General features: G+C 47.8%; 2 protein-coding genes and 2 pseudogenes across 6 annotated transcripts; 2 read left to right on the plus strand and 2 right to left on the minus strand.

Annotated features, from left to right (window-relative positions):
- Window positions 1-532: 532 nt before the first annotated feature.
- LOC144101769 (juvenile hormone acid O-methyltransferase-like) lies at window positions 533-119,631 on the minus strand. Of its 3 annotated transcripts, none has more exons than XM_077634960.1 (7): window positions 119,611-119,631; window positions 118,507-118,560; window positions 111,167-111,376; window positions 31,306-31,515; window positions 26,904-27,249; window positions 22,757-22,916; window positions 533-802 (listed from the first exon to the last, which is right to left on the minus strand). In XM_077634960.1, exons 2-7 carry the CDS (start codon window positions 118,557-118,559, stop codon window positions 630-632), a joined length of 1,152 nt encoding a protein of 383 aa, XP_077491086.1. In that variant the 5' UTR covers window position 118,560; window positions 119,611-119,631; the 3' UTR covers window positions 533-629. The 3 variants fall into 3 exon arrangements, with proteins under 3 accessions (XP_077491086.1, XP_077491087.1, XP_077491088.1); XM_077634961.1 differs by having other exon boundaries at window positions 629-798; XM_077634962.1 differs by lacking the exon at window positions 22,757-22,916 and having other exon boundaries at window positions 629-802.
- Window positions 63,282-64,426, plus strand: LOC144101526 (allatostatin-A receptor pseudogene; annotated as a pseudogene).
- On the minus strand, window positions 65,356-71,986 carry LOC144101773 (juvenile hormone acid O-methyltransferase-like). 3 transcript variants are annotated; one of them, XM_077634977.1, is made up of 4 exons: window positions 71,773-71,975; window positions 68,449-68,652; window positions 66,502-66,634; window positions 65,356-65,644 (listed from the first exon to the last, which is right to left on the minus strand). In XM_077634977.1, exons 1-4 carry the CDS (start codon window positions 71,817-71,819, stop codon window positions 65,609-65,611), a joined length of 420 nt encoding a protein of 139 aa, XP_077491103.1. In that variant the 5' UTR covers window positions 71,820-71,975; the 3' UTR covers window positions 65,356-65,608. The 3 variants fall into 3 exon arrangements, with proteins under 3 accessions (XP_077491103.1, XP_077491101.1, XP_077491102.1); XM_077634975.1 differs by lacking the exon at window positions 65,356-65,644 and having other exon boundaries at window positions 65,999-66,634; window positions 71,773-71,986; XM_077634976.1 differs by lacking the exons at window positions 65,356-65,644; window positions 71,773-71,975 and adding an exon at window positions 70,306-70,461 and having other exon boundaries at window positions 65,999-66,634.
- A 23,726-nt stretch (window positions 119,632-143,357) lies between the features above and the next one.
- LOC144102433 (allatostatin-A receptor pseudogene) overlaps window positions 143,358-144,179 on the plus strand; it is a 923-nt pseudogene continuing 101 nt past the window's right edge.

A 144,179-nucleotide genomic window follows, 5' to 3' on the forward strand; every position in this document is an offset into this window, starting at 1 on the left:
CTCTACGGTTGGCCTCCGGTTCGCGCCACGTTCTCGCTTCGATCTGCCACCAAGGTCATCCGCGGCGTTCCAACAAAGGGAGATAAAAGCATTTCGTGCTTAAAGCTGCATATATAGAGAAGACGCGGTGTGGTTCTAGTATTGAATACCGCTGGGTAGCTCTTGCTTAAGAACCTTCCAAGGGTATTTGGCAAAGATTTTTGTAGAAAATTGCTCGCCGTTATCTCTACAGAGGAGACGCTAAATCTGCTTACAGATGCGTGGTGTCAAGAATAGGATCGGGGACGCAATGGTAGCTACGCAATAAAGTTCGGAACACAGCGAGTTCCTTTCAAAACAGCTTTGCGCACAACAGTGTTAGGCCTATTTGAATGATGGGTTATTTTAAGGTCGCTTTCCGCGCACCTGCGGGAACTGAAAGGTTGATAGACGGCCTTCCGATAATTCTGTAGAAGAATATGACCTCAGTAAGGTGTGACAACTTGAGTTGTATGAAGCAGTGAAATAAGACTACAGGAAAACCAGATCCAGCCAGAGAAAAAAACGGACCACCTTTTATTCAAGAAACACACATTACTCTGCAACACCACCACCAGCTTTTATTTGCCAATGTAGCTTCACAGCGTAAATTAGTGCAGAGGTTTGGAGGCATGGATGAAAATCAACACTCGATTGGGGCTAGTGTGATCATCCTGATCAATCGACAGTTTGGCAGCTATGTCTCTCGTGAACTCTGCAAGCTCCTCTTTTTCCTCCTCCGTCTTCAGGAGTGGGGAAACTGGGTTGTTATGAAGAAGGCTGTCTGCAAACAAAGTGAAGGCTGTCAGTCGAGTTGAGAGCTTTACAAACTATTAATTGCCTATGTGATTTCACATCCGTTCATACCCTACACTGAAAATAAAGCAAAAACAGAGCAAGGCCTCTTATGGACTATTTTGCCGGCTATGGTGAGGTTTTTACCAAATCAACCACAGTTTCTTGCGACTGCTTTGGAAAATATTGTTGATGGTATAGAGGTTTGCACCTTTCACTACATGAAATGCGAATAGACGAGTTTCATTTGAGACAATGAAAGAAATAAAGAAAAACATGCATAATATTTATACCTGAAGTCGATCTTATTTATCCATTGGTGCACTTATTTCCATCATCATCATCATCATCATCGGCCTGACTGCGCCCACTGATAGGCAGACGCCTCTCCCATGTCTCTCCAATCAAACTCTCCTTTGCCAGCTGCGGCCACCGTATTCCCGCATTATTCTTAATCTCATACGCCCACCTAACATTGTAGCACCCCCTGCTAGGCTTACCTTCTCTAGTAATCTAATTCATTACCCTTAACGACGAGCTGTTATCTCGCCTTCGCATTGCATGCCCTACCCAAGCCCACTTCTTCCTCTTGAATTCAACTAGGATGTCATTGATCCGCTTTTGTTCTCTCACCCACTCCGCCCGCTTGCGGTCTCATAACGTTATACCTATCATTTTTATTTCCATAGCTCGCTGCGTTGTGCTCAATTTAAATTGAACCACATATATCGTTAACCTCCACGTTTCTGCCCCACAGGTGAGCACCGGTAGGATACCAGCTGGTGTATCGTTTTCTCTTGAAGGATAGTTGTATCCTACCAGTCATGATCTAACACTTTTTTCCATACTCTCGTAAATTTTGTGGTGCTTTTGACTGGTCACTTCGAACATTTGAAACTGAGCCCGCAGACCCGAGAGTTAAATCAGAATATCAGTAGGAGTAAACACCGCTAAGCCGAATATGTGGTTAATTGACGGAAATCATGACGCGGAACAACGTAGAGAAGAGGGAATACAGAAGACAGAACTTTCTTCTGTGTTCTTTCGCGCAATGTTTTCAGTCAATGAGCTATGCGCCAACTAACCCAGGCAGAAGTCCCGATTCGACGAATATGTAAGGCGCTCCCAGAGCATCCACGTGACGGAAACAAAATATGAAAGTCTTTTAGCTGACACCTATGGGGGGCAAAGTGGGGCGTAGGTTATGGCTTCCGCAACAGCCGTTTCGTAAAACCATATGCAGAATCCATCGTCGAAGCACTCGCTGACAAAAAGGCGATTCATCGCCATTTCAGCAACGCTTTCGTGCGTGGTCAGCGCACTCAGCATGGACATCTGTGCAACCTGTCCACAAATTTGTCCAGCTGACACTGGCACTTTGAGACTGCTTACACAATCAGACGTTTTGTACTCTGTGAACTAATGACCCTCTGCAGTGCATTTGAATACAACAAAGATGGAGCCATAAAAATCTGTCATCCAAAGTGCAGGCGCAAATATACCGCATAAGATGCCTCGTGCCCTCTTTCGCAGACGCCAGTGAGGCAGTAACCAACGATACCACGTAGATGACAGTGGGGGCGCATCTAATATAAAGGTTCCGAGCCACCGGCAATGACTGATGAAGTTCGTTGGCTTGAGAGTATAAGAACATCAAAACTACACCAACAGGCTGTCAAGCAGTGACTTAGCCACCCTCAAGCGGGCGACCTCGTCGTGCATCACCGATTGCCGCTGCGCTGCTTTTATGCTCAGATTTGGGAAGAACCCTAACGAAGTCCTTGTTTTCAATCAAAAGCTTCACTACGCTACCTCACAACAATTTCAAAGTGCTCGAGGATTTCACCTTCAAATGAGCCAGAGGTCAAACCCCTTACGGCGCGATTCTTGTTTCCACCGCTCTATGGGAGACAGTTACTGCGCCATTTCCTTTACTCAAAACTGGTTCGGGCGTGCACCGATATATATGAGACAATTACTGCGCCATTTCCTTTCTTCAAAACCAATTTTAAAACCAAATTTTCAATTTTCTTCAAAACCCAAGGAAAAGTGCATAACTTGCCCCTTGGGATGGTGAACGCCTCAGTCGCGCTTTAAGCTACGTGGCGGTAGGAACAGATGTGCGCTGAATGCGTTGGCATTTACAATGGTGTAGCAGAAACGCGGCACTGAAGCAGCGTTTCGATGGAGGCGAAACTCAAAGGCGCCCGTGTGCTGTGCGATATCAGTGCACGTTAAAGATGCCCAGGTTGTCGAAATTATTCCGGAGCTCTCCACTACGGCACCTCTTTCTTCCTTTCTTCTCTCAGTCCCTCCTTTAGGCGCGGTTCAGGTGTCTGCCGTGTTGTGTGACAGATACTGCACCATTTCATTTGAATTGAAAATGAGTTGTTAGGGAAAGGAAATAGCGGAGTATCTGTCTCACATATCGGCGGACACCTGAACCACGGCGTAAGGAAATGGATAAAGGAGGCAGTGAAAGAAGAGAAGAAAGTCGTGCCGTAGTGGATGACTCCGGAAAAATTTCGACTACCTGGGGATCTTTAACGTGCACAGGCATCGCAAAGCACACTGGCGCCTTACCACCACCACCACCACCACCTCCACCGAAACGGAGCTGCCGCAGCCGGGTTAGAACTCGGGATTTCCGGATCAGTAGCCATTTCATTTCCCCAACAACCAATTTTCAAGCTATAGACTGTCGGCGTTCTTTGTGTTACTGGCGTTAGCGTTGGCAACGCCCTAGACTCCGATGATTTCGAGGAAAAGATGACGCATAACTGGCTCCCTGGGACAGTGGCCGCCTCAATCGCGCTTTAAGGTACGTGGACGTAGGAAGAGAGAGAGAGAGAGAGAGAGATGTGGGCTGCATGGATTAGCGCTGACAACTTTGAGCCAGACACGCGCCACTGCAGCATTAAGCCGCAGCGGTCATTGGGTGTATGGATGGAAACTTTTATTACACAGATAAAAATTGCTGGTGGTTTAGCTCTGGTCAACGCTGCTCGAAAGCGAAAAGCGGCATCTCCCTGGCTACGTTTGTGGTCGAGCGACTGGCGGTGTGTGCCATACTGACAAATACACAATAGTAGGCATTTTTTTATTTGTTTAACATCTTGCTTTCTTCGAAACGAAACTAAGGCGCTCGCCCAAGAGAGTATATATTTAGTATAGCTTTGGTGATATTTACAAATGTACTATATTGTTCGTTGTATGCGGAGATATGGAACAAAATTCGGTTCCAAACGACGCGGAAACCCGGCAGATAATTTCAGAAAGCCAAATTGAAGAATAAATTTTTTTGGGGGGGGAAAGGAAATGGCGCAATATTAGACAGGCGTCATTTCCTGTTCTTAAAACCAACTTTCATTTTCCATCGCTTACGGCGCGTTCGGGTGTCCACTGAGACATGTGAGGCAGGCATCATTTCCTACCCTTAAAACCAACTTTCCTTTCACTTTCCTCCATAAAAACGCAGCCGCGGTCAGGTTCGAACCCGGGAACTGATCCGGAGTTCCCGGGTTCGAACCCAACCGCGGCGGATGCGTTTTTACGCAGGAAAAACGCTAAGGCGCCCGTGTGCTGTGCGATGTCAGTGCACGTTAGATCCCCAGGTGGTCGAAATTATTCCGGAGCCCTCCACTACGGCACCTAATTCTTCCTTTCTACTTTCACTCCTCTATTATCCCTCCCCTTACGGCGCGGTTCAGGTGTCCAACGATATATGAGACAGATACTGCGCCATTTCCTTTCCCCAAAATCTAATTATTATTATTATTCACTTTCCTTTCCTTACGGCGCGGTTCGGGTGTCCACCGAGATATGTGAGACAGGCGTACTTTCCTTTCCTTAAAACCAATTTTCATTTCATTTTTCTTCCCTTGCGGGCGCGATCCGGGTGTCGGTTCATTTCCTTGTTCGACCTCTAGCTACATTCAAGGTCAAACTTGCTGCCCCGCTGACAGCTAGAAAAGCTGGCATAGTGAAATTTGCGCTACAAAAAATCTGCCAGGGTGGTTCCCGACTGGTCCAGGCATCCACGGGGTTGTGCTCCATATAAAGTCCGATATCTGCCATATCCACCACCATCTGTCCCCATCGGCCATATCTGCCACCAGCCATATCTGGCCGGCGGGCTGAGCGGTCCATAAAGCAGCCTCCCAGGAAGATTGAGTGGGATTGGGGATGGGGGTACTGCCTGAGGGGAAGAACATTCCCAAAGGTAGTGGAAAAGTGGGGATCTGTGCACGCACAGAGGTGTAACAATGAGGAGGAAAGGTAGGGTGAAAGGATGAGAGGCAGTAGGGTGAAATAAAGCAGCCCCTCTGTAATTGTCGCCATGTGGCACTGGATAAGGGCGACGAGGTAGTGTGGTGTGGTGGTAATGTCATGCGGCTGAGTTTGCAGAATGTGGTGATTTTATGACATGTATAAAGGACCGATAGGGGCTCAAGATCGTCCGGGGTCCGGGAGTAGAGTTCTCGGGCGAGCGCATTAACGCGCTCGTTACCGGGGATCGAGGCATGCCCAGGGATCCACGACAGAGTAACCGTTCGGTCGAGAGAGGTGGCTGTGGCAACAATACGGTGTGGGCCGGCGTCGCCACGCCCTTTAGGTAGTGGCGGCATATGGCCTGGGAATCTGTGCCAATTTCGGTTATGTTTTTGTCAATGGTGGAGTGGGCCAGCGCAAGTGCGATGGCGGCTTCTTCCGCCTCTGCAGGCGAATTAGTTCGGATAGTGGCGGCGGCCCCCCCACTGTGCCATCTTCATAGGCTGCGACTGCCGTGAAAAATACTACTTCAGTATTTTTTGCTGCGTCGACATATAGGATATCGGAGCGGTTGCTGTATGCTTTGGTGTAAAATTTTGCTCGAGCCTGTCGCCTACCCTGATGGAGGCTAGCGCTCATATTGCGCGGTAGGGGCTTCTGATATATGGGATCCTGCGTGCGCAGAGAAATCATATAAGGTGTAGGAATTGTTGGGGTGGGATTGGGTAGACTGAGACGAAACTGTCGCAGTAGGCGTTGTCCTTTTTCCGTGCTACTCAGGCGGACTAATTAATTGTTTGATGCGTTGAGCTTCTATTAATTAGATCATAGTATTGCGGGTACTAGTGGCCAGGAGACGTTTCGTGCCAACCGTGGAAAGAAGGCGTAGGGCGGAGGTGACAGCCGTGCGCATTAGGATATCTGCCTGTTGTGTTTACCGTTGAGTGAGTATGTGGTATGTGAGGTGGTATGTAATGCGGCTAATGATTAATGCATTTGTCATATTGAGGGTCTCGCGCTCACTCCGCCCATGACTGCGTGCTGCCACCCGCTTGATTAGTGCAGTGACCTGTTTGGTCTGTCTTTGCAAGAGATGAAGGGTGGCGGTTGCATCGAGCGTGCTGTTAATGAAAAGGCCGAGAATCTTCAACTGAGACAAAATGGCACTTGATTTCCGTATATGCGCATTTCAATGCGGGGGTGGGAAGGTCACTGGATAGGGGTTTCAACTGCAATAGTCATGTTTTACTTGGAGAGCAACGGAGGCCTGTGTGTGCTAAATTTGTGGTGGTGATGTATGACAGATTGCAGCATATCCTGGGCTGTTGCAATAGATCCTCCCGTTGTCCAGATGGTTATATCATCTGCGTATATGGCTGTGTGGAGCCCCTGGGGTAGCAGCAAGGGCCTTTGCCAGTGGCACTAGTGCAGTGTTCAAAAATAAAGGTGATAGGACCACCCCTTGTGGGGTTCTACGGTTAGGCAGGGGGAAATGCTGGGAGGCGACATCCCCAAGGCGGAGTTCTTCCGTTCGTCCCTGCAGGACGGTCCGAACATATTGCCACACTGTTAGCTATTTTGTGGCGCCGCCATGCGGTGCGACAGCACCCGCTGGTCTTCGTTGCCTTCCCCGGCTCGTGCGTTGGTTCGCTGAGTGTGCCTGCTTTGCTAGTCCTGGTGTGTCCTTCTACCCTTTCTGCCGGGTTTCGGTGACGATATTGCCATATGCGGGTGCCGCAGCCCGTGATGGCTAATGTCGTCAGGACATGGTCATGGCTTATTGTGTCGAAAGCCTTATGAATATCCAGGGCCAGTATGGCTTGCGTAGCCACTGTGTGGCGCTTAGTGTAAAGAGAAACTCTTTGAGGGCGGGAAGTACGTATTGCGCCGAGGTGGTTGGACGGAAGCCAAATTGAACGTTGGAGAGGAGGAGGAGGAAAAAGTTGATTAAAGTTAAGGGCAGTTGGGCGGGCTTATTTGGGCGGAGTTGGGTGGGGCCCTCATTCCAGGGCTCCACAGGCTTGAGCTGCCCTGTGGGCCCGCTGTATGAGGGCCCGTTGGTCCTCCAAGTAATCGCTGGTCAGTAGCGCCTCCCACCGCTCAAAAGACGTGTTTTCTTTTTGTAGAATGTTTGGTTTGGCCCCACATCCCCACGAAATGGAAAAGAGTGTAGGGCGGGCCTGGCACCAGGGGCAGGTGTCGGAGTATTATGTTGGGTGTATGAGATGTAGTCATGGAGGATTGGAAATTGGTTCTTCGGTATCTTCCACCATGAGACGGCACCTGGGGTGTCTAATTTCTTATGAAGTGGAGGGAAGTGTCTCCTTTGAAGACGCTGACAATCGAGGCGTTCGCTATAACTAGAAGGTAGAGGAGTAAAAGCGGGCACAGTTTGTGGTCCCGCTCGGATGATGATGCCTTGAGCATGTGGCCTCTCATTTCACCCAGTCCCTCGTGGCCTGGGGTCCAAGTGATTTGGTGGTGCCTGGTGAGGGGTGTAGTGCCCATGAGCCGACTGAAGTGCTCGGGAACTCAGCCTCTCAGGAAGTTTCGACACGCGTGTCCCGGGTCTGTGATCATATGAGCGCTTTGGCCTTGGAACTCGTAACGGCTAATGACAATGGCCTAATGACAACGAAGGCGCGAATGTCCGGTCCCCGTAGAGTATTTGTTACGGGTCCAATTGGAATTATTTTTGGAAATGTGGCGGAAAGTTTGAAGGATGCTTCACTCCCGCCACCGGTTGGCCCGGCATTGCACTGCCTCCGGGATCGGCCTTGTCTTTAGCGCATCTTTACCATCCTGTCTTTCTATCCCATCTTTCAACCCTCCTACTATCTGCACGTGGTAGCGATTGTGGCTCGTCTTGAGCCGGTGAGCAGGCCTGTGCACTTTCCTTTTCTTTCTTCCTGGCAACAACGACAACAGACAATGACCACGGCTACAGTGAACTAGAATACTATAGCCACGGCGGTGGTCTCCGCGGCTGCTGGCGTTCCTGCTCTTACAGAAGCAGTGAATAGAGGGGAGAAGCGGTGGCCCACTGCCGCCACTGCGTACTTGTCATCGTCGAGGTTTGCTGCGGCGTCAACATAAACCACGTTCGCGGAATTGGCTAGGCGTCGATGTAGGTAGGATACTCGCGCTCGTCGTCTGCCTGTGTGAGCGTCTTGAAGCGTATGTTTCGGTATCAGGGCCTTGCTGATGTATTTCCTGTGCTGTTTTTTTAGAGAGGATTGAGCATCTAGAGAGCGATGTCCGCAACTCTGCCTACACGGCCTAGGATAGTTCGGCCAGATTGGGTGGTCTGAAGTCTTAGCGTTTGAGATGTACGGATGGCTTGTGTTAGTTCCGCAAAGGCGTTGAAGTTCCTAATGTGGTCAGACGCTCCGTCGAGGTGTCTTTAGGAAGATTAAGGGCCGTCTTATATACCCTCCTTATGATGGTGTCAACTTGCTGCTCCTCTCCCTTTGTTAGCGTGTGAAACGGTAGTTCGTATGTGAGTCGGCTAAGTACCAGTGCTAGCAAAGCCGAAGAGTGTCTTCTTTTGGCAATCCTTGGCGATGCTTGGTAATGCGGCTGATCATGAGAGGTATTTGGTTTACGGTGGTTTTGAGAGTCTGATGGCGTGCGTAACATGGAGGTTGCTCTGCATCCAAAGACCAAGAATGCGGATCAGGTTAACATCCCTGACTTCCATGATGGCTTGACCCTCGATAGTGAGGTTGAAGGACTAGGAGAGACGTATCTCGGGCCATGTACTCGTATTACCTCCGATTTCTCCGGGGCGCAGTAGAGGCCGCTTTGCGAGGCGAAGTCCTCAGCGATCCGGGTTGCTAATTGCAGGGTGGTTTCTTTTTGGCCCAGGGAAACCTTTGTGGCCCTTAGAGTTATATCATCCGCGTATATGGTAAAGCCTACATTTGGAAGTGCTTGTAGTGCACGCGATAGCCTGAGCATAGCAATGTTGAAAAACGGCAGAAATAATAGCTCCTGAGGTGTGGCTTTGTGTGGCATATTTTTGACGTCGGAGCGGTTCAGTCCGATGCCTACGTGGAATCGTTGGAGAAAGCTTGTTTCTAGGAACGGTTGCAGGCTCACCAACCTATCACGATCAACAATTAATTTAATCGTCACCTGGAGGGTGAGCGCTTTGCATATTCAGCGTGCGGAACGCATTCTACATTAGATGCCAAGCCGCGTCTACTTACCCAATACACCACAACTTTCGCTCTTTACCTAGGTTCAGCAGTAGTTGAACCGAAGCTAATTTTTTTTTTCGGAGTGTGTGGTAGCGCTCCTCGATGGAGGCCGACGCCCAGAAAAAATTCTGAGGGTGTTTACGTCTGCTTACGTGGAGAAATGCGAAAACATGTTAGAAGAAAGGAAAGGTTTTAGAGGAAAGGAAAAGGCACAGTAGCTCTCACATCTCGACATGTCGGCGGACACCTAAACAGCGCCTTAAAGCATGCAACTGAAGGTGCATATGTCATTGGTCCGAACCCCAGTCGCAAGTGAGCCACCAGCTTGACTAAAACATGCTAGCCATTTGCAAAGAGAAATGCTATGACGTCAATCGGAGTGCTGCACGACGAACGGTTAGTCAAAGTTTTTGAGGAATGTATTCGGGAATGCTGCCACCGCATTAATGTCCACCAGTGAATGACATCGCGAATATTCCATCTACTCCAACGATTCTTACCAACGTTCATTGCGTTAGGTTGCTGATATCCGTTTTCATCCTCCCTTTAGTCGCAACAACGCCTGAGATATCTGTTGCTCAAATCAGCCTCGTCGTTTCGGCGGGCGCGGTTTTGCCCCACGCCCCACCGCTCATCTCTTCCCGCCATTCTTCTTCCTGTCTGCACGTGGCACAGTCCAAGTCCTCGTCACCAATTTTTGCGGCGCTCCGCAGCACCTCACCAAAGGCACAGTAATCGGCCTCATCGAGCGCCTCAGCGCTCCTGTCGATGCTGAGACCCTCTCTGCGGCTCCTTCTTGTCCGCCCCCTCCCCAGCCTTCGGTGCCTACTTTAGTTGTCAGCATTGCCCCACAACTCTTTGCTTAGGAGAGAGACGAGCTCCTCGCTCTGCTGGGTGAGATCCACGACTGGTTTTCTACGTCAGCCGGGGTTCGCCAGACTCCAATAGCAAAGCACAGAACAATTACCGACGACGCTGTCCATCCTGTTCGTCAGTAACTTTATCGCCTTTCGTTAAAAGAACGTGAAACGATACAACATTAAGTGCGCGAAATGTCGGCCCTTGACATTATCCAACCTTCTTACAGCCCTTGGGCTGCTCCGGCGGTGCTGGTGAAGAAAAAATACGGCACCCTTCGCTTTTGTGTTGACTACCGGAGCCTGAACAGAGTCATGAAGAAGGACGTATACCCACTTCCGCGCATCGATGACGCGCTTGACCGCCTGCGCCATGCCCGTTACTTTTCATCCATCGACCTTAGAAGTGGTTATTGGCAGATAGAAGCTGATGAGCGTGACAGAAAAAAGACGGCTTTCATCACCCCGGATGGACTGTATGAGTTCAAGGTAATGCCCTTCGGACCCGGTACTGCTCCAGCGACCTTCCAGCGCGATAGGGACACCGTGCTCACCGGCCTCAAATGGCAAACATGCCTTGTTTGCCTTAATGATGTGGTCATTTTTTCCAGCACGTTTCATGAACATCTTGTTCGCCTAAAAGCAGTCTTGCATGCTATCAGAAATATCGGCCTCACCTCAAGCCTACGAAGTGCCAATTTGCTTGTGACGAGCTGAAATTTCTGGGTCACGTCGTCAGTCAAGAGGGCTTCGGTCCTGCGCTTCCTTCCCGACGCCGCCGGACAAGAACGCCGTGCGGAGGTTCCTGGGCCTCTGCGATTACTACAGACGCTTTGTTCCCAACTTTTCGCATATCGCCGCGCGGATTACTCGCCTCACGAAGGAGTCCATCCCATTCCATTGGTCTAGTAACAGCAGCTTGCATTTGACCATCTAAAACGACGCCTACAGGCTTCCCCTGTCCTAGGCCGTTTTGATAAGGACGCCGCGGCAGAGGTACACGCTGACACTAGTAACACGGGCCTCGGGGCCGTCCTGATCCAGCACCAGAACTGCGCCGAACGTGTCATCGCATACGCCAGTCGTGTTTTGTCGAAGGCGAAAACCAACTACTCGACCACCGAAAAAGAATGCCTCGCAGTAATTTGGGCGATCACTAAGTTCAGACTCTATCTGTATGCATAGACGCCCATTCCAGGGGGTCACAGACCACCGCTCTCTGTGCTGGCTTACCAGTCAAGGGACCCTGCAGGCCGACTTGCGCGGTGGGCCCTTCGATTGCAAGAATTCGACGCTACGATCGTCTATAAGTCTGGTCGCAGACGCACTAATGCTGACTGCCTCTCCTGCGCTCCCGTCGAAGCCGCGCCTGATGATACGGACGACTGTGACATCTTTTTAGGAGCTCTATGTACCGACGATATGGCGGCGCGGAAGCGACACGACCCCGACCTTCGCGACGAGATCTCACATTTGGAGGGTCAAGGAGGCGTGGTTCCTCGTCCTTTTGTACGCGTAGTGCGTAATTTATGCCTTCGGGACAACGTTCTTAATACGAAGAACTGTGCCCTGAGCCCGAGGTCACGGCTTTTAGTTGTGCCCACTGGTCTACGCGACGAAATTAAGAAGCGTCTCAAGATGACCCCCACCTCGGGACACTTGGGGTTCAGTCGAACGCTCGCGCGAATACGTTCCAAGTACTATTGGCCACAACTTGACAAGACCGTCCACCATTGCACCAGGACCTGCCGCGAGTGTCAATGGCGCAAGACTCCACCCGTGAACCTGCGGGACTCCTTCACCATTTCATCCCACCGCTCAGTCTGTTCCAGCAGATCGATATGGACCTACTCGGACCTTTTCCAAAGTCGCAGTCGGGCAACCGATGGATGGTGGTGGCGACGGACTACCTCACACGGTATGCCGAATCACGCGCTCTGCCGTCATCAACGGCTTGGGATGTGGCAGTGTTTTTCGCCGAGTCCGTCGTTCTTCGACCCGGTGCCCCAGAGGTCCTTATCACTGATCGTGGTGCCGCATTTATGTCCCAACTTATCTCACAGATACTGAGCTTAAGCCACATTGCCCACCGCAAAACTACCGCATACCACCCGCAAAGAAACGGGCTGACCGAGCGCCTTAACAAGACCTTGGCTGACATGCTCTTAATGCATGTCGACATCGAGCACCGAACCTGGGACGAAGTGTTACCGAACGTAACTTTTGTGTACAACAATGCAGTACAAGAAACCACCACATTTTCGCCATTTTGCCTGGCGCATGACCTGGAAGCCTTACCATGCTCGACGCTATGCTGCCCCACCAGCCAGTTGTCTACACTCACGCCGATGCTCAACTTGTCGATCAACTCACGGAAGAAGCCCGACAGTTGGCCCGCCTTCGCATCCAAGCCCGCCAGCAAGTCGATGCTCGACGATACAACCAAGGCCACCGTGATGTTCAGTTCAATCCTGGCGATCGAGTGTGGGTGTGGACTCTAAGTCGAAGCCGTGGTCTTAGCGAGAAGCTGCTGAAACGATACTTTGGCCCGTACGAAGGGATCCGCCATATAGGCGACTTAGTACGAAGTGCTGCCGATCGTTACGCGGCCGTCACGCCGCCCGCCCGCCTCCGAACTTGTCCACGTAGCTCGCCTGAAAGCGTACTGTGACCGCTCGGAGCACGTGGCCCAACTCTTCGCGCTTTCGGGAGGGGAGTAATGTCGTGTGGTGTTATTGTTCTTCCTTGATTTTGCACTTAACGTCACCTTCAACCGGCGGCGTGCCGATCGCCGGTGACGAGGTAGAAGCTCGGCAGAACTCGCTCGTGAGCCCGGCCGCGACCGCTTGGCCTGTCTTTGGCGCCTGCTACTGTGGTCCTGGTCCCCCATTGTGCCTTCGACCCGCGTCGTCTCCACAACCCGTGACAATATGACCGATTACGTCAAATACCAAGTGACGCCACAGAGGACCAACTTCCGCCGTCAACATAGCCTCCTATTCCTTCTGCATTAAGAATCAGCCGAACGCAATACTAGTGCTCGGCATCAGCTCCCGAATGGGAGATCAATTTTTTAGAGCGGCGCTCGGCCAGCTAAAGACACTATTAGATCTCTATCAAGTGTCACAAAAATTATTCCCCTTTATAAAGTTCAGCCTGCCAGCTATAGTCTGGGTGAAACGGCAGGCCTGCCTTTGTTGCAATGTCTACAACGAACTCCTTTGAGCATCACCACTATGTATGAGTCCTTAGAAATGAGCCGGCGATAGACTGTTACTGTCAACTGAAAAATAACAATTGGTTTTTAGGGAATGGAAATGGCGCAGTATATGTGTCACATTTCGGCGCATACCTGAACCGCGCCGTAAGGGAAGGAATAAAGGAGGGAGTGAAGGAAGGAATGAAGAAAGAGGTGCTGTAGTGGAGGGCTCTGGAATAATTTCGACCACCCGGAGATCTTTAACGTGCACTGACATGGCACAGCCCACGGGCGCCTTAGCGTTTCACCTCCATCGAAACGCAGCCGCCGCGCTCGGGTTCGAACCCGGGAACTCTGCATCAGTAGCTGAGCGCCCTAACCACTGAGCCACCACGGCGGGTCCTCATCATCATCGTCATCATCAGCCTTACTACACCCACTGCAGGGCAAGGGCCTCTCCCATGTCTCTCCAATTAACCCTATCCTTTGCCAGCTGCATCCACCCTGTGCCTGCAAACTTCTTAATCTCATCCGCCCACCTTGGAATCCACTCCGTTACCCTTAAGGACCAGCGGTTATCTTGTCTTCGCATTACATGCCCTGCCCAAGCCCATTTCTTTCTCTTGATTTCGACTAGGATGTCATTAGCCCGTGTTTGTTCCCTCACCCACTCTGCCCGCTTCCGATCTCTTAACGTTACACCTACCATTTTTCTTTCCATGGCTTGCTGCGTTGTCCTTAACCTAAGCTGAACTCTTTTCGTTAGCCTCCACGTTTCTGCCCCGTAGGCGAGTACCGTAAGATTATACTGTTGTACACTTTCCTCTTGAGGGAAATTGGTAAACTGCCAATCATGATCTGCGAGGATTTGCCATATGCGCTCCACCCCATTCTTATCCTTCTAGTTATCTCCCTCTCATGATCCGGATCAGCTGTCACTACCTGCCCTAAGTAGACGTATTCCGTCACAATTTCTAGGCTGTCGCTGCCAATCGTGAACTGTTGTTCCCTTGCTAAGCTGTTGAACATTACCTTGGTTTTCTGCATGTTAATTTTTAGACCCATCGATCTGCTCTGCCTGTCTAACTCATTGATCATTATTTGCAGTTCACCTCCTGAATGACTCAGCAAGGCAATGTCATCAGCAAATCGCAGATTATTTAGGTATTCTCCATGTATTCTTATTCCCAACTGTTCCCAATTCAGGCCTCGAAGTACCTCCTGTAAACACGCGGTGAACAGCATTGGCGAAATCGTGTCTCCTTGCCTGACGCCCTTCCTTATTGGAATTTTATTGCTGACTTTATGGAGGACTATAGTAGCTGTGCAGTTGCTATATATATCTTCCAGTATTTTGACATAAGGCTCTTCTACCCCCTGATTACGCAATGCCTGTATCACTGCTGAGGTTTCCACTTAGTCGAATGCTTTCTCGTAATCAATGAAAGCTATATATAAAGGTTGGTTATATTCTGCGCATTTCTCTATCTCCTGATTGATAGTGTGGATATGATCTATTGTGGAATATCCTTTAGGAAAGCCTGCCTGATCATTTGGTTGATTAAAGTCTAACGTTGCCTGCACTCTATTAGCGATTACCTTAGTAAATACTTTGTAGGCAACGGATAGTAAGCTGATCGGCCTGTAATTTTTCAAGTCCTTGGCGTCTCCCTTCTTATGAATTAAGATAATGTTTGCATTCTTCCAAGCTTCTGGTACAGTCGAGGTCATAAGGCATTGCGTATACAGGGTGGCTAGTTTTTCTAGCACTATGTCCCCTCCATCCTTCAGATCTGCAGATACCTGATCCTCCCCAGCTGCTTTTCCCCTTTTCATTGCTTCTAAGGCTTTCTTTACATCATCTTTCGTTACTAGCGGGAAGACGCATTGCAGTGCACTGTTGTCTTTCTCATTAACGCTCTGATTACATTGGCTACTGTACAGGTCTGTGTAGAACTCTTCGGCTACGTTAACTATCTTATCCATATTGCTAATGACATTGCCCTGCTTGTCTCTTATGCATACATCTGGTTTTTACTTATTCCTAATTTCCTCTTCACTGTTTTTAGGCTACCTCCGTTCTTTATAGCATGCTCGATTCTCTCCGTATTAAACTTCCTTATGTCGGCTACCTTGCGCTTATTTATTAACTTTGATAGCTCCGTTAGTTCTGTTCAATCGGTAGGGTTAGATGCCCTCATGTTTTGGCGCTTCTTAATCAGATCTTTCGTCACCTGAGATAGCTTCCCGGTATCCTTTCGAACTGTCCTACCGCCTACTTCTACTGCACACTCCGTAATTATTGATGTCAGATTATCGTGCATTGAATGAACATCAAGATCATCTTCCTCAGTTAAAGCCGAATATCTGTTTTGCAGCGCTATCCTAAACTCCTGTGCTTTCCCTCTTATGGCTAACTCGTTAATGGTCTTCTTCTGCACTAGCTTCTTCCGTTCCCTCTTCAACTCTAAGCTAAGTCTAGACCTTACCATTCTGTGGTCGCTGCAACGCACCTTTCCGAGGACGGCCACATCCTGAATGATGCCAGGTTTAGCGCATAGTATAAAGTCGATTTCATTTTTAATCTCACCATTGGGGTTCTTCCAGGTCCACTTCCTGTTTTCTCGTTTGCGGAAGAAGGTATTCATGATCCGTAAATTATTACTATCCGCGAATTCGACTAATAACTCTCCCCTGCTATTTCTAGAGCCTATCTCATAGTCACCTACCGCGTGGTCTTCAGCCCTGCTTCTTGCCCACCTTCGCATTGAAGTCGCCCATCTGTACTGTGTACTGCGATTTTACTTTATTCATTGCTGATTCTACGTCCTCATAGACACTTTCAACGGTCTGGTCATCATGGCTGGATGTGGGTGCGTAGGCCTGCACCACTTTCAGCTTGTACCTCCTATTCAGCCTAATTGCTACAGCTGCTACCCTCTCGTTAATACTGTAGAGCTCCTCTACGTTGCCAGCTATATCCTTATTAATGAGGAATCCCACACCTAGTTCTCGTCTATCCTCTAACCCGCGATAGCACAGTATGTGTCCTTCCTTTAGTACTGCATACGCCTCACCTGTCCTCCTAACTTCGCTAAGCCCTATCACACCCCATTTAAATCCCGCTAGTTCCTCAAACTGCACTGCTAGGCTAGCCTCACTTGCTAAAGTTCTAGCGTTAAACGTTGCCAGGTTCAGATTCTAATGGCGGCCTGTCCGGAGCCAGAGATTGTTAGCACCCTCCGCTGCGTCACAGGTCTGACCGCCGCCGTGGTCATTTTCTCCGTAGCCGCTGGGGACTGAGGGCCGAGGGTTAATTGGTTTGATCATAGAAGGTTGTGGCCAAGTACTACACCAGGGTGGCCAAATCCTGCTCTGGTGAGAGAGTGCGTTGTCGGTTCTGGTCACCGAGATCAGGCCGCACTCCAGGCCTGGTTATGCAATTCCATCGACACGCGGATATTTTTTTTTAAACCCGGTGGAGAATTGCGCGGCACCAGGATTTGAACCCCGGTCCTCTCGCACGCGAGGCGGATGTTCTACCTCTACGCCATCGCTGCAGCCTCCACGGCGGGTGTTACTTTCTAAAAAATCATATTTTTTGAAGCGGTAGCTTGACTACCAGAGATAACCGGCTGAGATCGCCGTGCATATTCAATGACTTTCAAAGCAAAGCACAGGTCAAGCCTCAGTGCCCAAGTTCGGACAACCAGTGAATGCTCAATGGTCAGACCAATGGTCAAGGCATTGTAAAGGTCAAAGGTCGAGGTGAAAGGTCAAGGTCATTTCAAGGACAGTGGAAAGTGAAGATTATCACGGTCGTAAGGTCACGTCAAGGTGAATAAAAATTGGGTCACGTGATCGACTCTTGGATCGACGAGGAGCCGAAACGCGGCGTTTAGGTGATAGGGCGTGACGTCGCGCCCTCTTTAACCGAGTACATAATGGGAGGAGCGCCGGCGCACCTAGGAACGAAGTCGACATGCGGTGTTCGCGAGCTAAGCTGTGACGTCGAGTAAAAAAAAAGAAAAAAACATACCAAAGACCAAAGAAACGACCAAAGCATAGCATAATAGACATTGCCAGGCTAAACCATCTGGAAGCTACGGCTTCTCTCTCGGTTTAACCAAAGCTAAACCGGCATTATTTTTTTTTAAATTCCGGAGCCAATTTCTTGGAACAATTTTTCTAAGCGGTGTACGTCACGACTATAGTGATGACATGGTCAATGACAGGAAGCCCGCCTCTGCCATTCGCTATAGGGACACAACCTGGGCTAGAGGGCGCTGCGGACGCCAGTGAATAGCGACCTCTCCGAGCGAATCCTCCTAGTTGATCGAGCAGGACATAATAATTAATAATAATAATTGTTTTCGGGGAAAGGAAGTGGCGCAGTATCTGTCTCATATATCTTTGGACACCTGAACCGCGCCGTATGGGAAGAGATAAAGGAGGGAGTGAAAGAAGAAAGGAATAAAGAGGTGCCGTAGTGGAGGGCTCCGGAGTAATTTGGACCACCTGGGGATCTTTAACGTGCACTGACATCGCACAGCACACGGGCGCCTTAGCGTTTTCCCCCCATAAAAACGCAGCCGCCGCGGTCGGGTTCGAACCCGGGTACTCCGGATCAGTAGTCGAGCGCCCTAACCACTGAGCCACCGCGGCGGGTATGGACGACGAGCTTCGCCACTGGCTTGTGTGCGTTTGCCTCGTCCGCACGTGAAGGAGACTAATTTCGCGCGCGCGCGCTCGTTCTTTCTGGCTCGCGCTTCGGCGCCGTTGTGACAGGAGCTTGCATCCCGCACGCTATGCTCTCTCCGCTCGTGCATGGACGCCGTTGTGAGAGAAAAGCGCGCCTACTGGAGGGTTTTCCTCGCGCTTTGGCACTGCTGTGAACTCGTGCTTTAGAGAGGGAGCAGCTCGTGTGCGTGGCGTCAAGCAAATGAAAAGGGCGCTGTTTTCGTCACGCCTAGTTTTGTGCCCATAGTGCATAACCACGTGGTGTACGAAGTGAAAACTGAAATTGAAGCCTACCTTCGAACGAAACTGCGCCACGAATGCGGTTCGCGCTTTTTTTTTCGTGTCTTCAAATTGTGCTAGCTCAGCTCGATGTCCTTGCTTCCGCCGTGCGTGCTGGTCAGACGTTTCTGCTACCTTTTTCTTTTCCCTTTCCGCGGTGTTTCAATGGCTTTGGCGCCAGGCTGCTCACCCCAGTGTCGCAGGATGAATCGCGCCGCGTTTAGATCTGTGCGCAATACGAAAGCGCATTTCGAGATGTCGATACGCTTTAATGAATCCCATTCTGTTGAACTTTGAGAGTTTTAGCATGGGCGTGCGGTGACACAATATGGCAACGCATTGCCGTTCCTACCGGTGTCGCGCTTGCCTAGCCGCTTCTTCCGTATTGTCGTATTTACAGCAGATGGCGCATTCACCATGCATATATCTAAAAATAATGCCTGTTAATCCGTAGCCATTCAAAAACGGCTTTGCTCACAATCTACGTACAATCTTGGAACGTTAAACTCACAAACCACTGGCACGACTCAGTTCTGATGCGGATCTACGGGGCACGTAACATTATTGCGCGGCCGCCCGAGGTCTGCAGTATATGTGGTCTGTAATCTGCAGAGCCACACTCCTACCGCGTGTGTACGACAGAGACACAAGGTTAGTTCCCATACGGAATCGTGTCTGCCATCTTCGCCTTTGCAGTTCGATGCGCTGCCAGTTTACATGATGTCGGCCGAGTAAGCGCACATATATTAAGTGCCCGCCAGCGTTCTCTTCTGTTGCGGCAGGTGATGGATCATTAGCACTATTTTTCAATCTATGCTGCAGCGCCCGATACCGCACCGGAACTTCACAGTGAACGATCTCTGCCACCTGGGTAATTTCTGTTGACAGCACACACAGCTGTAAGCAAGTGCGTCATTTCAGGGAAGCCCACAAGTCAAGCTAGACGCTTCTCCGTTTTTAGGCAATCGTGGTGCCGCTTGTCACTTCGATCACCGCGTAAAAATTGCCCACCGATGGACATAAACAGCGCACTGCGCCGTCGTCAGGCTGCGCTCGCATCCGTCGCGCCCTCGAGGAGACGGGCGCGCGCCGCACGCGAACACTGCCAGTCAGAGCGCCGAGGCGCCGTCGCGCCCGATCGGCGCTTCAGAATTCCGCCGCTACGGGAGGAGCACGGCGCTGTCGTCGCGTGGCAAACCTTAGGTTGGGGTCTCTATAGGCATGGCGTCACGGCTACATTTCCGGCACGAAAGCAGTCGTGTGCGTTGCACTCTTTGCCGCGGCCGCCGCCGTACTAGGGTGGCTAGAACTGTTTCAGGTGTGAAAAGCGCGGCGCGTTTCCCTTGCCGGAAGTGGCACCGCTGCCCACCGATGCCGCCAGGGGCGCTGATGCTAAAGGCGCCGTCGCGCGGTCGCTGATCACGCACGGTGGAAAGCGCGCGGACCGCTTTAATTGCGTGATTTGCGCGCTGTGCTTTGCTTTTGGGAGGCCGCTGAAGATGAAAATGGCTTCGCGATTGTGGTTTGTACACTCGATGAAGTTATGAGCTCCGAGTTCTGAAGAATTATTCACCAAGCAGAACTGCTTTCTTGCGCAGCAGACGACAACCAGTTGCTGGAATCACTTCTCTTTTTGTTTCTAAAGCAGAATTTGCTGAGGTCTGATTTAAAGGAAACTGGAGCACTCATCAGGTTCGATTTGTGTGCTGGCATGAAAAGCTGCTGCGCATACGTTCACACGCTTTTCAAGAACGCGCTCGGCTGTTCGTTTGTAACATGAAAAGGAGTGCCAGAAGTTTGCTCCTCCCCCCTCCCTTCTTTTTCCGCGCCCCTAGAGCGGTTCGCTCGCGCTGCTTTTTGCCTTTCAGTTTTAGTAAATTCTTTCGCTTTCAGCTGGGCTTCCTTCCTCAATAATGTGTGGTATTTTTGTTTTGCGTCACCAGCCGCCGTGGTGGCTGAGTGGTTATGACAGTCAGCTGCTGACGCGAAAGACGTGGGTTCGATGCCGGCCGTGGCGGTCGAATTTCGATGGAGGCAAAATTCGAGAGGCCACCGTACTGTGCGATGTCAGTGCACGTTAAAGATCCCCAGGTGGATGCAATTTCCTAAGCCCTTCTCTACGGCGTCCCTCATGGCCTCGGTCGCTTTGAGACGTTGAAGGACGTACATGAAGTGGGAATTGAGTGTTTTGCACCAGCACCTTCTCTTGCCTCCTGCGATGGGGTTCGTTAAGGTACGCACGTCGAGTAGCAGCGGATAACAACCGAGCGACTAGATCTGCCTCTCAGGAGCTTGGATTTGAAGCCCACACGCTCTAAACAAAGCATGTAAATTTGCGCTGCTACTGTGTGGAAAATGGTTAACATATTCGGAAAGTGTTTCATGCTTTTTCTTCTGCTCCTTAGACCAATGTATGTCAAGACTACATTGTGTCGCATACACGTTCGTACAGTGAAAGATTTAGTGGGTTTTTACTTGTCGAGGCTGAAATCAATAGTAAAAACGTAGTGGAGAGCTCCGGATTAATTTTCCGCGGCGTGGAGTTTTTACATGCGTTGCAATCTGAGCAAACGAGAATTACCTTTTCAAAGAAACGCTGTCAAGAAGTGCAGTTCATGAAGCATAGAATTTTGACCAGGGCGCTTCCACAGTAAAACAGCACAGTAAGAAAAAGACGCGTTTCTGGAAGAACACTTATTTTCAGTTGTTCATCCACGTACTATCAGCAAGAAATGAAACGCGAACAAGACAATTGAACCACGGACTGCAAGATACGCCACTCTTAGTCAGGAGCAGCTAAATACTAGTTCCTACTATTTTAATTTCGAAGGAGTGAAGACTCTTCTTCAGAAATGTTTTTCAACCTGGCTTGTAGTTCAATTCCAGGAGCTAATATCTTCCCGTTTTTGTGTTGCCGTCTCAGTTTTCTTGTTCGCGTTTCATTCGTTGCTGATAGATACAAAACAGCATGATAAGCCCGCTAAAGAACGCATGGCTTCACGGTTTTTTCTTTCCGTTCGTCTTCCTTTCGATTTACTCAAAAAAAGTGAACCCGTGTTATAAGCAGTAAAACTTGACTTGAGGCACGAAACACCAACGCTTAGTTTTTTTTTGTCTTTTGCTCTTTGTGGCATTCTCAAATCTCGCGGCAGAAATAACGCATCTAGTGGTCCATGCACCTTAACTTTACCTGATTCGGAAAGCAACAATCAGCGCGAGCGATGCTTTCTTGGTGCGCGCAATGCTCCGATGTCTCGCTCTGACGGCGTCGCTGTCTTCAGCGCCCCGCGCGGCATCGGTTGGTCTTGGGGGGCAGCTTCCGGCAGCCGCTTTGCACACCTCAAAAAGTTCTAGCCACCCTAGCCGTACTGAAAGGAAGGGGAACGGCGCTATTTTACCGCTGCCTGTAAACGGCCCGTCCGCCGGGTGAATCCCCTGAGCCAGCGGACGAGTCGTTGGTGCCATTTCCGGTGTTCAGCAGCCGGTTTCTACACAGGGCGTACTTGTAGAGTTCGAAGGCTATCGCGGTTGTCATTCGCAGAAGTCGCGCCTAGATATCCGGGAAGACGATGCGATCTCAGTGACAACGGTGAACGGTACGCAAGCGATTGCGCCCACGGTGGCGCCCTCCTGAAGAAAAAACAAAAACCCAGTGGCGACGCGTAAAGTATTCACGGGCGCAGCGCGGTCCCAACCTCTTTATTTTTTCGCGCTCGCCGGTGTGTATGACCTAAGAAGGAGAGGCCTAACGTCATTTTGTAGCGATAGCTACATTACGATAGCATTTCGAGCCTTCAGCGTGGCGGCACCGTGGCTGGTGACGTGGTGCGGAGCAGCTGCCGGCGGCGCCGTGGCTGATCACGTGGTTCGTAACGTGGTTGGTCACGGGACCAGCCTCGTGGTGCGGAGCAGCGCCGGCGAAACCACGACACAGTGCTTCTAGAGCACTGAAACCGAGCTGCCGCAGTTGTGCGCAATCGCCGTGTTAAGTGGGACGAAGATGAAGAAGGAACGCCCAGCGAAACGGAGCGGCGAATGACTGACTTTGCAATTCAACTGAGCAAGTTCCACTTGGCCAGCTGTAGCTATCGCGTGACTCCAGCTTTAACCAAAGCTAAACCACCGCCATTTTTTTATTCGCCGATATCTTTCCTGTTGATCAAGCTAGGTCAAAACTTTTTGCGGTGAGGGGACGACGAGTGAAGGAATAATTATCGCCCATCTTCTTTACTTAGTAGATGTGTTTTCCTAGTCCCTATAATCAAAATATTTTTGATCGAATACTAGAAAAAAAATTGTAAAGTGCAGCTTCCATAATTTTTAACCCAATCCACAGACTCCAAAGACACTCATTTAAATGCTGAGGTGAAAAAAGGGAAGAGCTAATAACTCACCGGTTATTTTTTTAGCGCTCCACTGCGTTTGTAATGGGAAGGAGAAAGCTTCACAAGCCAGTGGGATGAGATCTGCGGATTCTACAAGTCCCCTCGCGTATGCTCTCAGGGATGGGATATCCTTGATCTCTAACGTCTCTGGCAGCAAGCCTTCAAGAACCTGTAGCGAAAGAATAAGGGGGGGGGGGGGGGGTGGAGGTGGTTGGCAATGGGAACAGAATTTCGATGGAAAAAAAAAACGTGGCATATTCGACGCTATTATGGTTTTAAGAGCGATGAGTTCCAGCACTGTAAGGATGCAGGAAATGATTGTGTTATCGCCTCCCCACACTACTCGTGGTCTGTCAGACGTACTGCAGAAAAAGTTGCCGGAATTATTCCAGTCTACTCAGGTTTTTTTTTTTTTATCGAGCGGCATAATAGCGAATACAAGGCTGTTCGCCGCATCGGAATGAAACCTTAGCAGCGAGATATCTCGTCCACAAGTTCAGGCTGAGCAAAATAATTCCATTTGTTTTAAGCTAAGCGCGGTTTGATTTGATTTCATTTGATTAATTTGTTTCCTTCCTGATATAGAAAAAGGAGCAAGAGCAAAAGGCGAAACGCCTGACGATGGCTCTTGCCCCGCATACAGTTTGTCACAAACGGTTATTTAACATAGCTTTAAGCGATAAGTTTCGCACCAAAATCTGCTGGGGGAAATAAGAAAATGTCACGTAGCACGGAGGGGAAAAAAGGTGAATAATTCATGTAACAAAAAATATGTGTATGGAGCAAACAATAAACCGCACATGCCCACACAAAACATTCTCTCTCTCTCTCTCTTTCACGTTGCTCAGCACATTAAGCGGAATGGTACTCTTGGTGCCGAAAGAGCTTGCCACACCCTTGTCTCACCCAAACGCATTTACTTATTCAGAACACGAAGACCTGGGATTAGCAGAAAATTACTTTCACATTACCGATTAGAAATGTACAAGAGGCAGAGCTTGGCAGAAACTTTTATCTTTTTTTGTTATCTTCGTGTGAGCGTCGTACAACCGGCACCAATAGCAACCCATGCACGGCATAGGCGTGCAAGACCTAAATTTGAGAGTAATATAATTAACATTTCAGAGCAAATGCAGTAAAAAGATTGACAAATGCATGAAGAAATGAAAACGACTATGAATATTTAGAAAAGGGAATGGCGTAGTGACTGCCGCACTTCTCGGTGGACACATGAAGCGCGCCGTGACGGAAACAAGGAAGATGGGAGTGAAAGAAAAAAGAGAAAAAGATGTGCCATAGTGGAGGGCTCCGGAGTAATTGCGACCAGCTCATGTCCAACATTCTCGGAGATAGATTTTGAATATTGGAGTGTTGCAAGGCCCTGTTGCATTAATATTGAAGGCAAAGGTCTATGCTTCCAATGCGTAGCAAAATATTTGCTTTAAAGCCTTTCCATCGCTCGCATCGAGTTTTCAAGACTACCACAGAAAACAAACGGAAAGGTTTTACACGATAGCAATTACAATAACAGCAAACAAATGTAAGCCTGCCGACGGGAGATCTCCAGATTTATTGGTTTTTGCAGTGAACTCTTAAAATATACGAATTTGTGAAGCATTCCTGTGATAGGGTTAGCTGTTTGTTTAGTAAGCGCTATTTGTTAGGGCGTGAGTGTGCCCGCATTTTGTAAAGTTGTTTCTAGCATCTGTGTATCATAGGTAGCATGTTGCTAAGAGCCCCTTATTTCAAAGAATAAGCGTGGAATAAACCACTGATGTACTGTTTTTCCCTCCATGTGTGACATGTGCATGTGTGATTGATTAATTTGCATTGCGTGGATGGTTGGTCAGGATACGTTTCTTGCATAATGACCTCATTGAGCATGTGCACTCATTCTGCTCAACTGCATATTCTATTGCTTTGTTACATTTGATTAGCGCGTCGCGAACGTAGCTTGGAGTATTAAGGAAGTAGAAATCTTGGCATGTTGATTTTGTACTTTACGCCTGACGTCTGCAGATGCAAGCAACATCGCAAGTACTTCATGTTAAAAGAAAGATACGTTATACCGAGCACATCATTTCTTCTATATTGACCTGAATAATTACTAGTGCCGAGTAATTTGTCATTCATTCAAAAATTCACGACTTCCCATGTGGCTTTCATATCTAGCTAGGAATTTTGACTGCAACCGTGACTCCAACTTCCAACAGCAGTTTTAAACGTGGAACACTAGAAAATGCAGCTGGCATTGAAGAATTTCTGGCCTGAATCCTTCGTGAGGAATAGCCTCCAGCGCACTTGGATCAGAGTTTGGTGTGTGTTGGAAAAGAGAAAACTAAGGCTTTGCGATATTCAGGGCAATTCAGGCCGCAGAGTCGAACGCAGAAGCGAAAGGAATTCTCAATTGCTGCCACTTGTTCAACGCGCCGCGAAGAAATGGGCGCCGGAGGACAAATTTTTTTTTCATATGCGAGGACCATGTCGCGAATTCGCGTTCCGCACGACACAGTAAAGAGGCTGTTCAAATTTACTTTTATTGTGACGCAAGGAAGACTTTTACGAGAGTAAACCCTCCGTCCTTGGCTTCTTTGCCATAGTAAAACAAGCGCCTCAGGTCCGCGGAAACCATCATCACTTAACTGTGCTCAGGTTCGAGCTCAGATTGTGCGAGCGCCTGCTTTCTCCGCACTGCGTTCGTTTAACCCCAGAACCTTCTAGGAACCAAAACCGGCGACGTCAGTGCACCTTGTTCGTTTCACCAACCATGCGGTGGATTTAGACCAGAAAGCTCAATTAGTCATAGAGTTTCTAATACAACTTAGACGGAAAGCTGGCGCCACCGTCTACGCGAGTTTCTTAAAGAGCACTTCATCCACCTCGGGAATTCCATGAAGAGCGAGGGCTCGTGTATGGTTTGGATAATGTTACGCCAAAAGCACGGATTGTAACTCGCAATTGAAAGTTGTGCCGCGATCCTCTCCTCTGCGCACAGATCAAGTTATTTCGATATTGCGTTCTCACTTCTTTGATACATTTAATGCGACTGAAGGAGGCGGATGAAGAAGAAAGGCAGGAGGTTGGCCGGAAGAATAGCCGGTTTGCTACCTTGCATGGGGAGAAAGGGGTGCGGGGATAAAAAGGTGAGGAGAAAAGAGAGTGGAGCCATCATCACTTAGCTGTGGATATTAGGCTGGTATGGAAACTTTCACAGCATTTCTTCGAGTTTTCCTCAAGAAGACTGCTACTCTTTAGGTAGAATCCACGTTTTATACCCAAAAATAGGCAAGTCATGTACGGAACCTCGCCTTTCCGGCAATCCTGCGACCCTCCCTATTAAGTCATATTAACAAACTCTACGCAAAAAGTGACGACCGCCAGGACCTTGGCAGCCATTTCTTGTGATCTTCTACAGCAATCGCTTCTTGAGCCTCGTGGTCTTAATTCATGGCATAGTATGGTCAGCCTGGAAGGTGAGGTGTCGTCACAGGAGAAGATCATAGGAGTTTTGTTTCTAGAAGGCAATGGCCGGATTCTCCGACTAGTATATGCGACGTAAATCTAGCGAGGGAAGGAAATGCTCAGGCCTCCTTTGTACAATGTTCTGGTGTCAGCCACTGACGGCCAAGATTTAACTAAGCGCGAGGATCAGTGTGGGCTTGCGGGTGGACACGGAGTCGCGTATGAGGTCGTTCCAATTCCGAGGATGGCACCTCTCGTCCCACCCGCCGCGGTGGCTCAGTGGTTAGGGTGCTCGACTACTGATCCGGAGTTCCCGGGTTCGAGCCCGACCGCGGCAGCTGCGTTTTTATGGAGGAAAAACGCTAAGGCGTCCGTGTGCTGTGCGATGTCAGTGCACGTTAAAGATCCCCAGGTGGTCAAAATTATTCCGGAGCCCTCCACTACGGCACCTCCTTCTTCCTGCCTTCTTTCACTCCCTCCTTTAGCCCTTCCCTTCCGGCGCGGTTCAGGTGTCCAACGATATATGAGACAGATACTGCGTCATTTCCGTTCCCCCAAACCAATTATTATTACCTCTCCTCTCTCCTCGTCCTTTCCCTCACCGGTGTTCTAAGAAGAGCTACGCTTGACTGGCGGGACAAGGGGTGCCATTAACAGCTACCGGTACACTAAACAGACAAGTCAATCAACCTACGTTGCTATACTTCGCCCAGCGTGGACTCTTCGTCATTGCGTCGTAGAGATGCATGAAGTAGGCGGTCCACTTGAAGAGCAACATGCACTCTCCTCCTGGAGCCATCAGCTTTTCTATATGGCGCATGGCGCGCCGCTGGTCCCTCACCCAGTGCAGCGTGGCGAACGAGTAGAGCCGCTGGAACTGGCCCTGTTCGCGTACGAACCCGTCTACATCATCGAGGATGTCCAGCTGGAGGTACTCGATGTTAGGATGCGAGTACTTTTCTTTGGCAGCTTTCAGCAAGACAGGAGACTGGTCGACGGCCACAAGTCTTCGGCAGGGTGGCAGCCGCGGCAGCAAGTAGCTAAAGTTGATGGGAAAAAAGAACGGCATCTTAGTTTCTGAAAAATTATAGGGTTTAACGTTCCAAATCGACTAAGGCTATGAAGGTCGCTGCAGCGAATGGCTCCGGATATTATGACCACCTGGGGTTTTTAAGAGTGCACTGACATCACACATTACACGGGTCTCTAGAATTCGACCGCCGCAGCCGTAATGGAACTCTTGTCTTTCTGGTCAGCCTAGGATAGGATAGCTTTATTGACCTCTAGCGCAAGTGCTTTTATGCGGTTCAGATGAGTCCATCTCCGTAACCGTCGGTTCTCCCTATACCAGGGCTCCGCTGGATGCTGCCGTCGGCTGAGCTCGCCGTATCAGTCCGATCTGGTCATCGCGACATCCGAGCGCCATAACCACTGAGCCACCGCGGCGGCGTCATCGAAGTGCTGATTGCGCCCCAAATAGCGTCGATTGTCTCACACGGGGGCGTAAATGATTTATAAAAAAAGAAAGTTATTTCCATGCGGATTCTCGGCAACTAGGCTGGATTACTGATGCATTAATTTTGTATCGATTGTGTTGCCAGCGTCATCGGTGGTTAGGAACAACCGAAAAAAAAGGTTGAAAAGAGTCGAGAGGGTTGTTTGCCTTGTTGAAGACGCGCTTCCTCAGAGCAAAAACGCTTTCGCGCTTACGCGTATGGCGCATGACAGTCGCCAGAGAACTATTCTCCAAACAGCGAAGTTTGAAACGTCCAGGAGCAGAGATATCTCGAAAGTTGCTCGCCGAACGCTTTTCTATAGCTGCGCGACATCGAGCGATGGATACAGCAGGATACAGGCTATTGTTACTTTCAGTAGACATTGGGGCCAAGCTAAATTCTGCGAGGGCAATTCCCTTGTGTTTAGTTTACTACCTGGAGACATTTCACTGCAAAATAGCCCAGTGCTTTCAGCCAGTCTCCATTATTTTAGAGATATCCAGTTCCTCCCACCGCAAGTTTTCCTCATTATGCAGTCTGTGATACTGAGACCTTCTGAAGTGTCAGCATGCATTGCTCAAGTTTTGATTTGATTCAATGAAACTTGGTATGAGCGTCAGTTCTGTCATTGATCTGTGCTCGGATTCTGGCTCATTTTCTTTTGGCCGATGGCTCCTCACTGCCTGCTCTCGCTATATTTTAGCCTTTTACGGTCTTTAGCGAGTGTTTGTAGCTAACCACGACCGTGGCCTGCCGAGGGCGGCGCTGTCATCGGCAGTGCTCGCAGAGACCGAAAGTGGGCCGTGCGGGAGACGCGTGTCTTGTTTCTGCAAGACCTAGGAATCTATATTAACACGCTCCTCGGCAAAGATGCCCCTCGAGTCACGATCGCACGTGGCTTAATTTTTTTGTTCAGAAAAAGTGGATGTGTTTATTGAGAAGTAATTCGTTATTCTTAGCATATTTCTGTGTGTGCGATCATCTTGATGCGGGGCGCTGAGCTGTCCGTTTACTATATTATTTCTATTCAAGGATTCCCCTAGCGCTCGAAGTCATAAAAGGGGGGATGTACACCGATATCGAGAATTACAAGTGCAATAGTCAGACGATGGTACTATTCGAACAACACAAGGAACAGCCGTAAACGCAACAAATACTCGAACACACTTGCGCACAATGAATTATGAAATCCTTGGAAAATATCAATTTATGAATAAATGCATGAAACGTTGCCACAGATGCGCAGTCAACCGTGTTTTAGGCAGTTTGTTCCACACAGGTGTGAGATCTGGAAAGAAGGATTTCTGATAAGCGTTCGTTTGACATCTGATTTCTTGTAGCTTGAAAGAGTCATCACAACCTGCAGATACAAAATGTGGCAGGAGAACATTCACAGCTATATCAATCCCGGTTTTATCGAAACAGATGCGGTTGAATGTTTCTAATTTACTGCGCAAGCGCCTAGTTCTCAGAGGTTCCCAACCAAAAGATTCCTTCATAACTGACGGCCGACTTGGATTGTCCTAGCATTCGAGCGCTGTGGATTTTAACTCCTTGAGGGCGCACTCGTAGGTTGGCTTTCAATTCTTCCGGCGATGTCCCGGGGTCCACTCCGTGTATCACACCACGGCGAGTGTCTTCCGGGAGTGCCACGTAAGCATTTACTTCGTATGAGCTTTCCCCAAAAGTGAGACTGGAAATGCGTCTCACCCGCCGCGGTGGCTCAGTGGTTAGGGCGCTCGACTACTGATCCGGAGTTCCCGGGTTCGAACCCGACCGCGGTGGCTGCGTTTTTATGGAGGAAAAACGCTAAGGTGCCCGTGTGCTGTGCGATGTCAGTGCACGTTAAAGATCCCCAGGTGGTCGAAATTATTCCGGAGCCCTCCACTACGGCACCTCTCTCTTCCTTTCTTCTTTTACTCCCTCCTTTATCCCTTCCCTTATGGCGCGGTTCAGGTGTCCAACGATAAATAAGACAGATACTGCGCCATTTCCTTTCCCCCCCAAAAACCAATTATTACTATGCGTCTCACGTGTTGGGCGGCCATCTCGCTTGCCGTGCTCACTATTATGATGTTGGAACCGGTGCGAAGCCTGTTGATCAGATATTCTCCTTTACATTGGTGGTTGCATGCTACCGCTACGGCGCGGGCTACTTGATGAGTCTGGAGCGACTTGACTGCAAGTCCCTTCGGTCGCAGAATGATCTTGAAATCGTCTTTGGGGAGTGGTGGCAGCCTCGGCCTAGGCCGCCGCGGCGCTCCCTTCCCGTCGCTGTTCGAAGTAGCGGCAGCTGTCGCGCCAGCTGCCGGCGGAGCATTGCCCAGGGTTTTTCCGCCGAGGTCACCTTGAGCGGTCGGTGGAAAATTCCCGGGAGTGTTTCGTTCGTTCTTCCGGTCGTTTCACTACAAGGGCTGCAGGAAACGGTACCCCCCACCACATAAATCTCTCTCCAGGGAAGACGCCGTCGCCTGGAGGCTGCTACAGACGGGCTCATACCCGAATCTAAATACACTCAACAAAATACAACCCACACAATACACAGACAAATGCCCATGGTGCCACGAAACACCCACGCTCTATCACATTACGTAGGCCTGCCAGAAAATAGAGGTGGCACCGAAAATACCAAACCCGAGTGCGGAGCACTGGAAGGAATGCTCTCCAGCGACCGTCAGGACGTCCAACTTGGGCTGATCCGGCGAGCACAGCTGGCAGCGGCATCCAGCGCAGCCTTGGACTAGGGGCAGACGACCATTGCTAAGAAGATGGAAGAAACCATCCGATTCCGCCAAATTGCTCACCTACTCTCTAGAGCTCAATAAACGTTTTCCTTCCTTCCTTCCTTCCTTCCTTCCTTCCTTCCTTCCTTCCTTCCTTCCTTCCTTCCCTTCCTTCCTTCCTTCCTTCCTTCCTTCCTTCCTTCCTTCCTTCCTTCCTTCCTTCCTTCCTTCCCTCCTTCCTGTGTTGAAAATTGTAGTCATTTCCGTCATTGTAGTAAGAAGATAATAGACAGTTTTAGCTGTGCGTACGCAACGGCTTAGCTTACGCAAAGAGTTCTCGGGGTCAGTAGTGCGCATGCGCAGAACGCAAGCGCAAGCCCTGCGTCTTGCGTACGTACGCTAGCCAGCGGACTTTGCGTTGCGTGGCTTGCGTGGTTAACGTTGACAAGGTGGCGGCGCCCTTCTCGCACGCTTCGGAATAAATACATGTCGCCGCTGGATTCTCCGACGCAATAGCTCGCTGAAATGGTAGCGGTTCGCTTTTATTTTGCCTCCTCTTGCCCACACGTAGCGGTATAAGCGATAACTAACCCCTGTTTTACAGATAATTTGGCAGTTTTCAACCTCCTACGCCTAACTAAATGCAGTGCCACTAGATGGCGCCACCGTTTATGCGTGCGCGTGAGGGACGCTACGGCACGGCCAACTGAAACTATACTTCTGACAGCGTAACGCACACAGCGCCGTAGCACTTTGCGTACACAAGCACTTGCCTACGCACAGCTAGAACTGTGTAATGCACAAGCAACGAGGCTTGCTGGCGGGACTATTTGGGTCTTGGAAAAAAGTTTCTAGAGGAAAACAGAAGCATACTTACTGGAGCGTGAGGTTTCCTGGGCCACACCCTACGTCTATAAACTGTTGCCCAACGCCAGCATCGCAGTGGGCCGCCAGGTGAAACGTGTCAAGAAGTTGCGCGACGACTTCCGCGTGACGGTCGGCATTTTCGACAAAAATGTCCTCTCTTTCTTGTACAACGGCAGCGGCTTCCGTTTTCTGCGGGGTGTTCTCTTGCGATCCGGGCATCCTGTAATAACAATTGCAGAACTGCACTTGATCAGCTAAACCCATTCACTCCGCGATGGCAGTAAATGTGCAGAAACGAAGCAGTGTAGAAATAAAATATTTGAGGGGACACCAGAAAAATTGACCACTCCTGGGTGCCGTAAAATTTTCTAGATGCTTTTACAGGACAGTGCCAGCGGGCTTTCAATTTTGCAGTCAGTAAAGCTAAATTCAGACCACTTACGGGGTTTGCCACCAGATAAAATGTGGTGGTGTCAGTAGACTGTGTCGACCACTTTGGCGAATATTATTGGTTCTCTTTCTCGTGTGGTAATCTTTATGGTTTAAAACTGCATCCCTCCTCCTGTTAGTAGGCAGCAATGAAGGACATTAAGCTGTACAGTCTGAGATCCTTTAGTGTGCTCCACGGATTTTTATCCAGACTATTGTTACATTCGGCCTGTATGAAATCCTGGCTACGGCTTTCATGCTAGGTAGCTGCGCTATATACAGGATGTGCCAGCTAACTTTAGCCATGGTTTAAAAATATGCCGCGGCCCCATAAGACAACGCGGCCAAATGCATGTTGCTGGCTACTGTATGGTGCAAATCGCACTGTCTTTCGTTTCTGCTTAATTACATCATTAGTCGAAATTAATTCAGCAACTACGCAAGCAAAGAAGTTAGGCAGGAAATTCTAAGCACAAAATTGCAGAACGTTCTGAAAACGTCCAATTACAGAGTTTCTCTAACTATCCATCTATTACGTATCAGTTTTTTTTCGCACACTGCAGGTGTGACTGCAGGTGTGTACGAAACGAAAAAGAAATGCCATTTGATATGATGGCTTGCGGGCCGCAATTGCAGAACTCTCAAACGTTCGGCCTACAAACAAGGAGCTCATTGAGCCTGGTGTCGTGCCGCTTAAAAGGCCACAGGGCAGCGATGCAGGTGGTGGCTGTGCGAGTTACGCCAGCGCAAGCGGAGGGTGCTCAGAATCTCTGGCTCCGGACAGGCCGCCATTGGAATCTGAACCTGACAACGTTTAACGTTAGAGCCTTATCTAGTGAGGCTAGCCTAGCAGTGCTGTTCGAGGAACTAGCGGGCGTTAAATGGGATGTCATAGGGCTTAGTGAAGTTAGGACGACAGTACTAAAGGACGGGCACATACTGTGTTATCGCGGATTAGTGGATAGACGAGAACTAGGTGTGGGATTCCTCACTAATCAGGATATAGCTGGCAACGTAGAGGAGTTCTATATTATTAACAAAAGTGTGGCACCTATGATAATTAGGCTTAAGAAGAGCTACAGGCTGAAGGTGGTGCAGGCCTACGCGCCAACATCTAGTAATGATGACCAGACTGTTGAAAGCTTCTAAGAAGACGTTTAATCGGCAATGAACAAAGTAAAAAGACAGTTCACTGCATTGATGGGCGGCTTCAATGCGACAGTGGGTAAGAAGCAGGCTGGTGACCAGGCGCAGGCTACTATGGGATAGGTTCTAGGAATAGCAGGGGAGAGTATGAGTGGAGTTCGCAGATAGAAATAACTCACGCATCATGAATACCTTCTTCCGCAAACGAGAGAACATGAAGTGGACCTGTAAGAGCCCTAATGGTGAGACTAAAAATGAAATTGACTTCATACTATGCGCTCCCCTTGTATCTTGCAGGATGTGGAGGTCCTCGGAAAGGTGCGCTGTAGCGACCACAGAATGGTAAGGTCTGGAATTAGCTTAGACTAGAAGAGTGAACAGAAAAAGCTAGTTAAGAGGAAGTCCATTAGCGAGCTAGCGGTAAGAGGGAAAATAGAAGAATTCAGGATATCGCTGCAGAACAGATATTCAGCTTTAACTGAGGAAGATGATATTATTGTTGATACAATGAATGATAATCTGACAGCTATCATTACGGAGTGTGCAGTAGAAGTAAGTGGTAGGGCGGTTCGACAGGATACCGGTAAGCTATCTGAGGAGACGAAAGATCTCTTTAAGAAACGTCAAAGCACGAGGGAATCTAAAAAGAATAGAACTAGCAGAGCTATCGAAGTTAATAAATAAGCGCTAGGTAGCCGACAAAAGGAAGTTTATTATGGAGAGAATCGAGCATGCTCTAAAGAACGGAGGTAGCCTAAAAGCGGGGAAGAGGAAACTAGGAATAGGTAAAAACCTGATGTATGGTTTAAGAGACAAGGAGGGCAATGTCATTAGCAATATGTATAAGTTAGTTTATGTAGTCCAAAAGTTCTACACAAATCTATACAGTTGCCAGTGTAATTAGAACGTTAATGACAGTAGCGCACAGCAATGGGTCATCCTGCCAGTAACGAAAGAGGAAACAAAGAAAGCCTTAGGAGCAATGCAAAGGGGAAAAGCAGCCGGTGAGGATCTAGTAACAGCAGATCTGTTGAAAGATGGAGGGAAGATTCTGCTAGAAAAACTAGCCACCCTGTATACACAATGCCTCATGAACTCGACCGTACCAGAAGCTTGGAAGAACGCAAATATATTCTTAATTAATGAGAAAGGAGATGCAAATGATTTGAAAAACTGCCGACCAATGAGCTTATTGTCCGTTGTCTACAAGGTATTTACTAAGGTAATCGCTAATAGAGTCAGGGCAACCTTAGACTTTAATGAACCAAATGATCAGGCCGGCTTTCGTAAAGGGTATTCCACAATAGATCATATTCACACTATCAATCAGATGATAGAGAAATGCGCAGAATATCAGGAACCCCTATATATAGCCTTCATTGATTATGAGAAAGTATATTGGAAACCTCAGCAGTCACTCGGGCATTGCGGAATCAGGGAGTAGATGAGCCTTATGTCAATATACTGGAAGATATACATAGGAACCGTACAGCTACCATAGTCCTCCATAAAGTCGGCAATAAAATTCCAATAAAGAAGGGCGTCAGGCAAGGAGACACTATCTCGCCAATGCTATTCTCCGTCTGTTTACAGCAGGTATTCCGAGGCCTGACTTGGGAACAGTTGGGGATAAGAGTTCATGGAGAATACCTAAGTAATTTGCGATTCCTTGATGACATTCCTTGCCAAATCACTCAGGAGATGGGCTTCAAAGAATGATAAATGAGTTAGACAGGCAGAGCAGAACGGTGTGTCTAAAAATTAACGTGCAGAGAGCCAAAGTAATGTTCAACAGTCTAGGAAGGAAACAGCAGTTCACAATTGGTAACGACGTGCTGGAAGTGGTAAAGGAATAAGTCTACTTGGGGCAGGTAGTGACAACTTATCCGGATCATTAGATGGAAATAACTAGAAGGATAAGAATGGAGTGGAGCGCATATGGCCGGTTTTCTCAGATCATGAATTAGCAGGTTACCAATATTCCTCAAGAGAAATGTGTACAACGCTGTATCTTACCGGTACTCACCTACGGGGCAGAAACATGGAGGGTAACGAAAAGGGATCAGCTTAAGTTAAGGACCACACAGCGCGCCGTGTAAAGGAAAATGATAGGTGTAACGTTAAGAGACCGGAAGCGGGCACAGTGGGTGAGGTAACAAACGCGTGTTAATGACATCCTAGTAGAAATCAAGAGGAAGCAATGGGCTTGGGCAGGGCATGTACTGCGAAGGCAAGGTATCCGCTGGTTCTTAAGGGCAACAGAGTGAATTCCAAAAGAAGGCAAGCGTAGCAGGGGCCGGCAGAAAGTTAGGTGGGCGGATGACATTAGGAAGTTTGCCGGCATACGGTTGGCGCAGCTGGCAAAGGACAGTGTTAATTGGAGAGACATGGGAGAGGCCTTTGCCCTGCAGCGGGTGTAGTTAGGCTGATGATGATGATGATGAAGCAATATGTGCTGCGTCTGCTTATCTGTATCATGAACCGGTCGCCGCAAGGTAAGCATACTGCTGGCGGAAATCGCACAGCCAGCTGCTGCGTCGCTGCCCTGTGGCCTTTTAATTGGCAGAACACCCGGCTAAATGATTTTTCGCTTGTACGCGGAATTTTTGAGAGCACTGCAATCACGATATACAAGAAGACATATCACGTGGTATTTTTTGTACGTAATAGCTACAAAGTTTGAAACTGCGCAGTCGGATGTTTTGTTTTCCGGAGCGTTCTGCAACTTTAAGATTAGAATTTTTTGACTAGCGTTGTTGATTCCGAAGTTGGTTAATTAATCTCGACTAATTGTACAATTAAGTAGATTACAAAAACCAGTGACTTGCTGCATACAATAGCCAGCGAAATGCATTTGGCACGTCGTCTTCGAGTCCCTCGGCTTATTTTTAAATTCCGCCGCGGTGGCTCAGAGGCGGTCACCTGCTGATCGGAGAACCCGGGTTCGAGACCGACTTCGGCGGTCGCGTTTCGATGGAGGCGAAAAGCAAAGGCGCCCGTGTGCTGTCCGATGTGAGTGCACGTTAAAGATCCCCAGGTGGTCGAAATTAGTCAGGAGCCCTCCACTACGGCGCCTCGTTCTTCTATCAGTCCCTCAATTATGCCTTCCCTTACGGCGCGGTTCAGGTGTCCGCCGTAATGTGAGGCAGATACCGTGCCATTTCCTGTCCCCCAAAACCAATTTTCATTTCATTTTTTTATATTCTTAAACAATATCAAAAGTTAACAGCGACACCCTATACAATAAAATGCTAAGTTGAAACGCCACAACTGTATAAGTTCCTAAATGATCCCGTTTCCATTCTGGCACGGCAAGACATTGACGTTCTGTCTAGTACACGCGGGAGCCGATCATCTTCTCTAAACGAGTGATTGTTCATAAGCAAACTACGCGGAGTGAAGGAGAAAACTGCTGCTAAGACTTGAAGCCGCCTAAGGGAAATCTGCCAGTATACTTCACTCGCTTGGCAATCTGCGGGCCTCAGTCCACAAGCCTGGAATTCGAAACTTAGCACCTGTTGCATATCTCATAAAATTGTCAAAAATAAAAGTACATTTGCTCTTTAGAAAAGCTGGTCGAGATATCGTCGGCATATTTGATTACTATCCAAGTGCACGTGATGCACATTTCAACAGGACGCCATTGGAGAGTACTGTCTGAACAGATGCTACCGCTTCACTGCGGCTATGCTTGAGGCTAGCCCACTTTCGCCTGGGTGCCATCTCAATTGACAACTGTCAGCCGGTTTCAAAGCAGCTGGAAAGAAATATCGACAAGGGCAATGGCGTGCCATAGCATCTGAATGCGTCCTGTATAAACAAATAATTCAAGAAGAACAAAAAAACTTTGCTGATTGGATTGCGTGCATGGCTTTCTAGCAAAAAGTGAAAGAACATAAAAAGTTGGGACAGCAGTTAATTAAAACGCGAGATTGATAAAGCGGTTGGTAGCAGAAGCTTAAGTGCTTGTTTGCAAAATATAGGCAATATTATGCACAGAGCGATGGTAGAAGAAAAAAAAAGAGTAATTACAGACAGAAAACTACTTTGAGCGAACGAGAGTTTCCAAGCGTTATTGGCCTTGAATTCGAGCAAGCATGTTGGAATGGCAGATGGGAACTGATTTCATATTCAGCAGCTCCGCATGACCCGCCGCGGTGGCTCAGTGGTTAAGGCGCTCGGCTACTGATAAGGAGTTCCCGGGTTCGAACACGACCGCGGCGGCTGCGTTTTTATGGAGGCAAAACGCTAAGGCGCCCGTTTGCTGTGCGATGTGAGTGCACGTTAAAGATCCCCAGGTGGTTTAAATTAGCCCGGAGCCCTCCACTACGGCACCTCTTTCTTCCTTTCTTCTTTCACTCCCTCCCTTATCCCTTCCCTTACATCGCGGTTCAGGTGTCCAACGATATATGAGACAGATACTGCGCCATTTCCTTTCCCCCCAAACCAATTATTATTATTATTATTACAGCTCCGCATGCGTTCCATGAGTAAAGCAGACGACACGCCTTCTCAGTCGTGATATACAATGCGTATGAAGGTAGCGGCTTCATTTTCCAATCCGCAAGAGAGAGAGAGAGAGAGAGATAAATCATTTCTTATTTCATTGAAGTGTTCTACGAGTCAAGTAGCAATAGTTTTGAAAACTCGGTCCGCCACAAATTTAAACGTGCCATACAAATTTGCTTGCAGAAACCCCACAAAGACACTAAATGTTGACGTCAGAACCGTCAATGATCGGAAACAAGAACAGGGCAACAACTATTCGCAGAGATGTGACAATACATCTGTTTGTATTATGCGTGGAATAAATATTGGTTCATGAAAATGAAAAAAAGATGCCATGCTAGACGCGTCGTTAGACAATGCAATCCAGATGAGAGCACCTTGAAGGTTTAATAGTGTTCTGGCGCGAGCATATGTGGCAAACGCTGAAATACGCCTTAAAGGTGCACAGAAGAAGAATCTGAACTCATCTTTTTACCGCGGGAGCTCCACGTACATGTTCTAAGCATTCTTAGAGAATTTGAGTTGTTGTCCTGGGCGGCCGATTTCTCTAATTTAAATTGGATTAAAAGTCCCGGCTCCCGCCTTTTTTTTTTGAAGTCAACGCTGAAGGTAGGAGGAGTCTACCAACGCGTGGAGTGCCTTTTAGCCATTGCCGTGCCAGGCTTCGCTTTCACTTTCATTTTTTTTGTTTTTTGCCTTGTGCGAATAAATGCGGGGTAAAATTATCCACCGTGTCAGGGTTAATTTGAGATACATGGGAGAGGCCTTCGCTCTGCAGTGGGCGTAGTCAGGCTGATGATGATGATGACTTATAATACGTCCAGGAATTCGTAGAATTGTATTTAGAGCACACCATAAATTTGAAAATCATTTACCATAGCTGCATGGTATTGTCTCACTACATCAGTATTAATAAAGAACTCTAATCCAAAACGCTAACCTTGCGGGAGGTTTGATTTGCTTACTTCTAACTATCTGAATCGCTTAGAAGACGGTATCACCAGCATAAACATTAAGTTGTGACTAAAGTATGAGAAAAGTAATTATTGGCGAGTAGTGGTCAACTCCAAATGCTAGTTGTCCGAGCAGTTAGGCGTTCGCTTAAGCTTAAACTGGGTGGTAAGCATGCCCTTGCTTGAAACCTCCGGGACCGCATTCGACGTCAATGGATTGTTGCAGCTCGTTTTCGCAAGGCCTGAACGCTTTGTGAAACGTGTCCAGGATTTCGGCCACTGCTTTTTCGTGGCGATGGGCGTTTCTGTCGTACACGTCAGGTTGCTCGAGCACCTCCGGCAGAGTTTCCACCTCCGAGTGTGTCATTCTGAAAAATGAACGCTCAAGTGCGCCTCCTCACAATGGCAAGAGAAGAGAACGTTTAGAATACAAACACAAGGTCAGATAAAATATTCACATCCTCTAGGCTGTACGCGGAAGCTGATGTAGATTAAAACAGTGCATTAATGAAGACAAGCATGTCGGGAAGGATTTCAGAGGTGTCATGGGTGTGAGCTCCTTTCCTGCTACACAGAGGATTTCGTAGCCATAGCACATGATGCGCAAACAGATCCATTCGGGGAAAATGAAGCAAACACAAGTTGAAAAAACAATCAATAAAGCCTGAATTGCATCACAAAACTACAAAAGTAAGGAGTTGTTCGCTCCATTGAGGTGGATATTTGAAGACCTGCAGATATTAGAACCCAACATCCTGCTAAGGTTCCGCGGTGGCTCTGAGGTTTTGCTGCTCGGATGCTGACAAGAAACACGCGCGTTCCACTATGGCCACGGCGGTCGAATTTGGATGGAGGCGAAATGCTATTGGTCCTCGTACTGTGCGATGGCAGTGCACGGTGATGATGCCTGCATAGTGCAAATTGCCCTGAGCCCACGTCTACGACGTCTCTCGTAGACTGAGCAGCTTTGGACCACCAAATCTCATAAACCATATCAAACCTACTAAGGTTGTTGGTTTATTTGCTGGTTTTGAGGTTTAGGTGCAAGCTCAGAGTGACTGTCTACAAGTCTGATACCAAGTTGTGACAAATCATTCCGGCATGACTTTATGGGCGAAGCTCGAGTAGATTTGCAGCTGCATCCTCATTCGCCACGCTCCAGCATGTCACTGGCGTTCTTTAATTTCTAGTAATTTCCACTGCCTGCGTTCGAACACATGTAGTCTATATTCACTAAATGTACGAGGAATTCAAATGTGAAAGGGCAGTCTGTATGGCTTTCCATAAATGTCACTGGTTTATCACATTATGTTTACTTTCAAAGGTATTCATTAAAGGCTATTTTTCTAAAAAGGTAAACTCGGGCACTAAACGCGTAACTCTACTAATAGCCTGTAAAGGAGTACGAGATGTGCTTACGTTCACGTGTGCCAGTTGTCGCGGCTAAAGTGTACTAGTGGGGATCACACATGCGCGGAGGAAAAAACAATCTCTCTCCGAGCCTACGAGACAGGAAGCACCAGCTGTGCTATACATTCCACATGTGAGAAAAACAACGCAGGCACGGGACAGCAAAAGCCGCCGGTTTCACGGCCGTGACCTCGTGGCTTGCTATGAGACACCTGCCATGGAGTATGCAATCGTCAACGGAAGTTAAAGGGAGGAATTATTTAGTAGCTCAATTTCTTTTGATTATTTTTGTCATCTATATCCTGTGGTCTACGTGGCACAATTGCCGGCAGAAAATATTCGCTCGCATGGTGCTGTCTGTATTTTTTTACCCAAATCACGTGCCATGGCACTCATAGAATTTTTGTCTATGCACCATTTTTTTTCTTTGTTTCACAAGTGTAGTACCAAAATACATGAACAAAAAAGCGCTGCAAGCAATCAAATTTATCGTGACTCATGTCTCCTGCGCTCCAGGACATGATCTCTCCAATCAGTCTGCAACCCGCCTTTCCGTGCGCGAGCTGTTGCCGTTGTATTTTGGCTAATTTCGTAAACTGACCTCCTCACCTGACTACCTGCCATACTTCAGCACATGGTCCTTTTAGAATCCAAACTGCTGCCGCGAAAAGCTGTCGTTAATTTCCTATTCGAATAACATGTCCAATCCACAGTCCTTTCTTCATTATTTCACCTTGTACAGGAATAAAGTTTGCACTACAAATGCACTATTAAAACAGAAAATAAACACCACATCGAAATTTAATATTATTAAGCAATAATGGGGCACTATTGTTAGGAGAGCGAAAACAAAAGGTAACTGTGACAAGCGCTAAAGAACCGTCTCGATATTTACATGGTCACAACAATTACTGCACAGAAACAAATTGCCATAGTAAGCTGGTGACCTCTATCACAATAACGGCATGATAGCCAATTTTCAAGTTTTTCAGGCGAAGAAGCTCTTATAACGCGTTTATCCCATATCATATCTTTCTTTTTCTTTCGGCCACGCACCGGGCGCCACCCGAGCATTTTTGTACATTCATTTTTCTTCGACTGATTGAGCATGTTTAATCGGACATAAGTTGCCTCTGTAAATAGTCGGCGCAGGCGCGCTGGGTGCGGCGCCAGAGTCAGGTAGTTGACTTTGTGTTCGCAGGCCCAAGTATCAGCGAGCACAAAATGTAAGTCAGAACTGATACTGCGGAACGGTTCGAATGGGTCAGGAGTTTTTAATCATCTCTGTGGTGTGTAAGAAACGGAGCTAGCAAGTTCCACCACTGTTGAACAGAACAATGCGCACCTTCTGGTTAATCGATAAAGAAAAATTATTTGTAATTAGAAAGATATAATGATTGTCATCAACGCACCGAAGCACTCCACAGTAGAAATACCTGCCCCATTCCGCGCCCTCTCACACAGAATAATGCTTTCGCGTTCGGCTTGTACGTTTACTTTCTCCGTCACCATTATAATTAATGTTTCGCAGCAATTACCCCCTGTGCTGCTTGCAAAGGTAGCATCATTAGGAACTTTTATTGTTTATTTTTATTTGTACTAGCACATACGTCACAGCATATCTGTTCAAGGTTAGCGGAGTTTCAAAATGTCTTTTTTTTTTCAGGCAATCGGCATTAAGATATGTTCAATTGGCAAAATTACTCTGTTCCCAAGATGGGTCGGATGAACACTGTCGGGCATGACCCTATTATGAGGTGATAATTATTCAGTGAGCTGCCTTAATTTACCAAAAGTAATTTAGTGTGCGCCAAGTTTTATTCCCGCCATTCGCTGCGCTGATCGAAAATACGTCATCAGCAGCTTTTACATGGCCACAAAAACACTGAACTGGATTCAAATTCTGTAAAATTCTTCCGCGCTTTTAAGAGACTTCATTAACAAGCAAAGTGACGCGTGCGATTAGAGATCTCGCAGACACACACCAAGAAATTTTTCCGATTCTCTATCCACTGCCGAGCACTTGGGGAAACCATCTGCCTTTATCTCATGACATCACGGTAGCGGCAGGTAGGCCTTGTATCCTGGTGACGTTGGCAGAAAATTTTGCCGGTTTTTACATGGCATTGTACTCGGAGGAGTTGAAACTGCAGTAGGTGAAGTACCACAATCGCACGCACAGGGGCTTCAAGAAGTCGAGTACGCGATGCAGATTCACGGTGTGCTGAAAGATTCGAAGTTCGCGATTCACGTAGCATTAGGTAAACAATCCATATTTTTTATGGACCGCAAATGCTACAAATCTATGCGACAGCGCAATTTGATTGCATGCCCTAGAATACCGATTCAGCTTTTGTTTTGTGAAGTCGCAGACACTCTATATGAAGTGCTCATTATAGTCGGTTTGTTTTTGTTACTTGTCTTTGAATTCCTTGTTAGAGCAGATATGTGAAGAAGATTGGGCGATGTCCGCTTACGCCGTTGGTTATTGTCGGCCGGGAGATAAATATGGCTGCAAGGAGGCGGCCTCTCAAAAGTTGAATTTCTCGTATCTGTTTGTTGCTTATATGTAAAAAGCTTAATCATTTCCTGAGAAACAAGCCTCTGTATTTGATTAACGCTAACGATTCCAATTCATGCACATAAACGTAAAACAGCGAACTGGGCTCTTCGTCCGGTAGTCCTCGAGACCAACGCGAGAAATCTTCTATCAGGACAGAAAGCTTTACGGCTGACTTCCCGCCATGTACTCAACGTGAATGCTGCTCTGCGACATGATCCTTACGAGCATCTGGGCTTTTAGGCCTCTTCAAATATGTGTGAGCGCAAAGCACCTGAGGAACTAGGTAACTTAGCTTGGACCTACTGTTGAGAGGAAGACCTGCAGGACGGTCTAAGCTTTAGACCTGGTGCAATGGCAGCGGCACAACGCTAGACTGACTGAGGAGAAAGAATTCACTCAGAAAAACAGCAAAATTATGCTCTGGCAATCACAGCTCTGCTCTGCGCTTTGTAAATGCATTTAGAGTGCACGATGCAATGTGAGCATTGTGCACATATCAGAACAATCCGCATTGTTATACGTTTGTTCTTTTATTTACATAAACTGAACTCATTTGAAGTGTACGAAAAATTGGTTTGGTTTTATGGAGATCAACGTCCCAAAGTGACTGCAGCTGGCAAGAAGGCCGTAATGGAAAGCTCCGTATAATTTCGACCACCTGGCGTTCTTTATGTGACATCGCACAGTACGCAGGACTGAAGCATTTCGCCTCCATCGAAATGCGACCTCTGCGGCTGCGATCGAAAACGTGTGTTTCGGGTCATCCACAGCGGCGGCTTCGCATCTATTAAAAGAATGAATTAAAAGACTAGCGCATTAAGGCGTTGTGTCTGTTTTGTTTTTTCTACTAATAGAACGGCCGCAGTCGGTTTGGAAGTTTTATTTGTTTTTAGATGTAAACGGCTTTGGAATTAAGCGAATTAAATCGTAGAAATGTAAACGATGATCGCAAAATGAAGATGAAAAAGGAAGCATTTCCTAATTGTGATTACCATCAAAACATTATGAAAGATCGTGTTAAATGTGGGCATGCACAGTTGTGCAGCGGTATATCAGCACTAACCTGTGTGTGGTGACTCCTTTGTTAGCTGACTTTGGAAGTCTTTCTTTCACGTCATTGCATTCTTGCTATTTTTCCATGAACCCTTGAGTACACTTTGTGGGAAACGTGTCCGAGCATTCATCCCGCATGTACCCAACTCCCCATTGCACGCACGGATGTTTTCCTGTCTGTTCGCCCCGGTTACCACGGCCTTTTTTTATGCCGTCTGTAGAGCGCGACTGCCAACATTTGTAGTGGAGTCCCCAAGGGAAACATGGAGCTGGTTCTTACCATATGAGCCGGACGCCCATAAACTGCTCCTTCCAGTTGAAACCTTGGTCATTTGCCTCGTGTTCTGAATAAGCGTCTCACTTTTTCCAATCTTAAGTGGCAGGTATGTGTTACTGCGGAAATGGAGTGTTCAATTGTTTAATTCAAGCTATTTCGGCTCTTTTTTGCAACTGAGGAGAGTGCCTGCATTGAGAAAAAGCCACGCTCGTTCTTTTTACTTCTTGAGTGTGATTTTTACTTGGAGTTTTACTGTTCATCATCCTCATCAGCGTGACTGCACCCATTGTTTGGCAAAGGCCTCTCCCGCGTCTCTCCAATTATCCCTTTCCTTTGCCAGCTGCGTCCACCCTATGCCTGCAAACTTCTTAGTCTCATTTGCCCACCTAACCTCCTGCCACCCCCTGCTACGCTTACCTTCTTTTGGAATCCACTCCGTTGCCCTTAAGAACCAGCGGCTATCTTGCCATCGCATTACATGGCCTGCTCAAGCCGATTTATTTCCCTTGATTTCGACTTGGATGTCATTAAACCGCGTTTGTTGCCTCACCTTTCTGCCCGCTTCCGGTCTCTTAACGTTACAGCTATCATTTTTCTTCCCATGGCTCGCTGCGTTGTGGTTTACTTAAGCTGAACCTTTTCATTAGCCTCCACGTTTGTTCCCCGTAGGTGAGTACCGATAAAATACAGCTGTTGTACACTTTTCTATTCTGGCATAAGGTCGTACTATTATTCCATCCAAATAAAGAAGTTTGCCAAACAAAACGTTTCATCTGCCAGCAGGAACTCCAGGTATATGTAACATTCGCACAATTCACTTAGAGCAGCTCGTGGATCCCTGGCGGGCTTTGCTGGTCCCGTGGAAGGTTGCCCCCACATGCCAGCGCCGTTCCTCGAGTTAACGATAGCTCGAAGGAAGTTCACCGGGTTGCTGGTTACAGGGGCAAGCGCGTATCTCTCCAAATTCCCCTCCCTACGCAGAGTAGCATGCCAGCGATATTGAAACGCCGGCTAAATTCTGTTTCTTCATTAAAGAGTCTCTCTCTCTCTCTCTCTTTCGCGTATCTCTCTGTTCGGTGAAGAGGTGTTAAACCATCCACGCGACAATAATATAAGGTTGAGAGAGTGAAATGACACTTTTCGCCTTGCGAGAGGCACAACACATTCAAGCGGTGCAGCTAGGCTGAGAAGACGGGTGAGGCGACAACGACTCGTTCATCTCCCCAGTTCCTACGTGCCTGTAATTCTTTGGCCGGACTTTGTGGTCAAGACGGGTATTGTGATAGACGTAAGCAGCGCGGGCTACCGAGAACGCGCAGATGAGCTACCGAGGAGCTACCGATGGAAAAGAGAGTGCTATCGCCATTACCATGCGTGCACCTCTGGAGAGTCTGCGCGAAAAGAGACAAATAAGATGAACAACGGAAACGGCCCATTTCAATTGCGCGATAGTTTGGTATGACAAAAGGGTATGAGCGAAATTTTCTTGTATGACTACAGCCGTCAATCTGGTCTATTAAGGTGAAAAAACGGTGTCATTTCTTTTTGCTGCTACTGCACTCCTAAGCGGTTGCTGTTGAATGCTTTTGAATATGATCGATATTTTGATTTCTGAATTCCGATAAGGCTTCACTTTTGTGCATTTTTTATTTGCTAATGATAATACATACTGAGACCGTTCTGGATGCCCTTTTTCTTATTTTCTAAGTCAAATATGAAACTTAGCTTTCTGCCGCTTAACATTTTTATATTATGTAGTTTCTGTCTTGGCATCCTAATGTAGATTTCACTTGCCCGTGTCAATGGTTTAGAATTGAGTTAACAACGCACCTGCATGCTTTACCAGAACCAACGAGAGTTTTTAATTAGAACGCCCTTCGTGCAAGAAATGTGACTCGCTGCTCATCTGCCAGGCAATCCTGGCTCCTCGTTACGCCGGCGAGCAAAGCGAATTTGTTTCGTCGGGGAAAAAGGAGCCTGTTATCATTTGCGCCCCCCCACCCCCCCCCCCTCCCACCCCCCGCGACGGCAGAACCGACGCAGGACTGCGGCTGCTTCTCGCTTTTTCAAGACAGCAGCGAGGTCTGACAGCAATTTCTTTTCTATCGGAGCAGAGCGCGCGTGAGCCCCCCAGATCGCGTGTCTGTCGTCGGTTGCGCGGCTGCACACTGGCTTGCGTTGTTTTATCACAGTCCTCGTTTCACGTTTCAATTCCCGCGTGTGAGCTTGTAGCGGAGATGTAATGGCGACCTTTCAGAGGAGGAGGAGATAGTTACGATTCTCCTGTGAAACACTGTAGTTCCTACGCTGGAAGAGTGGCAAAAGGCAGATGAAGGATCAGTACGCGCCGGAGGCGGTGGTTGGTGCGTCCATCTTTAAAGCAACTCGTACGCTTGGGCCAAGGCTGCAACCTCCTGCTGCTGCTTCGGGACCGGGACGTGGAGTATTACAGAGAGTGAGTTCATGTGAGCTTACTCGTGACTCTAATATGGGAAGCGCTATCACCTCACTGGCTTGTTCTCTTGTCGGCAGCTGCCTGCGTCTGTCACCGACATCCTTGTAGAGGTCCTTAGGCCTCGTATCCAGAAAAAAGACACGCGATTAAGTAAGGCGATAGCTGTAGACCATCGCGTGGCGCAGGTTATCAGGTGAGGATGAAAATTTTATATTACTCCATGGACGAGATTATGTACTGGTGGTTTTATTTTTTATTTCGGTTCTCATGTCTGAGACAGCAGGTCGTAACGTGTACAAAAATTGTGGAGGGCTAGCATTAGAAACCGATTTTGCCCAGTTTAAGTTTTATTCTCCGCCCGTTCATTGTACCGTCCGCCTGTGAGCTCCCTTTCGCTTTCACGTATATTCCCAGCCCTTCACAGTTTGACTAGGATATATCACGCTTACAAAGCAAACCAGTGTTTGTTCACTATGAAAAATACCCCAATTGACATCTTGCACTCTCAGCAGCTCAGTGGAATTCATTACCATCTTACGCTGCCACTATGAACGATTTTCATTCTTTTCAATCAGCGCTTCATTCTTTCTAGAGATCTCAAGGCATTTAATGTTAATTTTTCCGTTGCATTCAGCGCTGCGAGGAGTGCTCGTTTTTTTGTTTTTCATTTAAGTGATGTAAAATAAAAAACAACAAAAGTGTTCTCGTGACGTTCTTTTGTTCATTTCACTTTTATTTTGTAGTAATATGTTTTTATCGGCTAAATATGTTAGGGGAATCCCCCAATGTGGAGTAGATTTGTAATAAGGGAGTAATTACTCATTGACATTTACCCGAGCGCAGCCATGTGGCTCCAAAGGAAAGCTATACAGCTTTCTCAGAAACTTCGCTGTTAAAGAAAAATTCGTCCTGGTCCGGGGTTCAAACTCGGGGCCAGGGCTTCACCGGAACAGTCGCTCTACCCACTGAGCTAACCCGGACGGCAAGCTTATGGTAGGGCGAGAACGAGTTCATCAATAAATCGAAGAGGGAACAGTGTTGGTCAAATATGTTTTAGGGGATTCCCCCGAAGTGGAGTAGGTTTGTAATAAGGGAGTAATTACTCGATGACATATCCACACAAGCACAGCCATACGGCGAGAAAGGAATGCTATACAGCTTTTTAAAGAACTTCACAGTAAAAGAAAAATTCAGCCTGGGCCGAGGTTTGAACCCGGGACCACCGCTACACCGGAGCAGTCTCTCTACCCACTAAGCCAACCGGGACGGCAACCTTAAGGTAGGGCGAGAGCGAATTGATCAATAACTCGGAAGTGGGAACAGAGTTGGTCAAATGTTTTAGGTGAATACCCCAAGGTGGTGTAGATTTGTAATGAGAGTGTTGATCAATAATAATGTAATTGATCAATAACTGGAAGTGGAAACAGTGTTGGTCAAATGTTGTAGGTGAATCCCCCAAGGTGGGGTAGATATGTAATAAGAGAGTTGATCAATAATAAGGTAACTGATCAATTTGCTCTCGCCCTACCGTGCGCTTGCCGTCCCGGTTAGCTCAGTGGGTAGAGCGACTGCTCCGGTGAAGCGGTGGTCCCGGGTTTTGAATCCCGGACCTGGAATTATTCTTCTTTAACTGCGAATTTTCCGAGAAAACTGTATAGCTATTTTTTGTAGCTGTATGGCAGCGCTCGGGTGGATGTCAATAGACACTTTTAGACGGGGCGTACGCAGTAAGCTTGCGTACGCATCTCTTACTGCGTTGCGTACGCTGTGAATAGCTTAAATACGAAACATTTAGTTGGCCGTGCCGTAGCGTCCCTCCTGCGCTCGTGTAAACAGTACCGCCATCTAGTGACAAGACGTCAAAGCACACCAACGCAAGGTTGAAGAAATTTTCATCCGTGATTACTGATAACTAGAGTGAATGCATTGTGAGCCTTTTTTTTTTGTTCGAAGAAAAGCTATGCAAACCGAAGAAAATGTAAGAACTGACTAAAAGCTAGAAAACTGCTTCGCCAGGTGTCGTTGCAACGAGGAAAACACTGCATTTAGTTATGCCTAGGAGCTTGAAAATCGCCAAATTATCTGAAAAACAAGGGCTATAGTTATCGCTTATACCGGTACGTGTTGGCAAGATTAGGCGAAATAAAAGCGAACCGCTAGAATTTGAGCGTGCTACTGCGTAAGAGAATCCCGCGGCGACATGTATTTATTCCGAAGCGGGAGAGATGATGGCCGCCATGTTCTCTACGCAGCACGTAGCGTCCCACGTTGCGTACGCTACGCTGTGCTTTATAGTGGGCGCGCGTCCGCAACTTGCGGCTAGAGACGTTGCGTTCTGCGCATGCGCATTTGTTACCCGCAGCGTCGTTGCGTGCGCAAGCTCACTGCGTAAGTCCAACTAAAAGTGTCTAATCAGTAATTGCTTTCTTATGTTTTTATTGCACGGTCAGTGTCTGTATCTGTTTTCTCTTTCGCTGTCTTATACATGGCGCCTTTTTACTAGGTCTTAGAGTATTAATGCATTTGCCTGCACTGTGAAGGTTTTTGTATTCAACATACCCTTCTAAGTAATCCAATTGAGGGGCCTTAGGGTGTGCAAATAAATAAATAAATAAATAAATAAATAAATAAATAAATGCCAGAAAACCTGTCGGTGTATCTCGCTTTAAAAAGTGCTGATTGTCCTGCTAATTGTTTACTAATATTTTTTGCTCTCATTGAGAATCAACAAAATGTGACTACTCAGGACAAAGAGAAAAAGTTCTCTTTACTTTTACAGCCCATTCCGTAGAAAGGTACAGACGGTGTGGAGGAGCAATACAGAAAACGTTGGTGCCATGAGCCACGAAAAAACCATCACAAATATACATATAAGTAAAAAGGACGCGCATTGTCCGTCTTAAATCGTGACATAATAGCAAGTACACTGGCGAAGAGGTAGTTACCACCCTCATCCACCATCAGTCGTGTTCACGACTGCGGTAAGGACATCACGAGACACGTCCTCTGGTAATCATAGCGAGGACAGATCTTGTCGCATTGTTGCGTGCAGTACTGCGCCTGTCGACACACTTGCGGTGAAGAAAGCGCACGGCTGCATCACGAATCCACCATGTGTAACTCGGCCTCCAGAAAACTCCCCGTTTCCTGTCGCAGTTTTAAAGGGGGGTGGCGTACAGAATAGAAAAGAGCGCTGTGCAGTTTGAAAACGTTCGGATGACTTTTTAAGCTGATGCTGTTCGTGCACGCAAGGGTGGAACTGCGTTGTCTTCTAGTGATTGCCTGCAGGCCTGCACACAGCACATAAAGCAGGCTAATTTCAACAAACAATTGCATGCATCAGTTTTACACCGTAACACAGAAGGGATTAAGTTCCTGGTGCTCTAAATGTCAGGTATGGACATTAATAACAGAGAGAATCGTGTTAACGGTATTGTGACTTTTACTGGCCAAGTGAAACGCCTTTTGCAAATGAATCGCTTTTACGCGACGTGAACTGTTGAGCGCGGCACTTATTGTAGCAGGAAAGCCAGAGTAATAGAGGGATGGAGCAATTAGACAAGTTCTTTCGAACGCTGTGCGGAGTAAAGAAGCGATGCGCTTTAACCAACGGCCTATCTCAGCGCCTGCCTGCTCTGTTCAGGGTTACGGCCACGAGCTGAGAAGCGAAAGAACGAAGCACGATGGAATTACCCAAAAGAAAATTAATGTGCATTAGCGGAGCTAATCCAGGAAATAGAAAGCGAAAGATGTCGGCGTTCACTGTGTTCTTTGGCGTTGGCGTTGACAATGTTCTAGACGGCAATGGCTTTGACGAAAGGAAGGACGCATAACTGGCTATCTGGATGTGCGGACAAGCCATTCGTGCTTTGATACATGTGACGGTGGTGAGAGAGAGATGTGGCCTGAATGCATTAGCGCTGACAGCGTTGTGGCTTACAAGCAGCACTGCAGCAATAGCTATGCCGCAGCGTTCATTTCGTGATCAATCTTTCACGATCAACCATTAACTGAACGCCCACAGGGTGGCATGGAGGGCGTGCTGCCTATCCAGCTTAGTACGTCAGTGCCAACGTCTAAACTTCGCCGAACGCTCGGTGAACTCAATATTACGGATTGGGAAACTTATCGCAGGCGTCCCGCACCCAAAGAAGGCATCCAAGGCATACAAACTTGGAGTGAACACATCAGGGAAGCTTGCAAAGCTAGCACACAGAGTATACCGCGCACAAAGAAAAGCCCGGAAGTAGATCGTCACCTCCTACACTTGCGGGAGGCTCGTCGTAGTCTCGTCCGCAGATGGAAGAAGCAAAGGTTAAACCGCAGACTCCGACTTAGGATATCAGAACTTTTCGAACAAGCCCAGGAGTACGCAACGCAACTCGCTCAGCAATACTGGATAGATTTTTGTGCCTCCCTCAAAGGCACACTCAGCACCTCGCAAACTTGCACCATACTAAGAAGCTTAATTGATCCGAACAAAACGAAAACCACAGTCATTCGCACGTTGCAAGAATTTGCTGACAAATTTCAAGGAAAAGATCAGGAATTGAAACAAGCCCTACAAGACCATTACATTGGCACTCAAACAATCCCGCCATGAAATCTTCAATACACAGGAGCTCTGAACACTGATCTAGACGAGCCCATCACGGTGGCTGAAGTATATGCGGCAGTAGGAGCCGCCAAACGCAATACAGCCGCAGGAACAGACAAAGTGACCAACGCAATGATAAGAAACCTTAGCTCAAAAGATATTGAGCAAATGACCGACTACCTTAATGGCCTGTGGGAAGAAGGACGATCCCAAACGAGTGGCGACATGCAGAGGTTGTCACAATTTGTAAGGCCGGAACGCGGCCCACCCTTGAAACATTAAGACCAATCTCCCTTACATCCTGTCTCGGGAAGCTCTATGAGCGAGTTATCTAAAACCGCCTCGTGAATTTCATTGAGGAGAGGGATCTCTTTCCACAGTCAATGATTGGCTTCAGGCGCGGTCTCTCAACCCAGGACGCCTTTCTCTTGCTTAAGGAGGAAGTTCTTACAGGTATCCCAAGAGGAAGCGAGCATCTGATCCTGGCGCTTGCCGTTAAGGGAGCTTTTGACAATGTCTCACACGAAGTTATCCTCCGCGAACTGAACTCCCTGGGATGTGGTCAGAAGATCTTTAACTGCATTAGAGCTTTCCTCACGGACCGCACTGCAACATTTGAATTGGAAATGCCAGATCAGATACCATACCAATGCCAAACAAGGGCCCTCCGCAGGGATCAATCATCTCTCCCCTCTTATTCAATATTGCCATGACAGGATTGGCCCGTCGGCTGCAGGAATTATCCGATATAGGATTTACACTGTATGCAGACGATATAACTATCTGGACCACTAAGGGATCCCTTGCACAGAAGAAACAAGCCATACAGGAAGCGGCATCGACTGTCGAAACATTTGCCGCTAGTAGTGGCATTCGCTGTGCACCGGAGAAGTCAGAAGTAGTCAGGGTGCACGGTCAAAATTACAAAAACTGTGGACCAATAGATCTCTATGTAGAAGGCCAACAGATTCGAGAGGTCTCGGTCATTAGAAATCTCGGGCTTTGGATTCAAAGTAACCTACGCGCAGGACATACCATAAAAACTCTCAAAACAACCACCCACCAAATTACACGTATGATTCGTCGTATAACACGCCACAAGAAAGGCATGCGCGAGGAAGACACTAGTCTTGTACAGTGCTTGGTTATCTGCAGAATAGCATACGGCCTTTCGTATCATCATCTCACAAAGGGAGAACTTAAGCAGGCCGACACTGTCATTCGCAGGGCGTACAAAACAGCTCTCGGCCTTCCTCTAAGCACCTCGACCGAACGTCTAATCAAGCTTGGAGTCCACAACACCTTTGAGGAGATCAGAGATGCGGTCTTAGCATCGCAGAGAGCCCGACTCCAACAGACCACCACCGGAAGAGCCATTCTTCAGCGCATTGGTACACCACGAGATCTACAAGAGTTCTGGCGACACACTTGCGTACTTGCAAACATAAGAGGACAGATCTCGGTGGCTCCGCTCCCAAAACATATGCATCCAGAAATTCACAAAGGCAGACGGGAGGCTAGGGTCACTCATCTACGCCGGCGTCTAGAGTCAGATCGCAAAGCAGTCTATGTAGACGTGGCGGCGTACACTGAACCGAGCATCTTTATTGCAGTCGCCCTTGACCACAATTTTCAACTACTGACGAGTGCTTCACTCCGGGCTGAGGATCCTGTCGCGGCGGAAGCCTCCGCCATCGCCCTTGCCATAAGGCATTGTGATCTGGCGGACAAATCAGCTCACATAATAACTGACTCGAAGCGAGCCTGTCAATATAGCGTTACAGGGAGAGTCCCAAAAATGACAGCGGCTCTACTCATACCGTCGGGCCTCTCACCTACACTTCAACGCCACCGTAACATTACTTGGACCCCGGGCCATTCAGGTCTTGAAGGCAACGAGGCGGCAAACAATCTAGCTCGTGAGCTAACAAACCGAGCGGATCCTTGCCCGTACCTCACCCCTCTACCATCAAACTATGGGGAACGGCTGGAGATGCTTAGATTAGATCGTAAAATATATCCCCCTCCCCATATTAAACTCACCACAGAAGAAGCCACATTTTGGAGGCGAATACAAACGAATACCTTCCCTAACCTGTACTTGTACAGCTTCATTCACCCTTCCAAATACCGCCCCTTCTGTCCATGGTGCGGCGATAAGCCTACGCTGTTTCACATTTCCTGGAATTGTCCCCAAAAACCACCTCATCTAAAACATTACAGACATCATACGAGCAGTGGGAGGCAGCCCTGACCAGCAATAGTCTGGAGGACCAGTGTCGCATCATCAGACTGGTCCAAGCATCCGCCCAAGCCACCGCAGTCCTGAACTGAGGCGTCCGCCTACTTGACTCGTAGAACACTTCAATGAAATAATAAATGTTTTATCTCTCTCTCTATCCAGCATGCGGAACGCAAAGCAGGCTTTTCAGTTGGACACCAACACTAAGTACATGAAAGCGAGATTGAGGTCTCCACTGACCCACACATATGGTTGAGCGCCTTTTCTTTGTGAAAATGAACGGCCTTTGCAAAGTTGTCAACGCCAATGAACTCTATAAACGCCCTCGACTCACTTCTTTTGTTAGGTTTTTGAGGAAAAGAAATGGCACAGTAACCGTCTCACACATCTCAGCGGACACCCGAACCGCACCGTAAAGGAAGGGATAAAAGAGGGAGGGAAATAAGGGAAAACTAAACATTGAAAGTTGGATTTTGATTAAAGGCACGGCGCAGCGCAGCCGCGGAACACCTGTGGCTCGGTGCTACTAGTGGCGCATGCGCAGCAATGACTAGGGACCGAGAGAGAGTGAAAAGTTGGAGGTCGCTTAAGTTTGGCCTTTAAAAGCAAGACGCGATAGCGTGTTGCAGCATTTCCAAGGAATTGACGGAACGCCATCGTCCTTCGGCGCGACCCCTTGCCCGGACAATTAAAGAAAGGAAACATATTTTGGTGGAGACCTGAACCGCGCCGTAAGGCAAGGAAAATGAAAATACATTTTTTTAAGGAAAGCAAAGGATGCCTGTTTCAATATTCTCGCTGGAAACCCGTACCGCGCCTTATGGGAAAGAAAATTCCCTTACGGCGCGGTTCATGTGTCCACCGAGATGCGCCATTTTTACTCACCGCCAAAGACACCAACGACACCGGCTTTACTGCGACACCAGCGCCTTAACGCTGTCGCGTTAATATCCGCGCCGAGGCGCGCGTTGTGACGTTATGTGCCTCCTCGGAGCATAGCCTCGGAGAAACCGCAAGTTCGCGGTCAGTAAAGCTTTTGGTTAAAAAAAAAACACAATGCAACGCAAAACGGCAGCAACACTAAAAAAACGAGCGTTGTGACGTTGAGGAGGACGCGAAGACAGGAACAAAGTGTCGCTCATGAGGCGGTAGAGGTCTTTATTTCCTCCTTTGTTGCAATTGCACTCACCACATTGGCTGGTGCCACTTCATTTTTAGGAGTCTTTCGGGTAAGCAGCCAAGCTCCATAACCACTTAGCCATCTCAGCGGCGAAGCGGATGTTCAATCGCTTTCATTTGAATATGCTTCGATTTTATATGCGTGCGACTCTCTTCGGATCGCACTGTGCTCTCTATTCCGTATGTTGGTGGTTGACTTTGAAAGTGCGTCTTTTGGAAGAGCAGTTGCCTTCAGGCCATTGCATTCTTCTTCAAACATTTGGCAACGCTGCCTGTGTATTGATACGTGAAGGTGAGCAGTCTCCATTTGCTTTCTTGCTTCGGCTTTGCAGGCTGCTTGTTGTTCAAAGTGTGATCGATAGTATCCTGACTTCGCTAGAAAATGTGGCTGGGACAGCAGAATGGATTATGCCTTTTTCCGAATGTGGTTCATTAAGGAAATAAACTGTTCGATATAGGCGTAGTTTCCGTTATGACCATATGTGTACTACACAGGCTCTCTGAAGAAAAAATTACCAGGATTTAAAAGATAGACAGCGTTCTTCAGAAATGAATTCGTGGTTTAGGTGTCTTAACGTCCCAAGGTGACTAAGGCTATTGGGGACGCTGTAGTGAATGGCCGGGTGGTTAAAACTAAACAGGATGCAATTAAATGGTAGTAAGACCAAATACATTCTCTTCAGGGCAAAAGGTGTAAAAGCTCCTGACAACCTAAACTTAAACTTTGAAAACACTCAGCTGCAACAGTGCTCACAAATACGTTTTCTAGGTGTTTTGTTTCAAGAAAATCTCTCTTGGAACTCGCCTGTTGATCAGCTTCGCAGTGATCTTTGTCGGGCGGTTGGCATTTTAAACAAACTGAGATATTATCTCCCGGCGTCCGTAAAGCGGCAAATATACTATTCATTAATACATTCCCGTTTAAGCTAATGCTCCCTTGTGTGGTTAACGACGACGCAGACAAATCGAGATTCCCTCCTTGCAATTCAAAAGCGGGCATTACGAGCTGTTGGGAAAATACAGTTATTGCGCAGCTGGCGGCCTTTGTTTAGGTCTTATGGAATATTAGAAATAAGTAAACTGCACACATACAAACTATGTCTCGAAATATTACGCCAGTACAAACTAGACAAAATAACCTTCGAAACCACCTATCACACTAAACTTAGCACATACGATCTTCGAAAACAATGTATGGAAACACCTCGTGTACGCACAAATAATGGTTTTCAGAGGTTAGGATGGCAAATTCCTGACTTAATTAACCAATACCCTATTATTCTGGATACTGCACACACTACCCCCTCTATACGTAAATACAAAATGTTAATTAAAGCAATGCTCTTAAATGAACCTTAAAGATAAAAACTTAACGTATACCTATCACTAGTGTATGTTTTGTAAATATTGCTCTGGACGAATTCTGGTTAATGTTTGCTGTGTGTGTTTTGTAAAGATGTCTTAATATATTGTGTAAAAATACTGAAAGTGTGTTCTATTATGTAATGCTCTTCTTGATTTTGTGTAGCCAGTGGTGCCGCCTGTCATCCGGGTGGCGTGGCCTCGTCAGGCAATGTATGCCTTTTGCCACGTCACCCTGGACAACCTCTTCGTTGTCTGAAATAAATTCTGAATGAAAAAAAATCCGACCTCTTGGTGTTCCTTAACGTTCACTGACATCGCACAGTACACGAGACCCTAGAATATCGCCTGCATCGAAATTCGACCACCGCGACTGGTATCGAACTCGCCTATTTCGGGTCAGCAGCCGAGAGCCATAACCACTGAGCCACCGCTGCAGCCGCAGAAATCGATTCAAGGGGAAGTTCTAAAGGGTTATGTTAACTATATGTTAGTTTTGTCACTTTGCGTGCTTTAATTTTTAGTTTTCATTTATTGACGATCATTTTTAGATAAGCGTGGCTTTGAACTCTCAGGTCTGTGTTGGAAAGCTGGCGAGTTCCACCAAAGAGCTTTTGAGAGGTAGATAAAGGTAGCCATTTTTTTTGCGGCGGCGATATTTCAAAAACACCTGTCGGCAACGTGTTCCGTGTTCCATATACGCCATGAATGCAGCGCTCTCTTACGCGATCTGATAAAGCGCTGTCTGCTTCGTGCCTTCGCACTGACTTTGGTTTTGAGATGACCGCGGGCTGCTGAAAAACCCCGCCGACAACGCGCCCTTCCCAGCCGCTTATCTTCCTCTGTCTGAAAGAACGTTCCGTTCAAATTGAGCATACAAAACGAAAACAAAACCATTACGCAGGTATCAGCTTGTCGCGGATATCTAACCCGCTATCCGATTGTGCCGAACAGGGTATCATCTGTAATACCATCAAAGTTTATGCGAATAAAAGTCGACACGAAGACAGAAGACACGACAGGCCGATCGCAAACTAACAAGAAGCTGCATTAATGATCGTGCAGGCGAGCAGGAACGCACGCTAGGAGATAGGGAATGAAGCACGAATTTGACCCAACATTTCCGGAAATGCTAATGCGTGCCGCGACTGAATTAGATCAAGATTCTTGAACAGGGTAGAAACGCCGTGTCGCCCAAGATAATGGAAGCCTTTTTGATGAAGAATGAGAAATGCTGCGTCAGCGATACATTTCTCGTCTTATACAGAAGTGAGTCAGCCTTGTTGAATTCTGTCTTATGGGCATTATGGTGTTATAACTTTTAGCAGAAATTCTGTGGGTGCATCCGCCGCGAATGCGAATACACATCTTGCATTTAGAGGCGTCATCTTATGAATAAACTAGTTGTTGCTTTCCACTCGCCCTGTCGTATCTATTGTCTACGTGTCGTATTTTATGCGCATAACCTTTGATGGTATTAAAAGTATCAAGCCAACTATCCCGACAACAACTCTTGCTGAAGGATATCGTCTACAAAAATTCAGTTCTGTTTCCACGCTGTGCCGCAGAGTGGGCGTTTGTGAGCTCGAGTAATTGATTAGTGTCACGCCGCAAGTAACCGCTGCGTAGGTCTTGTGTCTACAGAAAGCATGCGCTCCTAAAGTGAACAGAAGGCGAACAATCTCCTAGACCTGCGTGCTGCATGCCGCTGCAAGAAGGAGGTTCAGCAAGTGTGACATTGGAAAGAAAAACAACATAAACGTAACAATGAAGAATTACTTGACAGAAAAAATATGCCAGCTTCACCAGGACGCTGAGCGGGAAGGGACCATCCACCAAAAGCCCAGCACTGATATTTTGGCTTTCATGGCTGAAAAACCTAATGCCGGCATGCGTGATGCGACTTCTGAGGTCTTCAATGTGAAGAATTTTGAAGAAGGCTCCACTCCATCCCTGTCACCTCTTGCTGCACCGACTTTAAATTGGCACCGACTTTTTATACTGGCTTGACTCCGCTGATATTGATGAGGACTGCGGAAATACTGGGCTTTTTAGTCATGGTGCTGCGGACCGATGGACTCGACTTTTGCAGACACGACCTGCTCAACATTCATTGTGCGCATTACTGGGATGACACGAAGCTACTTTGGGTGGCACCAAAAAACACCATAGCCAATGGTCGTTTGGTGTCTGGTGTGGAACATGGGGCCTTTGAAGTGAGTGTAATTAGGAAAGTATTTTTTGGCCTTACGCTCTGATCGCGCCGGTACTTCAATGACACCTTGAGAGGCACTGTCGAAGACGTTCGTTGCGATCGCATTAGGCGCTTCCAGAGACCACCTGGTTTAAGAACTATATGGCGGACCGGCTCACAGCAGCACTCTTGCCCTAATGGCTTGAATGAACCTTCAAGGACAAGTGAGTGTGGTGGCCGGGACCAGAGGTATGCCTGCAAGGTCGACATGCTTGACACCTCCGGAAATCTTGTCGAAGAGAGACAAGACTTCGCAGGTTTCATAAAATGCTTCACGAGTCAGGAGGGCTGACTCCTGAGTTGAGGACTCCGGTGGATTGCGCTGATGACTAGACCCATCAGATGGTCAGACATTGGTCCTCGAGACCGTTGCTGCTCATGGCTGGCTCCCACTGCTCGCATGAAAGCCAACATTATGTAAAGGTGCCGGAGCTGCATTGAGTTAAGTTGACTTGAGTCGAGGTGTTCAATGCTACAGGTGGGATTAACCTTGCCTATTCTGCGGGAAATTGCTCCACCGTAGCTCCACTTCTATGTTAATAATGTCCTAAAACCTGTCGTATCTACTTCTCTATGCGCGCACTCTATTGTAAGAACACATATTCCACTTCACGCAGTCACTGTCTATGCACACAAAAAGTCCGCACAGTCCACACCACAGTCAACTCCAGAGGTCGCCATGTATGCACATATTCAGTCACAGTAGAACATAGTTCATTGCAGTGCCACAATGCATACACACGTTCACTCACAGTATAACATAGTCCACTCCAGAAGACACCATCTACGCACACATTCAATCACAGTAGACCATAGCCCACTCCTGCTGTCACCATTTAGAAACAAGATCAGTGTCCTGCAGAAATGTTAAAAGAAGGCGTGCAGCCTCCCTTCTGCATGTGTGGTTTCCACTCGTGTAGACAATGTCCGGAACTATGCTGTGAAGGGTTCCTGGCTTCTTGAAGGAAGCGAACATCACCTACCTTTCCGCATTGTGCTCTGTGAAGTACATAATATAATATTCGATACCCGCACGCACACCTCATAAAGAACATAGCGGATACGATGCCATGCCCGTCTTATGCATCCAGGCAGGATTGCGAGCAGAGGCCGTGCGAATTCGATGTAGTAGAGTCGCCTGGGATCTTTTCAGTCCCTTGGTCTCACATGGCTTATGGGGCGCAATCCAGAGGGTACCGAAATGATCGAGCGCCGTTTTCGTGTAGAGACTGTTTCCATCTTGAGCTACTCTTTTAGATAGATTCTTTGACACAGCTTTATGGGAGAGACTGTCTGCCACCTCATTACCGCTGGCTCCTATGTGAGAGGGCACCCATTGAAAATATAGAGTAAAGCCTCTACTGTGCAGATTCTGCACCGAGCACAGAGAGCTTATAGACAAGGTATCAGTCGGGAATCCGCGCTCTAACTTCTGAAGGGCAGATTTTTAAACAGTTACGATGACAGCAGGTCGAACCGGAAAAGACCATAACTTCCGTAAAGCCGCCTCAATAGCAACACTTTCGGCTATTGTGGAGGATACGACAGCAGTAATGCGTACAGACCATTTACAGTCTAAAGAAGGAATGTAAAAAGCCGCTGCGCTACCTTGTTTGACCTTGTCCAAAGAACTATCAGTGAAAATCTGAAGATAGCTGGCATACTCGTTTCCAAACGTTCAAGTACGAGCGAATGCGTTGCTGCCAATTGAGAGATGCGCTTTGCGCTCACATGAGGAATCGTGACCTTGCATTCGAGGGTCGGAAAAGACCAGGGGGGTTTCAATCGTTTCCTTTGCCTTCGGACATTAAGGCCTAAAGAGCTAAGAGTATAAAGCGCCAAGTAGGACTTCGAGTCATATCTTTTGCAGAGCCGCTGGAGAAGCGATCACCCAGCTACCGTCTCTGCTAGGCGGCCAAGATGCATTAGTAGTCTCTAAAAAAACGACAAGCCTAAGAGGTTTCGATACAGACTCATGAAGTACTGCCTTGTTCGCTGCCGCCTGAGGAACTCCAATGGCTCTTCTTAGGCGCATTTTGCGGACAACTTGGTGATATTCAAGGCGTGATGCCGAGGGGGAAGTTAAAGGTAATTGATACATTATGCCACTGACCACCTGCGGTTCATGAAGATTCACCATTCAGGAAGGGTGGTTTCCCATTGCTTACTTGCATTTCTACGGATCACATTAATACGCGAAGATAGAGATGAAACAACTGCGTCGACAGCTTTTCGCCAATGTAGACGAGAGTCAATAATGATTCCCAGGAAACGCGTGTGGTTGAGTTGGCGTATGCAATGGTGACCGAGGTCTACCTTCAACCGCGTTTCACGTCTTTCTACACCAGAAAATTGAACAAAGCCGGATTTTTCTACTGATAGAGACACTCCCACACCACTTGAAGGTAAGCTTGTACCGAAAGTAGAACCTGTCGAGCTATCAGGACTAATCACTTGTCTTGGTAGCCAGGAATCCAAATACAGAAGTCGTCAGCACTTAATGGCATGCGCACTTGCCTGCAATTTCTTTGCAATGAATCGGGAAATCAAGCCATTACGACGTTAAAGAGCGTGGGGGAAAGAACACTGCCTTGAAGCACAGCTCGTGATAGAACCCTTTCGGGTTCTATCACCATGTGTGCCTCAAGGAACTGTTCTCTTCCCACGCTCTTTAACGTCGTAATGACTAGCCTTTGTCACAACTCCAGTCTTGCTCGTGCTCGCCTTTCACGCGGAAAACACTGCCAAAGAAATGCTATGTGGAATTGTTTTCGGTATCAGGCCTTGTGCGAATCTGTCTTACAACGCGAAAAAGGCGCGCATCATGAAATGAAAATTTACTAGTCATGAGATCGCCCAGTAAAAACGCAAAAAAATCCCTGGCACTGGTTTCTAACGTGAGAGATGCGCATTTCACGTGAAATTTTCCTGCTCAATTTAGGAGTATAAGCAGCGAACGAGAAACCTCAGCCAAACATTGAGATCTGGCCTAGTTGCGTAGGTGTAGCCGTATGTTACATCACATACCCGCACGATGTATCGCATATTATGCAATATTCCACCTTTATCCTATCATGTGTGGAAAGCGTTGCCGCTCAGACTCTTATATCGCGCTTTGCACTAACCGAAATCGCGGTTGCTTGCACGTGGCAAGCGAGATGATGTTCAAGGCTCGGAAGCCAAGTGGTCTACCGTTACACGTGAGCAGCCGCTGCAAGTGAAAACAACGCTTAGTTGTTCTGTACATTACCCGCGCTAGCCACCCGAGCAGCCAAGTGGTCTGCCGCCACGTGTGAACAACCGCTGCAAGTGAAGACTGCGCTTAGTTGTTCTCTACATTACCCGCACTAGCCACTCGTGTAGCCAAGTGGTCTATCGTCACACGTGAACAACCGGTGCAAGTAAAGATAACGCTTAGCTGTTCTGTGCATTACCCGCGCTAGCCACTCGAGCAGCCAAGTGGTCTGCCGCCACACGTGAACAACTGCTGCAAGTGAAGACTGCGTTTAGCTGTTCTCTACATTACCCGCTCCAGTCACTCAAGCATACATGTGGTCTACCGTCACACTTGAACAACCGCTGCAAGTGAAGTCTGCGCTTAGTTGTTCTCTACATTACCCGCGCTAGACACTCGAGCAGCCAAGTGGCCTACCGTCACAAGTGAACAACCGCTGCAAGTGGAGACTGCGCTTAGTCGTTCTCTGCATTACCCCCTCTAGTCACTCGAGCAAAATGCGAAGTATCGGTCCCATGGCAGTCTTCAGACAGACACGCTTTTGCAATTGTACACAAAACGAAGATTTCTTTGTCAAGTTCTATCCTTGATGAATTGGTGTAAAGTGTAAAAACTTGCCAGTGTCGAAGAGAATTTACAAAAGGACCCGTCGAGACCCCGTAAGCTCAGTGTCGTCAAGAGCGCGCTTTTTCATTCGCTGCTGGCGATTGTTATCTCAGAAACTGCATAAAGGTAGTCACTGCAGTAAAATAGTTAGAACTTTATATTATAGTTAATAGAACGCAAGCAAAAGTAAATAGCATAGCAATCTCTACTGCAGTGTATTTATTCGTAATTGTCGATTGCTTGTGTATTCTGCTGCACATCATCGGATTCGGTTAATGCTGCTCTTCAATTTATCCTTCAGAATGAACTAATTGCGGCTTCCGTTTAAAGAACAGAATTTTGCATTTATTTATGAACTTATTGTTATTCTGAAAGGGTACCCCAGGCTTGACATGATATAATGGGTGCGGATAACAACGGCACAAACATAAATTATACATGATTTACATTGATGGAGAATCGTTTTGACATATTAATATGATTCGTGGATGGCGGATATGATAAATTGAAGACTGATAATTGTCGCCGGATCAGACGGAAGGCTTCCCCGCTATGCAAGAAAAGCGATTGCCGGAATGTTGTGGTTTGAACACATTGTGGGTAAGCAGCGTTCGGTTGCATAAGGCTGGAAATGCCACGAGCGCATGCAGGATTTCAATAGGTACGGGAATATTTTGCGAAAACCTTGAAATAAACAAACACTTGCTATGTTGCTAAGAAAGATGAGTGCAGCTATATGTAATGGACACATTAATCCTGAATGATGGAAATATAATGGTAAGATTAGATGAATCACACAGCGCGCTGCTTGACTGACTCAATGGTACTGACCAGGTTAGTTTTGTTGGGATCCTGCACGTAGTTAGCATATACGATTTATGGTCAGACGAAGGTCTTTGAGGTCAGTTATTTAATTAAAGTAAGACTGCGGCGAACGTAGCCAAGATCATTATTTGCGCAGTTATTTGGCAGCCGTGGTCGGAAAGTTAGATCGCGGGAATCATGGGTGCATACAATGAAGTTTAGAGACAAATGCCATATTTGGAAAGACGGAAGCATCGAGCAAAGAAAACCGTTGGTTTCCTTCTCCTCACAAAGCCTTTGTGCGAGGAAAAGCCGGTGCTGTTGTGTGTTAACGGCAAACGATGACACTCAGTGGGGACATCAAATGAACAGTAGATAAATGCTAGTGTTCGCCTTGAATAGTTTGAGACTGCTGGAGTGTAACCGGAGAACCATTTACGAAGCGTGTTTCAGTTTTCAACAATGGGACGGCCGCCACGGTATATGCTTGCTAATCGCATAGTATTCGCAGGTTACTTTCTTAAGTACCGTCGACGTGACGTCAGGTCTTCTGGGCCGACTTTATACACAGCTTACAGTATGGTGCGACGTTTCTCTGTAAAAAGCTAATTTCTTCCATCAACGTAATTATAACATATCCGTTCACATTTCAAATATGGAATTATTGATGTATTGGAGTATTTTGTGACCCCCCAAGAGTTCGTTATATCAGCGTTCGAATGTGCTAAGTTTTGATTTTTTATGTTTCCCAATCGAAGTGATTGGTGTCCTGTTCAGCATTTTGAATAATACTTGTTTTCGTGTAATATGTGTTTTCTAGAACAAAGCACTGTTTCGCATACACAATACCCGACGCTCTACGCGATGATTTGAGTTTTGCCCGCGTGTCTGATATCTCACATAACAGCTCACTGTATTCATATTTTTGTATTTTACAGATCACGCTGTGGACAATGCAAATCTCACAGGCGCAGAACGCTACCACAGGCACCGCTCTGATGGCAAGTTGCAACGGCACCGGGGACCACTGCAAGCAATGGGGAAACTGCAGCACATCCGTGGAATCGTTGCTGAGCCAAGAGAACGAGATGGTCGGTTACGAGTACCGAGGTGACAGGGTGCTGGGAATTGTTGTGTATATCTTTTTCGGCATCATTCTCATCGTGGGATTAGTCGGTAACGCCCTCGTCGTCCTCGTCGTGCTTTGCAATCGTCAAATGCGTTCCACCACCAACATCCTCATCATGAACCTCGCCGTGGCCGACCTTCTGTTCATCGTCGTCTGCGTCCCTTCCAGACTGTGTTACTACGCGCTCAGCTACTGGCCCTTTGGAGACGCCTGGTGTCGGATCGTTGAGTACCTTGTCATCGTCTGCGCCTCCGCCAGCATCTACACCTTGGTCCTCATGTCTCTGGACAGGTTCCTGGGGGTCGTCTACCCTCTCCGGTCTATGTCAATTCGGAGGCCGGCGAATGCTTTTCGATGCATACTGCTGACGTGGACCATCATATTAGTGGCCTGCGTTCCTGTGCTTTTTTCCCACGGCATGGTGAACGTCGATAATCTACACTCCTTCTGCAACTACTTCACTCCCTACGCTGGTTATAACATAGTCGCATTCGGAGTGTCCCTCTGTATGATGGACTTTGTGGTACCACTGGCTTTGATCTTTGCCTTGTACACACTCATGCTGAAGCGACTCTGGCTCGTAGTACCTCCCGGTGGCAGGGTGACTGCTGGGTGTACCCGTGCAAAGAGGCGTGTCACAAGACTGGTCTTTGTGGTCGCACTGGTCTTCGCTGTCTGCTGGTGCCCCGTCCACGTGGTGATATTCCTCAAAAGTGTCGGCCTGTACGGAAAACGTATGGACACTCCGCACGTTGTGATGCAAATCGCGTCGCAAGTTATTGCATACACAAACTCATGCGTGAACCCGTTTTTGTACGCGTTTCTCTCAGACAGCTTCCGCAAGGGTTTTTGTAATGTGTTCTCCTGCTTCCGCAAGACTTCCTCTGACATTTCTCCCACATATAATGCACGCCGCGCAACCTCATGAGTGCTCAACGCCGTGAATGGAAAGGAGCTTGTGAACGAAGAGGGAGTGCTGGAAATGGATTGAATTTCAGGAATTTCTTTAATGGGTGCAGCGTAAAGAGAAATAGCGATTTAGACGGGGCTAAGCCAGCTGAGTGAACGGTGGATATTTTCTTGGTGTCACAACAAGCGCAAAAGACGAGCAATTGTCGAGGACAATTTTTATAAAAAATACATAATGCGAGGACGCCTTGCTCGTGAATGTGAAGGAAAAGTACGCTATGAATTGAAATCAACAGAGAAGAGTTACTGACAGTAGAAATAAATGTCAGCAATGTGAAATGGCAGTTTTGCAGTCTCAAATATTGTGTCCATTACCACTGCCGCAGGTTTGCAATAAACTTTTTGACGTATAAATAAATTCCGTCATCGCGCTGAAATTGCTAGACCAACGTATGCGATTGATGTATGTGGATAATGACGCGCTCCCAAAGACAATCGCAGAGGCGCCTAAGTTTACTGCTATCACTGCGTATCATCGCGGTTGGTTTCCTTGCAGATTTGCTACCATCTCACCTCCACCCATAACTCGTTACTGCCCCTGGCTACTCTTTCTCACCAAAACGAATTCTCTCGAGATTGCATACGTCTGCGCTAATAATTAACAGTGTAAAGTCAGAAACGCAAATGCGCACTTCCACACAGATGTACTAAACACTCCTAATGGCAGTCGCATTTTGCATCAACCGACTTGTAGCTGGAAATCGCATTACGACAGGAGTCATCGGCGGGCGAAATTTCCGTTAGCATATCGATTTCCTGCACTTTGGATATCAATCATTGGGAACCTAGATGCTCAGTGCCGAACTGCAGTGAAACGCATCCTAAACATCGCGAGAAAAAAAAAAATGCGTTGTCAGACACATGCACAGAGAACAAAGGAGGCGCTGTTTATTTCCCACTTTTTTACCTTTCAAAGGACGCAGATTATCTACAAGCGCGTGGGCTGAGCCAGTACCTCCTTGAGTGCAATGCCTTAAGCGTGGTGGTGGTGGTGGTAAACATTTATTATTTACAAGGAGGTGTTTGGGCCCAGGTCCTATGGCCCAGGTCCTCACAAATCTAGGTGGGGCCCCTATTCCGGAGCCCAATGGCGTCTAGCGCCGCTTGCGCCCTGGCGACCAAGGTCCGTTGGGACTGCAGGTCATGGCAGTTGAGCAGCGCCGCCTCCCAGGCCTCCCTAGAAGGGTCGGAGATGAAGGATTGGGAAGGGTGGGGATTGGAAGGGCAGGCCCAGACCATATGGAAAACGTCCGAGAACGTCGCACCGGCGGTCCATTCAGCCGCCTGACTTTCTCGTGTTCTCCTTCGCATTCGTGTTCTCCTTCGTGTTCTCCTTCTTAGCGCCGCCTCCCGTCGGCGACGCCAAGCAACCTCTAACAGACGCTTCTGCCAGCTTTGCAGAGATCTTCTGCGCATTTGTATCGACGGCTGTATTATTGACAATCTTAAAGAACTACCACTGTTATTTATTCATACCAATCAATATTAGCGCTAAAAAATATACGGGGCAGGATAATAGGCTCGCCCCCCCCCCCCCCCCCCCGTGGTCTCCAACTGAAATATGTGGACAGTCGCAATACTGTGGGAATGGGCGTGACGCTGAAGGCACTGTACGGAGGCAACCACTGAACACAAAACAACGATATGCGAGAGAAGATCGATTCAATATTTTTAAATATATCAAAACATAGCAATTTTGTCCAATTTTAGTCCCTTCTGTCAAGTTTCCCGTCAAACACTTTCAAAACACGACAGTAGTTAAACGAAAGATCGCATTACTACCGCCCCTCCCCCCCCCCCTCCCCCCCCAGCAAAACCTATTTGGCTATACTTTGACCAGCGAGGAGACTTCATCATTTTCTCGAAGAGTTCACAAAAGACCAGGCCCCGCAGAAAGACCACCAGACACTGTCCTCCTGGAGCCAGAAGCTTCTCGAAGTTTCGAATGACCATTCGTTGATCCCTGATCCAGTGCAGCACTTGGAAACAGTAGAGCCGCTGGAATTGACCTTCTCGGCGCACGAACTCACTCACGTCTCCTAGGATGTCCAGTTGCGGATGCTGTATTCTCGGATTCGAATACTTCTCCACGGCCACTTTCAGCATTTCCTCCGACTTGTCCGTGTAGACCAGTCTTCGGCACGGCGGGAGAGATGGAAAAACAGTCCTGTAACAGTAAAAGAGAGACTCGGTGTATTCTGGGCATGTTCGAGTACTAACATTTGGAGAGACATGAGTCACCGTTGAAGCTCTATCTGTACCCCGAAATCTGCCCGCGGATACGAAAACTGTACAGCAAATACGTGTCCGCAACACAGAAAATTGCAAGCATAATAAATGTGTCTTGCATCTGGACTGACCTCTTCACAATCTCATTTCAAAAGGAGAAAAGTTATTCTACCAGGCTAACAAAAGTTTCCGCATAATTGCATCGAGAGCTTTGAAAACCGCGGCGCCTGCATTTCGATGGAGGCGAAACGCGAAGGCACCCGTGAGCTGTGCGATGTGAGTGCACGTTAATGACCCCCAGGTGGTCGAAATTAACCTGCAGACCTCCACTACGGCACCTCTTTCACTCTTTCTTCTTTCACTCCCAGCTTCCTCCCTTCTCTTACAGCGCGGTCCTAGTGTTGGCCGAGATATGTGAGACAGATGCTGTGCTATTTACTTTCCCTAGAAACCGATTTATTTAATTTAATTCAAGCTTTGGAAACTAATATGAAGAATGAATACTATGGTGGGGCTAAGAAAAAAGAATTGGAAAGAAAAAGCATCCCGGCCGGTGCCACTTAGTGTGACAGGCTAAATATAATGAGCAAGAATATTGCACTGCCTTCGTGTGCGCCTTCCTAATGAACCAAGGACATGTACGAAATGGGTGTACTGTGCTCTGTTGAAAGGCCATGCATTAGGAGTGGAGGCATAGTGCGACTGCGTGTCAGAAGTGCTCCTCAATAACGCCAAAAATACTCCATAGTTCTGCGCTTGCAAAAAGTGCACATTCAATGGTTTTGCGTGCATCCCAAATGGTGCTTCAGGAGTCATATATTGTTTAAATGAACTGTTGCCTCCAGAAAAATGATAATAGAGAAGGCAGAATATTATAAACACACCACAGAAACCACAATCCTGAGTTGTTTCCATGGTAACAAAGGCCAAGTATTACAGCTAGCTCGTCAAAGGGTAGCAATGTCGATTAGTTCTGTTCTGGTGGCTAACAGCGCGGTTTACAAAATTATTCGTACAAGCTAACATTTATTTCGCATACTCTGCCACCGCAGCAACAAAATGAGACAAAATTTTGATACAAAAATAAATGAACTGTGATGTATCATTCTTCGAAAAAAAAAGAGAACAGAAGAACAAAATATTCATCAGATAGTTGCTCAGAAGTCAGCAACGAAAAAGCACAAAACCTGACATGCAAGCGATATCTAAGTGGAGGTAACTCTCGTCGCTTTATTTGTTCGGGAAAAATAAAAAATAAAAGCTCTTCTTGAAGGATTTAGTAAGAGCGAGTTCGTTTCGCCGATCGGACGTGCGCTTAATGGCCGGTTAGTGACACGGTGAATTCTTCTGCGAAAACTGGGGATAGTAGATCATCAGAAACAAGTCAGTGCGAACAACTTTATAGCGCAGTGGTAAAGACACGGTCAGCTTAAGCTGTACATGATTGAAGTTATGTGGGCTCCTCAACTATAATTAACTATTATGAAGCCGGTGGCATTCTTACGGTGCAGATCTCTGACGCCAGCAGGAAATGCTAGTCTTGGACTCGCAAGCGCTTAATGAAGAAGAAACTTTAGTACTCTGAAACCATATGTTAAAAATAAATTATTATTCCGTATAAACAGCCGTTGGGTATGGTGTTAAGAATCACCCTTACCGTCTTCTTAACCTAATATTTATTCGCATTAATTGCCGCAGACAATTTTAGGCTTCTGCGTAATTGGAACGTATGTGCAGACAAGGTTCACTTACTTCATCGTGAAGCCACCGGGTCCGCAGCCGATCTCTATAAACTGCTGCTGCTCCTCATTATCGGAGAGCGCGAACGCTTTCGAGAAGAGGTCCAAGATAGCTGTAGATGTCTGTATGCATAGGTCGGTCCCGGCGTCGTAGAGCTCAGCGCTCTCAGACTTGAGGTCAAGTATTTGCGTTACAGCGTTCTTTTCCTGCGACATGCTGCATAGAAATCCGTCCAATACATATGTTAAACAGCACTGAGTGACAATTTTTTAATCCTTACATTTTCTCAGAAAGCGCACGTACACTCTATCAAATGTGATCAGGCTAGAACGTTTGCTTCTCAGTTGTATATTGAAGCTATTATTCCAGCCCTCAATCTTTAAATCTCTGTATGGTGAGGACTCTTTTCCTCACATTCCGAGAACGCTTTGATCTTTAGGGAAGCCGTAAGGACTCTACCGTACGAATGAGAAGCAAACCATGCAGTTGGGTTGCTTCTCTGTACATAAAAGGTAGTCATGCCGTAACTAGTCACCTCAATTTCAGGAACGCACCACTAGCCTTTTCATCTCAAATTACTCGCTGTAGCCCAATATTCAATACAGGCACAGTTTTTTGCTACCACTTTCTCAAGAGAGCTACGTGCGAGTTTTTATTGTCGTTGCTTCGTTGTTGCCTTTTCTTTCAATTATGATTCCTCTGCAATTTTTACAACGAACAACAATGCGTGCATGTCCTGAATTTTCTCAGGAACGCGTTTCTTGTCATGTTCTTTATATAGCGACCATTAAGTCTTACGAATGGCACACTAGGAGAGGAAGAAAATGTGTGCCGTTGAAAGCTATAAAAAGTGGATTGATTCAGTTATCATCAGCACAGTAAAGGGACAAAAAATTTTATCTGTACAATCCAACCTTTTACACCACCGGAAGACCCATGGCTGCTCAATTTAGCACTCGTAGCTGAACTTTCAAGCAAAATTCCGAAATCTCCAGACCGACCAAACGAGCGAATAAACGAAATGAATGCACAGAGCATCATGTAAACCGCTGACCTGAACGACAAGACAAAACGAACAATTTGGACCATCTGCAGCCAAACTTTCCGAATATAAAGTGTCCTGTCAAGCACACAGATGAACTTGCTGTGACAATAAACAAACAACCTGCAATAGTGCACTCAATAAGAATTGCGATCATGCGTCGGGCTGCTTTTCAGCCCGTAAATTGTTATTCTTATCATTTTATTTCTTCCCCGCACATTCCTGCACCGTCGCATGTTCATTTTTCAAAGCTTGCAAACTGCCTCACTGATCGTATTGCACTAAAGCTAAAAAGCCACTGACACGCATCTTCGTCTTGCAATCAGCTCTGTATGCGCCCTTGTTTTCCTGGAATCAGCGCTTCTCACAGCTTGCCGAATCACAGGTACGGAATAGTGTTACAGTTTCTTGAACGCACTCAGGCAGGCATGCGAATTAAAGAAGCGGTAATAATGAACTCTAATACAACGGGCATCCTGTTCGCCATTGCTCTTGCGTGACCCTGTTTTAGTCACAAAATGCTTTTAGCGCCCATTCTCGCGAAACTATTGCGAATGCCGTCCGTAACCCCCAGCGAACCTAAGACTGAACATGGAGGCGAATATGAGAGCGAAATTCTCCGTCCGGATGATATCCAAGAAAAAGAAATCTTCGCTATACTAAATGTCCTGAGCGTGTCTCAATCTAGCCCCGGCACAAGCAAAGCAGCTTCTGTCAAGATGCATTGACCACTCGAACACCACCACAGACTTTCGCGGTGTGAATTGCAGTTTGTAACCTCTCCCGGTACTCAATTTTTCCGCTGCATCGCATTAGATATATTTTACCTGCTTGTTAGTCTTTCGAAGGCTCGGCACCAGCAGCGCTACACTCTTTCCCGCTCAATGAGGCCAGAAGAGCCAAGAGATAGAAGAGCTTCCATATGTCGGTAGTGGCTGTTCTGTGTTCCCTGCCACGAGATCTGGATGGCGCCCATAGCGGCGGAATGCGGTGCTGTGGGCAATGAAAGGCGAGGGAGTGTTGTGACGTGTCGAGCAGAGAAAGCAGGGGAGAACGCTGAGTGAGCTGCCCGGCACGAATAAAGAGAAGCGGCTCAATGCAGCGACTCTTCAAGCACCGAAACTGGGAAGAAAGCCGAGCATGCCATCAAATGAAGAAAATCGACTAATTATGGAGGCTCTTCGTTGCTTTAGTTCCAGTCTGGACGTCCTTAAATCGTACAAAAAATGCAATAATTATCTCCTGTCTGCGCTCGGTTCTCCTAGTCATCAAGGAGCGCATGTGTGAACGTTTTTTGGAAGTGGCCAGACTGAGATATGCTGGCTATTAAGTAACTTTATTCAGTAGAGGATATGAAAATTTCGCGTCGGGTCAAGGGTGGTGACGTCAAGATGCTGCCCTAGCCCACTAGCAAAACTCCTCTCCCTTTGCCTTCCGTACCGCTTTTGACAAAAGTAAGCGGACTTGATGGTTCGCTTCTCAGTCCTATAGTTGAGCCCGTACGGCTTCCATAAAGGTCAAAATGTTTTGGAAGATGAGGACAAGGGTCCTCCATACCACACATAGATTTAGACCTTGAGGGTGGGGCAAGTACAGCATTATACAACTGGGAAGCAAACCATGCAGCCTGGCTACTTCAGGAAAAGATGACATATTGTTTCTCGCATGGGTTGTGTAATCTGGCCAACCGGTGTGAAGTTTGAGCATTTACGTCTGCCACGAAAATGTCCCCTTTGTGCGCATTTGAGTGGAGGAAAGCAGCAGCTCTAAAAAGTGCAAACTGCTACAACATTCAACATCAATCTAACTGGTCGTTGCCTCCGTGTCTGATTATTTGAGCCTAACCTTTATAATCGACTTGAGTTTTCCCATCTATCCGAACACTGTCCCAAATGAAAATGTCCCCCACTCTTCCGCGAAATCGTGGTCCTTGGTAAGGACTCGACAAGCACACAAGGGAAGCTATAGAGGCCTATTCCGTGGCAAGTAGTGATGCTAGAACCACGAGTAATGCTCCCATGTTTCTGGGGAAAAAGAACTTGCACTTCTTGAGACAATCTGCATATTTTCTATCAAGGAAAGATTTGCGGTTTTTATCGGTTTTTGTTTATCCTTTTTGTGACATATATCTTCTGTATCCGGATTATTTATGTTTTGTTTGTTAGTTTACGATATAAATATATTCAATTCTCCCGAAAGAAAAGAGTTGAAGCGGAAGCAGTCACGCATGCTTTCCCCTGTAAATGTTTCCGCTGCATTCTAATTACGATGTCACTTCAACTATCCCAGCTTACCGGCCTCCTGCGTTCTCTTGAGGCTTCTCAATGCGCGAAAGCAGCATGACGTTGCGCGCTGCCTAGCTTGGAGAACACGAGAGGGCTAAGGCATGACCATGTTCAGAACCATGTATAGGTGCACGCAAAAGTTTTCGGAACGCGAAAATACAACAAACCTACATTTGTCACCAGTTTTAGCATGCAGCATTCACGAACTGACGGATGAACTCCGCACTTTACTCCGCGAACAACACCAGTCACTTCTTAATACCTGATTGCGCCTCAACCTAGCGAGAAAATTGAGGACTTTTGTCATTTCGGCGTTCCAAAAACTGCTGGGCACCTGTACATTGCTATAGGCCTTTGGCTAGCAACGTCTAGAGCCGTACAATAGTGCGCTACGCCCTTTCCGGCAATGCAGTTCATGCTTACGCCTACTCTTTTGCGACTAGATAGAGCGTAATCTTTTTTTCTTGCCAGCACATGGATTAATAATGCCGTCTCCTGACGAGGCAGCCAAAATGACAAGCTGTACTCCGACATGGTAAATTGTTTTGGGACCGTTCTCTTTTGACAGAGTGGACGAGCAACCTACATTTCCTTAATTAACTCTGGATGTTCTCGTCTAGGTTGGAATTCAATTTCGCAATTTCCCCAGCGTGTATTCAGTGCCTGTCACTGTCAGATTTCATCTTGTCTGTATAGGAGGCACGGAAAACAAGTACTCTGCTTTTAGGGTCGCGCGCGACCATTAATTACTCCAGGCCTCGAAATGTCTAAGGCACGTTATGAAAAAAAATGCGTAGAGGTTTCCGTAATATGCACCAGCGCTGCTATTTCAAGACTAGGCATTAACCTGCCCTGCCAGACAACTGTCAGAGATAAATGGTCAACGAGAGCAGCCATGACACAGTTTTTTGTTCCTGGACTTCTCGGTCGCTAGAGCTTTGGCCTGCTGCAGCTTCTTTTAGTCCGCGTGCACTGTTACAGCACACGTGTACTGTAACGAGCAATTCTTTCATTTGTTTGTCGAGAAATTATGAAAATAATATTTTAGTGCGGTACTTTTAGAAATCAAATACATAACGACCCTGTAACTTCCTTGTTCCCTTCTTCTCCGCAGACGAAGCCCAGTGACTTGGACTTTTCAGTCTAACCTAGTACTATTTAGTAGCCTGCTTAACTGTATTTCAGAACGATGAAGCTTGAGCAGGAGATCCTCAATGAATTGGAGCAGCTAGGTTCTAGTTGTTTTCGACGTGATGAATAGAATGCGTACATTTATTTTTTCTGGTTGGAAGTGGTTATTCCTAAAAAAATAATTGAAGATTGATTCGCGAATGCGAAATCAAATGAAGAGCGTTAGCTAAGTTGTTTTCACCAATGCTTGCGACAAATTCCGATGCTAATTCGTGTAGATCACGAAACGACGATTCATCTGGTACCACCCGAATCCCTCTACGACAACTTGTTCGCCCGCCAGGGCCCTCCGAATGTCGCCTCTAATTGCGGTTTCGAGGAACAAAGGTCGTCGGTACGAATTACACTCACCAGGCTTCAGCTCGACTAACGACTTTTTGCGCCGAATTAGCACAGTTTGTTTCTCACCATTTGCGTCATACGGGCGGGCCACAGTTTTATCACCAATAGCAACCCCAAGTGGCACCGGTCTCGGCACCCGCTCAGAAGGTACATATATAGCGGAACGTCAGGCTATGGGTGGAGTCCGCCATGCCGGCCCGATGACTGCTCGCCTGAGATTTGATCACATGACCGGCCGACATCTTGAAATCGAGAACGGACAAGAAACGTGCGAGTATATAAGAGCTAACTTTCTTAAATTGAAGCTGTATATTCAAGAGCTACAATGTTGAGCAGAGCACTGGCGTGTCTCGGGTCTACTTTCCGTTGTCAGTGCACGTCAAAGATCCCCAGGTGGTCGAAATTATTCCGGAGCCCTCCACTACGGTACCTCTTTCTTCTTTCACTTTTTCCTTCCCTTACGGCGCAGTTCAGGTGTTTGCGGATATGTGAGACAGATACTGCGCCATTTCCTTTCCCCCAAAACGACTTTTCAAATTTTTAGTCTCGTGACTATTGCGTCATGAGCTTAATCTTAAAGATAGACCTATGTTTTACTTCACTCCAAACAGTTTTCCACCCTCAAATTGCAATGGACGCTGGCGAATATGACTATGAACCTAGCCAGCCACCATGAACTGAAAACTAAATAAACGTGTATATCGTCTAAAGAAACGCATGGGGACCTACAGGCTGTACTCATGCAGGCTTTCAGCTGCCATGACAACAGTTCCTTAATTAGCCATGACACATGTCGACTCTAAAAAACAGCATCGCTCTAGAGCTGCGCTTTATTTTCCACAAGAGCCAACTTATCTGCGCTGACAACCCACAAATGCTGTAAGAAATTTAAGCAATTACGCGAAAACTTCAGCTTTTCAACTATAAGCCTGAGAACTCTACCAGAAGTAATTACTGCTGGGCTTTGCCTTGCTGTAGCATATCTTCATTAGCGCGAGGCCAAACTCCTATTCTTACGACTGCTTAGCGTAGGAAAATAACTTTGTCCAGTGAGTACCCAACCGTTATTTCCAACTGCATACTACGCATTATTCAAGACGACTGTCATAAATATTCCAGCAGTGTACACAACATATTGTGTAGAAACTGCAGGACAAAGACCATTTTCTCTTACCTTCAGGTAACCGTGTCATGCACTTGCTGTGACCACTCTGCCGCGAAAATTGGTCATTTTATTAATATACCGTTTTCTTTGCCGGCACCGCTACGTTTCTATTCTGTTGAAATATATTATGCTACGCAACTCTTGCTTATACCTCCTCCACATTACACTGCTGGTCCATGCTCAGTTTTGTTTTCCGTTAGGATATGATAAGCTGGGATTTTTTCCCGAAGCCAATTCTCCTTCCTACCTGGCTCATTACATACTGGTAGCAATTTCCTTCCGTAGCACGTAGCGTCTCTACAATTTACTCTCAAGCATTTCATAAGATACAAGTACAGTACATATTCTTGCCTCTTGAGAGATATCGGTAAGCTGCTATTGACGGCCAGAAAGCACCTGCCATTTCCACTCCGCCCCTTGCTTATTCTCGAAGCTATTACACCCTGAAGGCCTCGATCTCCTATGAATACTTGCCCTGATGTACAGCCGGGGACAAAAGATTGCGGACTGCGTGATACGCAATGTAAACAGACATCTCTATTATTATCCGCAGGCTGGAGTCCCCATTGCGGAGGTGAAAAAAAGTTTTCGACTTTCCTCTCCACCTGTTCGGTCTACAACACGAGGCTAATAACAGAGCTATCGGCTTCGTTTGCTGAGAAGGCTGTCAAGAGACTTTTGTCCTCGACTGTACTGCCTTTCCACTTACGTCGCCGACGGTCTTGCTGCTGAACACAACTTTTCCTTATTATTCCGCAGCTACTACTGTACTGGTCTGATTCATTTAGGCCCTCAATCATTCACTACATTTCCGCCGTTGGGTTGCTTTGGAGAGCAATATTGTGAGCAAAGCAGTGCTCAGTAAAATTTCATCCATTCGCACAACCTTTCCTCAACACTACCTGCTGAATTTCTCTTATAAACATGAAGTATATATCAGCAGCGAGATTCTGTCGCATTGCCCTCTGACTTTAAAGATTCATGTTCTACTCCTTCTGTGCAAAAGTGCGGCTGCTGTCCACTCCCTGTTAACATTTTCTGGCCATTTTATTCATCTTCTTACACACCCTAGTTCTGCAACTCCTGCATGGCTGCTTATGATTTGCGTGACTCCAATGCCTTTCGTTAAACACTGAGGGCTGTCGGCAAAGACTGGTTATAATCACCGCATTCCTGTTTAAAATAGCCTCAGTTTTTCTGTTCGTTTGTGTCTACCTGGTGTCTAGCTCCTAATTCATTAATTCGAAATGTACATAATATTTGTACCAATAAACAAAAAAATCACTGTAAACAGAGGTAAATTTCCACTTACGGCGTTTCTTCCTATCAGAATTGGTCTTTTGAACTCTAAAGCACACTGGCGCCTTACCACCACCACCACCACCACCTCCACCGAAACGCAGCTGCCGCAGCCGGGTTAGAACTCGGGATTTCCGGATCAGTAGCCATTTCATTTCCCCAACAACCAATTTTCAAGCTATAGACTGTCGGCGTTCTTTGTGTTACTGGCGTTAGCGTTGGCAACGCCCTAGACTCCGATGATTTCGAGGAAAAGATGACGCATAACTGGCTCCCTGGGACAGTGGCCGCCTCAATCGCGCTTTAAGGTACGTGGACGTAGGAAGAGAGAGAGAGAGAGAGAGATGTGGGCTGCATGGATTAGCGCTGACAACTTTGAGCCAGACACGCGCCACTGCAGCATTAAGCCGCAGCGGTCATTGGGTGGATGGATGGAAACTTTTATTACACAGATAAAAATTGCTGGTGGTTTAGCTCTGGTCAACGCTGCTCGAAAGCGAAAAGCGGCATCTCCCTGGCTACGTTTGTGGTCGAGCGACTGGCGGTGTGTGCCATACTGACAAATACACAATAGTAGGCATTTTTTTATTTGTTTAACATCTTGCTTTCTTCGAAACGAAACTAAGGCGCTCGCCCAAGAGAGCATATATTTAGTATAGCTTTGGTGATATTTACAAATGTACTATATTGTTCGTTGTATGCGGAGATATGGAACAAAATTCGGTTCCAAACGACGCGGAAACCCGGCAGATAATTTCAGAAAGCCAAATTGAAGAATATTTTTTTTTTGGGGGGGGGGGGGAAAGGAAATGGCGCAATATTAGACAGGCGTCATTTCCTACCCTTAAAACCAACTTTCACTTTCCTCCATAAAAACGCAGCCGCGGTCAGGTTCGAACCCGGGAACTGATCCGGAGTTCCCGGGTTCGAACCCAACCGCGGCGGCTGCGTTTTTACGCAGGAAAAACGCTAAGGCGCCCGTGTGCTGTGCGATGTCAGTGCACGTTAGATCCCCAGGTGGTCGAAATTATTCCGGAGCCCACCACTACGGCACCTAATTCTTCCTTTCTACTTTCACTCCTCTATTATCCCTCCCCTTACGGCGCGGTTCAGGTGTCCAACGATATATGAGACAGATACTGCGCCATTTTCTTTCCCCAAAATCTAATTATTATTATTATTCACTTTCCTTTCCTTACGGCGCGGTTCGGGTGTCCACCGAGATATGTGAGACAGGCGTACTTTCCTTTCCTTAAAACCAATTTTCATTTCATTTTTCTTCCCTTGCGGGCGCGATCCGGGTGTCGGTTCATTTCCTTGTTCGACCTCTAGCTACATTCAAGGTCAAACTTGCTGCCCCGCTGACAGCTAGAAAAGCTGGCATAGTGAAATTTGCGCTACAAAAAATCTGCCAGGGTGGTTCCCGACTAGTCCAGGCATCCACGGGGTTGTGCTCCACATAAAGTCCGATATCTGCCATATCCACCACCATCTGTCCCCATCTGCCATATCTGCCACCAGCCATATCTGGCCGGCGGGCTGAGCGGTCCATAAAGCAGCCTCCCAGGAAGATTGAGTGGGATTGGGGATGGGGGTACTGCCTGAGGGGAAGAACATTCCCAAAGGTAGTGGAAAAGTGGGGATCTGTGCACGCACAGAGGTGTAACAATGAGGAGGAAAGGTAGGGTGAAAGGATGAGAGGCAGTAGGGTGAAATAAAGCAGCCCCTCTGTAATTGTCGCCATGTGGCACTGGATAAGGGCGACGAGGTAGTGTGGTGTGGTGGTAATGTCATGCGGCTGAGTTTGCAGAATGTGGTGATTTGATGACATGTATAAAGGACCGATAGGGGCTCAAGATCGTCCGGGGTCCGGGAGTAGAGTTCTCGGGCGAGCGCATTAACGCGCTCATTACCGGGGATCCACGACAGAGTAACCGTTCGGTAGAGAGAGGTGGCTGTGGCAACAATACGGTGTGGGCCGGCGTCGCCACGCCCTTTAGGTAGTGGCGGCATATGGCCTGGGAATCTGTGCCAATTTCGGTTATGTTTTTGTCAATGGTGGAGTGGGCCAGCGCAAGTGCGATGGCGGCTTCTTCCGCCTCTGCAGGCGAATTAGTTCGGATAGTGGCGGCGGCCCCCCCACTGTGCCATCTTCATAGGCTGCGACTGCCGTGAAAAATACTACTTCAGTATTTTTTGCTGCGTCGACATATAGGATATCGGAGCGGTTGCTGTATGCTTTGGTGTAAAATTTTGCTCGAGCCTGTCGCCTACCCTGATGGAGGCTAGCGCTCATATTGCGCGGTAGGGGCTTCTGATATATGGGATCCTGCGTGCGCAGAGAAATCATATAAGGTGTAGGAATTGTTGGGGTGGGATTGGGTAGACTGAGACGAAACTGTCGCAGTAGGCGTTGTCCTGTTTCCGTGCTACTCAGGCGGACTAATTAATTGTTTGATGCGTTGAGCTTCTATTAATTAGATCATAGTATTGCGGGTACTAGTGGCCAGGAGACGTTTCGTGCCAACCGTGGAAAGAAGGCGTAGGGCGGAGGTGACAGCCGTGCGCATTAGGATATCTGCCTGTTGTGTTTAGCGTTGAGTGAGTATGTGGTATGTGAGGTGGTATGTAATGCGGCTAATGATTAATGCATTTGTCATATTGAGGGTCTCGCGCTCACTCCGCCCATGACTGCGTGCTGCCACCCGCTTGATTAGTGCAGTGACCTGTTTGGTCTGTCTTTGCAAGAGATGAAGGGTGGCGGTTGCATCGAGCGTGCTGTTAATGAAAAGGCCGAGAATCTTAAACTGAGACAAAATGGCACTTGATTTCCGTATATGCGCATTTCAATGCGGGGGTGGGGAGGTCACTGGGGAGGGGTTTCAACTGCAATAGTCATGTTTTACTTGGAGAGCAACGGAGGCCTGTGTGTGCTAAATTTGTGGTGGTGATGTATGACAGATTGCAGCATATCCTGGGCTGTTGCAATGGATCCTCCCGTTGTCCAGATGGTTATATCATCTGCGTATATGGCTGTGTGGAGCCCCTGGGGTAGCAGCAAGGGCCTTTGCCAGTGGCGCTAGTGCAGTGTTCAAAAATAAAGGTGATAGGACCACCCCTTGTGGGGTTCTACGGTTAGGCAGGGGGAAATGCTGGGAGGCGACATCCCCAAGGCGGAGTTCTTCCGTTCGTCCCTGCAGGACGGTCCGAACATATTGCCACACTGTTAGCTATTTTGTGGCGCCGCCATGCGGTGCGACAGCACCCGCTGGTCTTCGTTGCCTTCCCCGGCTCGTGCGTTGGTTCGCTGAGTGTGCCTGCTTTGCTAGTCCTGGTGTGTCCTTCTACCCTTTCTGCCGGGTTTCGGTGACGATATTGCCATATGCGGGTGCCGCAGCCCGTGATGGCTAATGTCGTCAGGACATGGTCATGGCTTATTGTGTCGAAAGCCTTATGAATATCCAGGGCCAGTATGGCTTGCGTAGCCGCTGTATGGCGCTTAGTGTAAAGAGAAACTCTTTGAGGGCGGGAAGTACGTATTGCGCCGAGATGGTTGGACGGAAGCCAAATTGAACGTTGGAGAGGAGGAGGAGGAGGAAAAAGTTGATTAAAGTTAAGGGGAGTTGGGCGGGCTTAGTTGGGCGGAGTTGGGTGGGGCCCTCATTCCAGGGCTCCACAGGCTTGAGCTGCCCTGTGGGCCCGCTGTATGAGGGCCCGTTGGTCCTCCAAGTTATCGCTGGTCAGCAGCGCCTCCCACCGCTCAAAAGACGTGTTTTCTTTTTGTAGAATGTTTGGTTTGGCCCCACATCCCCACGAAATGGAAAAGAGTGTAGGGCGGGCCTGGCACCAGGGGCAGGTGTCGGAGTATTATGTTGGGTGTATGAGATGTAGTCATGGAGGATTGGAAATTGGTTCTTCGGTATCTTCCACCATGAGACGGCATCTGGGGTGTCTAATTTCTTATGAAGTGGAGGGAAGTGTCTCCTTTGAAGACGCTGACAATCGAGGCGTTCGCTATAACTAGAAGGTAGAGGAGTAAAAGCGGGCACAGTTTGTGGTCCCGCTCGGATGATGATGCCTTGAGCATGTGGCCTCTCATTTCACCCAGTCCCTCGTGGCCTGGGGTCCAAGTGATTTGGTGGTGCCTGGTGAGGGGTGTAGTGCCCATGAGCCGACTGAAGTGCTCGGGAACTCAGCCTCTCAGGAAGTTTCGACACGCGTGTCCCGGGTCTGTGATCATATGAGCGCTTTGGCCTTGGAACTCGTAACGGCTAATGACAATGGCCTAATGACAACGAAGGCGCGAATGTCCGGTCCCCGTAGAGTATCTGTTACGGGTCCAATTGGAATTATTTTCGGAAATGTGGCGGAAAGTTTGAAGGATGCTTCACTCCCGCCACCGGTTGGCCCGGCATTGCACTGCCTCCGGGATCGGCCTTGTCTTTAGCGCATCTTTACCATCCTGTCTTTCTATCCCATCTTTCAACCCTCCTACTATCTGCACGTGGTAGCGATTGTGGCTCGTCTTGAGCCGGTGAGCAGGCCTGTGCACTTTCCTTTTCTTTCTTCCTGGCAACAACGACAACAGACAATGACCACGGCTACAGTGAACTAGAATACTATAGCCACGGCGGTGGTCTCCGCGGCTGCTGGCGTTCCGGCTCTTACAGAAGCAGTGAATAGAGGGGAGAAGCGGTGGCCCACTGCCGCCACTGCGTACTTGTCATCGTCGAGGTTTGCTGCGGCGTCAACATAAACCACGTTCGCGGAATTGGCTAGGCGTCGGCGTAGGTAGGATACTCGCGCTCGTCGTCTGCCTGTGTGAGCGTCTTGAAGCGTATGTTTCGGTATCAGGGCCTTGCTGATGTATTTCCTGTGCTGTTTTTTTAGAGAGGATTGAGCATCTAGAGAGCGATGTCCGCAACTCTGCCTACACGGCCTAGGATAGTTCGGCCAGATTGGGTGGTCTGAAGTCTTAGCGTTTGAGATGTACGGATGGCTTGTGTTAGTTCCGCAAAGGCGTTGAAGTTCCTAATGTGGTCAGACGCTCCGTCGAGGTGTCTTTAGGAAGGTTAAGGGCCGTCTTATATACCCTCCTTATGATGGTGTCAACTTGCTGCTCCTCTCCCTTTGTTAGCGTGTGAAACGGTAGTTCGTATGTGAGTCGGCTAAGTACCAGTGCTAGCAAAGCCGAAGAGTGTCTTCTTTTGGCAATCCTTGGCGATGCTTGGTAATGCGGCTGATCATGAGAGGTATTTGGTTTACGGTGGTTTTGAGAGTCTGATGGCGTGCGTAACATGGAGGTTGCTCTGCATCCAAAGACCAAGAATGCGGATCAGGTTAACATCCCTGACTTCCATGATGGCTTGACCCTCGATAGTGAGGTTGAAGGACTAGGAGAGACGTATCTCGGGCCATGTACTCGTATTACCTCCGATTTCTCCGGGGCGCAGTAGAGGCCGCTTTGCGAGGCGAAGTCCTCGGCGATCCGGGTTGCTAATTGCAGGGTGGTTTCTTTTTGGCCCAGGGAAACCTTTGTGGCCCTTAGAGTAATATCATCCGCGTATATGGTAAAGCCTACATTTGGAAGTGCTTGTAGTGCACGCGATAGCCTGAGCATAGCAATGTTGAAAAACGGCAGAAATAATAGCTCCTGAGGTGTGGCTTTGTGTGGCATATTTTTGACGTCGGAGCGGTTCAGTCCGATGCCTACGTGGAATCGTTGGAGAAAGCTTGTTTCTAGGAACGGTTGCAGGCTCACCAACCTATCACGATCAACAATTAATTTAATCGTCACCTGGAGGGTGAGCGCGTTGCATATTCAGCGTGCGGAACGCATTCAACATTAGATGCCAAGCCGCGTCTACTTACCCAATACACCACAACTTTCGCTCTTTACCTAGGTTCAGCAGTAGTTGAACCGCAACTAATTTTTTTTTCGGAGTGTGTGGTAGCGCTCCTCGATGGAGGCCGACGCCCAGAAAAAATTCTGAGGGTGTTTACGTCTGCTTACGTGGAGAAATGCGAAAACATGTTAGAAGAAAGGAAAGGTTTTTGAGGAAAGGAAAAGGCACAGTAGCTCTCACATCTCGACATGTCGGCGGACACCTAAACAGCGCCTTAAAGCATGCAACTGAAGGTGCATATGTCATTGGTCCGAACCCCAGTCGCAAGTGAGCCACCAGCTTGACTAAAACATGCTAGCCATTTGCAAAGAGAAATGCTATGACGTCAATCGGAATGCTGCACGACGAACGGTTAGTCAAAGTTTTTGAGGAATGTATTCGGGAATGCTGCCACCGCATTATTGTCCACCAGTGAATGACATCGCGAATATTCCATCTACTCCAACGATTCTTACCAACGTTCATTGCGTTAGGTTGCTGATATCCGTTTTCATCCTTCCTTTAGTCGCAACAACGCCTGAGATATCTGTTGCTCAAATCAGCCTCGTCGTTTCGGCGGGCGCGGTTTTGCCCCACGCCCCACCGCTCATCTCTTCCCGCCATTCTTCTTCCTGTCTGCACGTGGCACAGTCCAAGTCCTCGTCACCAATTTTTGCGGCGCTCCGCAGCACCTCACCAAAGGCACAGTAATCGGCCTCATCGAGCGCCTCAGCGCTCCTGTCGATGCTGAGACCCTCTCTGCGGCTCCTTCTTGTCCGCCCCCTCCCCAGCCTTCGGTGCCTCCTTTAGTTGTCAGCATTGCCCCACAACTCTTTGCTTAGGAGAGAGACGAGCTCCTCGCTCTGCTGGGTGAGATCCACGACTGGTTTTCTACGTCAGCCGGGGTTCGCCAGACTCCAATAGCAAAGCACAGAACAATTACCGACGACGCTGTCCATCCTGTTCGTCAGTAACTTTATCGCCTTTCGTTAAAAGAACGTGAAACGATACAACATTAAGTGCGCGAAATGTCGGCCGATGACATTATCCAACCTTCTTACAGCCCTTGGGCTGCTCCGGCGGTGCTGGTGAAGAAAAAATACGGCACCCTTCGCTTTTGTGTTGACTACCGAAGCCTGAACAGAGTCATGAAGAAGGACGTATACCCACTTCCGCGCATCGATGACGCGCTTGACCGCCTGCGCCATGCCCGTTACTTTTCATCCATCGACCTTAGAAGTGGTTATTGGCAGATAGAAGCTGATGAGCGTGACAGAAAAAAGACGGCTTTCATCACCCCGGATGGACTGTATGAGTTCAAGGTAATGCCCTTCGGACCCGGTACTGCTCCAGCGACCTTCCAGCGCGATAGGGACACCGTGCTCACCGGCCTCAAATGGCAAACATGCCTTGTTTGCCTTAATGATGTGGTCATTTTTTCCAGCACGTTTCATGAACATCTAGTTCGCCTAAAAGCAGTCTTGCAGGCTATCAGAAATATCGGCCTCACCTCAAGCCTACGAAGTGCCAATTTGCCTGTGACGAGCTGAAATTTCTGGGTCACGTCGTCAGTCAAGAGGGCTTCGGTCCTGCGCTTCCTTCCCGACGCCGCCGGACAAGAACGCCGTGCGGAGGTTCCTGGGCCTCTGCGATTACTACAGACGCTTTGTTTCCAACTTTTCGCATATCGCCGCGCGGATTACCCGCCTCACGAAGGAGTCCATCCCATTCCATTGGTCTAGTAACAGCAGCTTGCACTTGACCATCTAAAACGACGCCTACAGGCTTCCCCTGTCCTAGGCCGTTTTGATAAGGACGCCGCGGCAGAGGTACACACTGACACTAGTAACAAGGGCCTCGGGGCCGTCCTGATCCAGCACCAGAACTGCGCCGAACGTGTCATCGCATACGCCAGTCGTGTTTTGTCGAAGGCGAAAACCAACTACTCGACCACCGAAAAAGAATGCCTCGCAGTAATTTGGGCGATCACTATGTTCAGACTCTATCTGTATGCATAGACGCCCATTCCAGGTGGTCACAGACCACCGCTCTCTGTGCTGGCTTACCAGTCAAGGGACCCTGCAGGCCGACTTGCGCGGTGGGCCCTTCGATTGCAAGAATTCGACGCTACGATCGTCTATAAGTCTGGTCGCAGACGCACTAATGCTGACTGCCTCTCCTGCGCTCCCGTCGAAGCTGCGCCTGATGATACGGACGACTGTGACATTGTGATGCGCCACCAGCGCCCTCAGCTCTAGCGGCGGCCTGACGCTCGCTCAGGCGGGAGAAGCAAGGTGAAGAAAAGGAAGTGAGACGCGGGGCGCGGCGCGAACGGCACGAGGAGACGAGCTCGAGCAACGGGGCAGGCGAGGCCACGGCTGAACGGCTTCCTGAACCCGGGTGACCAGGCCTGGGGAAGCCGTCCTCGCCCAGTTCTGCTCAACCAGGAGCCTGCTGTCTCGTGTCTCCTGCCTTTCGCTCGCTGCCTCGGAGTGCGGGCGCCGTGCCGGGAACAGGCAGGTGTTGCCTGCCCGGAGATCCTGCCGGCCTTGCTGTGGGATCGTGCCTGCCGTCCCGTGGCTGGGACCCCCCTGCCGTGAAAGGGTGCCGTCCTGGCCGTGCCCGGGTGCCCAGACCTGGGCGGCTGTCACCTTTCTGGTGCGTCGTCAGCGCCACCGGTGCTGGTGCTCCGCGCCCGGCTTCCGGCCGCAGGAAGAACAACCCTGCGGAGGTACCGGGCCCCGGCGCCTTTCCGGCGACGGGCCGCGGAACCTCACACCGGAGCCACTCCTCGACCCTCGGCCGCACAGCTCCATACTCATCAGTGACTGCTCTCCTATATGAAGTAAACCATTTTTGTTACATCTACGGACGTGCACGGTCTGGGACGACTTTTCTGGATCCTCCGGGGCCCCACCTCGGAGGACGCTCGAACCTGCTGGGGGCCTTTCCCCTCACAAATTTGGCGTCCGCGACAGGACCAGGCCGAGCAGCGTTTACCAGTTAACAGAGTTCATAAGACAGAATGAGTGCTGCAGATTTTCTCGCGGTAGGTGAGCGCCTGGGTTTGCAGGGACGCGAGTTGCGCGAGTGGGTAGAGGAGGAATTGCGCAAGGCACGAGAGGAGAGAGCTGCGGATCGGGAAGCCACAAAGCGGCGTTTGGAGCTCGAAGCACAGAACTTAGAGCGAGAAGCGCAGAATTTACAGCTTCGAGTTAAACTATCAGAAAGAGAAAATCCTCCTCCTAATCCAAACGCTGAAAGTGCGGAGCGTAGTGCTTCAACCGTTTTTCCCATTAGCCCACATGGCCTGATACCAACGTTTAATGAGGCACGAGATGATTTGGACGCATATTTGAAGCGTTTTGAACATGTCGCCACAGGGCAAGGGTGGCCGAAGGAGAAGTGGGCCACGGCTTTGAGCCTCTGTCTCGGCGGGGAAGCTCTTAGAGTCTTTGGTCGGCTATCTCCAGAGGACTCCATGGATTATGAGAAAGCGAAACTCGCCCTGCTACGAAGATTTCGTTTTACCGCTGAAGGCTATAGGGAGAGATTTCGGCAGAGCAAGGCTCACGATGACGAGACAGCCTCCCAGTACGCCACGAGGCTTTTCAGTTTCTTTGACCGCTGGGTAGAAATGCGGGGAGAAGGCCGCACCTTTGAGGTGGTGCGTGATATGATTGTTGCTGAGCAGTTTATAAGCAACTGCCACAATCGTTTAGTATTGTTTTTACGAGAAAGGGATTGTAAAAAGGTTGAAAAGATTGTTGAGGCCGCCGACCATTTCCTGGAGGCTCAGAGACAGAATAACCTTGCAACTTTCAAAGACCGGAGTGAGCAGAGTTCAGTGAATCCTACAATCACGGTTCCTAATCCCAAGTCACAAATTCGATGTTTCATCTGCGAGAAGGTCGGACACAGGTCTTCCGATTGCCGTTCGAAGCCGAAGGCCCCATATTGCACATTCTGCCGCAAGTCTGGACACGACTTACAATCATGCCGGCACTGCAGTTCAAGTGACCGGGAGACATCCGCATGTTTCATGTCACCCCAAGGTTCTTGCCCTGATTCACAGCCGGGAAGAGAGCGTTTAGATGTCCAAGCGGCAGATCCTGTTCACAGACCCTCTCCACCGATTGCCAGCATGCCGGTGGTGCACGGGGAAGTGTTTGGACAAAGAGTGTCAGTGCTACGGGACACTGGAAGTAACAGCATCGTCGTACGCCAGGCCCTCGTGCCCGAGGCAGCTTATACTGGGAAAAGAGCGACATTGCTTTTGGCGGATGGTTCCACCATAGAAGCTCCTGAGGCGGAGGTGATCGTCACATCACCGTACTTTACGGGCAAGGCTATTGCAAGGTGCTTACCGACGCCTTTGTACGACGTGTTAATTGGCAATGTCCCGGGTGCACGTGTTCCTTTCTTGGAGAACTCAAATAATTGTTCATCAGTCTCGGCGGACCAGGGGACCAATTCTGCACCGGCTACGCAGGCCAACGCTCCTTGCACAGCTGTGGCGGCGAAAGCTTCGGAGACTATCTTGGATCTCTCTCAGAGCGCGGTCCACGTGTCTCGCCTGGCGTTCCGCAAGAAACAAGAAGAGGACACTAGCTTAGACCTGTGTCGGAAGAAACTGGGGACATCCTTTCCCAGCAAAGCCGAGTCCTCCCACACCTTCCATCTGGTTGACGGCGTATTGTTCCGGACGTATCAAGTGTGCCCTGGCAAAACGATTGAACAGGCGGTGGTTCCGAAGAGCCTGCGCCATCAGGTCCTGGTGCAGGCGCATGAGAGTGCTCTTGCCGGTCATCAGGGTGTAAAGAAAACTACGGCGAGAGTACTGGGAGACTTCTACTGGCCAGGGGTACAAGCCGACCAGTGCTTGGTGCAAGTTTTTTTTTTCAGAAAAAAAACTTCTCAAAGGGGGGGCATATTTGTGATGCGCCACCAGCGCCCTCAGCTCTAGCGGCGGCCTGACGCTCGCTCAGGCGGGAGAAGCAAGGTGAAGAAAAGGAAGTGAGACGCGGGGCGCGGCGCGAACGGCACGAGGAGACGAGCTCGAGCAACGGGGCAGGCGAGGTCACTGCTGAACGGCTTCCTGAACCCGGGTGACCAGGCCTGGGGAAGCCGTCCTCGCCCAGTTCTGCTCAACCAGGAGCCTGCTGTCTCGTGTCTCCTGCCTGTCGCTCGCTGCCTCGGAGTGCGGGCGCCGTGCCGGGAACAGGCAGGTGTTGCCTGCCCGGAGATCCTGCCGGCCTTGCTGTGGGATCGTGCCTGCCGTCCCGTGGCTGGGACCCCCCTGCCGTGAAAGGGTGCCTTCCTGGCCGTGCCCGGGTGCCCAGACCTGGGCGGCTGTCACCTTTCTGGTGCGTCGTCAGCGCAACCGGTGTTGGTGCTCCGCGCCCGGCTTCCGGCCGCAGGAAGAACAACCCTGCGGAGGTACCTGGCCCCGGCGCCTTTCCGGCGACGGGCCGCGGAACCTCACACCGGAGCCACTCCTCGACCCTCGGCCGCACAGCTCCATACTCATCAGTGACTGCTCTCCTATATGAAGTAAACCATTTTTGTTACATCTACGGACGTGCATGGTCTGGGACGACTTTTCTGGATCCTCCGGGGCCCCACCTCGGAGGACGCTCGAACCTGCTGGGGGCCTTTCCACTCACAGACATCTTTTTAGGAGCTCTATGTACCGACGATATGGCGGCGCGGAAGCGACACGACCCCGACCTTCGCGACGAGATCTCACATTTGGAGGGTCAAGGAGGCGTGGTTCCTCGTCCTTTTGTACGCGTAGTGGGTAATTTATGCCTTCGGGACAACGTTCTTAATACGAAGAACTGTGCCCTGAGCCCGAGGTCACGGCTTTTAGTTCTGCCCACTGGTCTACGCGACGAAATAAGAAGCGTCTCAAGATGACCCCCACCTCGGGACACTTGGGGTTCAGTCGAACGCTCGCGCGAATACGTTCCAAGTACTATTGGCCACAACTTGACAAGACCGTCCACCATTGCACCAGGACCTGCCTCGAGTGTCAACGGCGCAATACTCCACCCGTGAAGCCTGCGGGACTCCTTCACCATTTCATCCCACCGCTCAGTCTGTTCCAGCAGATCGATATGGACCTACTCGGACCTTTTCCAAAGTCGCAGTCGAGCAACCGATGGATGGTGGTGGCGACGGACTACCTCACACGGTATGCCGAATCACGCGCTCTGCCGTCATCAACGGCTTGGGATGTGGCAGTGTTTTTCGCCGAGTCCGTCGTTCTTCGACCCGGTGCCACAGAGGTCCTTATCACTGATCTTGGTGCCGCATTTATGTCCCAACTTATCTCACAGATACTGAGCTTAAGCCACACCGCCCACCGCAAAACTACCGCATACCACCCGCAAAGAAACGGGCTGACCGAGCGCCTTAACAAGACCTTGGCTGACATGCTCTTAATGCATGTCGACATCGAGCACCGAACCTGGGACGAAGTGTTACCGAACGTAACTTTTGTGTACAACAATGCAGTACAAGAAACCACCACATTTTCGCCATTTTGCCTGGCGCATGGCCTGGAAGCCTTACCATGCTCGACGCTATGCTGCCCCACCAGCCAGTTGTCTACACTCACGCCGATGCTCAACTTGTCGATCAACTTACGGAAGAAGCCCGACAGTTGGCCCGCCTTCGCATCCAAGCCCGCCAGCAAGTCGATGCTCGACGATACAACCAAGGCCACCGTGATGTTCAGTTCAATCCTGGCGATCGAGTGTGGGTGTGGACTCTAATTCGAAGCCATGGTCTTAGCGAGAAGCTGCTGAAACGATACTTTGGCCCGTACGAAGTGATCCGCCATATAGGCGACTTAGTACGAAGTGCTGCCGATCGTTACGCGGCCGTCACGCCGCCCGCCCGCCTCCGAACTTGTCCACGTAGCTCGCCTGAAAGCGTACTGTGACCGCTCGGAGCACGTGGCCCAACTCTTCGCGCTTTCGGGAGGGGAGTAATGTCGTGTGGTGTTATTGTTCTTCCTTGATTTTGCACTTAACGTCACCTTCAACCGGCGGCGTGCCGATCGCCGGTGACGAGGTAGAAGCTCGGCAGAACTCGCTCGTGAGCCCGGCCGCGACCGCTTGGCCTGTCTTTGGCGCCTGCTACTGTGGTCCTGGTCCCCCATTGTGCCTTCGACCCGCGTCGTCTCCACAACCCGTGACAATATGACCGATTACGTCAAATACCAAGTGACGCCACAGAGGACCAACTTCCGCCGTCAACATAGCCTCCTATTCCTTCTGCATTAAGAATCAGCCGAACGCAATACTAGTGCTCGGCATCAGCTCCCGAATGGGAGATCAATTTTTTAGAGCGGCGCTCGGCCAGCTAAAGACACTATTAGATCTCTATCAAGTGTCAGAAAAATTATTCCCCTTTATAAAGTTCAGCCTGCCAGCTATAGTCTGGGTGAAACGGCAGGCCTGCCTTTGTTGCAATGTATACAACGAACTCCTTTGAGCATCACCACTATGTATGAGTCCTTAGAAATGAGCCGGCGATAGACTGTTACTGTCAACTGAAAAATAACAATTGGTTTTTAGGGAATGGAAATGGCGCAGTATATGTGTCACATTTCGGCGCACACCTGAACCGCGCCGTAAGGGAAGGAATAAAGGAGGGAGTGAAGGAAGGAATGAAGAAAGAGGTGCTAACATTCACAGCGCAAGACGAACACGGACACGAGGGGAGACACCACAAAGCGCCGACTTCAACAAAAGTTTATTGCTGTGCGAGCGACTATATATGGTGTACAGCGGACATGCGCAGCAACGAAAAGGTACAATCATTCATGAGCATCTGGTAGCGGCGCCACATCGCAAGCGAACAAATCATTTTCTGCACATGACAAAAAAAAGGAAAAAACAAAAAGCTAAAAAACCTAAAAAGCAGTACGCGCACAAGAACGTCGAAGCCATAATACTCATTCCGAAATTCGCAAGATATGACGCTCCTTATCACTTAACAGCGATGATGGAGTGCTGACACAGTGATCCCTTTTTTTTGCAATCTCTGCAGCCTCAGCAATCTCCCTGGCTGTTTTGCTTATGTACTTGTGAAGGATGGTGGTTCCTCCCAAAGAAGGACCACGTTCCTTGCACTGTTGACAATCACGGCAGTGTATGCCGAGATGACGAGATGCCCCGATCACGGCATACACTGCCGTGATTGCCAACAGTGCAAGGAACGTGGTCCTTCTTTGGGAGGAACCACCATCCTTCACAAGTACATAAGCAAAACAGCCAGGGAGATTGCTGAGGCTGCAGAGATTGCAAAAAAAAGGGATCACTGTGTCAGCACTCCATCATTGCTGTTAAGTGATAAGGAGCGTCATATCTTGCGAATTTCGGAATGAGTATTATGGCTTCGACGTTCTTGTGCGCGTACTGCTTTTTAGGTTTTTTAGCTTTTTGTTTTTTCCTTTTTTTTGTCGTGTGCAGAAAATGATGCGTTCGCTTGCGATGTGGCGCCGCTACCAGATGCTCATGAATGATTGTACCTTTTCGTTGCTGCGCATGTCCGCTGTACACCATATATAGTCGCTCGCACAGCAATAAACTTTTGTTGAAGTCGGCGCTTTGTGGTGTCTCCCCTCGTGTCCGTGTTCGTCTTGCGCTGTGAATGTTAGCATGAAGTACCAACTCGCCCAGCAACTGATTTTAAGAAAGAGGTGCTGTAGTGGAGGGCTCTGGAATACTTTCGACCACACGGAGATCTTTAACGTGCACTGACATGGCACAGCCCACGGGCGCCTTAGCGTTTCACCTCCATCGAAACGCAGCCGCCGCGCTCGGGTTCGAACCCGGGAACTCTGCATCAGTAGCTGAGCGCCCTAACCACTGAGCCACCACGGCGGGTCCTCATCATCATCGTCATCATCAGCTTTACTACACCCACTGCAGGGCAAAGGCCTCTCCCATGTCTCTCCAATTAACCCTATCCTTTGCCAGCTGCATCCACCCTGTGCCTGCAAACTTCTTAATCTCATCCGCCCACCTAACCTTCTGCCGCCCCCTGCTACGCTTACTTTCTCTTGGAATCCACTCCGTTACCCTCAAGGACCAGCGGTTATCTTGTCTTCGCATTACATGCCCTGCCCAAGCCCATTTCTTTCTCTTGATTTCGACTAGGATGTCATTAACCCGTGTTTGTTCCCTCACCCACTCTGCCCGCTTCCGATTTCTTAACGTTACACCTACCATTTTTCTTTCCATGGCTCGCTGCGTTGTCCTTAACTTAAGCTGAACTCTTTTCGTTAGCCTCCACGTTTCTGCCCCGTAGGCGAGTACCGGTAAGATTATACTGTTGTACACTTTCCTCTTGAGGGAAATTGGTAAACTGCCACTCATTATCTGCGAGGATTTGCCATATGCGCTCCACCCCATTCTTATCCTTCTAGTTATCTCCCTCTCATGATCCGGACCAGCTGTCACTACATGCCCTAAGTAGACGTATTCCGTCACAATTTCTAGGCTCTCGCTGCCAATCGTGAACTGTTGTTCCCTTGCTAAGCTGTTGAACATTACCTTGGTTTTCTGCATGTTAATTTTTAGACCCATCGATCTGCTCTGCCTGTCTAACTCATTGATCATGATTTGCAGTTCACCTCCTGAATGACTCAGCAAGGCAATGTCATCAGCAAATCGCAGATTATTTAGGTATTCTCCATTTATTCTTATTCCCAAGTGTTCCCAATTCAGGCCTCGAAATACCTCCTGTAAACACGCGGTGAACAGCATTGGCGAAATCGTGTCTCCTTGCCCGACGCCCTTCCTTATTAGAATTTATTGCTGACTTTATGGAGGACTATAGTAGCTGTGCAGTTGCTATATATATCTTCCAGTATTTTGACATAAGGCTCTTCTACCCCCTGATTACGCAATGTCTGTATCACTGCTGAGGTTTCCACTGAGTCGAATGCTTTCTCGTAATAAATGAAAGCTATATATAAAGGTTGGTTATATTCTGCGCATTTCTCTATCTCCTGATTGATAGTGTGAATATGATCTATTGTGGAATATCCTTTACGAAAGCCTGCCTGATCATTTGGTTGATTAAAGTCTAACGTTGCCTGCACTCTATTAGCGATTACCTTAGTAAATACTTTGTAGGCAACGGATAGTAAGCTGATCGGCCTGTAATTTTTCAAGTCCTTGGCGTCTCCCTTCTTATGAATTAAGATAATGTTTGCATTCTTCCAAGCTTCTGGTACAGTCGAGGTCATAAGGCATTGCGTATACAGGGTGGCTAGTTTTTCTAGCACGATGTCCCCTCCATCCTTCAGATCTGCTGATACCTGATTCTCCCCAGCTGCTTTTCCCCTTTTCATTGCTTCTAAGGCTTTCTTTACATCATCTTTCGTTACTGGCAGGATGACGCATTGCTGTGCACTGTTGTCTTTCTCATTAACGCTCTGATTACATTGGCTACTGTACAGGTCTGTGTAGAACTCTTCGGCTACGTTAACTATCTTATCCATATTGCTAATGACATTGCCCTGCTTGTCTCTTAATGCATACATCTGATTTTTACTCATTCCTAGTTTCCTCTTCACTGTTTTTAGGCTACCTCCGTTCTTTATAGCATGCTCGATTCTCTCCATATTAAACTTCCTTATGTCGGCTACCTTGCGCTTATTTATTAACTTTGATAGCTCCGTTAGTTCTGTTCTATCGGTAGGGTTAGATGCCCTCATGTTTTGGCGCTTCTTAATCAGATCTTTCGTTACCTGGGATAGCTTCCCGGTATCCTTTCGAACTGTCCTACCGCCTACTTCTACTGCGCACTCCGTAATTATTGATGTCAGATTATCGTGCATTGAATGAACATCAAGATCATCTTCCTCAGTTAAAGCCGAATATCTGTTCTGCAGCGCTATCCTAAACTCCTGTGCTTTCCCTCTTATGGCTAACTCGCTAATGATCTTCTTCTTCACTAGCTTCTTCCGTTCCCTCTTCAACTCTAAGCTAAGTCTAGACCTTACCATTCTGTGGTCGCTGCAGGGCACCCTTCCGAGGACGGCCACATCCTGAATGATGCCAGGTTTAGCGCATAGTATGAAGTCTATTTCATTTTTAATCTCACCATTGGGGCTCTTCCAGGTCCACTTCCTGTTTTCTCGTTTGCGGAAGAAGGTATTCATGATCCGTAAATTATTTCTATCCGCGAATTCGACTAATAACTCTCCCCTGCTATTTCTAGAGCCTATCCCATAGTCACCTACCGCGTGGTCGTCAGCCTGCTTCTTGCCCACCTTCGCATTGAAGTCGCCCATCAGTACTGTCTACTGCGATTTTACTTTATTCACTGCTGATTCTACGTCCTCATAGAAACTTTCAACGGTCTGGTCATCATGGCTGGATGTGGGTGCGTAGGCCTGCACCACTTTCAGCTTGTACCTCCTATTCAGCCTAATTGCTACAGCTGCTACCCTCTCGTTAATACTGTAGAACTCCTCTACGTTGCCAGCTATATCCTTATTAATGAGGAATCCCACACCTAGTTCTCGTCTATCCTCTAACCCGCGATAGCACAGTATGTGTCCTTCCTTTAGTGCTGCATACGCCTCACCTGTCCTCCTAACTTCGCTAAGCCCTTTCACATCCCATTTAATTCCCGCTAGTTCCTCAAACAGCACTGCTAGGCTAGCCTCACTTGCTAAAGTTCCAGCGTTAAACGTTGCCAGGTTCAGATTCTAATGGCGGCCTGTCCGGAGCCAGAGATTCTTAGCACCCTCCGCTGCGTCACAGGTCTGACCGCCGCCGTGGTCATTTTCTCCGTAGCCGCTGGGGACTGAGGGCCGAGGGTTAATTGGTTTGATCATAGAAGGTTGTGGCCAAGTACTACACCAGGGTGGCCAAATCCTGCTCTGGTGAGAGAGTGCGTTGTCGGTTCTGGTCACCGAGGTCAGGCCGCACTCCAGGCCTGGTTATGCAATTCCATCGACACGCGGATATATTTTTTTAAACCCGGTGGAGAATTGCGCGGCACCAGGATTTGAACCCCGGTCCTCTCGCACGCGAGGCGGATGTTCTACCTCTACGCCATCGCTGCAGCCTACACGGCGGGTGTTACTTTCTAAAAATCATATTTTTTGAAGCGGTAGCTTGACTACCAGAGATAACCGGCTGAGATCGCCGTGCATATTCAATGACTTTCAAAGCTCAGCACAGGTCAAGCCTCAGTGCCCAAGTTCGGACAACCAGTGAATGCTCAGTGGTCAGACCAATGGTCAAGGCATTGTAAAGGTCAAAGGTCGAGGTGAAAGGTTAAAGTCATTTCAAGGACAAAGTCAAGATTATCATGGTCGTATGGTCACGTCAAGGTGAATAAAAATTGGGTCACGTGATCGACTCTTGGATCGACGAGGAGCCGAAACGCGGCGTTTAGGTGATAGGGCGTGACGTCGCGCCCTCTTTAACCGAGTACATAATGGGAGGAGCGCCGGCGCACCTAGGAACGAAGTCGACATGCGGTGTTCGCGAGCTAAGCTGTGACGTCGAGTAAAAAAAAAAGAAAAAAAAAACATACCAAAGACCAAAGAAACGACCAAAGCATAGCATAATAGACATTGCCAGGCTAAACCATCTTGAAGCTACGGCTTCTCTCTCGGTTTAACCAAAGCTAAACCGGCATTATTTTTTTTAAATTCCGGAGCCAATTTCTTGGAACAATTTTTCTAAGCGGTGTACGTCACGACTATAGTGATGACATGGTCAATGACAGGAAGCCCGCCTCTGCCATTCGCTATAGGGACACAACCTGGGCTAGAGGGCGCTGCGGACGCCAGTGAATAGCGACCTCCCCGAGCGAATCCTCCTAGTTGATCGAGCAGGACATAATAATTAATAATAATAATTGTTTTCAGGGAAAGGAAGTGGCGCAGTATCTGTCTCATATATCTTTGGACACCTGAACCGCGCCGTATGGGAAGGGATAAAGGAGGGAGTGAAAGAAGAAAGGAATAAAGAGGTGCCGTAGTGGAGGGCTCCGGAGTAATATGGACCACCTGGGGATCTTTAACGTGCACTGACATCGCACAGCACACGGGCGCCTTAGCGTTTTCCCCCCATAAAAACGCAGCCGCCGCGGTCGGGTTCGAACCCGGGTACTCCGGATCAGTAGTCGAGCGCCCTAACCACTGAGCCACCGCGGCGGGTATGGACGACGAGCTTCGCCACTGGCTTGTGTGCGTTTGCCTCGTCCGCACGTGAAGGAGACTAATTTCGCGCGCGCGCGCTCGTTCTTTCTGGCTCGCGCTTCGGCGCCGTTGTGACAGGAGCTTGCATCCCGCACGCTATGCTCTCTCCGCTCGTGCATGGACGCCGTTGTGAGAGAAAAGCGCGCCTACTGGAGGGTTTTCCTCGCGCTTTGGCACTGCTGTGAACTCGTGCTTTAGAGAGGGAGCAGCTCGTGTGCGTGGCGTCAAGCAAATGAAAAGGGCGCTGTTTTCGTCACGCCTAGTTTTGTGCCCATAGTGCATAACCACGTGGTGTACGAAGTGAAAACTGAAATTGAAGCCTACCTTCGAACGAAACTGCGCCACGAATGCGGTTCGCGCTTTTTTTTTTCGTGTCTTCAAATTGTGCTAGCTCAGCTCGATGTCCTTGCTTCCGCCGTGCGTGCTGGTCAGACGTTCGCCAGGCTGCTCATCCCAGTGTCGCAGGATGAATCGCGCCGCGTTTAGATCTGTGCGCAATACGAAAGCGCATTTCGAGATGTCGATACGCTTTAATGAATCCCATTCTGTTGAACTTTGAGAGTTTTAGCATGGGCGTGCGGTGACACAATATGGCAACGCATTGCCGTTCCTACCGGTGTCGCGCTTGCCTAGCCGCTTCTTCCGTATTGTCGTATTTACAGCAGATGGCGCATTCACCATGCATATATCTAAAAATAATACCTGTTAATCCGTAGCCATTCAAAAACGGCTTTGCTCACAATCTACGTACAATCTTGGAACGTTAAACTCACAAACCACTGGCACGACTCAGTTCTGATGCGGATCTACGGGGCACGTAACATTATTGCGCGGCCGCCCGAGGTCTGCAGTATATGTGGTCTGTAATCTGCAGAGCCACACTCCTACCGCGTGTGTACGACAGAGACACAAGATTAGTTCACATATGGAATCGTGTCTGCCATCTTCGCCTTTGCAGTTCGATGCGCTGCCAGTTTACATGATGTCGGCCGAGTAAGCGCACATATATTAAGTGCCCGCCAGCGTTCTCTCCTGTTGCGGCAGGTGATGGATCATTACTACTATTTTTTAATCTATGCTGCAGCGCCCGATACCGCACCGGAACTTCACAGTGAACGATCTCTGCCACCTGGGTAATTTCTGTTGACAGCACACACAGCTGTAAGCAAGTGCGTCATTTCAGGGAAGCCCACAATTCAAGCTAGACGCTTCTCCGTTTTTAGGCAATCGTGGTGCCGCTTGTCACTTCGATCACCGCGTAAAAATTGCCCACCGATGGACATAAACAGCGCACTGCGCCGTCGTCAGGCTGTGCTCGCATCCGTCGCGCCCTCGAGGAGACGGGCGCGCGCAGCACGCGAACACTGCCAGTCAGAGCGCCGAGGCGCCGTCGCGCCCGATCGGCGCTTCAGAATTCCGCCGCTACGGGAGGAGCACGGCGCTGTCGTCGCGTGGCAAACCTTAGGTTGGGGTCTCTATAGGCATGGCGTCACGGCTACATTTCCGGCACGAAAGCAGTCGTGTGCGTTGCACTCGTTGCCGCGGCCGCCACCGTACTGAAAGGAAGGGGAACGGCGCTATTTTACCGCCGCCTGTAAACGGCCCGTCCGCCGGGTGAATCCCCTGAGCCAGCGGACGAGTCTTTGGTGCCATTTCCGGTGTTCAGCAGCCGGTTTCTACACAGGGCGTACTTGTAGAGTTCGAAGGCTATCGCGGTTGTCATTCGCAGAAGTCGCGCCTAGAGATCCGGGAAGACGATGCGATCTCAGTGACAACGGTGAACGGTACGCAAGCGATTGCGCCGACGGTGGCGCCCTCCTGAAGTAAAAAACAAAAACCCAGTGGCGACGCGTAAAGTATTCACGGGCGCAGCGCGGTCCCAACCTCTTTATTTTTTCGCGCTCGCCGGTGTGTATGACCTAAGAAGGAGAGGCCTAACGTCATTTTGTAGCGATAGCTACATTACGATAGCATTTCGAGCCTTCAGCGTGGCGGCACCGTGGCTGGTGACGTGGTGCGGAGCAGCTGCCGGCGGCGCCGTGGCTGGTCACGTGGTTCGTCACGTGGTTGGTCACGGGACCAGCCGCGTGGTGCGGAGCAGCGCCGGCGAAACCACGACACAGTGCTTCTAGAGCACTGAAACCGAGCTGCCGCAGTTGTGCGCAATCGCCGTGTTAAGTGGGACGAAGATGAAGAAGGAACGCCCAGCGAAACGGAGCGGCGAATGACTGACTTTGCAATTCAACTGAGCAAGTTCCACTCGGCCAGCTGTAGCTATCGCGTGACTCCAGCTTTAACCAAAGCTAAACCACCGCCATTTTTTTTATTCGCCGATATCTTTCCTGTTGATCAAGCTGGGTCAAAACTTTTTGCGGTGAGGGGACGACGAGTGAAGGAATAATTATCGCCCATCTTCTTTACTTAGTAGATGTGTTTTCCTAGTCCCTATAATCAAAATATTTTTGACCGAATACTAGAAAAAAAAATTGAAAAGTGCAGCTTCTTCCATAATTTTTAACCCAATCCACAGACTCCAAAGACACTCATTTAAATGCTGAGGTGAAAAAAGGGAAGAGCTAATAACTCACCGGTTATTTTTTTAGCGCTCCACTGCGTTTGTAATGGGAAGGAGAAAGCTTCACAAGCCAGTGGGATGAGATCTGCGGATTCTACAAGTCCCCTCGCGTATGCTCTCAGGGATGGGATATCCTTGATCTCTAACGTCTCTGGCAGCAAGCCTTCAAGAACCTGTAGCGAAAGAATAAGGGGGGGGGGTGGAGGTGGTTGGCAATGGGAACAGAATTTCGATGGAAAGAAAAACGTGGCATATTCGACGCTATTATGGTTTTAAGAGCGAAGAGTTCCAGCACTGTAAGGATGCAGGAAATGATTGTGTTATCGCCTCCCCACACTACTCGTGGTCTGTCAGACGTACTGCAGAAAAAGTTGCCGGAATTATTCCAGTCTACTCAGGTTTTTTTTTTTATCGAACAGCATAATAGCGAATACGGGGCTATTCGCCGCATCGGAATGAAACCTTAGCAGCGAGATATCTCGTCCACAATTTCAGGCTGAGCAAAATAATTCCATTTGTTTTAAGCTAAGGGCGGTTTGATTTGATTTCATTTGATTAATTTGTTTCCTTCCTGATATAGAAAAAGGAGCAAGAGCAAAAGGCGAAACGCCTGACGATGGCTCTTGCCCCGCATACAGTTTGTCACAAACGGTTATTTAACATAGCTTTAAGCGATAAGTTTCGCACCAAAATCTGCTGGGGGAAATAAGAAAATGTCACGTAGCACGGAGGGGAAAAAAGGTGAATAATTCATGTAACAAAAAATAGGTGTATGGAGCAAACAATAAACCGCACATGCCCACACAAAAGATTCTCTCTCTCTCTCTCTTTCACGTTGCTCAGCACATTAAGCGGAATGGTACTCTTGGTGCCGAAAGAGCTTGCCACACCCTTGTCTCACCCAAACGCATTTACTTATTCAGAACACGAAGACCTGGGATTAGCAGAAAATTACTTTCACATTACCGATTAGAAATGTACAAGAGGCAGAGCTTGGCAGAAACTTTTATCTTTTTTTGTTATCTTCGTGTGAGCGTCGTACAACCGGCACCAATAGCAACCCATGCACGGCATAGGCGTGCAAGACCTAAATTTGAGAGTAATATATTTAACATTTCAGAGCAAATGCAGTAAAAAGATTGACAAATGCATGAAGAAATGAAAAAGACTCATTATTTAGAAAAGGGAATGGCGTAGTGACTGCCGCACTTCTCGGTGGACACATGAAGCGCGCCGTGACGGAAACAAGGAAGATGGGAGTGAAAGAAAAAAGAGAAAAAGATGGGCCATAGTGGAGGGCTCCGGAGTAATTGCGACCAGCTCATGTCCAACATTCTCGGAGATATATTTTGAATATTGGAGTGTTGCAAGGCCCTGTTGCATTAATATTGAAGGCAAAGGTCTATGCTTCCAATGCGTAGCAAAATATTTGCTTTAAAGCCTTTCCATCGCTCGCATCGAGTTTTCAAGACTACCACAGAAAACAAACGGAAAGGTTTTACACGATAGCAATTACAATAACAGCAAACAAATGTAAGCCTGCCGACGGGAGATCTCCAGATTTATTGGTTTTTGCAGTGAACTCTTAAAATATACGAATTTGTGAAGCATTCCTGTGATAGGGTTAGCTGTTTATTTAGTAAGCGCTATTTGTTAGGGCGTGAGTGTGCCCACATTTTGTAAAGTTGTTTCTAGCATCTGTGTATCATAGGTAGCATGTTGCTAAGAGCCCCTTATTTCAAAGAATAAGCGTGGAATAAACCACTGATGTACTGTTTTACCCTCCATGTGTGACATGTGCATGTGTGATTGATTAATTTGCATTGCGTGGATGGGTGTTCAGGATACGTTTCTTGCATAATGACCTCATTGAGCATGTGCACTCATTCTGCTCAACTGCATATTCTATTGCTTTGTTACATTTGATTAGCGCGTCGCGAACGTAGCTTGGAGTATTAAGGAAGTAGAAATCTTGGCATGTTGATTTTGTACTTTACGTCTGACGTCTGCAGTTGCAAGCAACATCGCAAGTACTTCATGTTAAAAGAAAGATACGTTATACCGAGCACATCATTTCTTCTATATTGACCTGATTAATTACTAGTGCCGAGTAATTTGTCATTCATTCAAAAATTCACGACTTCCCATGTGGCTTTCATATCTAGCTAGGAATTTTGACTGCAACCGTGACTCCAACTTCCAACAGCAGTTTTAAACGTGGAACAATAGAAAATGCAGCTGGCATTGAAGAATTTCTGGCCTGAATCCTTCGTGAGGAATAGCCTCCAGCGCACTTGGATCAGAGTTTGGTGTGTGTTGGAAAAGAGAAAACTAAGGCTTTGCGATATTCAGGGCAATTCAGGCCGCAGAGTCGAACGCAGAAGCGAAAGGAATTCTCTATTGCTGCCACTTGTTCAACGCGCCGCGAAGAAATGGGCGCCGGAGGACAAATTTTTTTTTCATATGCGAGGACCATGTCGCGAATTCGCGTTCCGCACGACACAGTAAAGAGGCTGTTCAAATTTACTTTTATTGTGACGCAAGGAAGACTTTTACGAGAGTAAACCCTCCGTCCTTGGCTTCTTTGCCATAGTAAAACAGGCGCCTCAGGTCCGCGGAAACCATCATCACTTAACTGTGCTCAGGTTCGAGCTCAGATTGTGCGAGCGCCTGCTTTCTCCGCACTGCGTTCGTTTAACCCCAGAACCTTCTAGGATCCAAAACCGGCGACGTCAGTGCACCTTGTTCGGTTCACCAACCATGCGGTGGATTTAGACGAGAAAGCTCAATTAGTCATAGAGTTTCTAATACAACTTAGACGGAAAGCTGGCGCCACCGTCTACGCGAGTTTCTTAAAGAGCACTTCATCCACCTCGGGAATTCCATGAAGAGCGAGGGCTCGTGTATGGTTTGGATAATGTTACGCCAAAAGCGCGGATTGTAACTCGCAATTGTAAGTTGTGCCGCGATCCTCTCCTCTGCGCACAGATCAAGTTATTTCGATATTGCGTTCTCACTTCTTTGATACATTTAATGCGACTGAAGGAGGCGGATGAAGAAGAAAGGCAGGAGGCTGGCCGGAAGAATAGCCGGTTTGCTACCTTGCATGGGGAGAAAGGGGTGCGGGGATAAAAAGGTGAGGAGAAAAGAGAGTGCAGCCATCATCACTTAGCTGTGGATATTAGGCTGGTATGGAAACTTTCACAGCATTTCTTCGAGTTTTCCTCAAGAAGACTGCTACTCTTTAGGTAGAATCCACGTTTTATACCCAAAAATAGGCAAGTCATGTACGGAACCTCGCCTTTCCGGCAATCCTGCGACCCTCCCTATTAAGTCATATTAACAAACTCTACGCAAAAAGTGACGACCGCCAGGACCTTGGCAGCCATTTCTTGTGATCTTCTACAGCAATCGCTTCTTGAGCCTCGTGGTCTTAATTCATGGCATAGTATGGTCAGCCTGGAAGGTGAGGTGTCGTCACAGGAGAAGATCATAGGAGTTTTGTTTCTAGAAGGCAATGGCCGGATTCTCCGACTAGTATCTGCGACGTAAATCTAGCGAGGGAAGGAAATGCTCAGGCCTCCTTTGTACAATGTTCTGGTGTCACCCACTGACGGCCAAGATTTAACTAAGCGCGAGGATCAGTGTGGGTTTGCGGGTGGACACGGAATCGCGTATGAGGTCGTGCCAATTCCGAGGATGGCACCTCTCGTCCCAACCGCCGCGGTGGCTCAGTGGTTAGGGCGCTCGACTACTGATCCGGAGTTCGCGGGTTCGAACCCGACCGCGGCGGCTGCGTTTTTATGGAGGAAAAACGCTAAGGCGTCCGTGTGCTGTGCGATGTCAGTGCACGTTAAAAATCCCCATGTGGTCGAAATTATTCCGGAGCCCTCCACTACGGCACCTCCTTCTTCCTGCCTTCTTTCACTCCCTCCTTTATCCCTTCCCTTACGGCGCGGTTCAGGTGTCCAACGATATATGAGACATATACTGCGTCATTTCCGTTCCCCCAAACCAATTATTATTACCTCTCCTCTCTCCTCGTCCTTTCCCTCACCGGTGTTCTAAGAAGAGCTACGCTTGACTGGCGGGACAAGGGGTGCCATTAACAGCTACCGGTACACTAAACAGACAAGCCAATCAACCTACGTTGCTATACTTCGCCCAGCGTGGACTCTTCGTCATTGCGTCGTAGAGATGCATGAAGTGGGCGGTCCACTTGAAGAGCAACATGCACTCTCCTCCTGGAGCCATCAGCTTTTCTATATGGCGCATGGCGCGCCGCTGGTCCCTCACCCAGTGCAGCGTGGCGAACGAGTAGAGCCGCTGGAACTGGCCCTGTTCGCGTACGAACCCGTGTACATCATCGAGGATGTCCAGCTGGAGGTACTCGATCTTAGGATGCGAGTACTTTTCTTTGGCAGCTTTCAGCAAGACAGGAGTCTGGTCGACGGCCACAAGTCTTCGGCAGGGTGGCAGCCACGGCAGCAAGTAGCTAAAGTTGATGGGAAAAAAGAACGGCATCTTAGTTTCTGAAAAATTATAGGGTTTAACGTTCCAAATCGACTAAGGCTATGAAGGTCGCTGCAGCGAATGGCTCCGGAAATTATGACCACCTGGGGTTTTTAAGAGTGCACTGACATCACACATTACACGGGTCTCTAGAATTAGACCGCCGCAGCCATAATGGAACTCTTGTCTTTCTGGTCAGCCTAGGATAGGATAGCTTTATTGACCTCTAGCGCAAGTGCTTTTATGCGGTTCAGATGAGTCCATCGCCGTAACCGTCGGTTCTCCCTACACCAGGGCTCCGCTGGATGCTGCCGTCGGCTGAGCTCGCCGTATCAGTCCGATCTGGTCATCGCGACATCCGAGCGCCATAACCACTGAGCCACCGCGGCGGCGTCATCGAAGTGCTGATTGCGCCCCAAATAGCGTCGATTGTCTCACACGGGGGCGTAAATGATTTATAAAAAAAGAAAGTTATTTCCATGCGGATTCTCGGCAACTAGGCTGGATTACTGATGCATTAATTTTGTATCGAATGTGTTGCCAGCGTCATCGGTGGTTAGGAACAACCGAAAAAAAAAAAGGTTGAAAAGAGTCGAGAGGGTTGTTTGCCTTGTTGAAGACGCGCTTCCTCAGAGCAAAAACGCTTTCGCGCTTACGCGTATGGCGCACGACAGTCGCCAGAGAACTATTCTCCAAACAGCGAAGTTTGAAACGTCCAGGAGCAGAGATATCTCGAAAGTTGCTCGCCGAACGCATTTCTATAGCTGCGCGACATCGAGCGATGAATACAGCAGGATACAGGCTATTGTTACTTTCAGTAGACATTGGGGCCAAGCTAAATTCTGCATGGGCAATTCCCTTGTGTTTAGTTTACTACCTGGAGACATTTCACTGCAAAATAGCCCAGTGCTTTCAGCCAGTCTCCATTATTTTAGAGATATCCAGTTCCTCCCACCGCAAGTTTTCCTCATTATGCAGTCTGTGATACTGAGTCCTTCTGAAGTGTCAGCATGCATTGCTAAAGTTTTGATTTGATTCAATGAAACTTGGTATGAGCGTCAGTTCTGTCATTGATCTGTGCTCGGATTCTGGCTCATTTCCTTTTGGCCGATGGCTCCTCACTGCCTGCCCTCGCTATATTTTAGCCTTTTACGGTCTTTAGCGAGTGTTTGTAGCTAACCACGACCGTGGCCTGCCGAGGGCGGCGCTGTCATCGGCAGTGCTCGCAGAGACCGAAAGTGCGCCGTGCGGGAGACGCGTGTCTTGTTTCTGCAAGACCTAGGAATCTATATTAACACGCTCCTCGGCAAAGATGCCCCTCGAGTCACGATCGCACGTGGCTTAATTTTTTTGTTCAGAAAAAGTGGATGTGTTTATTGAGAAGTAATTCGTTATTCTTAGCATATTTCTGCATGTGCGATCATCTTGATGTGGGGCGCTGAGCTGTCCGTTTACTATATTATTTCTATTCAAGGATTCCCCTAGCGCTCGAAGTCATAAAAGGGGGGATGTACACCGATATCGAGAATTACAAGTGCAATAGTCAGACGATGGTACTATTCGAACAACACAAGGAACAGCCGTAAACGCAACAAATACTCGAACACACTTGCGCACAATGAATTATGAAATCTTAGGAAAATATCAATTTATGAATAAATGCATGAAACGTTGCCACAGATGCGCAGTCAACCGTGTTTTAGGCAGTTTGTTCCACACAGGTGTGAGATCTGGAAAGAAGGATTTCTGATAAGCGTTCGTTCGACATCTGATTTCTTGTAGCTTGAAAGCGTCATCACAACCTGCAGATACAAAATGTGGCAGGAGAACATTCACAGCTATATCAATCCCGGTTGTATCGAAACAGATGCGGTAGAATGTTTCTAATTTACTGCGCAAGCGCCTAGTTCTCAGAGGTTCCCAACCAAAAGATTCCTTCATAACTGACGGCCGACTTGGATTGTCCTAGCATTCGAGCGCTGTGGATTTTAACTCCTTGAGGGCGCACTCGTAGGTTGGCTTTCAATTCTTCCGGCGATGTCCCGGGGTCCACTCCGTGTATCACACCACGGCGAGTGTCTTCCGGGACTGCCACGTAAGCATTTACTTCGTATGAGCTTTCCCCAAAAGTGAGACTGGAAATGCGTCTCACGTGTTGGGCGGCCATCTCGCTTGCCGTGCTCACTATTATGATGTTATGATTATGATGGTGCGAAGCCTGTTGATCAGATATTCTCCTTTACATTGGTGGTTGCATGCTACCGCTACGGCGCGGGCTACTTGATGAGTCTGGAGCGACTTGACTGCAAGCCCCTTCGGTCGCAGAATGATCTTGAAATCGTCTTTGAGGAGTGGTGGCAGCCTCGGCCTAGGCCGCCGTGGCGCTCCCTTCCCGTCGCTGTTCGAAGTAGCGGCAGCTGTCGCGCCAGCTGCCGGCGGAGCATTGGCCAGGGTTTTTCCGCCGAGGTCACCTTGAGCGGTCGGTGAAAAATTCCCGGGAGTGTTCCGTTCGTTCTTCCGGTCGTTTCACTACAAGGGCTGCAGGAAACGGTACCCCCCACCACATAAATCTCTCTCCAGGGAAGACGCCGTCGCCTGGAGGCTGCTACAGACGGGCTCACACCCGAATCTAAATACACTCAACAAAATACAACCCACACAATACACAGACAAATGCCCATGGTGCCACGAAACACCCACGCTCTATCACATTACGTAGGCCTGCCAGAAAATAGAGGTGGCACCAAAAATACCAAACCCGAGTGCGGAGCACTGGGAAGGAATGCTCTCCAGCGACCGTCAGGACGTCCAACTTGGGCTGATCCGGCGAGCACAGCTGGCAGCGGCATCCATGATGATGATGATGATGAAATAACTTTATTTGCACCCGTCAAGGAATCAGAGGGCGAAAAAGACGAGTCTTGACCGCCGTCATCTTCCTCCCCTTTCAGCAGGCTGGGATCCCTTGGGATTCAGCGGTGTCCAGGGCCAGACGGATGACTTCTTTTTGTTCTTCTTCTTTCTGGCTGGCCATTAAAGCCTCCCAGGACTCTATATTCCTGTCTGGTTCGTTGTGGCTAGGGCATGTCCACACCATGTGGATCATGTCTGCTATTTCATTACACTGTTTACACCTGGGGTCTTGGATCGCCGGATGCCATCTGCTTAGTGCGAGTGGGTTCGGAAAAACTCCCGCCTGTAACTTTCTCCATATGACCTCTTCCTTTTTGCTGAGGCCCCTGCATGCTCCAGGTAATGTCTGTCTTCCTAATCTGTAATGGTTAAGAATATCTTGGTACGTCTTCAGCTCCTCGCTCGTCTGAAGGGACTCTCTACTCGACGAGACCGCATTGGGGTGCCGGTGTGTGAGTCCTCGGGCCAATGCGTGCGCTGTCTCGTTTCCCCGGAGGCCCTCGTGGGCCGGAGTCCAAACAAGGTTAATTAGTTCTGCCGGTGTCGGGCCGGCTGTGAGAATTTTGACTGCTTCGACAGATACCCTGCCTGCGTTGTAGTTGCGGATAGCCGATTTGGAATCTGTTATAATCACCCTAACATTCCGTTGAGTTAAAGCCAGCGCAATGGCTACCTCCTCAGCCGCTGTTGCATCACTCTGTTGGGTGCTGCAGCACGAGACTCGGTCTCCGCCCTCCCTGGTCGCCAGGGCTACGAAACCCGTTCTGCCTTCATATTCCGCCGCGTCCGTGTAAACCACGTCCTGTCTATTGGCTAATTTTTTCTGCAGAGCTTTCGCTCTGTCCTTTCGCCTACCCTCATGGTGTACCGGATGCATATTCCTTGGGAGTGGTGGGATTCTGATTTTGTTCCTTATGTCTGTTGGGATATTCTCCGTGTGTTTGAGCCGCGCTCGAGGTTCGAAGCCTAGCTTTTCTAGTATTTTTAGCCCCGAATGGCTGCGTAGAAGTCGTTGTTGTTGCGCTACTCTGGTAGCCTCAATGAGCTCGTCTAGGGTGTTTGAAATCCCCATGTTCAGAATTTTCTGGGTGGATGTGTACGGGGGGATGCCCAGAGCGGTTTTGACGCCCTTCCTAATTAGGATTTCAATCTTGTTTTTTTCTGCTTTGGTTAGCCGTAGGTATGGTGCCACATATGTGATTCTGCTGATTACAAATGACTGAACTAGTCTTAAGAGGTTCGTCTCCTTCATTCCCGCGTGTTTATTTGCTATTCTTTTGAGTAGCCTACACGTCTGGCTTACACTCGATTCGAGTTTTCGTATCGTTTCGGTGTTCTTACCGTTTGTCTGTATCCTAAGACCCAGTACTCTAATCATCTCCACCGATGGTATTTTGTCCCCGTTTACCGTTAGCGTTATCCCATGTTCAGGGGGCTTTGTTTGTCTCTTTTGTGGGCCGAGGAAGAGCGCTTCAGATTTCTCGGCAGAACATTTGAGTCCTACTTGTTTTAGGTACGACTCAATTTCCTCGATCGCCCTTTGGAGGGTACCTTCGATGTGCGCGTCACTGCCTCTGGTAACCCAGAGGGTGAGGTCGTCCGCGTATATTGTGTGGTTGAGCCCTTCTATACGCGTCAATTTCTGTGGTAAGCCAATCATTGCAATATTGAAGAGTGTCGGTGATAGGACCGAGCCTTGGGGAGTACCTTTGTTGCCCAGCCTTATGCCTTTCTCTTCCTTCCCTCCTAGGCTGATAGTAACTGTTCTGTTTGAAAGAAAGTCCTTCACGTAGTTGTATACCTTTCCCCCTACATTTAGAGTTGCTAAGCGTTCTAGTATGGCTGCGTGGTCAACGTTGTCAAAAGCTTTGGCCACGTCAAGGCCGACTATTACTCTGGTATCAGCTGTTTCGTTGTCTAGCACTTGTTCTTTAAGTTGAAGCATAACATCGCATGCAGAAAGATGTGTCCTGAATCCGATCATTGTGTCGGGGTAAAGCTTTTGTTCTTCTAGGAATCTGTTTAGCCTCGTTTGAATAACGTGCTCCATTAGCTTACCTACACATGAGGTAAGCGAAATGGGCCTCAGGTTTTCGAGACTTAGTTTCTTACCTGGTTTTGGAATAAGGACTAGGTTGGCCTCTTTCCACGAAGGTGGTATTCGGCCCTTGTCCCAACATTCCTGCATGTACGCTGTTAGGTTTCTAATTGATGCATCATCCAAATTCCTCAGCATGCGATTGCTGATTCTGTCTGGACCTGCCGCAGTTTTAGTTCTGAGTCTGTTCAACTCCGCCCTAACCTCTGCGATGGTGATGGGCCCATCTAGAAGAGGATTCTCTGCGCCCTTGTACTCGGGGAGGGGTGTGGGTGGTGTGCACCTCAAGTACCTGTCCCTCACTTCAGAGATTAGTTGATCGCTAGTGCCTTCGTATTTATATACGAGTTTCTGTAGTTGTTGTCGTGCCTCATACTTTGTCTTGTCCGGGTCTAAGAGATGTCTGAGCACTTTCCACGTGTTGGCTTTGCTGATTCTGCGGTCCATCTGCTCGCAGATACTACCCCAGTTTTGTCTGGTTAAGTTCAGCGCGTGCTCCTCGATATCTCTATTCTGTTTTGCTAGGAGCTTACGTATGTTTCTGTTCCCCTTGTTTTGAGCAAGTTTTTCTTCTAGCTCCCTTTTTTTGCGCCACAGGCCTATCATACGCCTGTCTACCTCCTCTTGCGTTTCGTCTGCTTCCACCTCTTCGGTGGCTTCTTTAACTGCTGCGAGAAGGTCTGTGCCCCAAGAGTCTATGTCCCTGATTGCGTCTCGGGTAGGAAGGTTCGCCCTGAATAGATCCCAATTTACCGCTGCGACCTTTTTGGGTCTCGGTGTGGGCGGTCCGTCTTCTACCACAATCTCAATAATTTTGTGGTCGCTTCCTAGGTCCTCCCCCGTGTTACACCACCTTGCCGTGATTTGGCCTCCGGTGAGTGTTAAGTCAGGTGTAGTGTCCCTACTCACGCTATTGCCCTGTCTTGTTGGTTTGATGGGGTCAGTGATCAAGATGAGCTCATTGTGGAGAATGCTGTCCCAGAGTTCTCGGCCCTTAATTTGCGTATATTTGTATCCCCATGCGGGATGATGAGCGTTAAAGTCCCCGACAATGACGATAGGGTTTTTGCCCGCTATCTGTTTCGTTTTTGCGAATAGCCTGTCGAAGCCGCAATCCTTTCTCTGTTTCGGAGAGCTGTATACGTTTAAGACGAATAGGCTTTTCTCTCTCCGCTTACGCGGTATCATTTCGATTAGAGTGTGATCTAATTGGACGTGCCCTGTCTCGTGCTGCAGCGCGGTAACGTTGCGTTTGACAAGGGTGGCAACCTGCGTGTTGTCCCCTCGGCCCGGGTACGACTTGTAACCGGGCAGCTTCGCGTTTTTCCCGCACTCTTGTAAAGCTATAATTTCGGGTTTGTCTCCGTTTGCAAGGAACGATTGTAAAACGGCCCGTTTACGCAGAAAGCCCCTACAGTTCCACTGCCAGATAGTATTATTGTTCTTTGGCCAAGGCATTTTTGGTTGCTTGGAATTCCGCGTATATCCATTGGTCCCTTTTCTCAAATTCCGCCGTGAGAGCAGCGTCTCGCTTTGCAAATTCTGCTGTGATCGTTTCTGTGACTTGTTTCATGAATTGCATTAGTGTTCCGTTCAGTAGTTTCATGTCCTGTTGTTGTTTGTCGTTTAGTTGTTCGAATTTGGTCTCAAGATCCGACTCTTTGGTACGTTTCTTTTTTGAAGGGGGTTTTTCAACCTTCTCTGTCTCAACCTCTATATCCTGCTCCACTTGCATAGGCGCCATTGCCTTTTCCTGTTGCGGGTTGTTTTCCTCGGGTTGTTTAGCTGTCGTTTCTAGCATTTTGATCCGCTCTTCTTGCTTCGTAATATAATCAGTTAAAGTCTTAATCTGATCTGCCTGCTGTTTAATAAGTTCTTTTAATTCTTTAACTGTCTCGGAGTCCTGGGAAACTTTAGCTGGCCAGCTCACCTTTGCAGCTTGCTCCTTGCGTGGCTGTTGCTGTCCGGTTTGTAGCCGGGGGAACGACTCTGACCGAAACCTCGTTCTGCTGCCGGATCTATCACGGGAGCGGCTGTTCCTTCGGTCTTCTTGCTTCGCTTCTTCAGCCTCCTGTTTGGCTTCCCATTGGCGTTTCTTGACAATATAAGGGGTGCGAAAGAGATTTTTGCACCTCTTGTCCCCGGTGTAGTGTTCTTTGCCACATAGTTGGCACTGCGGTGTACATTGGTGCCCCTCGGGGGGCGATGTCATGCCACAGCCGCGGCACTTGGTCACCTCACTGTCACAGACGTCCGAGCGGTGGCCAAGTCCTCCGCACTTGTAACAGACCTCATAGCGTTTCTTGTATAGAAAGCACTTGAAAGTGATTCCGCTCAAGACTACTCTGCGTGGTACTTTCTCTTCTTCAAAGGTGATTAGGAAAGATTTAGTCTTCCCCATTCTTCGTGCATCTATGACTAGAGGGTTGAATCCGTTAATGTTCAGTCCTTCTAGTACATACTTGTGTGTGTATTCCACATCAATTCCATGGATGACTCCCCTGCCGCAACTCTCTGGTGCGTTCATGTAGGTGGTCACACCGCGTTCCTTGTCTCTGATCTTGACAGTTTCAAGTTTCTCCACCTTCCTCGCGTTTTCGTAGCTAGGCGAGTGGTAGGTAATCGTTCCTTGCTTGGCGTTTATAGCTAGTCTGTCCTTCAGTGCCTCCTCGTCCTTGATTCCGGCGTTCTCCCTGATGGCCGCCGCAATTCTCATCTCGGTGGTGCTCTTCAGCATTGTGAGTCCTTCTTTGGGACGCAGAACTACTTTCCATCCGGTCGCTGGAAGTCTCGGGAGGTCTGAGGCTATTGAACGTTCAGCGAGTTTCCGTCCCGCCTCTCTGTAGGCTCTCGTGTCGCTGCCGTCGGTCGTCGCAACAGTGGCGGCGTTCGCTGCCGCCGCGTCTCCGGCACCATGTCGGTGTCCTAGGTGGCGTTCGTTGTTCTCCAATTTTTCCGCTCGCTTCTTCAGTCGCATAATCCATTCTTCTTTTTCGGTTTCTTTGGGGTCGATGTCGGTTCCCACCACCGCCACTTCCATCGTCATCGTGGAGCCGGGCGCGGTCGGCGATGGCGGAAGCTCGCCGGTCGCCGCCTTCCCGGTCGAAGTAGGCCTATCGTAGCGTGTAGCGCTGGCGAACTTGGAGTGACGATATAGGCTTTAAAGATGCACTTACAGGCACAGATGTCGTATCCTCGGGTTGCATGCACCTTAGGAAACAGGTTTCAAGGACATTTACGGTCAACGTAGGAAAAAATCCGCCATGAAATCACTGATTTCGCGGAGCCGACGTGAAACGCGTCCGTACTCCTCGACGCCCCCTGGCGGCATCCAGCGCAGCCCTGGACTAGGGGCAGACGACCATTGCTAAGAAGATGGAAGACACCATCCGACTCCGCCAAATTGCTCACCTACTCTCTAGAGCTCAATAAACGTTTTCCTTCCTTCCTTCCTTCCTTCCTTCCTTCCTTCCTTCCTTCCTTCCTTCCTTCCTTCCTTCCTTCCTTCCTTCCTTCCTTCCTTCCTTCCTTCCTTCCTTCCTTCCTTCCTGTGTTGAAAATTGTAGTCATTTCCGTCATTGTAGTAAGTAGGAGATAATAGACAGTTTTAGCTGTGCGTACGCAACGGCTTAGCGTACGCAAAGAGTTCTCGGGGTCGGTAGTGCGCATGCGCAGAACGCAAGCGCAACCCCTGCGTCTTGCGTACGTACGCTAGCCAGCGGACTTTGCGTTGCGTGGCTTGCGTGGTTAACGTTGACAAGGTGGCGGCGCCCTTCTCGCACGCTTCGGAATAAATACATGTCGCCGCTGGATTCTCCGACGCAATAGCTCGCTGAAATGGTAGCGGTTCGCTTTTATTTTGCCTCCTCTTGCCCACACGTAGCGGTATAAGCGATAACTAACCCCTGTTTTACAGATAATTTGGCAGTTTTCAACCTCCTAGGCCTAACTAAATGCAGTGCCACTAGATGGCGCCACCGTTTACGCGTGGACGCTACGGCACGGCGAACTGAAACTATACTTCTGACAGCGTAACGCACACAACGCCGTAGCGCTTTGCGTACACAAGCACTTTCCTACGCACAGCTAGAACTGTGTAATGCACAAGCAACGAGGCTTGCTGGCGGGACTATTTGGGGCTTGGGAACAAGTTTCTAGAGGAAAACAGAAGCATACTTACTGGAGCGTGAGGTTTCCTGGGCCACACCCTACGTCTATAAACTGTTGCCCAACGCCAGCATCGCAGTGGGCCGCCAGGTGAAACGTGTCAAGAAGTTGCGCGACGACTTCCGCGTGAAGGTCGCCATTTTCGAAAAAAATGTCCTCTCTTTCCTGTACAACGGCAGCGGCTTCCGTTTTCTGCGGGGTGTTCTCTTGCGATCCGGGCATCCTGTAATAACAATTGCAGAACTGCACTTGATCAGCAAAACCCATTCACTCCGCGATGGCAGTAAATGTGCAGAAACGAAGCAGTGTAGAAATAAAATATTTGAGGGGACACCAGAAAAATTGACCACTCCTGGGTGCCGTAAAATTTTCTAGAAGCTTTTACAGGACAGTGCCAGCGGGCTTTCAATTTTGCAGTCAGTAAAGCTAAATTCAGACCACTTACGGGGTTTGCCACCAGATAAAATGTGGTGGTGTCAGTAGACTGTGTCGACCACTTTGGCGAATATTATTGGTTCTCTTTCTCGTGTGGTAATCTTTATGGTTTAAAACTGCATCCCTCCTCCTGTTAGTAGGCAGCAATGAAGGACATTAAGCTGTACAGTCTGAGATCCTTTAGTGTGCTCCACGGATTTTTATCCAGACTATTGTTACATTCGGCCTGTATGAAATCCTGGCTACGGCTTTCATGCTATGTAGCTGCGCTATATACAGGATGTGCCAGCTAACTTTAGCCATGGTTTAAAAATATGCCGCGGCCCCATAAGACAACGCAGCCAAATGCATGTTGCTGGCTACTGTATGGTGCAAATCGCACTGTCTTTCGTTTCTGCTTAATTACATCATTAGTCGAAATTAATTCAGCAACTACGCAAGCAAAGAAGTTAGGCAGGAAATTCTAAGCACAAAATTGCAGAACGTTCTGAAAACGTCCAATTACAGAGTTTCTCTAACTATCCATCTATTACCTATCAGTTTTTTTTCGCACACTGCAGGTGTGACTGCAGGTGTGTACGAAACGAAAAAGAAATGCCATTTGATATGATGGCTTGCGGGCCGCAATTGCAGAACTCTCAAACGTTCGGCCTACAAACAAGGAGCTCATTGAGCCTGGTGTGGTGCCGCTTAAAAGGCCACAGGGCAGCGATGCAGGTGGTGGCTGTGCGAGTTACGCCAGCGCAAGCGGAGGGTGCTCAGAATCTCTGGCTCCGGACAGGCCGCCATTGGAATCTGAACCTGACAACGTTTAACGTTAGAGCCTTATCTAGTGAGGCTAGCCTAGCAGTGCTGTTCGAGGAACTAGCGGGCGTTAAATGGGATGTCATAGGGCTTAGTGAAGTTAGGAGGACAGTACTAAAGGACGGGCACATACTGTGTTATCGTGGATTAGTGGATAGACGAGAACTAGGTGTGGGATTCCTCATTAATCAGGATATAGCTGGCAACGTAGAGGAGTTCTATATTATTAACGAAAGTGTGGCACCTATCATAATTAGGCTTAAGAAGAGCTACAGGCTGAAGGTGGTGCAGGCCTAAGCGCCAACATCTAGTAATGATGACCAGACTGTTGAAAGCTTCTAAGAAGACGTGTAATCGGCAATGAACAAAGTAAAAAGACAGTTCACTGCATTGATGGGCGGCTTCAATGCGACAGTGGGTAAGAAGCAGGCTGGTGACCAGGCGCAGGCTACTATGGGATAGGTTCTAGGAATAGCAGGGGAGAGTATGAGTGGAGTTCGCAGATAGAAATAACTCACGCATCATGAATACCTTCTTCCGCAAACGAGAGAACATGAAGTGGACCTGTAAGAGCCCTAATGGTGAGACTAAAAATGAAATTGACTTCATACTATGCGCTCCCCTTGTATCTTGAAGGATGTGGAGGTCCTCGGAAAGGTGCGCTGTAGCGACCACAGAATGGTAAGGTCTGGAATTAGCTTAGACTAGAAGAGTGAACAGAAAAAGCTAGTTAAGAGGAAGTCCATTAGCGAGCTAGCGGTAAGAGGGAAAATAGAAGAATTCAGGATATCGCTGCAGAACAGATATTCAGCTTTAACTGAGGAAGATGATATTAATGTTGATACAATGAATGATAATCTGACAGCTATCATTACGGAGTGTGCAGTAGAAGTAAGTGGTAGGGCGGTTCGACAGGATACCGGTAAGCTATCTGAGGAGACGAAAGATCTCTAAGAAACGTCAAAGCACGAGGGAATCTATAAAGAATAGAACTAGCAGAGCTATCGAAGTTAATAAATAAGCGCTAGGTAGCCGCCAAAAGGAAGTTTATTATGGAGAGAATCGAGCATGCTCTAAAGAACGGAGGTAGCCTAAAAGCGGGGAAGAGGAAACTAGGAATAGGTAAAAACCTGATGTATTGTTTAAGAGACAAGGAGGGCAATGTCATTAGCAATATGTATAAGTTAGTTTATGTAGTCCAAAAGTTCTACACAAATCTATACAGTTGCCAGTGTAATTAGAACGTTAATGACAGTAGCGCACAACAATGGGTCATCCTGCCAGTAACGAAAGAGGAAACAAAGAAAGCCTTAGGAGCAATGCAAAGGGGAAAAGCAGCCGGTGAGGATCTAGTAACAGCAGATCTGTTGAAAGACGGAGGGAAGATTCTGCTAGAAAAACTAGCCACCCTGTATACACAATGCCTCATGAACTCGACCGTACCAGAAGCTTGGAAGAACGCAAATATATTCTTAATTAATGAGAAAGGAGATGCAAATGATTTGAAAAACTGCCGACCAATGAGCTTATTGTCCGTTGTCTACAAGGTATTTACTAAGGTAATCGCTAATAGAGTCAGGGCAACCTTAGACTTTAATGAACCAAATGATCAGGCCGGCTTTCGTAAAGGGTATTCCACAATAGATCATATTCACACTATCAATCAGATGATAGAGAAATGCGCAGAATATCAGGAACCCCTATATATAGCCTTCATTGATTATGAGAAAGTATATTGGAAACCTCAGCAGTCACTCGGGCATTGCGGAATCAGGGAGTAGATGAGCCTTATGTCAATATACTGGAAGATATATATAGGAACCGTACAGCTACCATAGTCCTCCATAAAGTCAGCAGTAAAATTCCAATAAAGAAGGGCGTCAGGCAAGGAGACACTATCTCGCCAATGCTATTCTCCGTCTGTTTACAGCAGGTATTCCGAGGCCTGACTTGGGAACAGTTGGGGATAAGAGTTCATGGAGAATACCTAAGTAATTTGCGATTCCTTGATGACATTCCTTGCCAAATCACTCAGGAGATGGGCTTCAAAGAATGATAAATGAGTTAGACAGGCAGAGCAGAACGGTGTGTCTAAAAATTAACGTGCAGAGAGCCAAAGTAATGTTCAACAGTCTAGGAAGGAAACAGCAGTTCACAATTGGCAACGACGTGCTGGAAGTGGTAAAGGAATAAGTCTACTTGGGGCAGGTAGTGACAACTTATCCGGATCATTAGATGGAAATAACTAGAAGGATAAGAATGGAGTGGAGCGCATATGGCCGGTTTTCTCAGATCCTGAATTAGCAGGTTACCAATATTCCTCAAGAGAAATGTGTACAACGCTGTATCTTACCGGTACTCACCTACGGGGCAGAAACATGGAGGGTAACGAAAAGGGATCAGCTTAAGTTAAGGACCACACAGCGCGCCGTGTAAAGGAAAATGATAGGTGTAACGTTAAGAGACCGGAAGCGGGCACAGTGGGTGAGGTAACAAACGCGTGTTAATGACATCCTAGTAGAAATCAAGAGGAAGCAATGGGCTTGGGCAGGGCATGTACTGCGAAGGCAAGGTATCGGCTGGTTCTTAAGGGCAACAGAGTGAATTTCAAAAGAAGGCAAGCGTAGCAGGGGCCGGCAGAAGGTTAGGTGGGCGGATGAGATTAGGAAGTTTGCCGGCATACGGTTGGCGCAGCTGGCAAAGGACAGTGTTAATTGGAGAGACATGGGAGAGGCCTTTGCCCTGCAGCGGGTGTAGTTAGGCTGATGATGATGATGCAATATGTGCTGCGTCTGCTTATCTGTATCATGAGCCGGTCGCCGCAAGGTAATCATACTGCTGGCGGAAATCGCACAGCCAGCTGCTGCGTCGCTGCCCTGTGGCCTTTTAATTGGCAGAACACCCGGCTAAATGATTTTTCGCTTGTACGCGGAATGTTTGAGAGCACTGCAATCACGATATACAAGAAGGCATATCACGTGGTATTTTTTGTACGTAATAGCTACAAAGTTTGAAACTGCGCAGTCGGATGTTTTGTTTTCCGGAGCGTTCTGCAACTTTAAGATTAGAATTTTTTGACTAGCGTTGTTGATTCCGAAGTTGGTTAATTAATCTTGACTAATTGTACAATTAAGTAGATTACAAAAACTAGTGACTTGCTGCATACAATAGCCAGCGAAATGCATTTGGCACGTCGTCTTCGAGTCCCTCGGCTTATTTTTAAATTCCGCCGCGGTGGCTCAGAGGCGGTCACCTGCTGATCGGAGAACCCGGGTTCGAGACCGACTTCGGCGGTCGCGTTTCGATGGAGGCGAAAAGCAAAGGCGCCCGTGTGCTGTCCGATGTGAGTGCACGTTAAAGATCCCCAGGTGGTCGAAATTAGTCAGGAGCCCTCCACTACGGCGCCTCTTTCTTCTATCAGTCCCTCAATTATGCCTTCCCTTACGGCGCGGTTCAGGTGTCTGCCGTAATGTGAGGCAGATACCGTGCCATTTCCTGCCCCCCAAAACCAATTTTCATTTCATTTTTTTATATTCTTAAACAATATCAAAAGTTAACAGGGACACCCTATACAATAAAATGCTAAGTTGAAATGCCACAACTGTATAAGTTTTTAAACGATCCCGTTTCCATTCTGGCACGGCAAGACATTGACGTTCTGTCTAGTACACGCGGGAGCCGATCACCTTCTCTAAACGAGTGATTGTTCATAAGCAAACTACGCGGAGTGAAGGAGAAAACTGCTGCTAAGACTTGAAGCCGCCTAAGGGAAATCTGCCAGTATACTTCACTCGCTTGGCAATCTGCGGGCCTCAGTCCACAAGCCTGGAATTCGAAACTTAGCACCTGCTGCATATCTCATAAAATTGTCAAAAATAAAAGTACATTTGCTCTTTAGAAAAGCTGGTCGAGATATCGTCGGCATATTTGATTACTATCCAAGTGCACGTGATGCACATTTCAACAGGACGCCATTGGAGAGTACTGTCTGAACAGATGCTCCCGCTTCACTGCGGCTATGCTTGAGGCTAGCCCACTTTCGCCTGGGTGCCATCTCAATTGACAACTGTCAGCCGGTTTCAAAGCAGCTGGAAAGAAATATCGACAAGGGCAATGGCGTGTCATAGCATCTGAATACGTCCTGTATAAACAACTAATTCAAGAAGAACAGAAAACTTTGCTGATTGGATTGCGTGCATGGCTTTCTAGCAAAAAGTGAAAGAACATAAAAAGTTGGGACAGCAGTTAATTAAAACGCGAGATTGATAAAGCGGTTGGTAGCAGAAGCTTAAGTGCTTGTTTGCAAAATATAGGCAATATTATGCACAGAGCGATGGTAGAAGAAAAAAAAAAGAATAATTACAGACAGAAAACTACTTTGAGCGAACGAGAGTTTCCAAGCGTTATTGGCCTTGAATTCGAGCAAGCATGTTGGAATGGCAGATGGGAACTGATTTCATATTCAGCAGCTCCGCATGGCCCGCCGCGGTGGCTCAGTGGTTAAGGCGCTCGGCTACTGATAAGGAGTTCCCGGGTTCGAACACGACCGCGGCGGCTGCGTTTTTATGGAGGCAAAACGCTAAGGCGCCCGTTTGCTGTGCGATGTGAGTGCACGTTAAAGATCCCCAGGTGGTTTAAATTAACCCGGAGCCCTCCACTACGGCACCTCTTTCTTCCTTTCTTCTTTCACTCCCTCCCTTATCCCTTCCCTTACAGCGCGGTTCAGGTGTCCAACGATATATGAGACAGATACTGCGCCATTTCCTTTCCCCCCCAAACCAATTATTATTATTATTATTACAGCTCCGCATGCGTTCCATGAGTAAAGCAGACGACACGCCTTCTCAGTCGTGATATACAATGCGTATGAAGGTAGCGGCTTCATTTTCCAATCCGCAAGAGAGAGAGAGAGAGAGAGAGAGAGATAAAACATTTCTTATTTCATTGAAGTGTTCTACGAGTCAAGTAGCAATAGTTTTGAAAACTCGGTCCGCCACAAATTTAAACGTGCCATACAAATTTGCTTGCAGAAACCCCACAAAGACACTAAATGTTGACGTCAGAACCGTCAATGATCGGAAACAAGAACAGGGCAACAACTATTCGCAGAGATGTGACAATACATCTGTTTGTATTGTGCGTGGAATAAATATTGGTTCATGAAAATGAAAAAAAGATGCCATGCTAGACGCGTCGTTAGACAATGCAATCCAGATGAGAGCACCTTAAAGTTTTAATAGTGTTCTGGCGCGAGCATATGTGGCAAACGCTAAAATACGCCTTAAAGGTGCACAGAAGAAGAATCTGAACTCATCTTTTTACCGCGGGAGCTCCACGTACACGTTCTAAGCATTCTTAGAGAATTTGAATTGTTGTCCTGGGAAGCCGATTTCTCTAATTTAAATTGGAATAAAAGTCCCGGCTCCCGCCTTTTTTTTTTTGAAGTCAACGCTGAAGGTAGGAGGAGTCTACCAACGCGTGGAGTGCCTTTTAGCCATTGCCGTGCCAGGCTTCGCTTTCACTTTCATTTTTTTGTTTTTTGCCTTGAGCGAATAAATGCAGGGTAAAATTATCCACCGTGTCAGGGTTAATTTGAGATACATGGGAGAGGCCTTCGCTCTGCAGTGGGCGTAGTCAGGCTGATGATGATGATGACTTATAATACGTCCAGGAATTCGTAGAATTGTATTTAGAGCACACCATAAATTTGAAAATCATTTACCATAGCTGCATGGTATTGTCTCACTACATCAGTATTAATAAAGAACTCTAATCCCAAACGCTAACCTTGCGGGAGGTTTGATTTGCTTACTTCTAACTATCTGAATCGCTTAGAAGACGGTATCACCAGCATAAACATTAAGTTGTGACTAAAGTATGAGAAAAGTAATTATTGGCGAGTAGTGGTCAACTCCAAATGCTAGTTGTCCGAGCAGTTAGGCGTTCGCTTAAGCTTAAACTGGGTGGTAAGCATGCCCTTGCTTGAAACCTCCGGGACAGCATTCGACGTCAATGGATTGTTGCAGCTCGTTTTCGCAAGGCCTGAACGCTTTGTGAAATGTGTCCAGGATTTCGGCCACTGCTTTTTCGTGGCGATGGGCGTTTCTGTCGTACACGTCAGGTTGCTCGAGCACCTCCGGCAGAGTTTCCACCTCCGAGTGTGCCATTCTGAAAAATGAACGCTCAAGTGCGCCTCCTCACAATGGCAAGAGAAGAGAACGTTTACAATACAAACACAAGGTCAGATAAAATATTCACATCCTCTAGGCTGTACGCGGAAGCTGATGTAGATTAAAACAGTGCATTAATGAAGACAAGCATGTCGGGAAGGATTTCAGAGGTGTCATGGGTGTGAGCTCCTTTCCTGCTACACAGAGGATTTCGTAGCCATAGCACATGATGCGCAAACAGATCCATTCGGGGAAAATGAAGCAAATACAAGTTGAAAAAACAATCAATAAAGCCTGAATTGCATCACAAAACTACAAAAGTAAGGAGTTGTTCGCTCCATTGGGGTGGATTTTTGAAGACCTGCAGATATTAGAACCCAACATCCTGCTAAGGTTCCGCGGTGGCTCTGAGGTTTTGCTGCTCGGATGCTGACAAGAAACACGCGCGTTCCACTATGGCCACGGCGGTCGAATTTGGATGGAGGCGAAATGCTATTGGTCCTTGTACTGTGCGATGGCAGTGCACGGTGATGATGCCTGCATAGTGCAAATTGCCCTGAGCCCACGTCTACGACGTCTCTCGTAGACTGAGCAGCTTTGGACCATCAAATCTCATAAACCATATCAAACCTACTAAGGTTGTTGGTTTATTTGCTGGTTTTGAGGTTTAGGTGCAAGCTCAGAGTGACTGTCTACAAGTCTGATACCAAGTTGTGACAAATCATTCCGGCATGACTTTATGGGCGAAGCTCGAGTAGATTTGCAGCTGCATCCTCATTCGCCACGCTCCAGCATGTCACTGGCGTTCTTTAATTTCTAGTAATTTCCACTGCCTGCGTTCGAACACATGTAGTCTATATTCACTAAATGTACGAGGAATTCAAATGTGAAAGGGCAGTCTGTATGGCTTTCCATAAATGTCACTGGTTTATCACATTATGTTTACTTTCAAAGGTATTCATTAAAGGCTATTTTTCTAAAAAGGAAACGCGGGCACTAAACGCGTAACTCTACTAATAGCCTGTAAAGGAGTACGAGATGTGCTTACGTTCACGTGTGCCAGTTGTCGCGGCTAAAGTGTACTAGTGGGGATCACACATGCGCGGAGGAAAAAAAAATCTCTCTCCGAGCCTACGTGACAGGAAGCACCAGCTGTGCTAAACATTCCACATGTGAGAAAAACAACGCAGGCACGGGACAGCAAAAGCCGCCGGTTTCACGGCCGTGACCTCGTGGCTTGCTATGAGACACCTGCCATGGAGTATGGAATCGTCAACGGAAGTTAAAGGGAGGAATTATTTAGTAGCTCAATTTCTTTTCATTATTTTTGTCATCTATATCCTGTGGTCTACATGGCACAATTGCCGGCAGAAAATATTCGCTCGCATGGTGCTGTCTGTATTTTTTTACCCAAATCACGTGCCATAGCACTCATAGAATTTTTGTCTATGCGCCATTTTTTTTCTTTGTTTCACAAGTGTAGTACCAAAATACATGAACAAAAAAGCGCTGCAAGCAATCAAATTTATCGTGACTCATGTCTCCTGCGCTCCAGGACATGATCTCTCCAATCAGTCTGCAACCCGCCTTTCCGTGCGCGAGCTGCTGCCGTTGTATTTTGGCTAATTTCGTAAACTGACCTCCTCACCTGACTACCTGCCATACTTCAGCACATGGTCCTTTTAGAATCCAAACTGCTGCCGCGAAAAGCTGTCGTTAATTTCCTATTCGAATAACATGTCCGATCCACAGTCCTTTCTTCATTATTTCATCTTGTACAGGAATAAAGTTTGCACTACAAATGCACTATTAAAACAGAAAATAAACACCACATCGAAATTTAATATTATTAAGCAATAATGGGGCACTATTGTTAGGAGAGCGAAAACAAAAGGTAACTGTGACAAGCGCTAAAGAACCGTCTCGATATTTACATGGTCACAACAATTACTGCACAGAAACAAATTGCCATAGTAAGCTGGTGACCTCTATCACAATAACTGCATGATATCCAATTTTCAAGTTTTTCAGGCGAAGAAGCTCTTATAACGCGTTTATCCCATATCATATCTTTCTTTTTCTTTCGGCCACGCACCGGGCGCCACCCGAGCATTTTTGTACATTCATTTTTCTTCGACTGATTGAGCATGTTTAATCGGACATAAGTTGCCTCTGTAAATAGTCGGCGCAGGCGCGCTGGGTGCGGCGCCAGAGTAAGGTAGTTGACTTTGTGTTCGCAGGCCAAGTATCAGCGAGCACAAAAGGTAAGTCAGAATTGATACTGCGGAACGGTTCGAATGGGTCAGGAGTTTTTAATCATCTCTGTGGTGTGTAAGAAACGGAGCTAGCAAGTTCCACCACTGTTGAACAGAACAATGCGCACCTTCTGGTTAATCGATAAAGAAAAATTATTTGTAATTAGAAAGTTATAATGATTGTCATCAACGCACCGAAGCTCTCCACAGCAGAAATACCTGCCCCATTCCGCGCCCTCTCACACAGAATAATGCTTTCGCGTTCGGCTTGTACGTTTACTTTCTCCGTCACCATTATAATTAATGTTTCGCAGCAATTACCCCCTGTGCTGCTTGCAAAGGTAGCATCATTAGGAACTTTTATTATTTATTTTTATTTGTACTAGCACATACGTCACAGCATATTTGTTCAAGGTTAGCGGAGTTTCAAAATGTCTTTTTTTTTTCAGGCAATCGGCATTAAGATATGTTCAATTGGCAAAATTACTCTGTTCCCAAGATGGGTCGGATGAACACTGTCGGGCATGACCCTATTATCAGGTGATAATCATTCAGTGAGCTGCCTTAATTTACCAAAAGTAATTTAGTGTGCGCCAAGTTTTATTCCCGCCATTCGCTGCGCTGATCGAAAATACGTCATCAGCAGCTTTTACATGGCCACAAAAACACCGAACTGGATTCAAATTCTGTAAAATTCTTCCGCGCTTTTAAGAGACTTCATTAACAAGCAAACTGACGCGTGCGATTAGAGATCTCGCAGACACACACCAAGAAATTTTTGCGATTCTCTATCCACTGCCGAGCACTTGGGGAAACCATCTGCCTTTATCTCATGACGTCACGGTAGCGGCAGGTAGGCCTTGTATCCTGGTGGCGTTGGCAGAAAATTTTGCCGGTTTTTACATGACATTGTACTCGGAGGAGTTGAAACTGCAGCAGGTGAAGTACCACAATCGCACGCACAGCGGCTTCAAGAAGTCGAGTACGCGATGCAGATTCACGGTGTGCTGAAAGATTCGAAGTTCGCGATTCACGTAGCATTAGGGAAACAATCCATATTTTTTATGGACCGCAAATGCTACAAATCTATGCGACAGCGCAATTTGATTGCATGCCCTAGAATACCGATTCAGCTTTTGTTTTGTGAAGTCGCAGACACTCTATATGAAGTGCTCATTATAGTCGGTTTGTTTTTGTTACTTGTCTTTGAATTCCTTGTTAGAGCAGATATGTGAAGAAGATTGGGCGATGTCCGCTTACGCCGTTGGTTATTGTCGGCCGTGAGATAAATATGGCTGCAAGGAGGCGGCCTCTCAAAAGTTGAATTTCTCGTATCTGTTCGTTGCTTATATGTAAAAAGCTTAATCATTTCCTGAGAAACAAGCCTCTGTATTTGATTAACGCTAACGATTCCAATTCATGCACATAAACGTAAAACAGCGAACTGGGCTCTTCGTCCGGTAGTCCTCGAGTCCAACGCAAGAAATCTTCTATCAGGACAGAAAGCTTTACGGCTGACTTCCCGCCATGTACTCAACGTGAATGCTGCTCTGCGACATGATCCTTACGAGCATCTGGGCTTTTAGGCCTCTTCAAATATGTGTGAGCGCAAAGCACCTGAGGTGCAACTAGGTAACTTAGCTTGGACCTACTGTTGAGAGGAAGACCTGCAGGACGGTCTAAGCTTTAGACCTGGTGCAATGGCAGCGGCACAACGGTAGACTGACTGAGGAGAAAGAATTCACTCAGAAAAACAGCAAAATTATGCTCTGGCAATCACAGCTCTGCTCTGCGCTTTGTAAATGCATTTAGAGTGCACGATGCAATGTGAGCATTGTGCACATATCAGAACAATCCGCATTGTTATACGTTTGTTCTTTTATTTACATAAAACCTTTTTCTGAACTCATTTGAAGTGTACGAAAAATTGGTTTGGTTTTATGGAGATCAACGTCCCAAAGTGACTGCAGCTGGCAAGAAGGCCGTAATGGAAGGCTCCGTATAATTTCGACCACCTGGCGTTCTTTATGTGACATCGCACAGTACGCAGGACTCAAGCATTTCGCCTCCATCGAAATGCGACCTCTGCGGCTGCGATCGAAAACGTGTGTTTCGGGTCATCCACAGCGGCGGCTTCGCATCTATTAAAAGAATGAATTAAAAGACTAGCGCATTAAGGCGTTGTGTCTGTTTTGTTTTTTTTACTAATAGAACGGCCGCAGTCGGTTTGGAAGTTTTATTTGTTTTTAGATGAAAACGGCTTTGGAATTAAGCGAATTAAATCGTAGAAGTGTAAACGCTGATCGCAAAATGAAGATGAAAAAGGAAGCATTTCCTAATTATGATTACCATCAAAACATTATGAAAGATCGTGTTAAATGTGGGCATGCACAGTTGTGCAGCGGTATATCAGCACTAACCTGTGTGTGGTGACTCCTTTGTTAGCTGACTTTGGAAGTCTTTCTTTCACGTCATTGCATTCTTGCTATTTTTCCATGAACCCTTGAGTACACTTTGTGGGAAACGTGTCCGAGCATTCATCCCGCATGTAGCCAACTCCCCATTGCACGCACGGATGTTTTCCTGTCTGTTCGCCCCGGTTACCACGGCCTTTTTTTATGCCGTCTGTAGAGCGCGACTGCCTACATTTGTAGTGGAGTCCCCAAGGGAAACATGGAGCTGGTTCTTACCATATGAGCCGGACGCCCATAAACTGCTCCTTCCAGTTGAAACCTTGGTCATTTGCCTCGTGTTCTGAATAAGCGTCTCACTTTTTCCAATCTTAAGTGGCAGGTATGTGTTACTGCGGAAATGGAGTGTTCAATTGTTTAATTCAAGCTATTTCGGCTCTTTTTTGCAACTGAGGAGAGTGCCTGCATTGAGAAATAGCCACGCTCGTTCTTTTTACTTCTTGAGTGTGATTTTTACTTGGAGTTTTACTGTTCATCATCCTCATCAGCGTGACTGCACCCATTGTTTGGCAAAGGCCTCTCCCGCGTCTCTCCAATTATCCCTTTCCTTTGCCAGCTGCGTCCACCCTATGCCTGCAAACTTCTTAGTCTCATTTGCCCACCTAACCTCCTGCCACCCCCTGCTACGCTTACCTTCTTTTGGAATCCACTCCGTTGCCCTTAAGGACCAGCGGCTATCTTGCCATCGCATTACATGGCCTGCTCAAGCCGATTTATTTCCCTTGATTTCGACTTGGATGTCATTAAACCGCGTTTGTTACCTCACCTTTCTGCCCGCTTCCGGTCTCTTAACGTTACAGCTATCATTTTTCTTCCCATGGCTCGCTGCGTTGTGGTTTACTTAAGCTGAACCTTTTCATTAGCCTCCACGTTTGTTCCCCGTAGGTGAGTACCGATAAAATACAGCTGTTGTACACTTTTCTATTCTGGCATAAGGTCGTACTATTATTCCATCCAAATAAAGAAGTTTGCCAAACAAAACGTTTCATCTGCCAGCAGGAACTCCAGGTATATGTAACATTCGCACAATTCACTTAGAGCAGCTCGTGGATCCCTGGCGGGCTTTGCTGGTCCCGTGGAAGGTTTCCCCCACATGCCAGCGCCGTTCCTCGAGTTAACGATAGCTCGAAGGAAGTTCACCGGGTTGCTGGTTACAGGGGCAAGCGCGTATCTCTCCAAATTCCCCTCCCTACGCAGAGTAGCATGCCAGCGATATTGAAACGCCGGCTAAATTCTGTTTCTTCATTAAAGAGTCTCTCTCTCTCTCTCTCTTTCGCGTATCTCTCTGTTCGGTAAAGAGGTGTTAAACCATCCACGCGACAATAATATAAGGTTGAGAGAGTGAAATGACACTTTTCGCCTTGCGAGAGGCACAACACATTCAAGCGGTGCAGCTAGGCTGAGAAGACGGGTGAGGCGACAACGACTCGTTTATCTCCCCAGTTCCTACGTGCCTGTAATTCTTTGGCCGGACTTTGTGGTCAAGACGGGTATTGTGATAGACGTAAGCAGCGCGGGCTACCGAGAACGCGCAGATGAGCTACCGAGGAGCTACCGATGGAAAAGAGAGTGCTATCGCCATTACCATGCGTGCACCTCTGGAGAATCTGCGCGAAAAGAGACAAATAAGATGAACGACGGAAACGGCCCATTTCAATTGCGCGATAGTTTGGTATGACAAAAGGGTATGAGCGAAATTTTCTTGTATGACTACAGCCGTCAATCTGGTCTATTAAGGTGAAAAAACGGTGTCATTTTTTTTTTGCTGCTACTGCACTCCTAAGCGGTTGCTGTTGAATGCTTTTGAATATGATCGATATTTTGATTTCTGAATTCTGATATGGTTTCACTTTTGTGCTGTTTTTATTTGCTAATAATAATGCATACTAAGACCATCCTGGATGCCCTTTTTCCTTCTTTTCTAAGTCAAATATGAAACTTAGCTTTCTGCCGCTTAACATTTTTATATTATGTAGTTTCTGTCTTGGCATCCTAATGTAGATTTCACTTGCCCGTGTCAATGTTTTAGAATTGAGTTAACAACGCACCTGCATGCTTTACCAGAACCAACGAGTGTTTTTAATTACAACGCCCTTCGTGCAAGAAATGTGACTCGCTGCTCATCTGCCAGGCAATCTCGGCTCCTCGTTACGCCGGCGAGCAAAGCGAATTTGTTTCGTCGGGGAAAAAGGAGCCTGTTATCATTTGCGCCCCCCCCCCCCCCGCGACGGCAGAACCGACGCAGGACTGCGGCTGCTTCTCGCTTTTTCAAGACAGCAGCGAGGTCTGACAGCAATTTCTTTTCTATCGGAGCAGAGCGCGCGTGAGCCCCCCAGATCGCGTGTCTGTCGTCGGTTGCGCGGCTGCACACTGGCTTGCGTTGTTTTATCACAGTCCTCGTTTCACGTTTCAATTCCCGCGTGTGAGCTTGTAGCGGAGATGTAATGGCGACCTTTCAGAGGAGGAGGAGATAGTTACGATTCTCCTGTGAAACACTGTAGTTCCTACGCTGGAAGAGTGGCAAAAGGCAGATGAAGGATCAGTACGCGCCGGAGGCGGTGGTTGGTGCGTCCATCTTTAAAGCAACTCGTACGCTTGGGCCAAGGCTGCAACCTCCTGCTGCTGCTTCGGGAACGGGACGTGGAGTATTACAGAGAGTGAGTTCATGTGAGCTTACTCGTGACTCTAATATGGGAAGCGCTATCACCTCACTGGCTTGTTCTCTTGTCGGCAGCTGCCTGCGTCTGTCACCGACATCCTTGTAGAGGTCCTTAGGCCTCGTATCCAGAAAAAAGACACGCGATTAAGTAAGGCGATAGCTGTAGACCATCGCGTGGCGCAGGTTATCAGGTGAGGATGAAAATTTTATATTACTCCATGGACGAGATTATGTACTGGTGGTTTTATTTTTTATTTCGGTTCTCATGTCTGAGACAGCAGGTCGTAACGTGTACAAAAATTGTGAAGGGCTAGCATTAGAAACCGATTTTGCCCAGTTTAAGTTTTATTCTCTGTCCGTTCATTGTACCGTCCGCCTGTGAGCTCCCTTTCGCTTTCACGTATTTTCCCAGCCCTTCACAGTTTGACTAGGATATATCACGCTTACAAAGCAAACCAGTGTTTGTTCACTATGAAAAATACCCCAATTGACATCTTGCACTCTCAGCAGCTCAGTGGAATTCATTACCATCTTACGCTCCCACTATGAACAATTTTCATTCTTTTCAATCAGCGCTTCATTCTTTCTAGAGATCTCAAGGCATTTAATGTTAATTTTTCCGTTGCATTCAGCGCTGCGAGGAGTGCTCGTTTTTTGTTTTTCATTTAAGTGATGTAAAATAAAAAACAACAAAAGTGTTCTCGTGACGTTCTTTTGTTCATTTCACTTTTATTTTGTAGTAATATGTTTTTATCGGCTAAATATGTTAGGGGAATCCCCCAAGGTGGAGTAGATTTGTAATAAGGGAGTAATTACTCATTGACATTTACCCGAGCGCAGCCATGTGGCTCCAAAGGAAAGCTATACAGCTTTCTCAGAAACTTCGCTGTTAAAGAAAAATTCGTCCTGGTCCGGGGTTCAAACTCGGGACCAGGGCTTCACCGGAACAGTCGCTCTACCCACTGAGCTAACCCGGACGGCAAGCTTATGGTAGGGCGAGAACGAGTTCATCAATAAATCGAAGTGGGAACAGTGTTGGTCAAATATGTTTTAGGGGATTCCCCCGAAGTGGAGTAGGTTTGTAATAAGGGAGTAATTACTCGATGACATATCCACACAAGCACAGCCATACGGCGAGAAAGGAATGCTATACAGCTTTTTAAAGAACTTCACAGTAAAAGAAAAATTCGACCTGGGCCGAGGTTTGAGCCCGGGACCACCGCTACACCGGAGCAGTCTCTCTACCCACTGAGCCAACCGGGACGGCAACCTTACGGTAGGGCGAGAGAGAATTGATCAATAACTCGGAAGTGGGAACAGAGTTGGTCAAATGTTTTAGGTGAATACCCCAAGGTGGTGTAGATTTGTAATGAGAGTGTTGATCAATAATAATGTAATTGATCAATAACTGGAAGTGGAAACAGTGTTGGTCAAATGTTGTAGGTGAATCCCCCAAGGTGGGGTAGATATGTAATAAGAGAGTTGATCAATAATAAGGTAACTGATCAATTTGCTCTCGCCCTACCGTGCGCTTGCCGTCCCGGTTAGCTCAGTGGGTAGAGCGACTGCTCCGGTGAAGCGGTGGTCCCGGGTTTTGAATCCCGGACCTGGAATTATTCTTCTTTAACTGCGAATTTTCCGAGAAAACTGTATAGCTATTTTTTGTAGCTGTATGGCAGCGCTCGGGTGGATGTCAATAGACACTTTTAGACGGGGCGTACGCAGTAAGCTTGCGTACGCATCTCTTACTGCGTTGCGTACGCTGTGAATAGCTTAAATACGAAACATTTAGTTGGCCGTGCCGTAGCGTCCCTCCTGCGCTCGTGTAAACAGTACCGCCATCTAGTGACAAGACGTCAAAGCACACCAACGCAAGGTTGAAGAAATTTTTATCCGTGATTACTGATAACTAGGGTGAATGCATTGTGAGCCTTTTTTTTTTTGTTCGAAGAAAAGCTATGCAAACCGAAGAAAATGTAAGAACTGACTAAAAGCTAGAAAACTGCTTCGCCAGGTGTCGTTGCAACGAGGAAAACACTCTGCATTTAGTTATGCCTAGGAGCTTGAAAATCGCCAAATTATCTGAAAAACAAGGGCTATAGTTATCGCTTATACCGGTACGTGTTGGCAAGATTAGGCGAAATAAAAGCGAAACGCTAGAATTTGAGCGTGCTACTGCGTAAGAGAATCCCGCGGCGACATGTATTTATTCCGAAGCGGGAGAGATGATGGCCGCCATGTTCTCTACGCAGCACGTAGCGTCCCACGTTGCGTACGCTACGCTGTGCTTTATAGTGGGCGCGCGTCCGCAACTTGCGGCTAGAGACGTTGCGTTCTGCGCATGCGCATTTGTTACCCGCAGCGTCGTTGCGTGCGCAAGCTCACTGCGTAAGTCCAACTAAAAGTGTCTAATCAGTAATTGCTTTCTTATGTTTTTATTGCACGGTCAGTGTCTGTATCTGTTTTCTCTTTCGCTGTCTTATACATGGCGCCTTTTTACTAGGTCTTACAGTATTAATGCATTTGCCTGCACTGTGAAGGTTATTGTATTCAACATACCCTTCTAAGTAATCCAATTGAGGGGCCTTAGGGTGTGCAAATAAATAAATAAATAAATAAATAAATAAATAAATAAATAAATGCCAGAAAACCTGCCGGTATATCTCGCTTTAAAAAGCGCTGATTGTCCTGCTAATTGTTTACTAATATTTTTTGCTCTCATTGAGAATCAACAAAATGTGACTACTCAGGACAAAGAGGAAAAGTTCTCTTTACTTTTACAGCCCATTCCGTAGAAAGGTACAGACGGTGTGGAGGAGCAATACAGAAAACGTTGGTGCCATGAGCCACGAAAAAACCATCACAAATATACATATAAGTAAAAAGGACGCGCATTGTCCGTCTTAAATCGTGACATAATAGCAAGTACACTGGCGAAGAGGTAGTTACCACCCTCATCCACCATCAGTCGTGTTCACGACTGCGGTAAGGACATCACGAGACACGTCCTCTGGTAATCATAGCGAGGACAGATCTTGTCGCATTGTTGCGTGCAGTACTGCGCCTGTCGACACACTTGCGGTGAAGAAAGCGCACGGCTGCATCACGAATCCACCATGTGTAACTCGGCCTCCAGAAAACTCCCCGTTTCCTGTCGCAGTTTTAAAGGGGGGTGGCGTACAGAATAGAAAAGAGCGCTGTGCAGTTTGAAAACGTTCGGATGACTTTTTAAGCTGATGCTGTTCGTGCACGCAAGGGTGGAACTGCGTTGTCTTCTAGTGATTGCCTGCAGGCCTGCACACAGCACATAAAGCAGGCTAATTTCAACAAACAATTGCATGCATCAGTTTTACACCGTAACACAGAAGGGATTAAGTTCCTGGTGCTCTAAATGTCAGGTATGGACATTAATAACAGAGAGAATCGTGTTAACGGTATTGTGACTTTTACTGGCCAAGTGAAGCGCCTTTTGCAAATGAATCGCTTTTACGCGACGTGAACTGTTGAGCGCGGCACTTATTGTAGCAGGAAAGCCAGAGTAATAGAGGGATGGAGCAATTAGACAAGTTCTTTCGAACGCTGTGCGGAGTAAAGAAGCGATGCGCTTTAACCAACGGCCTATCTCAGCGCCTGCCTGCTCTGTTCAGGGTTACGGCCACGAGCTGAGAAGCGAAAGAACGAAGCACGATGGAATTACCCAAAAGAAAATTAATGTGCATTAGCGGAGCTAATCCAGGAAATAGAAAGCGAAAGATGTCGGCGTTCACTGTGTTCTTTGGCGTTGGCGTTGACAATGTTCTAGACGGCAATGGCTTTGACGAAAGGAAGGACGCATAACTGGCTATCTGGATGTGCGGACAAGCCATTCGTGCTTTGATACATGTGACGGTGGTGAGAGAGAGATGTGGCCTGAATGCATTAGAGTGACAGCGTTGTGGCTTACAAGCAGCACTGCAGCAATAGCTATGCCGCAGCGTTCATTTCGTGATCAATCTTTCACGATCAACCATTAACTGCACGCCCACAGGGTGGCAGGGAGGGCGTGCTGCCTATCCAGCTTAGTACGTCAGTGCCAACGTCTAAACTTCGCCGAACGCTCGGTGAACTCAATATTACGGATTGGGAAACTTATCGCAGGCGTCCCGCACCCAAAGAAGGCATCCAAGACATACAAACTTGGAGTGAACACATCAGCGAAGCTTGCAAAGCTAGCACACAGAGTATACCGCTCACAAAGAAAAGCCCGGAAGTAGATCGTCACCTCCTACACTTGTGGGAGGCTCGTCGTAGTCTCGTCCGCAGATGGAAGAAGCAAAGGTTAAACCGCAGACTCCGACTTAGGATATCAGAACTTTTCGAACAAGCCCAGGAGTACGCAACGCAACTCGCTCAGCAATACTGGATAGATTTTTGTGCCTCCCTCAAAGGCACACTCAGCACCTCGCAAACTTGGACCATACTAAGAAGCTTAATTGATCCGAACAAAACGAAAACCACAGTCATTCGCACGTTGCAAGAATTTGCTGACAAATTTCAAGGAAAAGATCAGGAATTGAAACAAGCCCTACAAGACCATTACATTGGCACTCAAACAATCCCGCCATGAAATCTTCAATACACAGGAGCTCTGAACACTGATCTAGACGAGCCCATCACGGTGGCTGAAGTATATGCGGCAGTAGGAGCCGCCAAACGCAATATAGCCGCAGGAACAGACAAAGTGACCAACGCAATGATAAGAAACCTTAGCTCAAAAGATATTGAGCAAATGACCGACTACCTTAATGGCCTGTGGGAAGAAGGACGATCCCAAACGAGTGGCGACATGCAGAGGTTGTCACAATTTGTAAGGCCGGAACGCGGCCCACCCTTGAAACATTAAGACCAATCTCCCTTACATCCTGTCTCGGGAAGCTCTATGAGCGAGTTATCTAAAACCGCCTCGTGAATTTCATTGAGGACAGGGATCTCTTTCCACAGTCAATGATTGGCTTCAGGCGCGGTCTCTCAACCCAGGACGCCTTTCTCTTGCTTAAGGAGGAAGTTCTTACAGGTATCCCAAGAGGAAGCGAGCATCTGATCCTGGCGCTTGCCCTTAAGGGAGCTTTTGACAATGTCTCACACGAAGTTATCCTCCGCGAACTGAACTCCCTGGGATGTGGTCAGAAGATCTTTAACTGCATTAGAGCTTTCCTCACGGACCGCACTGCAACATTTGAATTGGAAATGCCAGATCAGATACCATACCAATGCCAAACAAGGGCCCTCCGCAGGGATAAATCATCTCTCCCCTCTTATTCAATATTGCCATGACAGGATTGGCCCGTCGGCTGCAGGAATTATCCGATATAGGATTTACACTGTATGCAGACGATATAACTATCTGGACGACTAAGGGATCCCTTGCACAGAAGAAACAAGCCATACAGGAAGCGGCATCGACTGTCGAAACATTTGCCGCTAGTAGTGGCATTCGCTGTGCACCGGAGAAGTCAGAAGTAGTCAGGGTGCACGGTCAAAATTACAAAAACTGTGGACCAATAGATCTCTATGTAGAAGGCCAACAGATTCGAGAGGTCTCGGTCATTAGAATTCTCGGGCTTTGGATTCAAAGTAACCTACGCGCAGGACATACCATAAAAACTCTCAAAACAACCACCCACCAAATTACACGTATGATTCGTCGTATAACACGCCACAAGAAAGGCATGCGCGAGGAAGACACTAGTCTTGTACAGTGCTTGGTTATCTGCAGAATAGCATACGGCCTTCCGTATCATCATCTCACAAAGGGAGAACTTAAGCAGGCCGACACTGTCATTCGCAGGGCGTACAAAACAGCTCTCGGCCTTCCTCTAAGCACCTCGACCAAACGTCTAATCAAGCTTGGAGTCCACAACACCTTTGAGGAGATCAGAGATGCGGTCTTAGCATCGCAGAGAGCCCGACTCCAACAGACCACCACCGGAAGAGCCATTCTTCAGCGCATTGGTACACCACGAGATCTACAAGAGTTCTGGCGACACACTTGCGTACTTGCAAACATAAGAGGACAGATCTCGGTGGCTCCGCTCCCAAAACATATGCATCCAGAAATTCACAAAGGCAGACGGGAGGCTAGGGTCACTCATCTACGCCGGCGTCTAGAGTCAGATCGCAAAGCAGTCTATGTAGACGTGGCGGCGTACACTGAACCGAGCATCTTTGTTGCAGTCGCCCTTGACCACAATTTTCAACTACTGACGAGTGCTTCACTCCGGGCTGAGGATCCTGTCGCGGCGGAAGCCTCCGCCATCGCCCTTGCCATAAGGCATTGTGATCTGGCGGACAAATCAGCTCACATAATAACTGACTCGAAGCGAGCCTGTCAATATAGCGTTACAGGGAGAGTCCCAAAAATGACAGCGGCTCTACTCATACCGTCGGGCCTCTCACCTACACTTCAACGCCACCGTAGCATTACTTGGACCCCGGGCCATTCAGGTCTTGAAGGCAACGAGGCGGCAAACAATCTAGCTCGTGAGCTAACAAACCGAGCGGATCCTTGCCCGTACCTCACCCCTCTACCATCAAACTATGGGGAACGGCTGGATATGCTTAGATTAGATCGTAAAATATATCCCCCTCCCCATATTAAACTCACCACAGAAGAAGCCACATTTTGGAGGCGAATACAAACGAATACCTTCCCTAACCTGTACTTGTACAGCTTCATTCACCCTTCCAAATACCGCCTCTTCTGTCCATGGTGCGGCGATAAGCCTACGCTGTTTCACATTTCCTGGAATTGTCCCCAAAAACCACCTCATCTAAAACATTACAGACATCATACGAGCAGTGGGAGGCAGCCCTGACCAGCAATAGTCTGGAGGACCAGTGTCGCATCATCAGACTGGTCCAAGCATCCGCCCAAGCCACCGCAGTCCTGAACTGAGGCGTCCGCCTACTTGACTCGTAGAACAGTTCAATGAAATAATAAATGTTTTATCTCTCTCTCTATCCAGCATGCGGAACGCAAAGCGGGCTTTTCAGTTGGACACCAACACTAAGTACATGAAAGCGAGATTGAGGTCTCCACTGACCCACACATATGGTTGAGCGCCTTTTCTTTGTGAAAATGAACGGCCTTTGCAAAGTTGTCAACGCCAATGAACTCTATAAACGCCCTCGACTCACTTCTTTTGTTAGGTTTTTGAGGAAAAGAAATGGCACAGTAACCGTCTCACATATCTCAGCGGACACCCGAACCGCGCCGTAAAGGAAGGGATAAAAGAGGGAGGGAAATAAGGGAAAACTAAACATTGAAAGTTGGATTTTGATTAAAGGCACGGCGCAGCGCAGCCGCGGAACACCTGTGGCTCGGTGCTACTAGTGGAACATGCGCAGCAATGACTCGGGACCGAGAGAGAGTGAAAAGTTGGAGGTCGCTTAAGCTTGGCCTTTAAAAGCAAGACGCGATAGCGTGTTGCAGCATTTCCAAGGAATTGACGGAACGCCATCGTCCTTCGGTGCGACCCCTTGCCCGGACAATTAAAGAAAGGAAACATATTTTGGTGGAGACCTGAACCGCGCCGTAAGGCAAGGAAAATGAAAATACATTTTTTTAAGGAAAGCAAAGGATGCCTCTTTCAATATTCTCGCTGGAAACCCGTACCGCGCCTTATGGGAAAGAAAATTCCCTTACGGCGCGGTTCATGTGTCCACCGAGATGCGCCATTTTTACTCACCGCCAAAGACACCAACGACACCGGCTTTACTGCGACACCAGCGCCTTAACGCTGTCGCGTTAATATCCGCGCCGAGGCGCGCGTTGTGACGTTATGTGCCTCCTCGGAGCATAGCCTCGGAGAAACCGCAAGTTCGCGGTCAGTAAAGCTTTCGGTTAAAAAAAAAACACAATGCAACGCAAAACGGCAGCAACACTAAAAAAACGAGCGTTGTGACATTGAGGAGGACGCGAAGACAGGAACAAAGTGTCGCTCATGAGGCGGTAGAGGTCTTTATTTCCTCCTTTGTTGCAATTGCACTCACCACATTGGCTGGTGCCACTTCATTTTTAGGAGTCTTTCGGGTAAGCAGCCAAGCTCCATAACCACTTAGCCATCTCAGCGGCGAAGCGGATGTTCAATCGCTTTCATTTGAATATGCTTCGATTTTATGTGCGTGCGACTCTCTTCGGATCGCACTGTGCTCTCTATTCCGTATGTTGGTGGTTGACTTTGAAAGTGCGTCTTTTGGAAGAGCAGTTGCCTTCAGGCCATTGCATTCTTCTTCAAACATTTGGCAACGCTGCCTGTGTATTGATACGTGAAGGTGAGCAGTCTCCATTTGCTTTCTTGCTTCGGCTTTGCAGGCTGCTTGTTGTTCAATGTGTGCTCGATAGTATCCTGACTTCGCTAGAAAATGTGGCTGGGACAGCAGAATGGATTATGCCTTTTTCCGAATGTGGTTCATTAAGGAAATAAACTGTTCGATATAGGCGTAGTTTCCGTTATGACCATATGTGTACTACACAGGCTCTCTGAAGAAAAAATTACCAGGATTTAAAAGATAGACAGCGTTCTTCAGAAATGAATTCGTGGTTTAGGTGTCTTAACGTCCCAAGGTGACTAAGGCTATTGGGGACGCTGTAGTGAATGGCCGGGTGGTTAAAACTAAACAGGATGCAATTAAATGCTAGTAAGACCAAATACATTCTCTTCAGGGCAAAAGGTGTAAAAGCTCCTGACAACCTAAACTTAAACTTTGAAAACACTCAGCTGCAACAGTGCTCACAAATTCGTTTTCTAGGTGTTTTGTTTCAAGAAAATCTCTCTTGGAACTCGCCTGTTGATCAGCTTCGCAGTGATCTTTGTCGGGCGGTTGGCATTTTAAACAAACTGATATTATCTCCCGGCGTCCGTAAAGCGGCAAATATACTATTCATTAATACATTCCCGTTTAAGCTAATGCTCCCTTGTGTGGTTAACGACGACGCAGACAAATCGAGATTCCCTCCTTGCAATTCAAAAGCGGGCATTACGAGCTGTTGGGAAAATACAGTTATTGCGCAGCTGCCGGCCTTTGTTTAGGTCTTATGGAATATTAGAAATAAGTAAACTGCACACATACAAACTATGTCTCGAAATATTACGCCAGTACAAACTAGACAAAATAACCTTCGAAACCACCTATCACACTAAACTTAGCACATACGATCTTCGAAAACAATGTATGGAAACACCTCGTGTACGCACAAATAATGGTTTTCAGAGGTTAGGATGGCAAATTCCTGACTTAATTAACCAATACCCTATTATTCTGGATACTGCACACACTACCCCCTCTATACGTAAATACAAAATGTTAATTAAAGCAATGCTCATAAATGAACCTTAAAGATAAAAACTTAACGTATACCTATCACTAGTGTATGTTTTGTAAATATTGCTCTGGACGAATTCTGGTTAATGTTTGCTGTGTGTGTTTTGTAAAGATGTCTTAATATATTGTGTAAAAATACGGAAAGTGTGTTCTATTATGTAATGCTCTTCTTGATTTTGTGTAGCCAGTGGTGCCGCCTGTCATCCGGGTGGCGTGGCCTCGTCAGGCAATGTATGCCTTTTGCCACGTCACCCTGGACAACCTCTTCGTTGTCTGAAATAAATTCTGAATGAAAAAAAATCCGACCTCTTGGTGTTCCTTAACGTTCACTGACATCGCACAGTACACGAGACCCTAGAATATCGCCTGCATCGAAATTCGACCACCGCGGCTGGTATCGAACTCGCCTATTTCGGGTCAGCAGCCGAGAGCCATAACCACTGAGCCACCGCTGCAGCCGCAGAAATCGATTCAAGGGGAAGTTCTAAAGGGTTATGTTAACTATATGTTAGTTTTGTCACTTTGCGTGCTTTAATTTTTAGTTTTCATTTATTGACGATCATTTTTAGATAAGCGTGGCTTTGAACTCTCAGGTCTGTGTTGGAAAGCTGGCGAGTTCCACCAAAGAGCTTTTGAGAGGTAGATAAAGGTAGCCATTTTTTTTGCGGCGGCGATATTTCAAAAACACCTGTCGGCAACGTGTTCCGTGTTCCATATACGCCATGAAAGCAGCGCTCTCTTACGCGATCTGATAAAGCGCTGTCTGCTTCGTGCCTTCGCGCTGACTTTGGTTTTGAGATGACCGCGGGCTGCTGAAAAACCCCGCCGACAACGCGCCCTTCCCAGCCGCTTATCTTCCTCTGTCTGAAAGAACGTTCCGTTCAAATTGAGCATACAAAACGAAAACAAAACCATTACGCAGGTATCAGCTTGTCGCGGATATCTAACCCGCTATCCGATTGTGCCGAACAGGGTATCATCTGTAATACCATCAAAGTTTATGCGAATAAAAGTCGACACGAAGACAGAAGACACGACAGGCCGATCGCAAACTAACAAGAAGCTGCATTAATGATCGTGCAGGCGAGCAGGAACGCACGCTAGGAGATAGGGAATGAAGCACGAATTTGACCCAACATTTCCGGAAATGCTAATGCGTGCCGCGACTGAATTAGATCAAGATTCTTGAACAGGGTAGAAACGCCGTGTCGCGCAAGATAATGGAAGCCTTTTTGATGAAGAATGAGAAATACTGCGTCAGCGATACATTTCTCGTCTTATACAGAAGTGAGTCAGCCTTGTTGAATTCTGTCTTCAGGGCATTATGGTGTTATAACTTTTAGCAGAAATTCTGTGGGTGCATCCGCCGCGAATGCGAATACACATCTTGCATTTAGAGGCGTCATCTTATGAATAAACTAGTTGCTTTCCACTCGCCCTGTCGTATCTATTGTCTACGTGTCGTATTTTATGCGCATAACTTTTGATGGTATTAAAAGTATCAAGCCAACTATCCCGACAACAACTCTTGCTGAAGGATATTGTCTACAAAAATTCAGTTCTGTTTCCACGCTGTGCCGCAGAGTGGGCGTTTGTGAGCTCGAGTAATTGATTAGTGTCACGCCGCAAGTAACCGCTGCGTAGGTCTTGTGTCTACAGAAAGCATGCGCTCCTAAAGTGAACAGAAGGCGAACAATCTCCTAGACCTGCGTGCTGCATGCCGCTGCAAGAAGGAGGTTCAGCAAGTGTGACATTGGAAAGAAAAACAACATAAACGTAACAATGAAGAATTACTTGACTGAAAAAATATGCCAGCTTCACCAGGACGCTGAGCGGGAAGGGACCATCCACCAAAAGCCCAGCACTGATATTTTGGCTTTCATGGCTGAAAAACCTAATGCCGGCATGCGTGATGCGACTTCTGAGGTCTTCAATGAGAAGTATTTAGAAGAAGGCTGCACTCCATCCCTGTCACCTCTTGCTGCACCAGAAGTAAATTGGCACCGACTTTTTATACTGGCTTGACTCCGCTGATATTGATGAGGACTGCGGAAATACTGGGCTTTTTAGTCATGGTGCTGCGGACCGATGGACTCGACTTTTGCAGACACGACCTGCTCAACATTCATTGTGCGCATTACTGGGATGACACGAAGCTACTTTGGGTGGCACCAAAAAAACACCATAGCCAATGGTCGTTTGGTGTCTGGTGGGGAACATGGGGCCTTTGAAGTGAGTGTAATTAAGAAAGTATTTTTGGCCTTACGCTCTGATCGCGCCGGTACTTCAATGACACCTTGAGAGGCACTGTCGAAGACGTTCGTTGCGATCGCATTAGGCGCTTCCAGAGACCACCTGGTTTAAGAACTATATGGCGGACCGGCTCACAGCAGCACTCTTGCCCTAATGGCTTGAATGAACCTTCAAGGACAAGTGAGTGTGGTGGCCGGGACCAGAGGTATGCCTGCAAGGTCGACATGCTTGACACCTCCGGAAATCTTGTCGAAGAGAGACAAGACTTCGCAGGTTTCATAAAATGCTTCGCGAGTCAGGAGGGCTGACTCCTGAGTTGAGGACTCCGGTGGATTGCGCTGATGACTAGACCCATCAGATGGTCAGACATTGGTCCTCGAGACCATTGCTGCTCATGGCTGGCTCCCACTGCTCGCATGAAAGCCAACATTATGTAAAGGTGCCGGAGCTGCATTGAGTTAAGTTGAGTTGAGTCGAGGTGTTCAATGCTACAGGTGGGATTAACCTTGCCTATTCTGCGGGAAATTGCTCCACCGTAGCTCCACTTCTATGTTAATAATGTCCTAAAACCTGTCGTATCTACTTCTCTATGCGCGCACTCTATTGTAAGAACACATATTCCACTTCACGCAGTCACTGTCTATGCACACAAAAAGTCCGCACAGTCCACACCACAGTCAACTCCAGAGGTCGCCATGTATGCACATATTCAGTCACAGTAGAACATAGTCCATTGCAGTGCCACAATGCATACACACGTTCACTCACAGTATAACATAGTCCACTCCAGAAGACACCATCTACGCACACATTCAATCACAGTAGACCATAGCCCACTCCTGCTGTCACCATTTAGAAACAAGATCAGTGTCCTGCAGAAATGTTAAAAGAAGGCGTGCAGCCTCCCTTCTGCATGTGTGGTTTCCACTCGTGTAGACAATGTCCGGAACTATGCTGTGAAGGGTTCCTGGCTTCTTGAAGGAAGCGAACATCACATACCTTTCCGCATTGTGCTCTGTGAAGTACATAATATAATATTCGATATCCGCACGCACACCTCATAAAGAACATAGCGGATACGATGCCATGCCCGTCTTATGCATCCAGGCAGGATTGCGAGCAGAGGCCGTGCGAATTCGATGTAGTAGAGTCGCCTGGGATCTTTTCAGTCCCTTGGTCTCACATGGCTTATGGGGCGCAATCCAGAGGGTACCGAAATGATCGAGCGCCGTTTTCGTGTAGAGACTGTTTCCATCTTGAGCTACTCTTTTAGATAGATTCTTTGACACAGCTTTATGGGCGAGACTGTCTGCCACCTCATTGCCGCTGACTCCTATGTGAGAGGGCACCCATTGAAAATATAGAGTAAAGCCTCTACTGTGCAGATTCTGCACCGAGCACCGAGAGCTTATAGACAAGGTATCAGTCGGGAATCCGCGCTCTAACTTCTGAAGGGCAGATTTTTAAACAGTTACGATGACAGCAGGTCGAACCGGAAAAGACCATAACTTCCGTAAAGCCGCCTCAATAGCAACACTTTCGGCTATTGTGGAGGATACGACAGCAGTAATGCGTACAGACCATTTACAGTCTAAAGAAGGAATGTAAAAAGCCGCTGCGCTACCTTGTTTGACCTTGTCCAAAGAACTATCAGTGAAAATCTGAAGATAGCTGGCATACTCGTTTCCAAACGTTCAAGTACGAGCGAATGCGTTGCTGCCAATTGAGAGATGCGCTTTGCGCTCACATGAGGAATCGTGACCTTGCATTCGAGGGTCGGAAAAGACCAGGGGGGTTTCAATCGTTTCCTTTGCCTTCGGACATTAAGGCCTAAAGAGCTAAGAGTATAAAGCGCCAAGTAGGACTTCGAGTCATATCTTTTGTAGAGCCGCTGGAGAAGCGATCACCCAGCTACCGTCTCTGCTAGGCGGCCAAGATGCATTAGTAGTCTCTAAAAAACGACAAGCCTAAGAGGTTTCGATACAGACTCATGAAGTACTGCCTTGTTCGCTGCCGCCTGAGGAACTCCAATGGCTCTTCTTAGGCGCATTTTGCGGACAACTTGGTGATATTCAAGGCGTGATGCCGAGGGGGAAGTTAAAGGTAATTGATACATTATGCCACTGACCACCTGCGGTTCATGAAGATTCACCCTTCAGGAAGGGTGGTTTCCCATTGCTTACTTGCATTTCTACGGATCACATTAATACGCGAAGATAGAGATGAAACAACTGCGTCGACAGCTTTTCGCCAATGTAGACGAGAGTCAATAATGATTCCCAGGAAACGCGTGTGGTTGAGTTGGCGTATGCAATGGTGACCGAGGTCTACCTTCAACCGCGTTTCACGTCTTTCTACACCAGAAAATTGAACAAAGCCGGATTTTTCTACTGATAGAGACACTCCCACACCACTTGAAGGTAAGCTTGTACCGAAAGTAGAACCTGTCGAGCTATCAGGACTAATCACTTGTCTTGGTAGCCAGGAATCCAAATACAGAAGTCGTCAGCACTTAATGGCATGCGCACTTGCCTGCAATTTCTTTGCAATGAATCGGGAAATCAAGCCATTACGACGTTAAAGAGCGTGGGGGAAAGAACACTGCCTTGAAGCACAGCTCGTGATAGAACCCTTTCGGGTTCTATCACCATATGTGCCTCAAGGAACTGTTCTCTTCCCACGCTCTTTAACGTCGTAATGACTAGCCTTTGTCACAACTCCAGTCTTGCTCGTGCTCGCCTTTCACGCGGAAAACACTGCCAAAGAAATGCTATGTGGAATTGTTTTCGGTATCAGGCCTTGTGCGAAGCTGTCTTACAACGCGAAAAAGGCGCGCATCATGAAATGAAAATTTACTAGTCATGAGATCACCCAGTAAAAACGCAAAAAAATCCCTGGCACTGGTTTCTAACGTGAGAGATGCGCATTTCACGTGAAATTTTCCTGCTCAATTTAGGAGTATAAGCAGCGAACGAGAAACCTCAGCCAAACATTGAGATCTGGCCTAGTTGCGTAGGTGTAGCCGTATGTTACATCACATACCCGCACGATGTATCGCATATTATGCAATATTCCACCTTTATCATATCATGTGTGGAAAGCGTTGCCGCTCAGACTCTTATATCGCGCTTTGCACTTACCGAAATCGCGGTTGCTTGCACGTGGCAAGCGAGATGATGTTCAAGGCTCGGAAGCCAAGTGGTCTACCGTTACACGTGAGCAGCCGCTGCAAGTGAAAACAACGCTTAGTTGTTCTGTACATTACCCGCGCTAGCCACCCGAGCAGCCAAGTGGTCTGCCGCCACGTGTGAACAACCGCTGCAAGTGAAAACTGCGCTTAGTTGTTCTCTACATTACCCGCACTAGCCACTCGTGTAGCCAAGTGGTCTATCGTCACACGTGAACAACCGGTGCAAGTAAAGATAACGCTTAGCTGTTCTGTACATTACCCGCGCTAGCCACTCGAGCAGCCAAGTGGTCTGCCGCCACACGTGAACAACTGCTGCAAGTGAAGACTGCGTTTAGCTGTTCTCTACATTACCCGCTCCAGTCACTCAAGCATACATGTGGTCTACCGTCACACTTGAACAACCGCTGCAAGTGAAGTCTGCGCTTAGTTGTTCTCTACATTACCCGCGCTAGACACTCGAGCAGCCAAGTGGCCTACCGTCACAAGTGAACAACCGCTGCAAGTGGAGACTGCGCTTAGTCGTTCTCTGCATTACCCCCTCTAGTCACTCGAGCAAAATGCGAAGTATCGGTCCCATGGCAGTCTTCAGACAGACACGCTTTTGCAATTTTACACAAAACGAAGATTTCTTTGTCAAGTTCTATCCTTGATGAATTGGTGTAAAGTGTAAAAACTTGCCAGTGTCGAAGAGAATTTATAAAAGGACCCGTCGAGACCCCGTAAGCTCAGTGTCGTCAAGAGCGCGATTTTTCATTCGCTGCTGGCGATTGTTATCTCAGAAACTGCATAAAGGTAGTCACTGCAGTAAAATAGTTAGAACTTTATATTATAGTTAATAGAACGCAAGCAAAAGTAAATAGCATAGCAATCTCTACTGCAGTGTATTTATTCGTAATTGTCGATTGCTTGTGTATTCTGCTGCACATCATCGGATTCGGTTAATGCTGCTCTTCAATTTATCCTTCAGAATGAACTAATTGCGGCTTCCGTTTAAAGAACAGAATTTTGCATCTATTTATGAACTTATTGTTATTCTGAAAGGGTACCCCAGGCTTGACATGATATAAGGGGTGCGGATAACAACGGCACAAACATAAATTATACATGATTTACATTGATGGAGAATCGTTTTGACATATTAATGTGATTCGTGGATGGCGGATATGATAAATTGAAGACTGATAATTGTCGCCGGATCAGACGGAAGGCTTCCCCGCTATGCAAGAAAAGCGATTGCCGGAATTTTGTGGTTTGAACACATTGTGGGTAAGCAGCGTTCGGTTGCATAAGGCTGGAAATGCCACGAGCGCATGCAGGATTTCAATAGGTACGGGAATATTTTGCGAAAACCTTGAAATAAACAAACACTTGCTATGTTGCTAAGAAAGATGAGTGCAGCTATATGTAATGGACACATTAATCCTGAATGATGGAAATATAATGGTAAGATTAGATGAATCACACAGCGCGCTGCTTGACTGACTCAATGGTACTGACCAGGTTAGTTTTGTTGGGATCCTGCACGGAGTTAGCATATACGATTTATGGTCAGACGAAGGTCTTTGAGGTCAGTTATTTAATTAAAGTAAGACTGCGGCGAACGTAGCCAAGATCATTATTTGCGCAGTTATTTGGCAGCCGTGGTCGGAAAGTTAGATCGCGGGAATCATGGGTGCATACAATGATGTTTAGAGACAAATGCCATATTTGGAAAGACGGAAGCATCGAGCAAAGAAAACCGTTGGTTTCCTTCTCCTCACAAAGCCTTTGTGCGAGGAAAAGCCGGTGCTGTTGTGTGTTAACGGCAAACGATGACACTCAGTGGGGACATCAAATGAACAGTAGATAAATGCTAGTGTTCGCCTTGAATAGTTTGAGATTGCTGGAGTGTAACCGGAAAACCATTTACGAAGCGTGTTTCAGTTTTCAACAATGGGACGGCCGCCACGGTATATGCTTGCTAATCGCATAGTATTCGCAGGTTAGTTTCTTAAGTACCGTCGACGTGACGTCAGGTCTTCTGGGCCGACTTTATACACAGCTTACAGTATGGTGCGACGTTTCTCTGTAAAAAGCTAATTTCTTCCATCAACGTAATTATAACATATCCGTTCACATTTCAAATATGGAATTATTGATGTATCGGAGTATTTTGTGACCCCCCAAGAGTTCGTTATATCAGCGTTCGAATGTGCTAAGTTTTGATTTTTTATGTTTCCCAATCGAAGTGATTGGTGTCCTGTTCAGCATTTTGAATAATACTTGTTTTCGTGTAATATGTGTTTTCTAGAACAAAGCACTGTTTCGCATACACAATACCCGACGCTCTACGCGATGATTTGAGTTTTGCCCGCGTGTCTGATATCTCACATAACAGCTCACTGTATTCATATTTTTGTATTTTACAGATCACGCTGTGGACCATGCAAATCTCACAGGCGCAGAACGCTACCACAGGTACCGCTCTGATGGCAAGTTGCAACGGCACCGGGGACCACTGCAAGCAATGGGGAAACTGCAGCACATCCGTGGAATCGTTGCTGAGCCAAGAGAACGAGATGGTCGGTTACGAGTACCGAGGTGACAGGGTGCTGGGAATTGTTGTGTATATCTTTTTCGGCATCATTCTCATCGTGGGATTAGTCGGTAACGCCCTCGTCGTCCTCGTCGTGCTTTGCAATCGTCAAATGCGTTCCACCACCAACATCCTCATCATGAACCTCGCCGTGGCCGACCTTCTGTTCATCGTCGTCTGCGTCCCTTCCAGACTGTGTTACTACGCGCTCAGCTACTGGCCCTTTGGAGACGCCTGGTGTCGGATCGTTGAGTACCTTGTCATCGTCTGCGCCTCCGCCAGCATCTACACCTTGGTCCTCATGTCTCTGGACAGGTTCCTGGGGGTCGTCTACCCTCTCCGGTCTATGTCAATTCGGAGGCCGGCGAATGCTTTTCGATGCATACTGCTGACGTGGACCATCATATTAGTGGCCTGCGTTCCTGTGCTTTTTTCCCACGGCATGGTGAACGTCGATAATCTACACTCCTTCTGCAACTACTTCACTCCCTACGCTGGTTATAACATAGTCGCATTCGGAGTGTCCCTCTGTATGATGGACTTTGTGGTACCACTGGCTTTGATCTTTGCCTTGTACGCACTCATGCTGAAGCGACTCTGGCTCGTAGTACCTCCCGGTGGCAGGGTGACTGCTGGGTGTACCCGTGCAAAGAGGCGTGTCACAAGACTGGTCTTTGTGGTCGCACTGGTCTTCGCTGTCTGCTGGTGCCCCGTCCACGTGGTGATATTCCTCAAAAGTGTCGGCCTGTACGGAAAACGTATGGACACTCCGCACGTTGTGATGCAAATCGCGTCGCAAGTTATTGCATACACAAACTCATGCGTGAACCCGTTTTTGTACGCGTTTCTCT

This window comes from Amblyomma americanum, chromosome 8, assembly GCF_052857255.1.
Source record: "Amblyomma americanum isolate KBUSLIRL-KWMA chromosome 8, ASM5285725v1, whole genome shotgun sequence".
Taxonomy (NCBI): Eukaryota; Metazoa; Arthropoda; class Arachnida; order Ixodida; family Ixodidae; genus Amblyomma; species Amblyomma americanum.

What these genes read in the sequence shown, in the direction of transcription:
- LOC144101773 (XM_077634975.1), bottom strand. Translation starts at nt 71,819, where the DNA reads ATGCTGCTTTCGCGCATTGAGAAGCCTCAAGAGAACGCAGGAGGCCG. An exon ending in CAAGAGAACGCAGGAGGCCG is followed by an intron (nt 68,653 to 71,772) that starts GTAAGCTGGGAT and finishes ATTTCTATGCAG; the next exon opens with CATGTCGCAGGAAAAGAACG. An exon ending in CCCGGTGGCTTCACGATGAA is followed by an intron (nt 66,635 to 68,448) that starts GTAAGTGAACCT and finishes TTACTGTTACAG; the next exon opens with GACTGTTTTTCCATCTCTCC.
- LOC144101769 (XM_077634960.1), bottom strand. Translation starts at nt 118,559, where the DNA reads ATGGCACACTCGGAGGTGGAAACTCTGCCGGAGGTGCTCGAGCAACCT. An exon ending in CCAGGAAACCTCACGCTCCA is followed by an intron (nt 27,250 to 31,305) that starts GTAAGTATGCTT and finishes CATCAACTTTAG; the next exon opens with CTACTTGCTGCCGCGGCTGC. An exon ending in GAGCGCTAAAAAAATAACCG is followed by an intron (nt 803 to 22,756) that starts GTGAGTTATTAG and finishes CTTTGTTTGCAG; the next exon opens with ACAGCCTTCTTCATAACAAC.